The following is a 133,213-nucleotide window of genomic DNA, read 5'->3' on the forward strand; positions in this document are numbered from 1 at the left end:
CGACAGCCTCAGTTTAGTCATTGTAGCTTCTAGGGTCAGTTCAGGCTTGATTTGATCTATAACCCACTGATTTGTTTTTTTGGCAGTCCACGGAATCCGTAACACTCCTCCAACACCACATTTCAAAGGAATCTATTTTCTTCCTATCAGCTTTCTTCACTGTCCAGCTTTCACACCCATACATAGTAATAGGGAATATGATGGCATGAATTAATCTAGTCTTGGTGGCCAGAGTCACATCCTTACACTTCAAAATCTTTTCTAGCTCCTTCATGGCTGCCCTTCCCAGTCTCCATCTCCTTCTGATTTCTTGGCTGCAGTCTCCCTTTGGGTTGATGGTGGAGCCAAGGAATAGAAAGTCTTGAACAATTTCAATTTCCTCATTGTCAACCTTAAATGCAACTTTACACCAGTTTAAACAATTGCAGGAACTCTGCAGCGCCGTAAAATCTGCCTCACTTGGGCACAACTGTGAAAAGCAATTTCCGATGCACCATCGCCGTCTTCCCGGGAAAAGTTAACAGGCTGGAAACTCCTGGCGCGCCGCTGCCACGTTCACTCAGCCTCTCGATTGGGACGGCCCCGCCCCGTCGTTCCCCTGAGCGCCCGACTCTGCGCATGCGCGGCAGCCGGCAAGTCTCTCGCGCTCTCTCTCTCTCTCCCCCCCCCCCCGTTGCCAAGATGGCGGACGACAGTGAGACAGCAGTGAAGCGGCCGCCCGGGGAGGAGAGCGTTCACGAACACTGCAGCGACTGTGAGAACGAGGATGAGCACAGCCACAACCGGGGGTAAGCCGGAGCGAAGCCGGAGTCCGGGCGGGTCGGTCGGAGCGCGGCCGCCGGCCGAGGGGAGCCGCCCTGCTGCGGCCGAGGGAAAGCGCGCCTTTCTCCCGCCCACTTCGCCCCCTCCTCCTACCTGACTGGTCGAGGGCGCCGAGCGGCGCGTCCTGAGTGGTCGGCCGCAGTGCCAGTCCAGAAAGGGGGAGCAGCCGGTTACCGGCCCGTGGCCGACGGCGGTGGGGGGGGGGGCGCCGGCAGCCGCCGCCCCTGGCCCGTGTCGCGAGGGGAGAGGCCTGCCAGGCCGGGAGGGAGGCTGGCTGTGACTCCACGGTGGTATGGGGAGGGCAGGCACTCTGCATGTGCTCAGGGGAAGCCCTTTTATCCTGTCCCAGTTTGCTGTCATCTGGAAGTCATTGTGGAGAATCCTTCTGCGTAGAAAAGTCATCCTCGTAGGAAAGCAACACGTAGTTTTGACTTTTTCAAAAAAAAGCTTGACATGACACAACTAGTTATTCAGTGGTAGAGCCTCTGCTTGGCATGCAGAAGGGTCCCAGGTTCAATCCCTGGCATCTCCAGTTAAAGGGACCAGGCAAGTAGGTGATGTGAAAGACCTCTGCCTGCCTGAGACCCTGGAGAGCCATGGAGAGGGGCCATGGCTCAGTTTGTAGAGCCTCTGCTTGGCACACAGAAGGTCCCAGGTTCAACCTCCAGCATCTCCAGTTAAAGGGACTAGGTAAGTGGGTAATGTCAAAGACCTCTGCCTGAGACCCTGGAGAGCCATGGGGAGGGGCCGTGGCTCAGTGGTAGAGCCTCTGCTTGGCACATAGAAGGTCCCAGGTTCAATCCCTGACATCTCCAGTTAAAGGGACCAGGCAAGTAGGTGATGTGAAAGACCTCTGCCTGCCTGAGACCCTGGAGAGCCATGGAGAGGGGCCATGGCTCAGTTTGTAGAGCCTCTGCTTGGCACACAGAAGGTCCCAGGTTCAACCCCCAGCATCTCCAGTTAAAGGGACTAGGTAAGTGGGTAATGTGAAAGACCTCTGCCTGAGACCCTGGAGAGCCATGGGGAGGGGCCGTGGCTCAGTGGTAGAGCCTCTGCTTGGCACATAGAAGGTCCCAGGTTCAATCCCTGACATCTCCAGTTAAAGGGACCAGGCAAGTAGGTGATGTGAAAGACCTCTGCCTGCCTGAGACCCTGGAGAGCCATGGAGAGGGGCCATGGCTCAGTTTGTAGAGCCTCTGCTTGGCACACAGAAGGTCCCAGGTTCAACCCCCAGCATCTCCAGTTAAAGGGACTAGGTAAGTGGGTAATGTCAAAGACCTCTGCCTGAGACCCTGGAGAGCCATGGGGAGGGGCCGTGGCTCAGTGGTAGAGCCTCTGCTTGGCACATAGAAGGTCCCAGGTTCAATCCCTGACATCTCCAGTTAAAGGGACCAGGCAAGTAGGTGATGTGAAAGACCTCTGCCTGCCTGAGACCCTGGAGAGCCATGGAGAGGGGCCATGGCTCAGTTTGTAGAGCCTCTGCTTGGCACACAGAAGGTCCCAGGTTCAACCCCCAGCATCTCCAGTTAAAGGGACTAGGTAAGTGGGTAATGTGAAAGACCTCTGCCTGAGACCCTGGAGAGCCATGGGGAGGGGCCGTGGCTCAGTGGTAGAGCCTCTGCTTGGCACATAGAAGGTCCCAGGTTCAATCCCTGACATCTCCAGTTAAAGGGACCAGGCAAGTAGGTGATGTGAAAGACCTCTGCCTGCCTGAGACCCTGGAGAGCCATGGAGAGGGGCCATGGCTCAGTTTGTAGAGCCTCTGCTTGGCACACAGAAGGTCCCAGGTTCAACCCCCAGCATCTCCAGTTAAAGGGACTAGGTAAGTGGGTAATGTCAAAGACCTCTGCCTGAGACCCTGGAGAGCCATGGGGAGGGGCCGTGGCTCAGTGGTAGAGCCTCTGCTTGGCACATAGAAGGTCCCAGGTTCAATCCCTGACATCTCCAGTTAAAGGGACCAGGCAAGTAGGTGATGTGAAAGACCTCTGCCTGCCTGAGACCCTGGAGAGCCATGGAGAGGGGCCATGGCTCAGTTTGTAGAGCCTCTGCTTGGCACACAGAAGGTCCCAGGTTCAACCCCCAGCATCTCCAGTTAAAGGGACTAGGTAAGTGGGTAATGTGAAAGACCTCTGCCTGAGACCCTGGAGAGCCATGGGGAGGGGCCGTGGCTCAGTGGTAGAGCCTCTGCTTGGCACATAGAAGGTCCCAGGTTCAATCCCTGACATCTCCAGTTAAAGGGACCAGGCAAGTAGGTGATGTGAAAGACCTCTGCCTGCCTGAGACCCTGGAGCGCCATGGAGAGGGGCCATGGCTCAGTTTGTAGAGCCTCTGCTTGGCACACAGAAGGTCCCAGGTTCAACCCCCAGCATCTCCAGTTAAAGGGACTAGGTAAGTGGGTAATGTGAAAGACCTCTGCCTGAGACCCTGGAGAGCCATGGGGAGGGGCCGTGGCTCAGTGGTAGAGCCTCTGCTTGGCACATAGAAGGTCCCAGGTTCAATCCCTGACATCTCCAGTTAAAGGGACCAGGCAAGTAGGTGATGTGAAAGACCTCTGCCTGCCTGAGACCCTGGAGAGCCATGGAGAGGGGCCATGGCTCAGTTTGTAGAGCCTCTGCTTGGCACACAGAAGGTCCCAGGTTCAACCCCCAGCATCTCCAGTTAAAGGGACTAGGTAAGTAGGTAATGTGAAAGACCTCTGCCTGAGACCCTGGAGAGCCATGGGGAGGGGCCGTGGCTCAGTGGTAGAGCCTCTGCTTGGCACACAAAAGGTCTCAGGTTCAATCCCTGACCTCTCCAGTTAAAGGGACCAGGCAAGTAGGTGATGTGAAAGACCCCTGCCTGAGACCCTGGAGAGCCGCTGCCGGTCTGAGTAGACAATACGGACTTTGATGGACCAAGGCAGCCTCACGTGTACCTCACAGGGTTGTTGTGAGGGTTAAATGCTAGCCTGTGCTCTTTGGAGGAAGGGGTGGTATAGAAAGGTTTGTTGAACCAGTGCTTGAAATCTAGCTGTTGTGTTTTGTGCCAGACTGGGGTGGCCTTAGGGATTGTGGGGCTCTGGGCAAAAGTCCAGGAAGGGGCCCAAGAGTCCCTGCCACTGGGGTTTGAGCAAGGGTCAGCCCTCACCCTCTGCAGGATGGGTGGGAACTGTTGCTGCTGCTGGAAGTCAGCTGCCCAAGCCTTCGGTGGGGAGGATGCAGGCAGCCATTGCTGCAGAGCAGGCTATTCTCTACTTTGAGAGGCTAGGCTGTGGACAGTTGTTCTCTTCCCCCCCCCTCCCCCAGCAGGCGAGGCCTGGGGCAGCTGCCTCTGTTGTCCACTGGTTAAGACTGTTGGCAACAGCTGGATTTTCTGAACAATTTAAAAGCAACTTCAGATACAGTTGTGTTCCTATGAATTTCTCCCCCCATCTATTTATATTCCTCTTTTCTGTCTGGAGGCAAGCTTTCAAGGAGGCTCACAATAAGAGAGTGTTAGTACAATATTACACAGTTTAATTTGTTGACAAAGGTACTAGAGGGATTGTGATGTAGGATGTCGTCTCCCTCATCCTTAGATGTTACTGGTTCTTTGTAACATTTCTGCCCACACCTTTTGCGCCAAACCTTCAAGGTGGCTTGCAACTGAGCATGCCATTCGCCTACTTCTGGAGTGCATTCTCCCATTGCGGGGCCTTTCCACCTTCCCTCGCTTCGGGGCAGATGGGAGATCATTGGGGGCAGAAATGACATCAGAGCTGGGTGTGATAAATAGTGCCACCCCTTGCACTGCCCCTCAAGCTACTGGGGGGTGTCAGGAGGTGGTCTAGCATCTCCACTTGTAGAATAACACAACAAAAATAAAATCAACAGAGAAACCAAGTAATAAGACTATCAGGAGCAGTTTAAAAGTCATGGCTAAAAGCAGCAGTATAATAGAATAAAAAGAGCTTAAAATACTACTAAAAGCAAAAGAAAAGAGTGGACTTTGCGTGGTGCCTAAATGTGAACAGAGATGGCCACATACGTGCAGAGGGGGAGAATTCCAGAGTCTGGGCACCAGAACAAGGAAGGTTCCCTCTTTGGCTGTTACCGCACTTGTATTCTCAGCAATGTATTAAGAGTTTGAAAACGTTATAAAAAATACTTTTCGCACTTTGTTTGGCCCCTTTAGCTGTGAAGACGTTTTCCAACCATTTATAAGCCGTGGTAACCAAAAACCCTTTTAAAGCGATGTTTTTTACAACATTTTCAAACTCTTAATACATCGCTGGGAATACAAAGTGTGGTAACCCCCTTTGTTAGCAACCTTTCTTATCTTCAGAAGGCAGGAGTATGCAGATAATGGCCTCCTGGGGAAATCTTCATTGATAGATGGGTTTGTGCAGGAATTGGCAGTCCAAGCTGTTTGGGGCTTTGAAATTAGTACCAGTCATTTGAATTGAGCACTGAAACAAATCTGCAAGTTAGTGGGCATCTTTTCACACTGGAGTGATATGTTCACAGTACTTAGGATCAATTAACTATCTGGTCATTGTATTTTGCAGATACTTTTCAAAGGCAGCCTCTCAGACAGAGTGGTATGGTAGTCTGGCCTGTTAGAACTGGAGCACAGATGTGTGCAGCCAAGTTATCTCTCCAAGAAGAGCCACAGCTGGAAGACCAACCAGAGTTCATGCGTTGTACTGACTGCAAAAATTCACCGTGGCTGCAGAGGAAATGCCTTCCTCCTCCAGGTGTATTGCTTAGCAGCCATAGTTGAGTAGCACAGGACATTTTTTGTCCCTAGATAGCCGGCTTCTTACCCAGAGCAGATTACCCATTCCTGCTGTCTGTTTTTGCCTCACTAGACAATACTCACAGCACTTCCCTAGCCATTCACCCATTCAGGGCTTAAAAGCATCATGTAGACAGCTCTCCATTCACAGCGATCTGTGTGCTCTTATGACAGAGTAATTTGGGAACATGAGGAGTTTTGTGTTTTCCCTAAAAGCAAAGGTGCGTGGCATGTGAGCATCTCTAGTACAGAGTGGAGGAATTTGTTTGTCATACAAGTGGGAATCTTCTAATAGCTGGGACCTCTTTTCTGAAATAAAATTGGCTCTTGCGCAAAAAGGTTTGTTTTTTGTTGGAGTGGTGGATTAGGCCTTGAGGAGACCCGGGTTCAAATCCCTGTCCACCATAGACAAACTAGGTGGCCCCCGTAATGTTATCTCAGTATAACTCATCTAACAGCGTTGCTGGGAGACTAGAATAAAAGGGGAGCTTTTCGTGTGCTGGCCTGATCACATGTTCGGGGGGCTAACAATGAGCATATTTTAGAGCGTTAGAACTTCTTGTTTCCAAGATGTTTGCCACCTTCTCTTCTGTATGAGGCTTTTTGTGCCTTCTGATTAGAAGGAGCAAGTCGAGAGCCAGCAGCTTCTTCTGTATGTGGCTACTTCCGGTTCACAGGAACCTCTCATTATTTTTTGTTGTTCCTTCCAGCAGTTTTCTCCTGCTGTGCAATTTGGGAATTACTGGCATAGTCTTTATGATGCCCTCAGAACAAATTCATTTATGCGAGCTTGGTTTGTTTGTGGGAAAGGCAGAACGTTTTCTTGGTCATGACATGATCTAACATTTGGGGAGTGTGGCTGGGAAGCAGGTGGAAAAAATGGTCTGCAAATATGATCATCTATCTCTTTAGGGTCTTGTCTGCAAATATAATAAGTCAAATCACCTTTGTAAATTAAAAATATATACAAAAGTTAATAGACTCTTTTCGAAAAGGGATGTTTGGCACATTGCTGACTGAAAAAACAAGAACCAACTTAGTTCAGATGTCACACAAACCATGGTTTAATTAGAAAAACTGTGGTTAGTGTGATCACCCAATTGCAGGTCATTTCACCAGCTGTAGTTACTTAGGGTACCTCAAGCCATGATCTGAAACTTCTGTTTTGACGTTGGTTTATTACCCACTCAGCTATGGTTCTGCATGATGAATGAACTTGAACATCCCGGCTTCATACTAGCTCGTTTACTGGCCAAGTCTTTGCCTCAATGCAGGCTGGGATACTAGCTGTGTTGCTGCAGGGGAAGAGCAAAGACAAACCAGGATGAATGTCTGTGAATACAGTCCTGGTATCACAAAATAACCATACTTAAACTGTGGTTTCCTATTGTGTCTGAACCAAGCCTGTTTGGTCACTTGACATCAGTGAGCTTTTATTTGGAAGTATTAGGTTGTACCAGCTACTTTCCAGTTTGTTCTGGTGGTCTCTGGTGCTCCTGGGAAAAGGGAAAAATGCTGGATATGTCTAGTTGGAGGGAAAAGCCCGTCCTCACTAATTTGGGCCAGCTCTTAATCTAATCTGATGAGAGGCTTTGTCCTTTTTCACCTGCTTTGACAGGCAGCAGAGTTGCTGGTGCTGATTTTCTACTCAGGTTGCTGTCAGATTTGCTTAGAACTGTCAAAAAAAAATCTTAGGGATGTAAACGGCTGGTGGGGAAATGGTTGTATCCTGAGGCTTGTGCCTTCTGACCCACATGTTTGAGCAATGTTTGGAACTCTATTCTCATCATCATTAAATGTTACTGGTTTACAAAATGTCTGAAGGGTAGCACTAGCAAACCTGAGTCCTTGTTGCTATTATCAATCACTTATCTTTACAACAGCCATAATCCCCTCTCCCAAAGCTGGCTTCAAAATTTCCCCCTTCCAGTTGCTAGACCAGAAGCAAGAGCGAGGCTTGGTGACTTTGGGTAAGGAGCTTTGGCTTAACACTGACTCCGATTGAAATTATTGCTCACCAGAACCCTGCAAAGGTCATGTGCTGTACTTTTTTAAGGTTTTCCATTAGACCCTGGTGAAGAAGTAGAAAACAGTACCCTGTTTATTAAACTCCTCAGTTGTTGATTATTCAGAAATACTGCAAAAGGCAGATATTATGTAACAAAGAACTGTATATGATGTTCCTGGAAAGTTACATTGTTCTTTTTCCCCCCTTCCCTGTTCCAGAAGCTTTCTGTGCTCCCTGATACCAACCAGATTTTTTGGTTCTGCTGCCACACAGGGGAGTGTGTTATATGAGCCTGCCCAAGTTTAATATGACAGACTTAGTTCTTATCTTGATTGGTGTTCCATGTCAATCTCTCTTGATGTGGTGTAGCTCATGAGCTCTAGATCTGCAAAATAATGGTCTTCTCCAAAGATAGAGGCCAAAGCTGTGAGAATTTGAGCAAACTGTTCAGCTGTGTGCTTTCAAATGTTACTTGGGAAAAAAACATTTTTAGAAGATGGGGTAAGGATTAAGAAAGGTTCTGATAGGATTGTCTCGTTGAAGTCCTTATGGTGCTTCCATTAGGAAGGTCAGTATTATCTCTACATTGCAGCAGCAGGACGGAGTTTTGCGTAGGCAGAGGTGAGATTTGAGTCAGGCATTGAGTTCTGCTTCAGTCTCTTTGCCACTACACAGTGCCAGCTGTCTGTGGTGGCTGCGCCAAAGAACCCCTTTTCCTTGGTTGTTGAAAAGGCATTCTCTCCCATGCCCAGAGCCCCTGGGTAGCCCTTTCTCACCTTGGCCATTTCAAGTAATCGACTTTGTACCCTGGAGAGAACTTGTGATCTCCTGCCACCCTCTTGTGGCACACATTACTGGTTGGATGGGAGTGGTTAAGCTGTGGAGGGTTGGCCCTAGAAGGTTCCTACCAGGAGGGTTAGGCTTTTTCTTTCAAGCCTTGTGGCCAGGATGGATAAAAATCAATGATTTTTTAAACCGGATTTAAAAAAATTAAATCAGATTTTTAAAAAATAAAATGCTTTTTAAGGAATTTTAAGGATTAGTTTTTAATTATGTAGCATGTATATTGGTGCAATGTTTACATTTTTTGGTAAATTAATTCCATTAATCCATTCACAATGTCATGCTTTTTCAGAGGTTTCTGTAAGATTATTTTGGACAATTTTTCTATGTTGAAGATATTATCACAGATGCTTGGTTTTGCAGTTCTCGAAACTGACTTTGTGTCTGCAGAGATAACATACGTCTTCATGACAAATGTTATAAACATACGGTGTTGAGAAAAAGACCTTAATCCCATTGCTCCTTTGCAAATCTATGTACACAGAATCAACCCCGTACAGTTTAAGTGGTAAGTTTCAAGAAGTTCAATTAATAGAAGATCGATTGGAGTGGAATGGATCTGCACAAGGATCTAGGTGTGAGGAGGTTGAGGCATATAGGGATGCTCTAGGCTGATCCTGCATTAAGCGGGGGGTAGGACTAGGTGGCCTGTATGGCCCAACACTATGATTCTATGAAAATGAAACCTTTTGAGCAGATTTGTGTGTTTTGCCTGAGGTTTATCATATTATTCTCTCCCTGGAGGGAAAAATTTATAATGGCAGCAGGACGTAAAAGAGACCCAGTTTGGGAATATTTTAATACCTCTACCTATGGGTAAGGCAGGGATGTGTGCAAAATGCTAACACTGCAACAAAGAAATACAAGGCCTGGTGGCCCGAATGAAACAACATCATGAGAAGTGCTGTTTATGTAGAAAACTATTATTTAAATCTAGTCTTACTGACTAGTGATTTAAATCGTGAAAATCTAGTCTTACTGACTAGTGATTTAAATCAAATCCACCCTGCTTGTGGCAACACTTAACTCTACAACTAAAGTATCTTTCTCCATTCTGAATTAATTTGGGGTTGCTCTAGTTTTTCCTTCACATTATCTACTTGAATTTTTACCCCATTCTTCCACTAACATCCACAGCATTCTCCCAGTGTTGTGATTTTTCAGTGTTGCGATTTTTAAAAATTACTGATTAGCTATAAATTACTTAATTTTGTTCTGTTTCTCTGCTTGTTCTGTTTCTCCCATTTGTTTGGGAGAATGTTAGACTTGCAATAACCCTGTGAAGTAGACTAGGCTGAGAAATGGCAGCTGTCACATTTTTATCTTTATGGGTGACTAGAGATTTGAACCTGTCCTGGTAACTAACTGCTAGGCCAGGGAGTAGACAGGGAATCTGCTTGGATCCTTTCTGGACCCTTGAGTGTGTTTCTCACTCAAATGATGATTCTCTCTGTGATGATCTTGCAAACTTTAATTTTTTTTAAGTTTTGAGATGTGGTTGGCATAGCTGGTATAAAATGCAAATGGTAGTTTTTAGAAATGTAGCTGGCTCCCTCTGCAATGGATACATTAGGAAAAAATTGTTTCATTGAACAGATTCTGTCTTAAAAGCTCACTTTTAAATATTTGTTGTTGCTTCTGGGTTCTTTGCCCCGCCAAAACATTTCATTGGGGTTCTGCGGTCTCTTCTGCACTAGACTGGTTAGATAACCCTGTGCCTCTAGGGCAGGTGCTATTTGACAGGCTTTGGCCATTGCAGCTGAATGGGCAGTTGCATATACAGAATTCAGTACATTGTCGAAGGCTTTCACGGTCAGAGTTCTGTCTGTCCTTCAGTGTTACTCCTCTGAAGATGCCTGCCACAGCTGCTGGCGAAACGTCAGGAAAGAAAATACCAAGACCACGGTCACACAGCCCGGATAACCTACAAGAACCAAAGAATTCAATACCTTTGCCTTGCGTTCTGGTTTTGTCTACCCAGTTTTACCCCAGTGTGTGCCACACACCCTGTTGAGGTTCCTCCGCGTTTTTTAATTTTTTGCCTAGGCATATTCTGCTGTCCCTCCGGTTCTGGAAAGGATTACTTGCTGTAATTATCGTACCTGATTAGCTGTGGATTTGCCAGATAGGATTTGCAGGCATCTAAACTTAAGAAAGCATCGTTTAGCAGTGTGTTTGCGTGGTTTTAGAGATGCTTCAGTTGAAAAGCAGCGGGTTTTGCACTGGGCTTAACATGAAGAAAAAATTGTTTTATATGAAGAGCAGGTCAGCAGTGGCTCAAGCTATCCAGGAAGGCTGCAGGAATCTTCCTTAGTGGAAAAGCCAGAGAGGAGTCTGCCTGAGATTTGGTGGGGCGGGCAGGTGAGACTAAGATTGGCTTCCTAACTGAACTCTGGGAAACGCTGTGTAAGATGCCTCAGTGAGAAGATCAGCAGTGGCAGATCGGCTTTTCTGAAAGGCTGTGCTTGCCGGGTGTAGCCTCAAGAGCTTATTGGGCGACTCCTTGTGCAGGACGGCAGTAAGGCTCAAGTAGCGTTCTCTTCATCCGGCACAAACTATTTGTTTGTGCTGTAGTACGGTAGTGCTCAAATTAGGGATCCTGGTACCCCTGGGATCTGTGGAGGCATTCCATGGGGGTCCACAAGTGCTTTACAATTTAAAACTTTCCCTGGCCCCCCAAGCCCTCCCCTCCTTATGCACTGGTGCCTGTGGTGCATTGCATTGGACAGCCCCTTTCAAAGCACACAGCAAGCTGCCCTTGCCTCATGAAGGTAGCTGTTTTCAGCACAATACAGAGCAATACAGTGAGGACCGCAGGCTACATTTGAAAAACAAGGTCAAGTCAAGTGTTTGTATTGTCTGTCCATGGCCCGTGATGTCAGGTCTCAGAAGGTAGTTGATTCTATAGAGCCATAACAGGTTCTATAGACCCTGCCTGACCCAAGTTCTAATCAATGTGGCCTCTTGATTGAAAGGAACTTACACTGGAGACAGCAAGAAACAGACTTATTGCTTAATAGTTACTAATCAGAGGCCAGATGAATGGCACTGGGAAGAAGCCTGGAAATGTTCAAAATTGCTCATAGAAAAAGAAAGAACAGCATCATACCAAACCTGGATTTCTGTTATTCATCTCAAAACTGGCATCTGTTCTCTATGGGTACAGTGAGACTTCTCAATCCGTATGGTGAAATCCTTTTTCGTTGGAAAATAGAGTGTGAACTATTTCATTTGTTTACCTGGAGAAACTGTGATAGGTACATTAGGACTGTAATTCCTTGATGCCACTCAGTTCCTCTGGCAGGACCAGCATCAACAGTTGGCTGGGTGGGGCAGTTGCTGGGGCCTGAGATCTGCCTGGGCCCCACTGCTTAACCTGTCTCAGCCAAAGAGCAGCTCTCATCCCAGCCTCGCCATTGTGTCTCTTACGGGGGGTGGGGGGTGGGGACCGGCTGTAGGGAAGGGGTCTCATCTCCTGCCCTCTGCGTACATGCACACAGCAGCTAGCCACCCTTCCCTTGCCTGCCAGGCAGAACGCAGCTGCATCCACAGCTGCATCCACATGCTGGGAAGGAAGCATGTGTGGGTGCTGCTCCTTCCCCCCCCCCCCGTGCCTCAGCTTGAGTTTGTGTAGCAGCAGCCGCCCAGTCCCAACCCTCTTTCCTTGATTCCTCCTCTTCTATCAAGGTTGGAAGGATCCAAAGCTGAAGGCTTTGGCGAGGGCCATGTGCAGTGGTTGGGGAAGTTGCTGCAGCCTCTGTTCCAGCCTTGCTGTTCTGCCTCTCATGGCAGCAGCTCCTGAGGGAGGGTGACTGGGAGAGTCAGTGATTCTACAGAGTAGGAGGAGACTTCCCCAGTCTCCCTCCCCTTGCATTCCCATGTTTCCATTCAAGAAAGAGTGCCTTCCATTGACCCAGCGCCAGCCATCAGTGAGGTGGGGCAGCTGGCGGTGTCAGAGCCTGGCAGAATGTGGCAGGTTTAGTCTGCGATTGTAAATAGTGAGCATAAGGACACCTCTGTCTGGACCTTCTTTGATAGTGAAAGGCTGACGCAGAGCAGAGGTGTCTCAGTGCTACTTGGTGAAGCTCCAAGCTTTGTGCTTAAAAAAAGACTGAGATTTTCTACTTTAGGGTTATCAAGGCCTGAGATTACATTCTGAGGTAAGATTAAATTGGAGACTTACAAAGATATCCTGAGAAACATTTTTTTGAAATAAAATTTAAGAGGTCCCAGAGCTGTGACTTTGTTTGTCCTAATAAATTGGGCTTGCTTCCATATAAATAGTTTTCTAATTAACTACCATTAGAGCTGATTTTTACACTGAGCGTGAACCAAACAGCATGCAGTATCATTGCTTCCAAGTCCTGGCAAAACACTTTTCTGTCCAGTGATTGCCAGCCTTTGCACAGGTTTTCCTGTGGCATGTGCCATATTGGGATGGAAAAGTGATCAGTGAGAGACCCGCTCAGTGTCAGTGATGCTAGGCAGGGACCTTTGAGACATGGTTGTCAAATATTGCTCAGCTTTGGTCTAGGGTCCACTGTGTGATCTTGAGCCAGCCACTATAGCTGTGTCTAACCTACTTGTCAGGAGAAAAGGGCAAGAGTCCGGTAGCACCTTAAAGACGAACAAAATTTATTTTGAAGAAGTGAGCTCTGGCTCCCGAAATTTTGTTAGTCTTTGTGCTACTGGACTCTTACTCTTTTCTACTGCTAGTGACAGACTAACATGGCTTCCCATCATGATCTACCAGTCAGGGTTCCTTTGAGGAATTTATTTACTTCATTTATAACCTGCCTTTCTCCTCAATGGGGACTTAAAGTGGCTTACGTTGTTCTCCACTCCTCCACTTCATCCAAAGTAACTCCGCACATATGCCATTCTGTTCTTTATTGCTTGCTTTCAGCAACACGATGGATCCCAAACACCTTCCCCACCATGAACCAGCACTTCCTAAAAAGTACAGGTCTGGAAGCCAGAAAAGGAAGGAAGAAACTTTATTGGAAGAAGAAACCAATGATTGTCAGGTTGAAAGAGACTGGCTTGTTTACTCCCCCCCTGTATGATTCTGTCTGTTTCTGTTTCACGTTTGATAACGTTGCCATGTCATCATACCCAAGTTCAGGGGGATTCCAAGACTGGAAGTGCCACTCTGGCAGTGGGTCTCTGCACATACACGAGACCTCAAGCAAGCACCTGAGCAGTTTCTTCACATGGGAAGAGCTGGAAGTCCGTCTGAAATCAAATGTCACTGTTGATAAAGACAGCTGCATCTGGAAGAGCAGCAATGGGTAAAGTATTGGATCACCTTCTAGATTTGATTCAGTGCAATGGCTGAGAACAACCACGCCCTTCAGAAGATTATCGGACAAAGTATTCACTGAACACAGTGAAGTTTTTCTACAGATACTCTAGGTTTTCTCAACTTGACACGACTTTGGGTGAACATTTGCTACGTGCTAAAGAGGGAACTGAAGTTCAGTATCTAGGCAAGGACATGCAGAAAGAGTTTCTCCATCTGCTTGCATGTGGTGTGACAGACACTATTATTAAAGGTTAAAAAAGCTAAATTCTCCAGCATTATAGTAGACTGCATATCTGGAAACAAGAACTGTCTACTTGTGCTCTGGTATGTTGAAATTGATGAAATTAGCAAATCCGTGAACATTAAGAAGAATTATTTTGGAATTTTGGCATGTCAGACACAAAAGGAAGCTAGTAAGGTGTTGGAAAGGATGCCAGAAAAGTATGGATTGTTAGTGTCTGATAATGGTGCCAATATGAGGGGGACAGTACAAAGGTGTACTAGAAAGAAGTCCTCATGCATTTTTTGTACCTTGCCATCCCCAGAGCTGGAATCTTGTGTCTGTGCATGCTGCAGACAGTTCTGGCCAGGCAAAGGGTTTTTTGGGGATATTACATCAAATTTGTTCTCTAGGAGGTGGCTGTACAGCATTTGCCACAACTGACCCTGAGAGATGCGTCTCAGATATTGTTCACCTGCATGCCGTCGAATTGGTTTTGCTGCAGTCTCCACAGCTAGTGGATGCACTGGAGGAACTTTCTCATGGCGCACTCTTGATCATGATGGGTACACGCAGGCAAAAAGTATACTCTGCCATCTTTGTACATACAGTTTTATGGTATTGTTATACATATGGTATGACGTTTTGTGTCCCGTTAACCAAATCACTCTTGCCATTCAGTGCAAAAGCACGGACCTCTCCAGTGTTGTTGCACTGGCTGAATCTGTGACAACTAGCTTCAGTGAGTATTTACAGTCAGGCTTAAAACAGGCAGAAAGCATAGCTGCAAGTATATGTGAGCAGCTTGATATTGGTTCTTGTAGGTTATCCGGGCTGTGTGACCGTGGTCTTGGTATTTTCTTTCCTGACGTTTTGCCAGCAGCTGTGGCAGACATCTTCAGAGGAGTAACACTGAAGGACAGTGTCTCTCAGTGTCAAGCGTGTAGGAAGAGTAATATATAGTCAGAAAGGGGTTGGGTTTGAGCTGAATAATTGTCCTGCAAAAAGTATCAAAGGTAATGTGCTAATCATTGTCCTGTGAGTATCAAGATAATGTGCTAATGAGGGTGTGGTATGTTAATATGGAACCATTGTATCCTGAAATGATCTGTTAATGTGTGAAATCCAAAGCTAATCTGCATGGCTATTGTGGACTGTAGTCTTTGTTAGTCTGGAGGTTTTCAGGACAGGAAGCCAAGCCTTACTCACTCTTAAATTCTTCTTTTCTGTTAAAGTTGTGCTGATGTTTATGAATTTCAATGGCTTCTCTGCGCAATCTGACAAAATAGTTGGTAGAATTGTCCAGTCTTTCAGCGTCTTGGAATAAGACAGTGTGTCCTGTTTGTGACAGTCCATGTTCAGCCACTGCTGATTTCTCAGGTTGGCCAAGTCTGCAGCAAGGTTCCAGTAAAAGACACAATCTCATTGATTAACCAGATTTTTGATATCATTAAGAAATCCAAACTTGGAGGTAAATGTTCTTAGAAAACAAATCTTTCTCCATATCCTCCAGGCAGTTTTAAGTAGAGGTTTGAAGAATGTTTGCTCAAACTGTGCTTCAGGATCTAATCAATGTAGGGTATCTGCTTTTGACATGCTGCTTCTTTACAACCTTTCTCTGAGCATTTCCTAACTTTCTTATGCAGTCTGGGAGTTTGGAATTCAAAGGAATATCAAGCTATTGTCGAAGGCTTTCACAGTCAGAGTTCATTGGCCCTCCCCCCCCACACTATCTCCAAATTTTATTTTTATCCATCAACCCTTAAAAGTCTGCCCATCGTGTTCCATTTGTTCCACAGAGGCTTAAGCCCTACTGATGACAGTGGGGGGAAGAAGAAGAAGAAACAGAAACGGAAGAAGGACAAGGGGGACCAGATTGATTTGGCCCAAGATCAGTCCGCAAAGGTAAACAAAGGGAAAAATACTTTCCTGCAGGTTGATATAGTGATCCTTCAGTTGAAGTTAAATTATGGAGGATGGGGATCTAGGATAAAGCTTGCCTACTCTGGAGTGGTTGCAAATGTTTCCACTAGGGTGGCCTCTTGTTCAGCTTCCTAGAACTACGGAAGGCTCTGTGGGTCATCGGGGTTCATTTTCATGGCTACTTGGGAGCAGCTTGGTCCAGAACGCAATATTAAAACATGTGTTACTTGAGCTGTTCTCAAGGTGGAACTGGATTCAGGTGGGAACAGTAGGTCTTAAATATTTGGGGAAAGGTTTGTAAGATGGGTTAGATAAATATCTTCCACATCTAGGGGAAGTACATGGGGGTGGGTGTCTATCGACTTAAGCTTCACATGTTCCCATGTTTATTTTTCCACACTGGCATGTACAAGCTTGACAAAATGCTGTAAGCAAAATCTCATATGAAGTAATCAAAATGGAATTACAGGGATATTTTCTCCTAAACCAGTAAAGCTTTCCTTTAGAGCAGAGTAAAAGGCTAGGGCTTACCAGTCGGTTGATTTGTTCTTCTTTTGCCCTTGCAGGTCAATTCGTTGCCCTTGCAGGTCAATTCATTGCCTGCAGAAAGGATCCAAGAGATTCAAAAGGCCATAGAACTTTTCTCAGTAACGCATGGACCTGCCAAGACCATGGAGGAAGCCACCAAACGCAGCTACCAGTTCTGGGACACACAGCCAGTCCCCAAATTAGGTATGTGCATTAAGAATCTTTTTCTCCTTTGTTTATTATTGTTTCTAGCTGGACTGAAAGACAAGAAAGCTGTTCATTTTTTTTGGAATGGTGATTAAGTAAGGTGGAAAAATGGGCAAATAGGATAAGTGTATCAGAACCCTTTCCCCGGACTTGCACATTCCCCAAGAAACTGTATGTTGTGTGAGAAGGGAGTGGGTCAAGTTATTTGATAAGATGCCTTTCCATGGCCAGAGTCTGGTCTTGGAGTAGGTTGGCTGAAGTAAGGGAATGTGGGGTTTCTTAGAAGTCCTGGGGACAGAACCCTACTCTGTTGTGGCTAGAAGCACATGCGAAGTTGAAAGGGTAAGGGTTCAGGAGGCTGGAGTTGCCAAGGCCAAAGGGTGGTATGATACATGTTGGGAAACATACGAGGATCAGGGAGAATGAGGGCTGTGCTGGATCAGAAATACGTAACCTGAAGGCCAGGAGTCCTTTTCCATTGCTTAGAGGGCTAGCTGGTGCAACACCATCCCCATTAAGTTCTTTACAGGGTGGTTCATGATCTTCTGGGGGTCTGGCCGTGTAGAGCAGGGCTAGGAGCTTCCCCCTGGGTGACTGTTCATTGTGCATGGAGGAAGCCTGTTCTCCCTTTTCCTTTTCTCTAACCCAGGAGAAGTAGTGAATACTCACGGGCCCGTCGAACCAGACAAGGACCATATCCGCCAGGAGCCCTACACCTTGCCTCAGGGCTTTATGTGGGATGCCCTGGACTTGGGGGATCGAGGTGTGGTGAGTAGGGATGAGGCAGAAGTCACCATCCTGGAAGGTTTTCCCTTTGAAAGTCTCCTCTTCTCCCGAGGCTCCCCATTGATAAGTGGAGTTGTTTTCTGTATCAGTCTCAGTCGCAACCCTTTATGTTTGAGTCCTCTTCACATCCAATCAAAGTTTTTGAGGAAGATACTTTGTGTTCTGAGATGTGTTCCGAATGCTGTCCTTCGATTAGAAACGAGTGATCTCTTTGGAGTCCAATATGTGGATCCGAGCACTTAACTATTGGCTAAAACTCATATTCAACCCTATTGGTCTAACCCCTCTGATTCTAGCTGATAATCACTGCTCAACTTGGCAAAGTGCAATAGAGAAGATGCTCCAGAAACACTTTCTTCTCAAACGTTATTGCCATTAGGACACCAAAAAGCCAAGGAAACAATCAAACAGACTCTTGGACCATGCCCTTCAATCAGATAGGGCTCAGATTCATAAGTATTCGCCCATCTTGCAATACATCAAACCTTTCCACCCGGCAGACTACCTTGAATTCCTGGAAGTATCCAAATATCAAAGGGCCTTTACTCTTGCGCATTTCAGTGCCTTACCTTCAGCTCTCCTGGAAGGCAGGTATCTCCGTACTCCCTTTCACTAACGACTATGCCCGTGCAAAACAGAGAAAGTGGAAACAATAGAACATGTTCTGCTGCAATGTCCCTTCAACAACATAAGATCACAGTACATTCTCCCCATATTGTTATCCTTTCTTGGGAGATGGGAAGAAGTTAAAGTTTCCCTTCTCTTAGCAGACTCCTCTCAGGAGATAACCATTAAAGTAGCCAAATTCTGCCTCCGTCTAGTGGGATTTGTAAACTGCTAATTGAAAACCTTTCCCCATAGAAGATCTTTCCTCCTCTTCTTCGAATCATCCTTCCCAGAATCATCAACTGTTTTTTATTTTATTATATTATTTTAACCTAACTTTGATTTTTATTCAGAGATGATATTGTATCGAAATAAAACTTGATTGAGTCCTCTTCACAGCTTCAACAGATGCCCCACCTTATCTGGTCATATTCCTTCTCTCCTTCTCCACTCCACAGCCAAGTCTGTTGGGCTTTGCATCTTCACCATCCTTCATTAGATCAGACTCTCCCCTCTCCTTGCTGCCTTCTAAATTCCACCTGAAAATGAGTTTGTTTTGTCTTCTTGGTCCTGAGAAAGATTTTCTCCTTTAATTTGCAGCATAGTGTTTAGCCTGGCTCATTTGCTCAAGCCAGTGAGTTCTTTCCATTACCAGTGGCGTTTCCAGTCCTGGTCCTTGCACATCTCATCCATGCCAAACTAGGATCCAAACCTTTTTTGGCTGATTTAGAAAGGGGGCATCCTAGCACTTCAGAGATCATTTTGGTTGATCTTTGCATCTTTTTAAAAAAGTGGCCTGTTGCTGCTGCTGTTTGAGCTTTCTAGTTTTTTAAAAATGTCATGTAGCATTTTTAATTTACAAGCTGCAGTGTGATGATTATTGAGTTGGTCATCAACAACTCTGTGAGGTGGGTGCTTAGAATCCCAGGTAGAAAACTGAGCCTGAGACAATGACTTGCTGAAAAACCACAGATAGGGCTTGAACCTAGGGTCTCCTAGCTTCCTCTGTCCAGTGCTATTTTAGTGTGCTGTTTTATATCCCCACAGTGGCCCAGTAATAATTCTCGCAATTAGTGTCTTGTCAGATAATGCTGTTGTCTTAAGAGGCAGCTTTGCCTGCTTAAGCAGATTACCCTTCTGTTTGGTTTCTTTAGCTCAAAGAGCTGTACACCCTACTGAACGAGAATTATGTGGAAGATGATGACAATATGTTCCGGTTTGATTATTCACCAGAGTTCCTCTTGTGGTAAGTTACAGGTTTTCTTTGGATTCCTCAAAAGCAGCCTCAGTCTCCATTCATTTTATCATTTTTTTTTTTTGGTGTAGATCTTAAGTACTATTTTTCACTAAGTAGCCAACCAGAGTTACACCTAAACCTTCCTCTATGCTCATAATAGCATGATTGCAAATTTTCTAGCATAACAAATCTAAAATATGGAGCCCCCAGAGTACCAGGAAGTAATAAAGGAACAAAGGAAGGCTTAATGAGACTATCGTAAGAACCTGTCAGAGTACTTTGTTTGCACTGGGCAGTCTGGTGCTGCTTTGCTTTAAGCTTAAACAACTGCCACAAAACCTGTCCCCAAAATGGTGATGAAATAGAACAAAAAACCCTGGAATGCAAAAACAGGAGTGTTGTGGTACCTTAAAGACTAACAAGTTTTGATTGTAGCATACGTTTTCGTGGACTAGAACCCAGTTCTTCAGAGGCACTTAGAGGAGGGCAGGGAGCTGTTCCTGTTAGCAGCAGGATAGGGCTCGCAATAATGGGTTTAAATTGTAGGCGGAAAGGTACCGGCTGGATATTAGGAAAAGGTTTTTTACAATAAGATTTGTTCAACAGTGGAATCAGCCACCTAGGGAGGTGGTGAGCTCCCCCTCACCGACAGTCTTTAAGCAGAGGCTGGACAAGCACTTGTCAGGGATGCTCTAGGCTGATCCTGCATTGAGCAGGGGGTTGGACTAGATGGCCTGTATGGCCCCCTCCAACTCTATGATTCTGTGTAGTGGGTCATTACTAAATAGAGGTTATGAAAAGAAAAAAAAAGCAGCAGGATCAAGGGGCTATGAAATGCAGGAATTACAGGGTTGGGTAAAATTATGTATAATTCTAATGTAATCAAGAAAAATAGTCCATTCACAGTGGTTGCCGGTGGCCATTTTTCTAGTGTTTTAAACTTCTTAATAATTGTCATGGCTGAGGAGTCCCTTGTTGAACCCTTAGGAGGCAATATCAAACTTTTGGCGAATTCTAAATGTACACTGTTTCACGCTGGAGTCTGAATGCAGATGTCAGTGTTTGGGCTTCCTGCAAAAACATAATGAATAATGTCAACCCCTGGAATTCACAGTGGGTAGCCGTGTTAGTCTGTCTGCAGTAGTAGAAAAGGGCAAGAGTCCAGTAGCACCTTAAAGACTAACAAAAATATTTTCTGGTAAGGTATGAGCTTTCGTGAGCCACAGCTCACTTCTTCTGAAGTGAGCTGTGGCTCACGAAAGCTCATACCTTACCAGAAAATATTTTTGTTAGTCTTTAAGGTGCTACTGGACTCTTGCCCTTTTCTACTAACCCCTGGAATGTTCACTTGTTTGGATTCACCACTGGCTACGAGGCCATTGGTGTGCAGTTCATCAGAAGCATCGCTTGGGCTCTGGGGCAAAGGCATCTAATGAGAACTTGCTTTACCTCCAGGGCTTTGCGTCCCCCAGGCTGGCTGCCCCAATGGCACTGTGGTGTGAGAGTCATCTCGAGCAAGAAGTTGGTTGGCTTCATCAGTGCTATTCCAGCTACTGTTCACATATACGAAGCGTAAGTCATGTTGCATTTTTTTTGTCTAAGCCCTGGTTTTAGGGAGACACCATTCCACTTACTCTCCTGGTGGATGGAAGACAATCAACTTCCTTGTGGACTGAAATAAGATTTCAGCTTGAAGTAGAACTGAGACCCAAATGCCTTTTAAGTCCCTGCTGAAAGTAGTCATGCAAACAAGGAGGCAGGAATTCAAACAGGCTTTGAGCTCCCAAACCTCTTATTTTAGAAAATAATTGGTATATGCCTTCCACTGTGGCCGTGCAGACCTGTATCTATGGGGGGGAAGGAGAAAACTCTCTGAAAAAAATATTTTTTTACTTTAGTGCTTCAGAAATTGCCGCTATTTAGAGAATTTAGAACCTGTCTAATATAACTAATACACCAGGAGGCTTATATTATAACAAAGCAAATACTATGGAAAAAAGACATCGCATATCTAAAAAAACAGTCTGAAAAAGCAGCCAGCCTCAATCTAAAACAACTAAAACCACAGCACAGTAATTAGTACTTAAAAGTTAAGGCAAAACAAACCAACTCTAAGCTAAGAAACCTATTCAGCAGCAGACACAGAAAGCACTTCACTAATACAAAGAGAAAAATATTTCACTGACTTTTTTCAATGCACTCCAAATTTTCTGATTTGTAAATCATAAACCGGAGCGGGGGGTACCCCGTCTGTGATTTACAAATCAGAAAATTTGGAGTGCATTGAAAAAAGTCAGTGAAATATTTTTCTCTTTGTATTAGTGAAGTGCTTGTTTTAAGATAAGGTTGTAGTCACTCCAAGTGTATTATGATGGTTTCTATGTTAGACAGACTACAGCATTAGATAATAATACTGCCTGCATATTTATTCATTTATAGTCAGCCTTTCTTGAAACTCAAGGCAGATTGCAGGATATAATAGGCATATACAGTGTTGCTTAAATGTGACTTTTGATGATGAATATGCTATAATGTGTGCAATTGTAATATAGTAAAGTTAAGTGTTTTCCGTGTTCTGAAATTTTTAACTGATACTCTAGTATTCAGCTTTCAGTTTTTGGTACCTCTTAAGGCCAAAACGTTTGCAGCTTTTTCTCAAAAACTGGGTATAGTCACAATCTTGTTTGTAGAAAATTAAGGGAGCAATCATAAGCAGGACTACCGAAAAGTAACTCCTATGTTATTCAGTGGGGCTTACTTGCAGGAAAATATCCTTAAGCTAGAATCTTTAAATTTTATAAATATGTCAGTTCAGTTTTGTCAGTTCAGTTTTGTACACCCAAGTTGTGTTATGTTGTTAAAGCAATAAAATAAGTTTACGCTTGATAAGAAACTCATTTATTTACTTCATTTATACCCCAACTTTCTCTCCTCTATCCTCATAAGAAAGCATTACGTATGTTTCAGGGGTTTTCCCTCCAAACTGCCTTTTTTCTAATACAATGTTTAACTGTTCACTTCCTTGGGAGGCCTTAACTGTGTGGTGGTAGTAATAATAATTCTGGAAATTTTGAAGCCAATATTTAAACACTAAAACCAACCATGGTTGGACTGGCTCAGCCTCAGGGTGTTTACTGGAGCACTCTCTGGTGCTTTGGAGCGCGGGTCCGGCCCACCATGGCCATTCTTTGCCCACGTGGATAATGGTGTTATGGCAGGCTGGGTCGGTTGGCAGGGGCCCAGGAAGCAATCCGAGAGTCTAGTTCTGAGAAGTTGGGTCGAGGGCAGGAGACGGTCATGGGGTCACCCCATGAGCTTTGTGCTGAGTGGGGGCTTGATCCTGGGTGTCTCAAGTCCTAGCCTGATATTCTAAAGTTGCGGAGGCCAGAAACAGAGCATTCCTCATGGTTTTTATTTTTGCTTTTCTCTTAAGGGAAAAGAAAATGGTGGAGATAAACTTCCTCTGCGTGCACAAGAAGCTGCGTTCCAAGCGGGTGGCACCAGTTTTGATCCGAGAAATCACCCGACGGGTACACTTGGAGGGGATTTTCCAGGCTGTGTACACTGCTGGCGTGGTGCTTCCGAAACCTGTTGGGACATGTCGGTAAGGGCTTAATAGCATCCTGGCAGCATTTTAGCCCTCCCTTCCAGCAGCTTCTTCCCCATGTTTTAGCTGTGTTGACTTGCCACGGGTATTCTCTTTGCACAACTCACCTGCCAGGCTCACCCTGGGCCTTGAAACTCGCTCTGTAACTAAGTGTGGAGTGTCAGCCCTAATCTCTACTATTGGTAAACGCAAATGGGAAATGAGCCATCAAACCTGAGGTGAAAAACAAGCTAATGAGATGACACTTACGACTGAACCAACCTGTCCTTAACATTGCTGGAAGGAAAACTTTGGAGCCTGATGCAACTCTTTGGGTTGGGAGCAAAAGTAGAATTGGAGAGTTGTAGCTTTTCACAACAATGACCCAGGAGGGTTGGACCATATGCATTATGAGGGTGTTTCTCAAGCTGTGTGTTAGGCCACTCCAGAGCAGTGTGAGAGTGCTTCATGCATTCTCAGAGCTTTAGAGTGCCATATCACATAGTTTGAGAATGATCAACTTGGCCCTTACGCTGCATATGCCCCAACCGCCTGATTCTTCTGAAAAGATACAGAGCTCCATTTCTGCCTTTGCTCCCAATGCTTCTCCCAGTTTCCCCCTTCCTGCTGCACAACCCCTTTATGTCATTCCTCGGGGTCCCCTTGTCTCCCAGGAGCACCATTTTGCAGAGACCAGTGGGACTGGGGAGGCAAGAAAGTTCCATGCTCCTGATGAAAAACTTGAACTGAATCCTAACTGTTTGGTCAGATGTGTTAATATGTTAGAATCAGTATTGTCTACTCTGACTGGCAGGATCTCAGGCTGAAGGTCTTTCATGTCACCTACTCCAAGATCCTTTTAATGGAAGATGCTGGGAATTGAACCTGGAACCTTCTGCATGCAAAGTGGATGCTCTGCCACTGAGCATGGAGGATGCCATTGCATTATTCTGAGAGATAACTGAGAAAATGTACATGCACCTTTTTCTGAGTCTAATAATGGTGTATGCCTACAATTTTAATTCTAAAACCAACAACCCTGTAGATGTCTAAAACATTTTGGAGAGACTGAGTCGGGCTTTGTTGAGAGGATTCAAGTTTCCAAGGCCCTTTGTGGAGCCAAGGAGTAATGTGAAAAATGAACTGAATTAACCAGGAGGTCTCCTCCTCTTGGCAGGTACTGGCATCGGTCTCTGAATCCGCGCAAGCTGATCGAAGTGAAGTTTTCCCACCTAAGCAGGAACATGACAATGCAGCGTACCATGAAGCTTTATCGGCTGCCGGAGGTCTGTGCTGGGCAGGGCTGCAACCTAATCGGGGCCACTGGGTAAAAACCTTTTGAGAAGGAATTGTAATTTGCCCCACTTGCCATCATGAATGAAGCAAGGTGGTCTTGGGGAGGCCCAGGTCTATTTTCCTCATTGGAAGAGGACCACACATGCATAGAGAGAGTCTTTCATACACAATTGCAAGTTGCAAAACAAAGACTACTTTCTGTACCACTTTATATGCCGATTTTCTGTACCACTTAAGAATCAAACCAGCTTACAATCACCTTCCTCTCCCCACAACAGACACCCTATGAGGTAGGTGAGGCTGAGAGAGCTCTAAGAGAGCTGTGACTAGTCCAAGGTCACCAAGCTGGCTTCATGTGGAGGAATGGGGAAACAAATCCAGTTCACCAGATTAGCGTCTGCCGCTTATGTGGAGGAGTGGGGAATCAAACCTGGTTCTCCAGATGAGAGTCCACCGCTCTTAACCACTATACCACGTTGGCTCCCAAGAACCTCACTTGATCAAATCATTTTGAAGGATACCTTGTAAGTTGTGTTCTGTAGTTTCAGCTCTTGCCCTCCCATTCCCTTGCCACACTTAACTTCCTCAGTAGCAACAAAGATGGTTATGTATTTATGCCCTTCATTTATACCTTGCCTTTCTCTCCAGCGGCATACTTCATGTCCTTTCCTGCATTTTGTCCTCCCGAGAACCATGTGAGGTTGGTTAGGCTGTGTATGTGTGACAGGCCCAAAGTCACCCAGTGCGCTTCGGTGGCGGAGCAGGGAGTCGAGCCGGAGTCTCCCGGGTCCTTGGCCTTACACTCTCAATCACTACACCGCACTAGGTCGCTGCAACCACATCAGTAATTCTCTACCAGAGTATGTTCCTGTGCTATAGGAAAACTGATAGTGTGCCATAAGAGGGAATTACCGTAGAGGTTCCTGAGTGCACAGGGCACCCACCCGCAGAGAAGGCTGCCTTTATAACCTCTTTGGGTGAGGGACTGCTCTGGCCTCTCCTCTTCCTCATCAGCTTCTGCTGGAGAGGAGGTAATGCGGCCACCTCTCTGCGCTGGATGCCAGCGCATCATTTCAGATCTCCTGATGAAGGAATCTGCTTTCTAGTCTGGATGAGTCATTGCTTTGGGCTTGCATTTGGTGGCAGTGAACCTCTGTATACAGATGCTCAGAGGCAACATCAGGGGAAGGCCTCAGCGCCCTGTTGTTGGCCACGGTGTGAGAAGAGATGCTGGACTAGATGGACCACTGGTTTGATCCAGCTGGGCTCTTCTGATGTTTTTCCAGGTGTAGCTTTGGATCTGGAATAGTGACTCATGCAGAAGCACAGAGTGGGCTTTTCTGAACATGGGGGTAGTTCTGGCTTTTTTGTACACTGAAAGTAAATCTTGGAGAGTGGGCCTCAACTACTAGTCATTTAAAGAACATTGACTGAGAGGCAAGATATTCTCTGACTTCTGCTGGTGCGCTCACCAAAATTGTTTTCTGATCAAGCTGCTGCTTTTCTGTGCCTAGGGTACAAGTGGACGGCTACAGGGTTTTGTTTAGTCTGAAAAGCCACCAATGCAAAATGAAAGAAATATGTCCACTAGTTCCTTGCAGTTTCCAGTTACAACACCCTTTTAGAGGGTGATTATCCACAATACTGATCTATTTATTGAGCACTGATACACTGAGCCAGCGCTGTGTAGTGGTTAAGAGCAGGTTTGATGCCCCACTCTTCTACATGAGCAGCGGACTCTAATCTGGTGAACCAGGTTGGTTTCCCCACTCCTACACAGGAAGCCAGCTGGGTGCCCTTGGGTTAGTGACAGTTCTCTCTGAACTCTCTCAGCCCCACCTACCTCACAATATGTCTATTGTGAGGAGTGGAAGGGAAGGAGATGGTAAGCCAGATTGATTCTCCTCAAAAGGTAGAGAAAGTTGGCATATAAAAATCAACTCTTCTAAAAAAAAAAATCCAAGGGTTCACCAGGAGATGGTTTGAAAACCACTGTTCTAAAGGGACCCTTTCTTTCACTGTAAAACAGGATGTCTGGTACCTGAAGAGGCTTTCCTTCCTGGAAACAGCTTCTCCCAGTAGCCTTGCTCAGTAGATCTCTTCTGTTTTTCCATTCTCTCTCTAGACTCCGAAGACACCAGGGCTGCGGCCGATGGAGCACAAAGACATCCCTGCGGTACACAAACTCCTGGCAGAGTACCTGAAGCAGTTCCACTTGACCCCTGTCATGAATCAGGAAGAGGTGGAGCACTGGTTTCTGCCCCAGCCCAACATCATTGACACGTTTGTGGTTGAGGTGAGGCCCTCTTGTCCCTTTCTCTTCCCTATCAATGAACTTAGGAGCAGGCACTAGAGAGAAGGATCTTCATTGCTCTATGGAACTCTTGTCTTCGCACTCCCTCCCTGAAGTGAAACAAGCAGAATAAAATATATGCAATATGTTTATGTACAGGTGTGCATAGTTTACGTAATTTGTGCATATTTTCCTGGGTATAAAATTTGTTTAGCACAGAACTGGAATTTTTTTCTAAAGCTGGAGAGTACGCAGCCCTGATGTTGGATATAAAAACAGTCCTGTGATAATTTCAGAGTGCACATGAAGTTTTCTTGAGCATTCAAAGGGCTGTATAAATTCAACAGCTGCTGCTGTTGTTGTTCATGGCAGTACACACGAAGCTGCCTTGTACTGAATCAGAACATCGGGTCATCAAGGTCAGTATCGTCTACTCAGAGTGGCAGTAGCTCTCCAGGATCTCAGGTAGAGGTCTTTCACATCACCTACCTGGTCCTATCAGTTGGAGATGCCAAATATTTAACCTGGGGCCTTCAGCATGTCGAGCAGCTGTTCTGCCACTGAGCTGTAGCCGCATACTCAAAGAGCGAATTTAAGAAAACATTCTCAGAGGCTCCGCATATGACATTGTCTACACATGTGGCTTGATTAGGTGTTGTAGTTCTGGTGTAGGTAGTTCTGGTGTAGGTAGATTTCTGCCATTGCAGACTGAGAGGTGGGAAATGCCATTTTTGAATGCTTCTCCACCTTTTAAAAAAATTTCCTCTGCAAACCAAAATTTAAAAATTAAGGAGCCTCAAGGCGAGAGACTCCAGCTCATCCAGTTCCTTGCTGTGGCAGATTTCTGCATGCATGGCAGCATTCAAAATACAACCTGTTTGAAGCTTGCAATGTTCTACCACCATTCTGCTGCTTGTCCATACTCAGATTTTTATGGTGAGGGGTGTCCTAAGAACACTGATAGGGGCTGGAGCTAAGTTTGCCAACCGCTCACCATCCTGAACCCTATGGGGTGGGGCCTGGTGATGTCATATTGAATAGTCGTATTGATAGTATTCTTCCACAAACCCTGAGTATGTTATCTGTCGCCGTCATGGGCTGTTTACCAGACTAAAAAATAGACTTACATTATGTGTAAAATGTAATACCAGCTGTTGTCTGCCTTCAGCTTCCATGTGCAGTAGTTATTGCAAACAAGCCCATGTAGAAGTAGCCATATATCTGCAGTGTGGCATGCCAATCAGCTATCTAGGGAAAAGTGATTTGCGCATGATCACACTGGGAGTCCTTTGCTGATTTAGCGGGCCCTCGTTTGTCCCCCAGGAGAGGTTGCAGGGTATAAGACTGAAGGATAGGATTAAAAATTGTGTTGGGAAAGCTAGTGTGTGTGTAAAGTGCTGTCAAGTCACAGCCCACTTACAGTGACCCCATAGGGTTTTCAAGGCAAGAGGCTAACGGGGTTTGCCTTTGCCTTCCTCTGCATAGCGACCCTGGTATTCCTTGGTGTCTCCCATCCAAGTACTAACCAGGCCAACCCAACTTGGCTTCTGAGATCTGCCGAGATCAGGCTAGCCTGGGCAATCCAGGTTAGAGTAGGAATGCTGGCAGGGGATAGAAATCTCCTGTTTCATTAAGATCCTGATGAATCACCACGTTACACCTTCCATGCAGATTGCTTCCTCCAATCTAGACATTTCTCCCTAATACTCCAGGTAGAGACATGTGTGTGTGGTTACTGTGTTGTGAGATGAAATCACTCTGCACAAGTCCAGAGTGTTTGCAGTGTTGACAATGAGAATTATTTGTAGTATGGATTTATTTAGATCCTACTAATGACCTGAATTTTCTTTGGCAAGAGATGGTGAGATTTAAAACTGAAGCATATCATGCCCCTTCAGCCCTTTGGCCCTCTGTTATAAAGAACGTGCTACTTTTGAGAAAGGTTCTAGATTTTAAACTTTACCGAGGATTATAGCTCTTCATTCGTTGAACCCTTATCTCAGATGGGGGGGAGGGGGGGGCAAAGCTTGAGTGAATAAAGTGATTATTTGTGAGTGAATAAAGGCCCTTCTGCATTTGGTCAGTCATCACGCATTCCTTTACGCAGGCACTTTACAGCAAGGTGGTTTGCTATGAGCAATTAAAAACAGGTACTAGGCTGAGTGAAACCAGAGCTTTCATTTTTATCCTCCCCCATGACCCATATACTCCCAAGGCAAAGTTCCCGTTGCAAACAAGGCAACCCCAAAATAGGCTCTTGCTCCAGTTTCCTGTCCAGTGTTCCCCTGTATCACTGTAGGCATTAAAGAGGCGGCAGAGAGAAAATGCCATGGAACTGAACAAATTAGAGTGAATTTGTTCAGGAAGGGCTCTGCTCCAGCCTCTCCCCCTTACATTCTCTCCCAGGCAATCTGGACAAAAAAGGCTACTGCATCATCCACTTTTGTAACCAAAAGGGCTTGAGATTTATGTTCTAAAAATGGAAGTTGGGAATTCAGATGTGGGGCATGACATATTTTGGTGGGAGGGGCCTGAATTGCATTTGGAGGTTAGCCTGGAAGAACTTTCTGATCTCAACATGAATAGGGTGATGCTGCTAACCTCACAGCTGCTTTCTCATGACCAGAGGCTGGCCAAAGTGTGATTTGAGCCAGGAGTTCAGTTCTTATGTGTCTCTCATTGTCTTCTCCAGAATGCCAGTGGAGAGGTGACTGACTTCCTGAGTTTTTACACCCTGCCCTCCACAATCATGAACCATCCTACTCACAAGAGCTTAAAGGCAGCCTACTCTTTTTACAATGTCCACACCAAGACACCACTCTTAGACCTCATGAACGATGCCCTCATACTGGCCAAGCTGGTAAGTTTATCTCTTGTGTGTGCAACTTTCTGTAGGGCAGTATTTCATCCCAAAAACTGCTGTGGAGTCTTTTTGCCTTCAGTGAGATCTCAGACTTGGGTAAATGTGGGTCAGGGGTATAAAAGAATACTTGAGGAGCAAGAGAAGATTGATGGCTGAAGGTCTGAGCGTTTAGGGTTTTGTTTTCTTAAGGCAAATTTCTATCATGGTTATGAACTAAAACTTGAAAAGCTGTAGCCTGTTTCTCTTGAACACTTAGCATGCAAACAAATGTACATGGGTTTCGTTTTGTTTCCCTCTTTGCAGAAGGGCTTTGATGTTTTCAATGCACTGGATCTCATGGAGAACAAGACTTTCTTGGAGAAGCTGAAATTTGGGATTGGAGATGGAAATTTACAGTATTATCTTTACAATTGGAAATGCCCCAGCATGGGGCCAGAGAAGGTCAGTCAAGAGAGAAGGTGTCCTGAAGCCTACCAGATCACGTTTCATTTTGAGCCATCAGATATTGAATACATCTCCTACTGGTCAATCTGGCAACTGTTGGGTAGTGCTGAGGAACTCTGCTTTTGTTTGGCAAACAAAGTGAGGTTTCTAGTCCTTATGGCCGAGGAGTTGAAAAAACACTAAATAAACTTCCTGCTAATTGTTTTGGAAACAACATGTGGTCCTAATGGGGCTTCTGGTAGTCAGGGTAGAGAACTTGCGCTACAGGATAAGAACAGAATAACAGCTTCTTGGTATACTAAGCACTTGGCAGGTCTTGCATGAGGTAATAGAAAGCTGACAGGTCCTGGCTCATCCTGGTTAAGATGGGCTTCCCAATATCCTGCATGAAATTAGCCCCCGAGTCACACCCCCAAATGTTTCCCTGTGGATCTCTGGCATCTTCCTCTTTGTCTACAGGCTTGCTGTTAAAGGATACTTTGGGGTCACTCATTTTTCAGCCCATCACAGAATAGAACTAGGAACAGATTCTGATCCATGCAGAACATGAACAATAGAATTGTAGAAGTATACAGCAAGGTTAAGTTGGCCCTGATTTCTCCAAGAGCATGACACTTCAAACTGTTTTTAAATATAAAATTTGAGATTCTTTAAATCAGAGTTTGTACAAAGGATCGGTGCTTGAGATTCCTTGGCTGTTTTCCAGGTTATTCTCTTCACCATATTCCTGAAAGAGTAACTAAATGTTCCCCTTTTGTTGATAGAGTTGCCTTTGCTGTATATGTGTGTGCTTGTGAGAGAATGCAAGAGGGAGAGAATGAATTCTGTACACCTGCATCTGCCCAGTGTTGTAACTGCTGGAGCATTGCTTCTCATATGGAGCTGGCATATGAAGGGGCAAAATAAATAGACACAGGCCTATTAAATGGCTGGCTAATCAGGCCTCCAGTGCACAGATATGAGGTGGGACAGATCTTAATGTTTCCTTTTATCCTGGCTGCTCCCCATAGGTAGGCCTGGTGCTGCAGTAATCCGTAGTCTTTGGAGAAGTGTGGGTAGAGCCGCCAAAGAGCCGGGCCAGAGTGGAAGAGTCGGTCCTCACGGTTCCCATTTCCACAGAGGTGAGAACCTTCTGCGCAGGAGACAGCGCCCGCTAGCCTGGCCACGCGCACCATCCACTGACAGTTCTGGTGATCGTCTCGTGTGCCTCTGAGCCCACCAACACGTCGGCCTCAGCAGTGGGCCTCTCTTCCCCTGCCCCCACCCCACCCCCGATTAATCGCATCTTCGTACAAATACGATCAAGGGAATGTAACTGCTGAAAATTGGCTCACGATTGACATATATTGGAGTTAACGGGTGAATAAGAATAAAATATATATATATCTTCTATATTATAACAATGTTTGGTGTTCGCCTGAAAAGGAAATGGAGGCTGCTTCGCTTTTTGTCTGTACAAATGCAAAAGGGTGGGGGGAGTCCCAGAGTTTTGATTTTCGCAGAGGGGGCGGGACAGTTGATGGTAAAACTTTGGTCTGGCCTGTGACATCACCCGGCTGTATCTAGCACTTTTCCGTGTCCCGGAAGACATTCGAACTGCCTTGTGGCTCTGGAATATGGTTGGCCTGGACTGTGAGTGGCTCCGCTTCTGCCTCGCACGTGGAGCAAAGGCCCTTTCCAAACAGAGTCCTCTTTGCTTTCCTTCTAAGGGCTATTTTAGAGACTGCTGGGGGGATTTGCTGCCTAGCAGCTCCAAGACTTGAATCTTTCTTTTGCCATCCTATGATGTACACAGCTGATCCATTTACACCACTCGTGGACTTGCACCAGTCGATTTGTGGCAGCCCTTGGATCGCCAGCCTCTCCCACCTGCTAAGCTTTCCTCTGTTGGAGCAGCCCATCCCTGGAGCTATCTGGGGGCAGGCAGTACCTTGAGCCGCAGCTCCATCACCTCTGATCTCCCTCCTCTTTGGGGGTTTTCCAGCAACAGAAGAGAAGGCATCAATAATCTTCCAAACATACCTGAGCTGCACCCAACAGTCACTCCTGTGGATGCTTTGAATTTTCTATCCTTGAAAATTCTGTATTCCTTTCAGATGGTTAAAGGCTGCTGACGAGAAGGATGTGGCCGGCAACTTTGTTGGCAGTTGGTCGTGGTCTGCACAAACTCGCCAATCGGTGAATATTCTGTGATGTGAAACCTGGCTTTTAGTAAGCTTGGATTACAGTTTTTGAAGCAGGGAATACTAGGTGTCGAGGGGGGAGTTCTGTTCAGTGCCACCCCCTTTTTGGTTTGTTTTTTCCCTGTTGCCAAGTACCAATACTTGGCCAGCATTAGGCAGCAGGTTTGACTTAATTTGAGCAAGGAGCGTCATGAATTTCCAACATCAACACATTTGCTGCCAGTCCTAGCAGAGTGGAAGATCTTTGCTAATAGCTTCCGGTACTAAAAAGTATCCCTCGAGGCTTTTTCCCTCTTCCCAAGCTGCAATAATTTCCTCCTTGATTGCATCCTGTTGGCAGTGATCTGATGGAGAGACCAGGTTTCACTTTCCTACTTTGCAGGTTTGGGTGAATGTTTTGGCCTGATCTGGCTGGGGCTTAAGCCTGAGCCAGGAATGAAGGGCTAAGGTTGGCATGCTGTGACTTTTCAGAGTGCTTGCACTTAATAATGTGGAAGGTCGGACCTCTGAAAATGGCAAACACTGTTAATTGTGGTGGATTTCTTGCAGGTGAGCGCATAAGAAGGTGCTGCGATGTCTTTTATTAGAAGCTTATGTGTGCTTGGCGCTAAGATGCTAGGGCTGTACCACTTCAGACTGCTGGGAGGGGCTGACGTGGTGGAACGCCTCTCTACAAAACAGTCATGGTGTATGGAAAAACCCCTGTCACAGTAAAGAGACCTTTTCTCTGTTTGGCCATTTCAGTGCAGAGGGAATTTTTTGTATGATAGAGAACCTCCACCTACAGCCTGAAGTGGTGATCTTCTGCCAGGATTGTATCACCTTGGTGAGAATTAGGCCTTTGTCTGCGCCTGGGTCCTTCAGCTATTGGGGAAAGTGAGGAAGCCTAGTGATAGAAGGGGAAGCATCTTTGAGCTGGCTTCCATCCAGCTTAGAGTCTGTTTAGGAAGCAACACATTTTAAAGAACAGGATGCCCAATCCCAGTGCAGGTAGGCTGTCATGATTGCATTTGGAGGACTGCCCCTGCTTGCTTTATGAAGGCTCCAAAATTCCCAAGGACCATCTATGCAAGAAATGTTCCTTCTTAAGCCAGGAAGCAGTGGTGTGGTTCTCGTGCTTTGAAACGGGCTCCTAGGAGCCTACAGCTTTTAGCCTGTTTGCGCAGTTGGCTCAGAACTCGCAGTGCCCAGGTGGAGATTGTAATAGACCTTCATCAGAACCTTCCCACTATGTTTAGCTTTATCCAGGTTGCTTTAACCCTTAGGAATCCATTGTTATGATCTACTTTGCCAGCAGAATGAGATTTAGACAAGTTTTGCCTTGAAGGTCCCAAGGCTTCCAGGTTCTCTCACACAGATTCCCAAGAACTGACTGAATGCTACAATGTCAACATAATAATCTCACCTGGTTAGAGCCGAAGGGGTGTTGCAGTTTTCTGTATAATGCGTGCCTGTGTTTCATGAGTACTGTGTGTTCCAGCTTCCCCCATATCCCATATAGGCTGTGGCTCGATCATCTTCTCACATTTCACCTGAGATCTCTTTTGTTTCTGGTAGAGCTTCTGAGATGTGCTGCGAGGACAGTTTTTTAAAGTCCCAACCTCTCAGTGCTGACTTTGCTTATGCATATATATATAGATCTACTGCAATCTATATATAGATTGTGTATATATATAGATCTACTGCAATCTCTGTATAGGCAAATGTGATAAATGTATATCATGCCTTTTCATTCTCTCCCTGCCCCGTGTACTTTTTTTTATTGGGGAGGGGAGCAGGTGAGGTGCTTATATTGGCCAAAGCTGTAATGATGGGGCTGCACCTCAAAGCTTATGGATGGATGTGTGCTTTATAAAGAGCAGTAAACTGAAAGGGGGACTGGTGGCTCAGGGCCGTGTCCTAACGGCCGCTCTTGCCAGAGAAGCGCAGCGTTGTTAGTGCACTAATCCACAACAAATGCTCGACTTTCCACTAGTGGTTCTCACCCTTTTCAGTATGCTGACCCACAAAGTCCAAATTTTCTTGGTATGGTGACCTCGGCACCCATCTAGTTCAGCATTCCAACAGATGCTTTTGAGAAATCAACCGACATCACACAAAGCCCAGCTGCCCCCGCTACGAACCCCAAGCAAGTTACATTCCGACATGCACGGCCTTTGCATGTGGAGGCTCCCTTCCAGCCAATGACCCTCCTTCTCGATGACCCCCCCCCCCTCTAAGAAATCTGGGAACTATCAGGACACATTTTACTGGAACAACATGCATATGCAGTGAAGAAAAAATGCCAACTAATGCATGACACGAAAGATCCTGTTTCCAGGGTCAGACCTTGGCTTCCAGAATGCAAAAGGGAGGAATGGAAAGGGCAGGGGCGATAATTAGGGAGGGCTGGTCCACGACCCACTTTCAGAAGCTTTGTGACCCACTTATGGGTCCCAACCCACGGGTGAGGAAACACTGCTCTACACAAATACTCGCCTCTTGACAATCTCTGCCTGCCTGTGCTTCCACCGGTTGGGAGGAAGGCCTTGCGAAGCCCCCAGAGTGTCCTAAGGGGGGTGGGAAGCACCTTTCCCCGTCAGGAGCAGGGCAAGGCTGTCAGGCCCCTTTTCTTGTCCCTACCTCTGTTTGGCGGTTACAAACCCTTCTCCACACCTCCACCCACCTTTCAGGAGCCTGCCTGTGGTCCGCCAGGCCTGCAAATAAGCAGTGCCTAGTAGTCAAGCGTTTCCACAAGGGTAGGAGGCACTTAATGGGGTAGCCCATTGAATTAGGTGGGTGCTTTCATGGCTGGGTTTTTTTTTTTTTCTTAATTTCTACCCTTTCTAGTAGGCACAGCCTGTGCTTTGCCCTGCTCAGGACCACAAACCCTCCTGCAGGAAGTCTCTTTGCAAGCGTGGATTGCACTTGCTAAGCAAGGAGACTGTCCATGTATTCCCAAACTGCTCTCTGTAACCCCACCCCACCCCAAAAAAACCCAGACAATAATGCCTTTGCCCACCATTGATCTGTTGGTGTGTGGGGGACATAACAATAAGGAACTGTGCAGAGAAGAACAGGAATTTATCTTCCCCTGTTGTGAGAAATTACCAGTATGTTTGCCCTTCAAATTTGTATAGGGTCTCACCTGGTTTACTGTGGCAAGTAAAATCTATCTTAGCAGCAAAGCTTTTGTACCTGGGGACTTCTTCCTGTTTTGTTTTCCAGGGTGTGGTGATGCATATCACAAAGGATTCACATAGGTGTATGTGGACAGATCTACCAGTAAAAACTTGTGGACTTCTTTGGATGCTGCTGCTGGCAGTAATATCTTCGAGCTGCGTTCACCATTTCCCTTCTGTACTCTTTCATGTTGCAGTGAGCGAACACAACTTTTCCAGTTTTGCCCAGCCCATTTGATTTAAACTGCTATACAAACATTCTGTAGCTTCTGTCTCAGTATTATTTTCCAGCAAGAGGTTAAAATAATATCAGCCCCCTGAAACTGGAGAGACCACAGATTTAACATGGACAAAGCTAAGCAGGGTCAACCCTGGCAAGTGTTTGGATGGGAGACCTCCAGGGAATACTAGGGTCGTGACGTGGAGGCAGGCAACAGCAGACCACCTCCACACGTCTCGAAAACCCCACCAGGAGTTGTCATGAGTCGGCTGAGACTTGACGGCACAACAAAATTAGGCAGCAACTGGGGACATGTATCCCTCTATGCATTACAATGCTGAATATACTATGCAATGTTCAATTCCACGTACACTGTGAATAGGGGCTGTATCAGCCAGGTTGTCTGCCACCTCTCTGGATGATTCCCTGATCTGGCCAGATCTCCTTTCAATCTCTGTTGGAAGGCAGGCAGTTCTGTGCATCTCCGTATCAAGAATGATTCAAGTCCATTTCTGATGCAGGGAAATAGCAGAATTCTCCAACCTCAAAGGAGGTGTCCACTTATTAGGTGCTGCTGTGGGTTTCCTGCTTTCCATTTGGGGTATGCCTGGAAGAGAGACTCATGTAGAGGGTGACCCCATTGAGGATGGAGCATTCCTATTTTCATGAGGTGGCAAGAGGACATTTTTCAGCCACTGGGATGCTTGTCCCAGGGGGTGGGGGGAGAAAGACTCTACTTGGAAGTCCCTTCAAGAAGCTTTTCCTCCAAAAGTGCTTAACAGTTCGCTGGATTGTAATTTCAAGCCCCCGGGCTTTTTCTTTAATGTTTGCAGGTATGGATGGGTGCTGTATTTGCCATCCATTGGGAAGGCTGACAGTTGTTGCAGTAACTGCACTTATGACTTGACAATTCTCCCCCCCCCACACACACACACACACTGGTAGGATTTCCTGATGGCCAGACAATCCAAAAGGAGTACTTACCAAAATAGGAGCCCCGTGGTGCAGAGTGGTAAACTGCATTACTGCAGTCCAAGCTCTGCTCATGACCTGAGTTTGATCCCAATAGAAGTCTGTTTCAGGCAGCTGGCTCAAGGTTGACTCAGCCTTCCATCCTTCCGAGGTTGGTAAAATGAGTACCCAGCTTTCTGGGGGTGAAGTGTAGATGTCTGGGGAAGGCACTGGCAAACCACCCCGTAAACATAGTTTGCCTAGTAAAAGTCGGGATGTGACGTCACCCCATAAGTCAGTAATGACCTGGTGCTTGCACAGGGGACTACCTTTGCCTTTTTACTTACCAAAATTCCCATGGCCCAGCAGAGATGTTCTGGAGGACTGAGCATCGGAATCTGCAGTTAAGGGCTTGGTGGTAGTAGAAGAGGTTTGGCAGGGTGACTCCACCCAGGCCTTTGAGCACAGTGTCACTGGCCATTCTAAATTTAGACTGCTTTGCTTTGACAGATGCTGCCTTTGGCTGGAGGGTACTCTAGGCAATGAGAGCCAGCGTGGTGGTGTGGTTCAGAACAGCGGACTCTAATCTGGAGAACCGGGTTTGACTCCCCACTCCTTCACATGAAACCTGCTGGATAACGTGGGCCATTCACAATTCTCTCTAAACTCTCTCAGCCCACACAGAGGCAGGCAACGGCAAACCACCTCTGAATGTCTCTTGCCTTGAAACCCTACGGGGTCACCATAAGTCAGCTGTGACTTGACAGCACTTTCCACCACCACCACTCTAGGCAATGATGTCCCAGTAAGTGGGACAGGAGTGACCTATCCTTTTGTGGGGGGGGGGGGCACATGTTCCTGGATGTTCCAGGAGATGAAAAATGCTTTTCTACCCGTTCCTGTGGAAGTGAAATTCATCCTGGAGAGGAGTGACCAGTGGGGTGCCACAGGGGTCTGTCATGGGACCGGTACTATTTAATATTTTTATAAATGACTTGGATGATGGAAAAGAGGACAATTCAATTCAATTGACCACAAGGGCCATCCAGTCCAACCCCCTGCCATGCAGGATCCCACAGTCAAAGCACTCCCAACAGATGGTCATCCAACCTCTGCTTAAAGACCCCCAAAGACGGGGACTCCACCCCCCCCAACCCGAGGCAGCGCATTCCACCGTCGAACCACCCTCACCGTCAGAAAGTTCTTCCTAATGTTTAGGTGGAATCGCTTTTCTCTTAGTTTTAATCCATTACTCCGTGTCCTAGCGTACCAGAGAATGGCAGCATAGGCTGGTGTGCTAACAGGCATGCATAACTATTCTGCAGTTCTGGTTTAATTAAGATGCTGGATGCATGCAACATTGTATAGGATCATAGAGTTGGAAGGGACCACCAGGGTCATCTAGTCCAACCCCCTGCACAATGCAGGAAATTCACAGCTACCTCCCCCACACACACCCAGTGCCCAGAAGATGGCCAAGATGCCCTCCCTCTCATCATCTGCCTAAGGTCATAGAATCAGCATTGCTGACAGATGGCCATCTAGTCTCTGCTTAAAAACCTCCAGGGAAGGAGAGTTTACCACCTCCCGAGGAAGCCTGTTCCACTGAGGAACCGCTCTGTTAGAAAATTCTTCCTAATGTCTAGACGGAAACTCTTTTGATTTAATTGCAACTCATTGGTTCTGGTCCGACCTTCTGGGGCAACAGAAAACAGCTCGGCACCATCCTCTCTCTGACAGCCCTTCAAGTACTTGAAGATGGTTATCATACCCCTCTCAATCTTCTCCTCTTCAAGCTAAACTCACCCAGCTCTTCAACCTTTCCTCATAGGACTTGGTCTCCAGACCCATCTTTGTTGCCCTCCTCTGGACACGTTCCAGCTTGTCTACATCCTTCTTAAATTGCGTGCCCAAAACTGAACATAATACTCTAGGCGAGGTTTAACCAGAGCAGACCTCAGAGCAGAAGTATGTGTAACTTGTTGCCCTTCAGCATCTTGCCCTGACCTGGGTCGCCCCGGCTAGCCTGATCTCGTCCGATCTCAAAAGCTAAGCAGGGCCAACCCTGGCAGGTATTTGGATGAGAGTCCTCGATCCATCTATCCACTATCCATCTGTCCATCCATCCTATTCTATCCATCCTATTCTTATCTTTCACCTATCTATCCTTAAATTGGGCTTAGGTTGCTGTAGAAGTTGGGAGGGAAGCAGCAGCAGAAATAAGCTGCTGGGAGAGGAAAGGAGAGAAAGAAAAAAACCCAGCCAAGTGGCTCCTTTGGTGCGTGTTAGCTGTTTCCATTCTGTGCACACCTCTCTGCCTGTCTGAACAAAGGCATCTGCATTCAACGGGCAGCCAGGCTCTCTGGCCCTGTAGAGAGATGCTTCCTCAGTCTCCAGGAAGCGAGAGGCTGCTGTGAGGGTCTGTATGCCTTGCCTTGGGTAGGCCTTTGCCTTGTATGTTTCCCCCCCCCCCTCCCTGGACTCGTAAAAGCAGTCCAGGCCTCTTGACTTTCCTTGGTTCACGGGCCCCAGGTTGGAATGTCTCTTCCCTCTTCCCACGTCCCTCCCTTGCTCTCACTGACTCCCTTCCACCACTGTGGCCTTGGTGGGTAGATAGTACTAACAAGCTCTGAGTTCTTTGATGTTTTGTACCATGCACAATTATCTCGTAGATTCCCATAACACACGTTTGACATCTGCTTCCCTGTAGGGGTTATAATTCTGTCTTTGTGAATCAGTATTCACTTGCAACTTTACCAGTGTAAGGCCTGTACTACCTGAAGCTTCCAATAAAGTTCCTTGTTTCTGCATGACAGTCTGAGCAAGTGATTTTATGGAGTTTGCACAGGAAGGTTGGGAACCCTCACAGCTGCCTTCCGTGGGAAGGGGCATGAGCGGGACTCCCTGGTGCCACATCCTGGAATGAAACTTCTCTTTGGTGCACTGAGAGGAGCCCTGCTGAGGTTGAGGAGGAAAGCGGGCTTCAGGCAAAACGAACTGGGCCTTCGCCAGCAGGAGCCATTGGGACACAGCCAGGGTATCCACTGGTGGAAATTCTTTTGACCCGAGAACCTCCCTTATTAGGTCAGGGTGACAGTACAGACAGGAGTCCCCAACCCATTTGAGCCTGTGGGCACCTTTGGAAATCTGACACAGGGTGGTGGGATGAAACCCCAAAATGGCTGCTGCAGGAGATGGAGCCAGACGCAGAGGAAGCCCGAGTGCAGGGGAGAAGAGGGCAATTTCAGAAAGACACTGGGAAAGAGGAGGGAGAGAATCGAACAAAGTCCTGTTTGGGCAGCTGCTGCAGAAATGTCATTTTAATCTGCATAGTCCACTGGATCTGCAATCAGAAGCCCAGCTGGGCAAGTGCCCCACCCACCTTCCGAAAACACTGTTGGGTGCCGGGTTGGGGACCCCTGCTACAATGCAGGGACTTGTGACAAAGGCCTTTTTGAAAGACTAGATGAAAACACTGGCGGGGGGTGGGGGGGAGGTTTGCTAGTTGCTGGAACTGGCATTCTATGCTCCAGGGGGTTGGATCCTCGGAGACTTCCTTGGTAATGGTGGTGTTTTCCCCTGCTGTAAGCAGCCTTGCGCTTATTAGCAGGAAATTCTGTAAACTGTAACCCTGTATCTGAACAAAAAATTGGATATGTTTTTCTCCCACAAAATATGCTCTGTTTAAATGCAGCATAACTTTCAAATGATATCAAGTTCCAGTAACACACACTTGTACGTCCTAGAGAAACTCAGTGTCTTCATTTTCAAAAACATCTAGGGTTATAAAGTCTCTCTTATGCTTCACTGCCATATACTCTACTCATTCCAAAATCAGAATTTTACCTCTGAAGCTACTGGTTTGTTCATAATTTAAACATTTGATTCTGAAGTACAGATTTTACATTTTAGAATCTGGACAGGAGACACTCATGTGAAAGTTGGATGCCCTTTCCTCCCCGAGTGGCAGTTCGGCTCTTTCCTTTTTCAACTCTCTACAGCTATGTATGTTCCATTGAACCTTGCTAACATTAATACTTCTGTGATGTGGCAGACTTGTTAAAATAAAAGTTTTATTGTAGCTATTCAATACATTTATAAGTAATGGTTACTTTCGTATTGAGATCACAAAACAAGATCCAAAAGCCAACTGGGGCTCCACAGTTCTTTTTCCCTATAATACCAGAAAGGAAGGGTGGGTTGGTTGCTAAAAACACTCCCCAGTCTTTTGTGATGACTCGGGCCTGTATCAATGCTTTCTTCACAGTTTGGTTTGAGTGATCCAGCAAAAAGAACTGATTCGGAGCTGAGTTGCACAGAATTTGGCTGATGCTAGACATTTCTATAGGATATACAACCACCTCAGAGAAAGGATGGGACCTCAGAACTCTCCAGTGCACCAGCCTCCCAAACCCATCCCTGATGGATATTTCTTCCCTGGTTTCTTTAAATACTTTCAACAGAGAGAGATTCCATACTGCAGGCACATAAAAACCGGGAAGCAACAGCTGGCAAACAGGAGAGACTGAGCTTAAACAGGGGCTAGGGGGGAAACGGATTGGTAGGTTAAAGTGCACCTGGATACCCTGACCTGGATAGCTCAGGCTAGCCCCATCTCATTAGATCTCAGAAACTAAGCAGGGTTGCTTCTGGTGGGTACTTGGATGGGAGACCTCCAAGGAATACCAGGGGCATGAAGCAGCGATTGTTCTGAAATAAGGTGCAGACCTTGAGTGTTATAAAGTTGGGAATAAAACTAGCTTTCTTATTGCAGTTATATTATACCCATATATTTATGGAAGGGCAAGGTTTTCACTGCATCTGTGCATGTACGAAAGCCTGTTTAGTGTTCTTTTATATATTAGGCTGGACAATGCAGTGTGTTAAGATACTTGTCTACTTGACAATGGTTCTTAGTGCTTCAATAAATGTACATTGCTTCGGGCACCTTTCTGAGGTACAACTCTCCATCTACAGTTTGTCATTTCCCTGGAAAGGGAATAAATCCTTTGTTTGCAATCCAGCCCATTTCTATGGCTTGGGGAACTAGGTAGATGTGACTGGGAAAATGTCAGCTCCCTTCTCTTTTGACACTTCCTTTGGTCGGAACTTAGATGCCACGGACAGGATCTGCACGTGGCAGCCGTTAAAAGCAGCCCGTTTCCCCTCCTCAGCCTCTCCTTCCCTTTCTTGTGAGTTTCCTTGCCCCTTCCACTGGCTTCTGCTGGGTAGAAAAATTGGCAACATGGTGATGTCATTTATCACACTACCCTCAGCCTGTCCTTGTAGCTTTCCCTGCCTCACCCTGTTGCTGACAGTGATGACCCCCAAATCAGCTGGGATTTGAACCCTGAGTCTTTCCAGTCTCTGATCTGTTGTTCTAACTCCTGCATCACTCTGGCTGTTACCATCCTGGATGCAAGAGAAGGCCATGCTGTACTACTTCCCTCGGTCACAGCCACACATCTAGTGCCACCCTCGGTCTTTTCTCTTCCAAAGCCCACCTGCCTCGGGTTTCTTCTTGCATCGAGCATGTGATGTCTGTATTTAATATCCTCTGACATTCTAATGTTAACGTGAAAAGGCTGTCGAGCTGCCTTTAATGATTTTGCTGTATGAGTGAGAACATGAGAGCGACATGTAGCTCTCGCTTCCTGGCCTGTGCGCTTGTATGTAAATGCAAAGTAGAGGCCTGTGCCTCATTACGCTGGTGGTTTGCAAGCAGAGTGACTCCACTGTGAAATAGCCCCAAGATTTATAGTCAGGGGGCACCCTCAGTAAGCGGAAGCTGGGGGTGACCCAGAAAAAGGGTTCATGCATGTAAAAGGGGGTGGAGGGGGGAAGGGGCCCTGGCTTTGCAGCAGCTAGCTCAGGAAGAGGGAAGCATGAAGCCATTTGGGGCTGCAGCCAGAAATGTCCATACAGCCGCAAACAGTGGCTGCTACCTACTCGTGAGCCTACTTGTGGATGAAGACCTACTCGCGAGTATAGAGGGGGGTGGAGAGACTAGAACAGGAAATGGGTTCTTCTAAAGAAGAACTCTGCCGATGAGCACGGTGGCAGTCAACCCCCTTCCCTCCGTTTGAGAGGCTGTGATGATCGGCCATATGAGCTCAGGATGAGCCCCAAGGAGAGATGCTGCTGCCCACCCACGGAGGCACGGCAGGATCCACGGCGGGCTTTTCTTTAGACCCCCGTCAGAGGATGATCTAAACCTATTTCGGAAGGAGCTTCTTACATTGGTGTCTGCAGGAAGACTGCAGATTTTGTGAAAAATCCCAGGCCTGCCCCTTTGCTCAGTGTGGAGAGGTCAAGCGTGGCAGAGGCAGAATGCTAAATTCCTCCATGTGAAAGTAAAGGTGATGGCTGAACATTTCTGCTCGTGCTTTTCCCTCAGAACGCAAAGCACACAACAGTCATTCAGATTTAACAAGTAAATCCTTATTTCATATATTCTACTATTCATATTTTTTAAAATCTACATCAGCAGCACTATTCTTAGTGTCACTTTTCAGAGCAGTCTAAAACTCCTTTTGCTCTGCTTTTCAGCATTGGCTTACAGGCCAAGCAAGAAGCAGAATCCCTGCATTTCTGGTGGTTTCCCCTCTGGGACTCAAGCCAAAAGCCTCCACTTAACCACCAAAAGGACAATAGCAGAGGGGGGGGGCAACTAGTCAGGGTGAGATTTATCAAAATAGCTGCTAGCTACCGACCCCTGCTTTCTAAATGTGTTTTTAGACAGCCAGAACACTGAAAGGTGAGTGTTTAAAAAGCTTAAAATATGGCCTTTCAAATAAGCCAAGGATGAAAGGAAGTGGGGGGTGCAGCCCTGTTTCATCCTGGAGGCTGGGAGCTGAATGCAGCCGGCTTGCAAGAAGTAGAACCAGAAGCCGAACACTTGACCCTGCTGCAAGGGCACAGCTGCACTCCGCTGCTATGGAGCTTCCTCCAGCTTCCGACCAGAGGGAAGGGCTATTTATTCTGGGATGACAAAACTATCTTTGGGATGACCGGGAGGGGTGGTGGCGGCGGCGGCGGCAGAGAAGAGCTTCAAAAAACATGGATTCATTTTTTAAAAGGAAGCACACCACGGTTACCTGGATTTTGCCCCCATGTATCAATATATATAATACATATAACTTGGTGAGACAATAATTGCTGGTTCTTCCCCAGGAACAATCATAAAATATGTACAGTGCTGTTTTGAGAGGCGAGTGGTTTGGTTTGTTCTTTCCTCCCTGGACTCGCAAGGACCTGTTCTTCAGAATTAAGCTTTTGGGTGGGTGGCTCAGTATCAAAATGGCCTCTGTAAAAACAGGCACCGCTGCTGTGAAGCTACAGGGAGATGCCTTATAAAACTGGGGTTTAGCATCCTCTTTCAGTGGAGAATCTGATGGTGGGGGTGGAGGGGGGTAGGGCTGTTCCTATCAAATGCGTGGCTGTCACTGGCTTGTAACTGACATCTGCCATGCACTAGTGTAAGCTAAAAAGCCTCTGTTGTCAGGGCAACAGCCCATTGATGGGATTCCTCAGTTGGTTTGCACGGAGGGGTTGATGGGCTGATCCTACAGAAGCACAAATGCAGTTTTCTTACACACCCAACCTAATGACCCATCAAGGAATTCTACTTTGGCAATTTCAGCCAAACCCCAAGCCAATGTGGCTACACAGATGCCGCGCATTGAACAGCGGAGGCCCCTGAGCTAGGCCACACCTGCCCAAATGCGTGCGCTGTATTTGCAGTCCAGTCTTCCATGCAGGCCAGCAGTTCTCTGCTCCATTTCACATGTGCGCTCCTGCTCCTTGCATGAAAGCTTAATAAATCCTTTCACTACCTGCTACTTGTAAGAGGTGCATTGACCGTAGGAAACTCAGCCAAGAGAATCTCCCCTCCCTGTGGCCTGTTTCCCAAGCTACCCTGGGGGAAAGGGTGAGACGGCACCCCCTCCCAGCTTCCCAGATTGGGTTCAGAAGAGGTTTTCTGCTTTCGGACTCAACAGCACCACATTTCTTCAGATCCCTGACCCTAACAGACTTGGAACCTTCGAGCGAGGTTTTACTTGCACACCACCGTTTCAGCCCAGCCCATGGGGGCTGGCCCCCCACCACTTCCTGTTTGTGGCTCAGAAGCACACGGGGTTTGACCGAGGGGGGTACCAAGTATTAGCGCAGCTGCTCGGCCATTTTTCTGCCGCAGCCGGGGTGTCCTTTGCATCTTGTTAGCTCATTTTCACATCTTCTTGCATTTCACGTGCACAAAAAGCGTGGCAGGAGTCAGGGGTGTGCCGTCTTTGGAGAGCAGGTGGATGTGGCGATACCCTGGCGAGGAGAAAGAGGCAGAAGGAAACCCCATCAGAGGGGGGAAGGCAGGGCGGCACACCTATCTGCACATAAGTTTGGTTCCATTCCATGGACTCCTTCGGCCCCTGCTGTGCCCAGCATGCAGGGCCTGGCACAGTTCTGAAAAACGTCTCTTGGCCTCCTTGTTTGCACACAGAGTTACTGGCACTACAGGGAGCTCTCTACAACCTAACTGCTTCCAAACTGGGATACCTGGGTTGGGGTGGAGGGAGTCTGAGGAGCAGGCGATGCTATTTGGGGCAAAGTATGAGCTACAAGACCTACACAATTCTGTCCTGTCGTTTGCCAGAAGTCAGGACTGGAATAAAATCCCACAGGCGGCTTTGTTGATTTTATAGAGCACGGGCCCAAGGTGCGTGTCGTGCAAGAGCGCAGTGACAGAAATCACCTGCAATTTTTTTAAATCTAATGAACATCTTCACCTGGCTGTCCTGAAGATTGGGGAGGGTGAGTTGCTTGGGTGGGGGCTGTTTCCTTTGAACGGGCAGTTCATAAGAAGGCCAGGTGCCACTGTGGGAAACACCCACCCACCCACCCAAGAAGAGGCAGACCAACCTTCCTTTAAACTGGGCAGTGGCAGAGTGAACTGTCCCACGAAGTCGTTGGAAGAAGTGGTGTCATAATCCTCCACTACAAAGCGCACCAGCGCCAATTCTGGAACCCGGACCTGGAACATCAGCGTTTCATTCCAGCATGGATTAAACCCTGCAAACCCAGGAAACAGACATGCAAATGAGGGGAAGCTTTGCTGGCTGCTCTGGGACAGAAGCCCAAAGTAACAATGCCCGCTTGAAAGGCTAGATGCTTTTAAAAAGAAAAAAACACAGATTCTCAAGAAGCTCAGCTAAGTAACTGCACTTTATATATCTCTTGTGTGGTGGTGTGCGTGCCGGCAAGTCACAGCTGACTTATGGCGACCCTGCAGGGTTTTCAAGGCAACAGACGCTCAGAGATGGGTGGCCACTGCCGTCCTCCGTATGGGCTGAGAGAGTTGGGAGAGAACTGTGACTGGCCCAAGGCCACCCAACAGGCGTCCTGTGAAGGAGTGGGGAATCGAACCTAGTTCTCCAGATTAGAGTCCGCTGCTCTTAACCACGACACCACACTGGCTCTCTGTACTTGGGTGCAACCTCAGAATACACCATACAGCTTCCTATTGCACATGATCTGTGATACGTGCAAAGTCCAAGCTAGACATGACAGATTTGTACTCAGATATATCTCAAAAAATAAAATAAAAGCAATTGTGGAAGTGCCCAAATCAATTTGAGATTCAGCACTGGGGGTAGGAGGTCTTTCACCCTCCCCTACCCCCATTGCCTTCCCCATCTGCATTGCTCCCTTCCTCCAAAGTTACATATGGGAAAACTGACAATACCAGCTTTTTTTGGGGGGGGGGATTTAGATGCAAAACACTCTCCCCCATACTATCCAAACACTTGCTTTTCCTGGCTGCGCTTTACAATATTTTTTAAAACAGGAGATCTGAACACAGACCTCTCAGCATTATGTCTGAATAGGGCCTAGAAGAAGAAGAGTTGGCTGACTTTCTCTACCACTTTAGGGAGAATCAAACCGGCTTACAATCACCTTCCCTTCCTCACAACAGACACCCTGTGAGGCAGGTAGGGCTGAGAGAGCTGTGACTAGCCCAAGGTCATCCAGCTGGCTTCATGTGTAGGAATGGGGAAACCAACCCGGTTCACCAGATTCGCATCCGCCACTCATGTGGAGGCGTGGGGAGTCAAACCCGGTTCTCCAGATTAGGGTCCACAGCTCTTAATCACTATACCACCATACCCTGCTTTTCTCTTCCTTAAGGAGTCTCAAAGCGGCTCAGAATCGCATTCCCTTCCTCTCTCCACAACAGACAACTTGTGAAGTAGGTGCGGCTGAGAGAGTTCAGAGAGAACTGTGACTAGCCCAAAGTCACCCAGAAGGCTTCATGTGGAGGAGAGGGGAACTGAACCCAATTCTCCTGCCACCACTGCTGATCCTGTTAGGAGGCAAGGCAGGTGTTGGCCTGGCAAGCCCAGATCTGTTTACCCAGACGGGATGCAGCTCCCCCGGGTCTCAAGAAAAGGGCTTTCTTGGCCCTGAGGCCTGAACTCCTTTCCCCCTCCCCTCTGGAACCTCCAGCAGGCAATGCTGGTGCTCCGTCTCTGAGCTCCAGCCGCCCTGGATGTCCTGAGCCACACCTTACCGTTGTTCAGCCGATACTCCGTCTGCTTCTTGCAACCGTCCGTGGGGACGCCGTGGATCTCGATGCGCACAAAGGGGTCCACGATGGAGGAGATCTTTTCTTTGTTCAGCTTGGGGAGCTGCTGGGCTGTGATCACCTGAAGGAGGCGGGGAAGGGAAACGTCAGTGCAGAGAAGGGAGTGGGTGGGCTCCTTCCACCACCCCACCACCCCGGACAGGAAAAACACTCCACAATTCTTCAGAGACAACAGCAAACACCAGAGCACATAATCAAGTATCCACTAAACATTGTACTAACTATCCCATGTTCAAAAAGAACCTGTACAGCTGAGTTTTGGCCCCGGCGGGGTGTATTCTGTGTCTCAGAAGCGGTAAAGCTCTGCACCAAGAAATGCTGAATTCTGCTTCCTGTATAAACTATGCGAACAGTAGACATTTGGCTTCATGGATCTTGTTTTGCATAATTCCCTTTGGCTTTTAGCTATCCGAGGACTATTCAAAGCCTTGGCCTCCTCCCTATCTTACCACCTCTCTAGCTTCTGAGACTGAAGAAAGCCTTCGCCCACACACCTTCAAGCATCTCTCTTCAGCCGTATGAGCCAGAAACGCATTTTTATATTAAAATGTTAATGACCTTTTAGTAGCTTGAAAATATAACAGAAGTTCCAATACTATTAGTGTATGCAACTAAAATTTACATTGTATTATTATTTTAATATTTGTTTTAATCAAATCATTTTTTGAGGATACTTTATATTTAAGAATATAATAAATAACTCTGAAAAAATAATTCTGAGTTGGGTTATGTGAGGCCGACGCATACGTTATATAGGCTCGGATCTTTACTATTGCGACTGCGCAATGAAGCTTAGCTGGGAATCCCAGCCTGGGATCGCGACGTGTGGACAGAGCCAACTTTGCATCGAGCTACTGCATACATTGCAAAGACAGCAAGTATTTTTCATTGTGTCGGCCTCAGTTTGAGTGTGCTTCATCAGCTTTTTACAGTTGAATGTGGATGAAAATGAAACATTGGAAATTGACCCTTCGGAAACAGCATTGCCAGTTATGAGGCAGAGGAAGAAGAAAAGAATGGCAGATGAGCTTAAGATGCTGAGGGAAATTCCTCAGATTCTCTAGCTGATTTTCAAGTAAATGTGTTTAACCTAATCACTAGATTCACGCTTTGTACAACACAAAAAGTTGAATAAAGATTTATCCTGCTTGGACCCAGCAAAGCTTAAAACTACTGCAGAGAAGGGCCTTGAAGATGAAGCAATGGAAGGTATTATTAAGCTGTCTCCACAAATCAACAAAGATCAAGTAATATTGGAATTGTTTAATTTTGCTTCAAACTTTGATGTATTAAAGCTATTGCTTAATGATGGTGATTATAAGGATTCCAGTTGCAACAAGTGTAAAATTTGTAGTAATTGCCCATCGTGTGCAGTAAAAATTCTGGCACCCAACAGACTTTATGACAAGGTATATGATAACCTTTATGAACTTTATAAAGTCCTCTGCACACCATCAGTTACTCAAGTCCAATGTGAGAAGACATTTTCAAAGCTAAAGATCATAAAGACAAGGCTACGAAATTCAGCCCCGTGGCGCAGAGTGGAGCCCCATGGTGCAGAGTGGAAAGCTACAGTACTGTAGTCCCAAGCTCTGCTCACGACCTGAGTTCGATCCCAACAGAAGTTGGTTTCAGGTAGCCGGCTCAAGGTTGACTCAGCCGTCCATCCTTCCGAGGTTGGTAAAATGAGTACCCAGCTTGCTGGGGGTAAAGGGAAGATGACTGGGGAAGGCACTGGCAAACCACCAGGTAAACAAAGTCTGCCTAGTAAACGTCGGGATGTGACATCACCCCATGGGTCAGGAATGACCTGGTGCTTGCACAGGGGACCTTTACCTTTTAAGAAATTCACTGTCTGAGGAGAACTTGGAATCATACATGTTGCTATCCATTGAAAAGGAATTGTTAGATGAATTGGATGCAGAAGCAATTATTGACAGATTCGCACAATCATCTAGTGAATTCAAATGATTGCTCTTAATATAGTGGACTTAAAAATATCCACCATTTTTTTTAAATTAATTTTTTTTATAAATTCAGTTATAACAATCTGTATTTACATTTAGTATCTATGGTATACTGCCAGTAATATGTACAATATATGTACACTGTAAGGTAACTGTAAAGGTCCCCTGTGCAAGCACCGGGGACCCATGGGGTGACATCACATCTCAACGTTTACTAGGCCGACTTTGTTTACGGGGTGGTTTGCCAGTGCCTTCCCCAGTCATCTTCCCTTTACCGCCAGCAAGCTGGGTCCTCACTTGATCGGAAGGATGGAAGGCTGAGTCAACCTGGAGCCGGCTACCTGAAACCAACTTCCATCGGGATCGAACTCAGATCATGAGCAGAGCTTGGACTGCAGTACTGCAGCTTACCACTCTGCGCCACGGGGCTCTATAATTACTAAAAAATATACATTTATTTCGCAAAAAAAAATTAATTGTACCTTTTTTCCACTTATGTATTTTTTGAAAATTTTATTTATTTCTTATAAAAATTAAATGAGAGCCTTATAGTTGTGGGTCCCCTTTGTCTCCTGGCAACCAATATTTTTATACCCTGTCCACCACTGCACACAAGCGCTGAGCATGGGTGTGAAAACTAGAATACCCAGCCTCACGTTCACCTCAGACCAAGACATTTCACCCACATATGCTCACCATGTGACTGAGGCAGCATGAAGTGTTCAACTGCATTAGGAAAATAAGCAATCATGCATCAAATACCCCAGACAATTTTTTTAAAAAAACGTTTATTTAGGTATTTATGTGCATACTAACCCCTCTGTACAGCGAATTGGAACAAGTCTTGCTGAGATCACTTGGACTTGCACCCTAGTATGTGCACATATTATTTATTTCTGTTGTATATATATTGGTGTTTAATATCAGCTGCAACATAACACTGACCTGCTGCAAATGCAACCTTAGACTATCTTAAACTGCAGCTGACTTCGCTCAGTGAAAAGCAGCTGCTTGGTTAGGAACTGAGAATCTCACAATTATTCTGGAGTTACTGAATCTGCACAGATTTACAAGGCTGCCCCAGGCAAATGGGCAGTGGCAGGCATTTCATCACCTACAGATCCAAAGACAGGGGCTGCACATTTTATAACTTAGAAAGCAAAAACACATGCAACTTGGAAAGTGAAGGGGGGAGGGGGGGAAATAGCACACATGTCTGTAAGAAATGGCTCATATTCTTCGAGGTGAAGTCTGATTAAATTTTTTTCCCCTTTTCCTTTTGATATGTCTGCCTTGTGGTGTGTTTTGTGCTTCCATAAGGAAGGACGCCCTCTGCTGCATGGGCAGGTCAGTGTGGCCACAGCCAGGACAAAGCAGAGCTTTCTTAATCGTGGGAAGATGACTACTCAGAGAATAAGAAAATCAGGTCTGAGAAGGGCCACCAATTCTGAGGGTCAAACTTGTGCCTCGCAGTGACGTTATGCAAACTGGACCCTGGCCATTCTCACTCTGAGGTGGAGGGCATCTTGGAGACAGATGGGCGATTCCTTTCCAGTGCTAAAGTGGGCAGGAACTAGTGAAACTTCCCACTTCCTACCTGGAATCGCCCTCTGCCTCCAGTTTCCTTCCTGCCTCTCTAAGGGAAGGCAGCTACAGAGGTTGCTCCGTAGCATCCTTACCTACACGAGGAAAGGGACCCTCCAACCTTAAGGAGAAATAACCTCCTACTCCAGCAAGGAGCATTCTTGCAACTATTGACTGCAGCCCCCAAGGAGAGGGGAAACCATCTCCTAACAGGCCGACAGAGAAGGTCTGCATGGGCCCCCGCGGGGGCAGTGGAGCGTGGCAACACCAACGCGGCCGGCTGGGCTCCCGCAGAGGGGGTTCAGCCCGGAAATCACTGAGGCGACCGGCCGGGCTCCTGCAGTGGATCCTGGCCATTCTGTCTGTGCTTCTTCCAGCTCAATTGTACACATTTTTACTTAGAAGCAAGTTCCATACAGTCCAATAGGCCTTACTTCGAAGCATGTAATGTATAGCCCAGATTAGCCTGATGTCATCAGAACTTAGAAGCTAAACAGGGTGGATGGGAGACCACCAAGGAAGACTGGGGCTGCTATGCAGAGGAAGGCAATGGCAAACCTCCTCTGCTCACTTCTTTCCTTGAAAACCCCATGAAGTAGAACTTTACATAATCTAGACAGGAGCTCACTTTGCTGTCTCCATCATCTCCAAACATGTACCTGGGCTTGACCACATTCTCTTTTCCCTTGCTTGTAAGTTCGTGTTTCTTTGGGGGTTCTGTTCCGCACATGTTTTGCTCCCTCTAGTGGTCAATTTGATATCACACTGGTTTATGTCTGGCGCATCTTCCTGCAGATTTAAACTGTAGATTTTTATGCCGGACATAAACTGTATGATATCGAATTGACCCACTAGAGGGAGCAAAATATGTACACAACGGGGGGGGGGGGGGAAACCAAAGAAACTGTGAGGAAAATGAGAATGCAGAAAAGCCCCTTAGCTTGTTGGTGCATCTAAATACAGAAAAGGACACAGCCTTTGGCACAAAAACACTCCCCACTCACTGTACCTTGATAGTGAGGGCAACAGGGCGCTGGCCAGTGCCCCGCCGGGGTGACTCAGGATCAAAGGTGCTCTGGCTGTGGCGCAGCCAGGTGGGCTTCAGGACATAGCCACAACGGCCATTCACCAGGAAGCGCCCATCATTGAGGTCCATCTCTGCCCCCGGTGTCTGGAAATTAAGCGCCACTGCAAGGTGGGCACAGAAAGGGGAGAAAGTTATCCAAGGGGGTCAGAAAACCTGTAATAATGCCATTTTGTAAACATCTGCACCTTGTCTAGTTGTAATTTCAGAAGGGTCTCGAGGGGTAAATGGCAAAAGAGAGCCAGCAGGGATGTAGTAGATAGTGCTGGACCAGGACAAGGGAGACCAGAGTTCAAATCCCTTCTCAGCCATCAAGCTCCCTGGGTGACCTTGACCCACTACTCTCTCTCAGCCTCTCAGGGAGGAAGCGTGCAGCTTCAGGCTGAAAGAAAGGGTAAGGAGGGCCAAGAGCGCTGCTGTGTTTCATTCACAGAACCAGCGTTGGTACCACTACTGAAGGGATGATGTGACACAAGAGAGCAAATCAGGCTCCACGTTGGTTTTATAACATGGCTGACTCTGGCCTAGCTCCACATAGATGGAGCTGCCCTTGGGCCCCTCCTCAGAATGGGCTTTCTTTCTTCTTAAGGGGAAGGGACTGAAGGGTGTGTGTGTGTGCGTGCAAAGCAACAGTGACTAGGAAGGGGGACTTCAGGCGCAGCATAGGAGGGACCCGACTCTCCTGCTCCTGAATTTCCAAAGAGCGGTCCGCAGGACGTCCTGGGTCTCCTTCCCTGCGGTCTTTCAAAACTCTCTTGTGAGGTCTACCAAAGGGCCCGACGAGAGGAGGCGGCGGCTTTGGGCCTTCCTCTTCCCCCACTTACCTAGTTGGCAGCCGGCATTCCACATCTCCTGTGGATTGTAATTGGAGGAGTTCATCTTGAGCCCCAGCGGGTAAATGCGGCTGAGGTGTCGAGTGTTGAAGCGGACAAAAAGGTTTCCTGAAAGACAGAGAACATTGGCAGCTTCCCACCAACAGGGAGGAAAAGAAATGCCCGGCAGTGATGCCAATTATAATGCACCCAACCAACCACTAAGGAAGGGCACAGTATCCACACTCAAACTATGCAGACTTCCAAGACCAGGTTTTGAGCCAGCCAGCGTTTTGCCAATTTAGCCAACAAACATTATTCTGCCTAGTAAAAACTACTCGTGTCTGAAAGCGAGGACCCTCCTGATTCTGACCAGCTCCCTCCTAAAACGGCCAGTGTCAGCTCCGCAGCCCCCATCCATGGTCCCCCCCAGGATGAGACCAGTGGTTGGGGCTGACTCTGCTATTTGGCCCCAATGCTCTGCCAAGGAAAGGCAAATTCTGCAGCCAGCATAAGCCACGTCCATCTGCTCCGGCACCTCTCTCTTACATCACACCTGGAGAAATCCTCCAGTCTAAGTCTGTTATCTCCAGGGTTGTTTTGTGCGTCTCAAGACCACAGCAACCTCCAAATCCTTCCAGTTAGGACCAGCCTTCACTTCCAAAGGCTACCCTTTGGCCCACGGGTGTCCTTTCTCTCTTGACTGGCTCTGCTTTGTTTTTTTTACCAGCTGTCTTCCCTACCTCTTCCTAACTGGGGTTTTTTTTTGGGGGGGGGGGATCAAACTCTGCTCTCTTTTTTCTCTTTCTGTTCCACCAAAGCTGGGTACCCTATTGGCCAAAGATAAAGTTCTGCCTGGACCTGGCCACCTCCATTTCTCCACCTGGGGCAGATTTTTAAGCCCCATGACCACAAAAGAATTCCAAGGACATATCACCTTTTAGTGGCATTTCCCTTAGTTAGACTGATACTAAAAATGCATCCTATTTGTTTACCTGGTTATTCCTAACAGGAGCTGCGTGGGGCCCTCCAGTGAACTACAACCTTCAGAGCTTTTGGGGACAAGCAGGGAACATTCCCAACTTCAGGAGGTCCTTTCTCCCAACTGGAAATGGCTTCCCACAACCCATGGAGGAGAGCTGTTTCATATGGCTCACCTTGCCCTAAGGTTAAAATCCCAGATTTTGAGGTTTCTCCCCCAGGTTTTTATCAATGTAGTACACAGAAAACAGAAATCCTACCTAGTCGGCTGATGACTCTCAGGCACAAGGATCTCATTTAATGTATACCTCAGATGTATATTGCATGCATGTACTATAAAGATATCTTTTTTTCAGAGGGTAGCCGTGTTGGTCTGCACTAGCGCAGCTCGATTCTGGTCCATCAGCTCCTGGTTCTTCCTTCCCTCTTGCTCACGCTCCATTCTCCAGTTGCCAAATTCTCCCACTGCTGTTTTCAGACCCCTCCAACCCCTCCCACTGCCACTTTCTCCCCATTTCCTCAGCTGCTCCTTACTTCTTCTTCTTAAAATGCCTGTTTACAGGAGCTTCTGGGAAACTGCCTAATACCGATCCTGGTCTTGTGAGATGTCAGTTGGCATTTTTTAAAAGTTTGATGTGTGTGCAAGCCTACGCATTCTTTCTCCTTTGGGGAGGGTTAAATCCTAATTTAAACGTTCATTTTTAGGATTTTTCTGCAAGCCTGAAAATCCCCCCAGGTTTGTAGAAGCGCCTCTCCTTTCAGCACCTGGGTCCACTGTGGGGATTTTTTGATCTGTATTCTGAGATCATGTTCATGGAATCATATGTGCTGTATGCCATTTTTTCTGTCCTAATTTTAATGTCCTAGTTTCTGTCCTAATTTTAACATCCTAATTTTTCACTTGTGAGGCCAATAGGGGATAAGAACCACTGGGCTAATCTTTGTTGCCTATCTCTCTGCTCCAGTAAATTCAGGTAATTTAGTTTTTTTCTAAAGACTGGGAATGGCTGCTAAAGGAACACACCTGTCCTTCCAAGAGACCAACCTTACCTGATTCCTTGATCAGCTTCCTGGCTTTCCGCTCACTGAACGAACACATCTCCTTGGGCTGCTGGTGATGGCCAGCACCAGACAAGCTTCGGAAGGGGACAGACCGGCAGTACACAACCACATCTGAGAGCTCCCGTGAAATTTGCGTGGCATCCTTTGCCTGTGGAGGCAAAGAGCTAGCAATCGCCTTTCCCAGTGCCTGGTAAGTGAATTACTCACTGCAAGACTGTTAATATCAGCACACCTGTGGTGAGCAGCAGTAGTCTCCAGGTGATCAGGCCAGGAAGCCTTTGTAAATTAGAAGGCAGCAGACCGTTTGTTTTTCGTTCAGACCACAGTTGTGCCCCTCTCACACAAGAGTCCCACCTTTCTTTCAAGGAAATCAGAACAGTTCACCTAACTCTCTTCTCCCCCCCCCCATTTTATCCTCACAACCCTATGAGGTAGAACATAAGAACATAAGAAAGGCCCTGCTGGATCAGACCCAGGCCCATCAAGTCCAGCAGTCTGTTCACACAGGGGCCAACCAGGTGCCTCTAGGAAGCCACTAACAAGACGACTGCAGCAGCACCATCCTGCCTGCGCTCCACCGCGCCCAAAATAATAGGCATGCTCCTCTGATACTAGAGAGAATAGGTATGCAGCATGACTAGTATCCATTCTAACTAACAGCCATGAATACCCCACTCCTCCATGAATATGTCCACTCCCCTCCTAAAGCCCTCCAAGCTGGCAGCCATCACCACATCCTGGGGCAGGGAGTTCCACAATTTAACTATGCGTTGTATGAAAAAATACTTCCTTTTATCTGTTTTGAATCTCTCACCCTCCAGCTTTAGCAGATGACCCCGCGTTCTAGTATTATGGGAGAGGGAGAAAAATTTCTCCCTGTCCACTCTCTCCAAACCATGCATAATTTTATAGACCTCTATCATGTCTCCCCTCAGCCACCTTCTTTCCAAGCTAAACAGCCCTAAGCGTCTTAACCGCTCCCCATAGGACAGTTGCTCTAGTCCCCTAATCATTTTGGTTGCTCTTTTCTGCACCTTCTCAAGCTCTGCAATATCCTTTTTTAGGTGTGGTGTTTCAGCCCTCTGAAATGGCACATTTGATCCCTGATGCTGAGGACCTCTAGCTGTCCAGTGAGCCCTGAAGAATGGTCTCTCTCAGCCTCTCGATGCCCGTAGGTTAGGATAACAGAGCATGGCTGGCCCAGCATCACCCAGTGCACTACTTGGCTGAGAGGGAATTTAAACACGGTTTTCCCCAGTTCTAATCTGACACTCTAACCACTGGGTCACACTGGTTCTCTATCACAAATTATTACTGTTGAGGAGAGGGGGAAGACCAAATGTTTGGGAGTGTGTGCCTTCTACAGACACATCTTGGCACGGGCATTGAAAGGCTGAGAGAGACCATTCTTCAGGGCTCACTGGACAGCTAGAGGTCCTCAGCTTCAGGGATCAAATGTGCCATTTCAGAGGGCTGAAACACTACCCTTTTGCCATAGTGGGCTTACAAGCACAGCAGGACTCAGACTGGGAGCCAGCCAACAGGGTTCCGAGTGCGAAGGATCCCAAGTCCTACAACTGGCACCCCCAATTTGAAACCCCAGGTGCCCTATAGATCCTTGCTCAGCCCCATCTTTGAAGTCTCTAGGGAAGAGACCTCTGAAGGGCGTGACTTTCATGCAGTGTCCAGATTTATGTGGGGAAACAGGAAGGAAAAATCTGGGATATTTCCTGCAAGTTTGTTTGTTGTGCCTGGAGACGTTTTAAAGGATTGAGAAGAGCCCTTCCCAGAACAAAAACTTAGATCTCTCAAATGTCAGCCCAAAGAAATATGTATGGCTACATTTGGCTTAATGGGTCTGGGGGGGCAGGGCTAATTCTCCAGTTAGGCCACCCAAGGGACTGCTTGGGGGCAGCACAATGGGTGGGGGGAGGCTTCACAGGGACTTGGCTTGCTCCCAGCTATCAGGGCTCAGGAGGGGCCTGGCATCCTCCAAAATCATCCTTTCCTGGGCCTGAAAAGATGCCAATCTGGTACAAGCCAAGCCCCGAGTCACAGTACAGGAGGGGATGGGTGTACCTAATTGGGGCAAAAAAAAAGGTACCTTGAAGCCAGCCCTGGAGATGGGCAAAGTTCTCCCCTGCCACCAACAAGCGAGAGACACTCACCTGTAGTGGTTTGATCTCCTGGAGAGAGTTTGTGGACTGGAAGGAAAAAAGAAGAGAAAGACAAAAGATCTAGACAGATTTTCCGAGGGACAGATCTGCTCTGCAGCATTTGATACCCGTTTAACAAGTATGACTTCCTGCAAAGAATTCTAGATGCTCTCACATTTTTATCTCATCCTTCCTGCAAGGAGCTCAGCGTGGTGTACATGGCTCCCCCCCCCCAATTTTATCCTCACAACAGCCCTGTGATCAGGCTGAGAGGCAGAGTGACTGGCCCAGAGGAGTTTCAAAGCAGCGTGGGATTTCAACCGGGCTCGCTCAAGTCCCAGCCCAACACTCTAACCTCTGTCCCAGATTGGCTGGTGGGAAGGAGGATAACTCCGCTAGCAAGTGGAGCTAAGGCCCTCCTGCTCAGGAAGGGTGGCTATTAAACCAACTTAAGGGTAGATCCAAGCATCATAGTTACATCCTGAATAAAAGAAACTAAGCTATCTTATCGGCAACTAAACTAGGGCCTGTTTTGCAAAAGCTGAGCTCCTGCACAATAATGAACATTGCCTTGCAAAAAAATGAACTGTCAGTTTAGGTCTAAACCATCCACTCCAAATAGCATACCCCAAGACAACTGTTGGTGTGGCACAAAAATAAATTGACTAACTAATTAAAGGCTCCCATGAATCCAAAGAGCCCACTTGCTGAAGAAGCTGCCTGCTCTGTCTCTGTATGATTACCGTTTCTGGCCTTCCAATCAGTCTCTGCAGCAGAGAATTAATTCTGCCTAGTCTCTTACTAGGATATTCCATTGTTCCCCCCAAACAGCACATGATTACCTGCTTGTGATGTCTCTGTATGAGTCACTGCTCTGGGTTTGCTTTCTTTTAATCAAGAGGAACAGCCAGAACAGTAACTCTCACAAAAATGCAGTATTATTCTTTCTAAAAGAAAACATTTTTGGTATAGGAATCAGGTTGCTTCCCCTTTCAATTCAGAAAAATATTCTGCCTTGTCAATTGTCAATAATTTTGGGACTGCTGGTGTCAACACTGGCGACGAAGCTTCCCCCAGGATTCTCTTCTTGGGGTCACATTTGTCCTCACCCTCTCATCGTCATCCTCCTCTGTCTCCTCTTCATGACTGGAGGTGAAGCTCCCTCTTTCTGAATCACTCTTGTCCTCTGGCAGCTTCTTCCCTTTCACCAAGATCTTCCACTTTAACTGCTACAGGGATTGGCAAGAGGAAAATCAAGCAGCTTAAACTTCTTCTAAATGTCTCTAAAGCGGAGTTTCAATTATCCATTTAAACACAGGAGTCAAGGCTGCCGGTAGAGCCAACTTTGGCAAAGGCACCCCCACTCTCCTGGGCACAGATCACTCCAGGTGGTCAGAGACAGTAAGGGAGAAGAAGAAGGGGCCATGGTAGAGCATCTGCTCGGCATGCAGAAGGTCCCAGGTTCAATCCCCAGCATCTCCAGTTAAAGGGGCCAGGCAAGTGGGTGATGTGAAAGACCTCAGACTGAGACCCTGGAGAGCCGCTGCCGGTCTGAGTAGACGATACTGACTTTGATGGGCCAAGGGTCTGATTCAGTATAAGGCAGCTTCATGTGAGCATGAGAATAATTTTAGGGGAGGGGCTGTGGCTCAGTTTGTAGAGCACTTGCTTGGCATGCAGAAGGTCCCAGGTTCAATACCCAGCATCTCCAGTTAAGGGACCAGGCAAATAAATAATGTGAGACCTCTGCCTGAGACTCTGGAGAGCCGCTGCCGGTCTGAGTAGACAATACTCACTTTGATGGACCAAGGGTCTGATTCAGTATAAGGCAGCTTCATGTAGTCAAGAGCTGGTTTTTACATGCTGGTTTTCTCTACCTTTTCAGGAGAATCAAACCGACTTACAATCTCCTTCCCTTCCTCTCCCCACAACAGATACCTTGTGAGGTAGGTGGGGCTGAGAGAGTTTTGAGAGAACTGTGACTGGCCCAAGGTCACCCAGCTGGCTTCATGTGGAGGAATGCGGAATCAAATCCGGTTCTCCAGATCAGAGTCCACCTCTCCAAACCACGGCTCTTAACCACTACCCCACGCTGGCTCTCATGGGCTCCTCGCCAGAGGGCCTTCAAAATCCCAGAGCAGCCATTATGAAGGCTTTCCCACAAGATCAGTTTATTTCACAGTCCATCAACATTGTATTTTCTGTGGAGGGGACCGCATAAGTTCCCAGCACTCTGGCCAGCAATATTTGGTACCTGGGGAAAATGCTCTTTGTTCCTCCTCCCTCCAGATACTGCATCAATATCTGTTCTGACTGGATGGAGCAAAGCTGTTCTCTGTTGCCCCAGAAGGTCAGACCACAACCAACAGGTTGACATTAAATCAAAAGAGTTTTCGGCTAAACATTAGGAAGAACTTCTTGACAGTTAGAGCAGTTCCTCAATGGAACAGGCTTCCTCGGGAGGTGGTGGGCTCTCCGTCTTTGGAGGATTTTAAGCAGAGGCTTGATGGCCATCTGACAGCAATGCTGATTCTGTGAATTTAGGCAGATTGTAAGAGGGAGGGGCAGGAAAGGTTGGGTCAGTGTTGGATCTCACGGCCCTTTCTTACGCTCCCAGGGTAATACTGATCACCACTCTGGGGTCAGGAATTTTCCTCCAGGCCGAATTGGGCAGGGAGGTTTTTGCCTTTCTCTGGGCATAGAGCGGGGGTCACTGGGTGTGTGTGCGGGGGAGGTAGTTGCGAATTTCCTGCATTGTGCAGGGGGTTGGACTAGATGACCCTTGAGGTCGCTTCCAGCTCTATGTTTCTATGCCATGAAGGAATGTGCTTGTACAAGTATCACAAGTACCTATTGGACAGCATCTGCGATGGCTATTACTTATTTATTTTTATTTGGGAATTTCTGTTTCTATTAAAACAGAGCTCCAGGCAGCATATCCCCCCCAAAAATTAAAAACAGAAAATAAATAACTATGATAGCAAGAACTGAAACCCTAAAACCAGCAGGGGGAAAAGCCAAGCACTTAAGCCATCAGTCATACAACAACAGTGAAACAGCAATAACACAAAGATTAAGCTAACAACAGAGAGAGAGAAGGGAGAAGCATTAGAAAAACAAAACAAAGACCGATCAGGGAATCAATGCCACTGATCTGGGATCACCACCACCACCCAACAGGGCTGCCAGGTCTATGGTGAGAGACCTCCTGCCCCTGAGATCCCACTGCCTGCTGCAGCAGGAGCAAAACGAAGAAAAAACGGGGGACAGCAGGCAGAGAAGGAGGGCACCCCACACAGGAGGGGAGCCGGTCAAGGGCGGACCCAAGCAGGGACCAGGAGGGAAAAGGGCTGCTTGTCCGCCTTAGAGGGTGGGAGGGAGAGGCAAGGCTAGGCCCAGACTGGGCTCAAGTCCCTTGAAAAGTGGGGTGGGACACCTTCACAGGATGGTGGGGGACCAGGATGGGTCCCAGTGATGCAACTCGGGGCCTAGGGCTTGCACAAGCAGGCTTTGCCAGGGCCCTGAGCCGCACACACCTCCGGCCTCTACCTTCTGGGTCCAGTCTAGGCTCAAAACCACTACCAGGTGGAACTCCATTGAGACTGCTGGCCACCCAAAGCTCCTCCTCCCCCAGGGATTCGCTGTGGCACTCCTGGGACAGGTATGGCTGAGGTGCGTAAAGCCCCTAAGAGGCCCAGGAGGATCAACGGCATCACACTTCCTCCTGGCAAAGGCTGTCAGCCAGGTTGTCCCCAGGGTGACATCCATGAAGGGCAGGAAATGCTTCTGCAGAGCTCAGGGAATTTATTTATTTACTTGCCTTCTTTCTCCTCAATGGGAAACCCCCCCTCCCAGCAGCTTACATCATTCTCTTCTCCTCCATTTTATCTTCACAACAACGCTGTGAAGTAGGTTAGGCTAAGAGTCAAGGTCACCTAGTGAGTTTCCAAGCAGAGTGGGGATTCGAACCTGGGTCTCCCAGATCCTGGGCTGACACTGCAACTCCTGTACCACACTGTCTTTTGTGATGTGCAAATATAAACTGAGTCTGTAGGACCTGCTGGATTCAAAACAGAGCAAAGCCAAGCCAAGCAAACCTTGGAAGTGCTCTCTTAGGACTCATTCAGCTGTAACCCCATCAAACCCTCATCTCCTCCATCACAAGCAACACACACGTGCAAATTTGGTAACAGGAGCAAAAAGAAGGCCACTTTTCAAATAGCATGGTTCCAGCTCTCCAAGCCATAAACTTGGACAAACATGTTCCTCCCCCTCAGTCAAACTCCTCCTCAAAGCCCCTTCCCCGATTTCCACAGGCTCCCTTTTCTGCACAGCACCTCTCGTGACACCAACACCGAAGAGCTCTTTGGGAGCAGCGGAAGAAGCAGCGGGTGGCTTTACCTCTGGGGACGGGAGCTGTGTGGGCGCATCTCCATCCAGCGGCTGAGTCAGCAGCATCTCCCCTAAGATGGTCTTCATGTGGCGGGCCATGGCGGATTGCTGCTCCAGGCCACAGTGGTTTTCCAGCGAGAGGATCAGGGGGTAGGGGGAGTGCTGCAGACACACACAAGGCGGAGGTCAGGGGGTGGCATCTGTCTCTGGGGACCGTGCCCAAGGGCGGCTCAGAGCGCTTCTTTTGCCTCCTGGTGCTCTGGTTAGGGAAATTCTGAATACGGGCCATGTGTAGGGCTTTATAAAATATTTTTATTTATCTGAGCCTTTAACACACTACTCCTGCTGCTTTCCATCTGTTAGGCAAGCTAAAGGCACATATTTTATTTTTAAAAGGTAGGCAACTTTATCAAGGTGGGGTGCACTGAGACTGACGGGCATTCTTTCCTTTTCAACGAAAGCCTACCGGCATGTGAAGGCAACAGAATCTGGAGGCCCCTTCAAGAATAACCAACGTCGATTTCATGGAATAGAGCCCACTTTGCCAGATGCCCAGGATCCTAAAGCTGACAAGTATGTATACCTCTGGGCACAAAGAGGGAAGAGTTTCTGAACAGGCATTCCAAGGACTCACCACAGTTTACAATTTGCTATGCCTATGTAGGTGAACTGCCCTGACCTTAGGTTTGCCAGGTCCCTCTTCGCCACCGGTGGGAGGTTTTTGGGGCAGAGCCTGAGGAGGGTGGGGTTTGGGGAGGGGAGGAACTTCAATGCCATAAGAGTCCAATGGCCAAAGGTGGCCATTTTGTCCAGGTGAACTGATCTCTATTGGCTGGAGATCAGTTGTAATAGCAGAAGATCTCCAGCTAGTACCTGGAGGTTTGCTAAACCATGTGCTGTTATTGGGGTAAGCAAAAAGGAATAAGTATAACAAACACACATACCATAACAATTCAATTTCAGATAGACTCAATTAAATTCAATATGGCAATAATAATTATAGCTCATACAAAAGATAAACAGGAGTGTAAATCATGCAAGCTCATAACATGCCTCCACAAAGAGTAAAGGACACAGAAGCAAAACCTCCAGTTGGGGTGAATAAAAAGCGTTCAAAAAGGCGTCAAAAAAAGCGTTCAAAAATCCCATCAGCTGTGGCAAGGTAGAATGTATGGAAACACAAATAAAGATCACAACATGCCTACACAGAATATACTGTAGTGAACGCTGTAACACCCTCCAACCAGGGTAGTAGAATAAGTGTCCAAGAAGCGCTGTGTGCTGAGCCTGTGCAATGGCAGAGATCCAAACAGCAGTGGCAAGGCAGAGCCCACTTAGTGAAAAAGACTCAAGGTTCCAAAACGCTGCAAAAAACTGCTAAAGCTCTGAGATGGTAGGTGGTCATGAGTGTGCAACTCGGCATCGGAATACAAGCTGAACAGGGGCCCGTGCACTGAGCTGCAGCCAGAACTCAAAAGGATCGGAAAACCTGACCTGAGTGTGTAAAGCGAAATTACAAGCTCCGGTTAAACTTGTTTGGTTTTCTTCTTCAGAATGCTATACACAACATGGTAACCATCAGACCGCAAAATTTGCACTTCACGATGAGACTCATATGTCTGCAGTACCTGGAGGTTGGCAACCCTACCATCTTCAAGTACTTGAAGGGCTGTCATATAGAGGAGGGTGCTGAGTTGTTTTCTGTTGCCCCAGAAGGTTGGACCACAACCAACAAGTTGAAATTAAATCAAAAGAGTTTCCGTCTAGACATTAGGAAGAATTTTCTAACAGTTAGAGCGGTTCCACAGTGGAACTGGCTTCCTCGGAAAGTGGTGAGCTCTCCTTCCCTGGAGGTTTTTAAGAAGAGGTTAGATGGCCATCTGTCAGCAATGCGGATTCTGTGACCTTAGGCAGACGAAGAGAGGGAGGGCATCTTGGCCATCTTCTGGGCATGGAATAGGGGTCACTGGGGGTGTGGGGGGAGGTAGTTGTGAATTTCCTGCATTGTGCAGGGGGTTGGACTAGATGACCCTGGTGGTCCCTTCCAACTCTATGATTCTGTGAGTCTATGACCTGGATGGTCCAGGCTAGCCCAATCTCGTCAAAAGATAAGCAGGATCGGCCCTGGTTAGCACTTGGAGGGGGAGACCACCAAGGAAGTCCAGGGTTGCAATGCAGAGGCAGGCAATGGCCAACCACCTCTGCTTATCGCTTGCCTGGAAAACTCCACAAGGGGTCACTGTGAGTCAGATGCAATGTGGAGGCCCTTTCCACCAACAGGCAGGTAAATAAGGCTTAAGATCACAAAAGCTTCTGCCACAATAAATCTGGTAAGATTTCTTGGTAATTTTGCTACTTGGCCTCCCCTTGGGAATTCAAAGAAATTATTATTAGAATGATATACTGAATGGCCATTTTCCGATTCCGGGGGAACAGGCATGATCTTGGGGCACAACTAACTGAAACTGTGGGAGATCTTTGATCAGATCTCCCACGTTTTTTCAAAATGTTAATTGCAGCCACTGTGTGTGTGTGTGTGTGTGTGTGTGTGGGGAGATTCCTAATCAAATGCAGCATTTGGAAGAGAAGGGGTGAAATCTTTTCACATACACCCCCACTGAGAGCTATTTGGACCACAGGGGGGAAACACACAGGTATCATCCAGCATCTCTCCCACCATCTAGCAGGTGGGATAAAGGCTTGGGAAAGACGGCCCTGCTATTTCTTTCTCGATGCTTCCCCCGAGTTTCAGGAAATTCCAGGGGCCTGTGAGGAACCCCTTTGTATTAAGGCCATATGATAATTTAATCTCATCTGCCTACTTACAGAGAAGAAGACAAGTTGGTTTTTATATGCCGATTTTCTCTACCTTTTAAGGAGCCTCAAAGTGGCCTACAATTGCCTTCCCTTCCTCTCCCCACAACAGACACCTTGGGAGGTAGGTGGAGCTAGAGAGTTCAGAGAGAACTGTGACTGGCCCCAGGTCACCCAGCTGGCTTCAAGTTTAGGAGCGGGGAATCAAACCTGGTTCTCCAGTTTAGATTCCATCACTCTTAACCACTACACCATGCTGGCTCCTGATACAGGTTGAGCAAATAGGCAGCAAGCATACTGGAGGCAAAGGGACCTCACTCCAGTACCCCAATCGTCTGCCAGCCCACAACATCTGGGCACCATTTCCAGGCAGCTTCCACTGCAAACCTGTTGCCTCGCTTTCTGGCCAAATCCAAGACTGTAAAAATTGTACCTTTGGCCCCTCAGCCAGGCAGACGGTGTATGAAAGCAATTCCAATCCAAATCCACTCAACAGGATTTCACGGCCCACCCCAAAACAGCAAGAAAAAGAGGAGGTCCTTTTGAATGATCCAAGGCTGTTTACAAGAGATTCAATTATACATAATGTGGGTCAGTTGAAATGTCATCAGACAGGTGAGGGAAATACAAAACTGATGCAAGCATCTCTTGCAAAAGGGACCTGTACGGAAGGCAGCTTCACACAGGTGGCTATTTAGCAAGGATTTGTATTTCCTGCATCTGGAAGATGAGTGCAGAATCTACTTGGGGTTGGATCCAGCAGAAAATTCCACTGACAGAAGGGAGAGGGGATTTTTGCCACACACAAAAAACCCACATTCACAGTAGACCTCCGACTACCCACTCATGCTTTTCATGGAAATCCCCAAACTCCCTGGAGCGGAATTTTTGGGAGCATCAATGGGTCACAGTGGGAGAAGAATCCCCACGCCCATCTGCAGAGATTTTGCAAAGGATCCAACCCACGGGTTACAACATACATGCCGTTTAAAAAAGCTCTCCCCTGCTTGCTATCATGCCTTAGCTATTTTTTAAAAGAAGTTAATCATTTTTAGCACAACTCCTTACAACACACCACGAGCAGCAGGTGTTGTCCTTACAAGAAGCAATCTTCCCTCTCTGCCTCACACGAGAGGTGACGCTTCCTCTGGGTCAGCGGCCGTGAGACACAAGCACTGAATCATCAGCAAACAAAGGAAGTCGGCTATTTTCCTCAGGATGACTGTTTCCTCCATGTGCCAATGTATGTTGACAGAACCAGTTAATAGGGCAATTAACTTTTTTTTAACTGAGTGACAGTGCGACTGAGATGTCTCAGGCTGCCAGCATGGCTGCCTACTCCTGCAAGGAACCTCGGTAGCCACCGTTCAGCCTACCTTGAATGCATAGTCCCGAATGCTCTCAATGGCATCCCGGAAGAGGATCTTCGAGGTGAGGGTGTGTCCATGGTAGATGACAGGCTCCCCGTTGGACCCTTCCCAGCAGTCGAGCTCTACACACCGGCACCCTTTCATCAGTGCACTGCCAGAGAGAGACAGACAGGAAGACAAAGGGAAATGGCAAAGTGCTCAAATGTGCTCCGTAAGAAAGTGGCTGCCGCCCCTAGTTCTCTCAGTTAAGGAAGGACACAGGGCGCCGTTCTCCTTGCTAGCGGCCAGCCGATCACTCTCCAAGGCAACCAAGCGGCTGCCCTAAGACAACCGGGCACACATGGAAGCTCTGCTGCACCTGCTCAAGCCAGGAACTGTTTGGTCTTCACATCTGGGCATTGTAGGCCAGAGTGCAGGGCCAGGGGACTACCATATCTATATTTGGAAGAGCAGATGTCTTTGAGGCACCCTAACAAAGCCAACTGGCTATGCTGGCCAGTTTAAAACCAAAACAGGTCATTAAAAAAAACCTGGCTATTTTTAATGTTCAGGCTTTATTTACTAAAAGGGGCTTTACTCTGGAGGGTTGCTTAAAATTTTGTTTTATTTTTTGGAGAAAAGAAAGGTGCCAGCCCTCGGCATTGTATCTTCTTCTTCTGGGTTGGCAAGGAACCCAGGCTTGAATCACGCCAGACTCCTGGGTTAACTGGCCCACATGAATGCCATGGATACCTGTCGGCCAACCATGCTTTATCTTCAAGGCTTGAGTGTCGCATGCTCCCAGCCTGCAGGAAGGCTCAGAATAATCATCCACCACTTCTCAGAGTTCCTTTGGGCATTAAGGGAGAAAGGCCGCCTAACGGAAGCTCCTGAGTCTGTGAAAGGCGACACAGGCTAAAAGATTCAAAGTGCCACTCCCTTCCCGGGCAGCAATCGGGGCATCTCTCTTCAGCCAGTTTCCCTAGGCAAGTGGACACCTTCCCATCCGATCTGGACAGCAGCCACACCAAACGGCTGTCCTCACTCCCCAACCAGTGGCTCATCTGCTTCCTCCTATTTCATCTGTTTCCTGAGGCTCATCTGCTTCCTCCTCATCAGGCTGCTGCCCACGTCTGCACCCCCCAGGTCTACTGGAATCCTAACCCACCCCCTCCAGGCACCACAGCTGCTCCCTATCCTATCACACGGTTACGTCTTGCCATCCTAGAGCACTGCCCACGCCAGCTTTGCCCTGCTGGCCCATCCATCAGCCCCACTTTGGCTCAGCCTCCCTTCTGCGGTGGCCCTGAGCCCCCTCACCGGATGTAAGCCTCCGTGCTGCTGGCCCCTCCAATCTGGTTGTCCGTCAGGTAGGTGTTATGGGAGCTGGAGATGAAGTAATGGCAGAGGGGCTGACTCATGTCTTGGTAGATGCCGGTGTGGGCCTCGTTGAGGATGCTTCCGGCCGAGGACAACAGGTACATTGTGAATCCGTCCAGCATCATGAGGTCGTGCTGCCTGGCTGTGGGAGGAACTGACTGTCAGTAAAAGGAGCTGGGAGTCTTCCCACCCATCACACAGCTGGGTTGCGCTGGGCATGTGCCACAGGTGGATACTTCAGAAGGCAGCTCATAAGCACAAGAGCTGAGAAAGCAAGATTCCCTCCATGGGCGGCCTGGGACCAATGGCCAATCAGCTCCATGCCCTCCCAAACTGTTTCCTTCAGGTGCCACGCCATCCGGTCACTGTGTGTGTGTAAAGTGCCGTCAAGGCGCAGCTGACTTATGGCAACCCAGTAGGGTTTTCAAGGCAAGAAACTAACAGAGGTGGTGTGCCATTGCCTGCCTCTGCATAGCGACCCCGGGATTCCTTGGTGGTCTCCCATCCAAATACTAGCCAGGGCTGACTCTGCTTACCTTTTCAGATCTGATGAGATCAGGCTAGCCTGGGCCATCCAGGCCATGGGGGTGCAGTTATAGCATCTATCTAATTGTGATGGTTGGCCCCTCTATGCGGATTTTAAAATCCACAGTGGGAGCTGTCCAGGGCTATGGCACATGCTTCTGTAAACCAGAGGTAACCCCCTGGTTAAAACATTTAAACTTGAAAAAATATTGAAGGTTTAAGAGACACCCTTCCCCCAGATGTATCCAGCAACATCTGTACAATCACAGACATTAAACCTAGTCAACATCTTGCAAAACCCTGCCAGGAGGGGGTGGGAGGCAGGGAAGCATGTGGCTGCCCAGGGGGAAGGGGAACAAACACACTGAGCAAATTGGGGAACAAAGGCGAACCTGTGGTGGACTGGATAGCTGGGGGGGGAGCAGGGTCATTGCACAGCTAGACACAGGGGTAAGAAAAATCCATGGCAAGAGGAGAGGAAGCGGGGGGCTGACAGGAGAAGGAAGGCATTTCCCTTTCCCCAGGCATCATCGTAAGTCCCCCTCTTGTACATCTGGAGTGCTGGAATTTTATTGTTTTTCTTTCCTGTCCCCTTTATCTTTTATATAGCATGTATCATATTGCAGATGTTATTCTGAATTGTAAAACACCTTGAGTACAATGATGAAGTAATATATATTCAGTAAATAACAATAAATTAAATGAAGATGTTGTGAAAGCCAGCCCTGGACAGAAGGCCTAAGGCAACAGCCCCACCCTTCCTCCTATGCAACTCCTCAAAACATGTGGCAAGGCTCTTCATGCTTCCTGTTTGATCTCAATGGCTGCTTTTCGTGGAAGTGGGGAAGTGTGATGACCCCACACCCCCTGCACTGTTCTGGGAGAGATACCAGGCTCACGGGCTGCTCCAGTCAATTTTGCAGCTCTGTGGCTTTGTGGGGGACTTGGGGAAACAGCGGCAGTTAGGGAAACCTCACAAACCGACTCTCCTACCCCTAAACAGCTAGCAATGCTAAACCAGGCCTACTCTAGCTGAAGGAGGCAGATGTTTTCATTGCTCCTCAGAAAGAATCCTCCATGTGCAACATGAATTTCCTACTGGGTTACACCCCAAATCAGAGATTCCCAGATTTCTCTCTCTGCACCAAGCATCTCAAACTTCCTGGCAGGACTGAATCAAAATAACCTCGAAGCATCGGCGGAAAAGTTTGTACCTTTCTCATTCAGCTCGTACATCTGGATGATCTCCCGAGCCCGCCGCAAGCTCGCGTCCTCACCCTGGTCACGCAGGAATTCCCGCAGTTCCTCAGCTGACAACACACAGTCCTCTCCCGAGTAGCGGTGGAAGATGTCTTCCAGCTCAGGGCGGGCCATCAGACGCGTGCAGAACTCCTCGATCTCATGTTCCTCCAAACGGTCATTGTTCGATTTATCACACTCCTGAGAAAATAAAGGAGGAAGGAAGGTTGGAGACTTGCGTGAAGGGCCTGATGGCATCTGACAGGCACGGGAACCAGGATCCACAACGCTGCCTGTTAACAGAAGCCATGGAAGATGATTGCCTATTTCTTGGGGAGCTCTTTCCCCAGATCTCTCAGCCTCTCCTAAATTGTCCCTAAGATAAGCAAATTAAGCCCCTGCCTTGGGTCCCATCGATAATGCCAGGAGAAACGGGGTCTTTCCTGCTACTGCCCCAGATCTGTGACATGAAATTCCCAAGAAGGTGCATGTGCATGACTGTGCTTCTCACCTAGCTTTTACAGAAAGATGCAAAGCCTGAATATCTGAGCTTTCTTTTGGCAACTGAAGCGGGAAGCACGGGATTTTTGGCCCAGGGCTGCTGTTCTGGGGAGTCAGCAGCAGCCAGCTTTTTGCTTCGTCTCCCTGGCCCCCCCAAGCCAAGTTCCACTACCCACTGTGGCTCATTTCCTCCACCACTCCTCTCTGACGGCCTCCTCGGTCTCCTGCAAGATCAGGAAAGCTGCCTGGCAAAGGAGTTTTCCTGTTCTCCACTCTGATACTGTCTTCCCAGTAGAGACCCAAAAGGGCTTACATCATGTTACAAACTTACATTTTATTCTCACAACACCCCTGTGAGAATGTACGACTGGCCCAAGATCATCCAGCAAGCTTCCATAGCACAGCAGGAATTTGAACCAGGGTCTCCCAGGTCCTAGACTGACACTCTAACCACTACACCACACTGACTCTCAATTTTTGCAATTATAGGAATTAGGTTTATTAATTTGCTGCTGTTTCAGTTGTTCTCTGGGCTTCTATCCATCACGTCTTTATTCTGCACCTCCTCCAAGGAGCTCAGAACAGCACACACAATTGTCCCCAACTTCACTGTACCCTAACAACAACCATGTGAGGCAGGCTAGGATGAGTGATTGGCCGTTTCAGAATAAATAGGGATAAATCCAAAATACTAGATAAGAATCTGACGGATAAACAACAACATGAATTATCTTTAATAACGGGCTGTAAACTAGAAAGCAAAATTAAATATTTAGGTATTTGGATCACCAAGTGTACTATAAATTTATTTCAACATAACTATGTGAAAATATGGGAAAAATTAAAAGAGACTTAATAAATTGGGGGAAATTGCCAATTTCATGGCTTGGAAGAATTGCCATAATTAAGATGATGGTTCTTCCAAGGATATTGTACCTGTTTCAGAATTTACCAATTTTGAAAGGTACTAAGATTTTTCAGCAATGGAAAAAAGTATTGGTAAAACTTCATCTGGGGTAACATAGAATCTCTTATAAAAAATCTAATAGATGCTAAGGACAGAGGAGGTTTGGCCCTTCCTGATTTAAGATGGTATTACGAAGCAACTTGTTTTGTCTGGTTAAGACAGTGGATTACACTAAACAACCCTAGATTATTAGATCTGGAAGGACACAATATAAAATTTGGCTGGCATTCAGATTTTAAACATCATATTATAGGAGCGCGTTTGTTACAAGTCTGGAAGAGATATAAAAAGGGGTTTGAATTTAAAACTCCGGGATGGTTTAGACCTTTGGAGGCTTTTTCAAGAAGAGGACCTACTCCGGTTCTATATTGTAAGACATATGGGGATATTTAAAATATGAAAATGACCAATGGAAACTAAAAAGTAAGGGTTAGGTATTTCAGATTGGTTTAAATAATTCCAATTAAATGATATATTTCAAAAAGATCAAAAGCTAGGATTTACAGATAAAAAGTCAACTCTGGAGGCAATATTAGAATCAGAAAATAAAGGTATGATATCTAAAATGTATCAATTAATATTAGCCTATAATTGTAAAATAGAACTGTAAAAAATGTGTAAAAAAGAACTGTTCTGGAGGGGATTTTGATCAAAGAGAACAGGGTTGTAGTAAAATAGAACAGTTCCAGAAAATTCAAGAATCGTTCAGGAAGGAGAGCCAGAAGGTGTCGTGGTTCAGAGTGGTGGTTTGGAGCAGCGGACGCTAATCTGGTGAACCGGGTTGGTTTCCTCACTCCTGCACATGAAGCCAGCTGGGTGACCTTGGGCTAGTCACAGCTCTCTTAGAGCTCTCTCAGCCTCACCTACCTCACAAGGTGTCTGTTGTGGGGAGAGGCAGGGAAGGTGATTGTAAGCTGGTTTGATTCTTCCTTAAGTGGTAGAGAAAGTCGGCATATAAAACCTAACTCTTCTTCTGTGCTAAAGGGAGAAGGGTTGTAGTCTATTCCACGATTACTGTGTCCATACTACATTTGTTTCTAAATTCTGTAATCCAATTTTTGCAATGCCAATGTCATAGATTACCTCTTTTGAGTGAATTATTTTCTCGTTTTTATTCCAGTCTTATTGCATTATTCACTGCATTGTTCTTTAATTTTTCTATCGTGTTGATTTTAAATTTTGTGATCTGCCTTGAGTCTCAGTGAAAAAGACAGAAGATAAATAAAAGGAATAAACAAGGATGGCGAGAGTGGAGCCCGGGGACGGCAGAACTACGGGCACTTTGTGGGGAGGCGGGAAGGTGGGCCGGAGCAGCTGCCACACCCACCATGAAGTTGGAGGAAGGGGGTGAAGCCTGGCACAGTGGACCGGGCGGCTACCTGGTCCTTTCCTCCTCCCTCCTTTGTGGGGGCAGAGAAGGCATGTCTAATGACCCAAATGGTTTTTCTGGGGCTGGGGGCACCACTTGGGGCTGCCCCTAACCATTAGCAAGCCTCTTTTGGTGCCCCTGCCCCACCACCCTCTGACGTTCCAGTCCTCCATCCCTGGACTCTTTGATCAAGTCTCTGCTCTTTAGTCCATCATAGAGTTGGAAGGGACCACCAGGGTCATCTAGTCCAACCCCCTGCACAATGCAGGAAATTCACACCTTCCCCCCACCCACATGCCCAGTGACCCCTACTCCATGCCCAGAAGATGGGTCTGTTAGAAAATTCTTCCTAATGTCTAGACGGAAACTCTTTTGATTTAATTTCTACCTGTTGGTTCTGGTCCGACCTTCTGGGGCAACAGAAAACAACTGGGTACCATCTGCTGCCCTTCTTCAGAGAATGGTGGCCAGAGGTCAGAAAAATGTCCCAGAAAGGCTATCAAGTCCAAGGTGGCTTTGGGGAGTGGGTAAGAAACTGTCACCATGAAACATAGGGTTGCCAACCTCCAGGTGGTGGCTGGAGACCTCCCGCTATTACAACGGATCTCCAGGCAACAGAGATCAGTTCCCCTGGAGAAAATGGCTGCTTTGGCAATTGGACTCTATGGCATTGAAGTCCCTCCCCTCTCCAAACCTCACTCTCCTCAGGCTCCACCCCTAAAATCTCCAGGTATTTCCCAACCTGTAGCTGGCAACCCTAATGAAACAGGAGTCCAGTGGTACTTTAAAGACTGACAAAATTTATTCCAGGATAAGCTTTCATGAGGCAGAGCTCGCTTCATCAGATCCACTGTGGTGCAAATTCATCAGGCTAATTTAGATACACGGCAGAAAGAAGGAACAGGAATGTCACAAAGAGGGGGGGGTCCTTAACCAAATCCAGTATACCTAAGTAACTTCCTTTTGTATCTGCTTACTTCACTTCGTCCTGCTCTAGAATATAACTTTGCCTATCTAACAGGAGTTGGGAGTCTCACGCCCATGCTGGGTGATTTACTCCTTGGACTAGATTTGGTTTTGAAATGGCCTCTCTTTGCAATGCCCCCCTTTCTGCTGTGTATACAAATCAGCCTGAAAAGAGTCACACTCCAGTGCATCTGACGAAGTGAGCTCCAACTCGTGAAAGGTTCTGCTGGAATTAGGGATGCCAGCCTCCAGGTGGGACCTGGGGATCCCCTGGAATTACAGCTCATCTCCAGACTACAGAGATCAGTTCCTCTGGAGAAAATGGCTGCTTTGGAGTGGGGACTCTGTGGCATTGTACCCCACTGAGGTCCCTGTCATCTCCAGGCTCCATCCCCAAATCTTCAGGGGTTTCCCAACCTGGATCTGGCAAACCTAACCCCCACCAGTGGCCTAGGGGTACCTGGCAACCATAGCTGGAATACATTTTGTCAGTCTTGGTAATATCCCCCCCAGACACACACATATACACTTTTCAGGCTGGTGGGTTTCCTTCTGTGAGTGCTGACTCATGAAGACTTCCACTGGGATAAATTTTGCTAGTCTCCAAGGTGCCACTGGCTGGCTGCTTTGTTCTGCCGCTACCCATCTGGACCTACCTCAAGAAGTCTACCACCAGAGAGCCAAACCACCCCCACCCCACCCCACCCACTGGGCCCAGTTTAACAGGAGGTCTGCAGCAGAAACCAAGCAGGATGAGTGCTGGAGGCGAGATGGAGGACTTGTTCCAAGCAGAACCATGTAGAGGTAGGATTTACCTTGAAGAGCCTGTAAGCATAGATGTCATTCATGTCAATGTTTATCATACGCAACATGTTTTTGATCTCCTTAAAGCTCATCTTGTTGTCCTTGTTCTTGTCAGCTCGCTGTAGGATGTCATGAATCCAAGTAAAACCTGATGTAAGGAAAGGGCAAAGGGACCAGGAGCCACTTACTGCAAGGGAATTCTTTAATTCAAGGGAACATGAATACTGAATGGTCATTATTGGGGACTGATTGCACAGCTGGGCTGAACCTGAGCTGTTACCCTGCTCAGAGCTAAGATCTTGCAAGACCTTAACTAGCAAATTAGGCGGATGATACATACATTAAGCCAAATCAACTAATCCTCCTTAAAGGAGGGCAATATAGCCCCGTCATAGCATGCTTACATCTGACATACATTGAGAAATGTGATGGAAACAGATGTGGATGTTCAAACAACTATTTTGCTTTCTCAACACTATCGATGAAGAAGGGGGGCAGGATGGATTTCTAAGTTCAGGGTGATAGCCTGAATTTTTCTCCTTTGGCTTAAGAGTACAGCACAACTCACATAGCTCTGTTGCGCTTGGTCCACCTCCAACGTGCAACTGATCAATGGTGCTTCTACAAATGTGGTGTCAAACACATCTTCCCCCCACCAATAATTCAGAAAACCCCTTCTTTCCCGCCCCCCATCCAAATCTGCATCCCTCAGCTTCTAAGGAACTCTCCTGGTTTCGTGGGAGACAAAGCACATGCTTTGTAGGCATACGCTTCAATCCCCAGAACATCCACTGGTTAATTTCAGTGGTATGTGTGGCTTGGTTATGTCTTTGTTTCCCTTATTTGCCCCACTGGGAAAACTTACAAAAGATAGCAGAAACCTCTCTGCTGAGACACTTGGAGAGCGGCTGCTGATCAGATTAGATTTGACTGGTCCAGACAGAACATTGGTCTGAGAGCCAAGTTCTGTGACCCAATGTGCCCCAGGTCTGCCCTGCATCCCGGCAAACAGATGTGTGTTGGGAGTTTCCACTTGAAACTTAATTTACAGGTGGGGGGGGCAATACAGATCAGGACCACCACAGTACACAGGGAGGCTTAAGCCTCCCCCCGACCCACACCACTTTCCCGACCTGAAATGGCCCCATGGGGTCGATGCTTCACCCATTGGGGAAAGCAGGCCATCGGTACACGCACGTTTCCCCAACAGGGCCAATGATATCTCCCCAGGATCATTTCACTGGGCATTAGTCCCCTCTCCCTGGGCCCTTCAGTCCCAATTTGAAGCCCCCAATACATATTTGCGATTCTAAGTTTCATCCAGAAATTCCCAACGTACAGCTTCTTGGCAGGCCCAGGGATAGTCTAGGGAAGGGGGCAATTTTGCCCAGTTCTGTGTGGCAGCTTCTGATGCGTTCTTGCCCGTGCTGTGCCCTTAACGGAAAGGATATTGCTCCAGCTTTTCTCGCTGGCTCATGGCTTCTGCTCTGGCCATCAGTTTGGTGAGGCCTCTCACCCATCGCTGAGCCTCCTCAGCAGTCTGGGCCGCGAGATCCAGGTTTTTCCGCTTGCCTTGGAAGACGATAGTGAAGCACTGGGGCTCAGGGAAAGAGCCGCCATATTTCCGGAGCCCCTCAGACTGATAGCCTTCTCGAACACTTTCGATATGCAAGATGGAGACTGAAAAAGAAGAGGGGAGAGCAAACAGAAAGGGTAGCTGGGAATTTCAATCCCCCTCCCCCGGAGTATAAAAAGTGCCCCGTGGCGCAGAGAGGTAAGCTGCAGTACTGCAGTCCAAGCTCCGCTCACGATCTGAGTTCGATCCCAACGGAAGTTGGTTTCAGGTAGCCAGCTCAAGGTTGAATCAGCCTTCCATCCTGCCAAGGTCTGCAAAATGAGTACCCAGCTTGCTGGGGGTAAAGGGAAGATGACTGGGGAAGGCACTGGCAAACCACCCCGCAAACAAAAGTCTGCCTAGGAAACGTCGGGATGTGACATCACCCCATGGGTCAGGAATGACCCGGTGCTTGCACAGGGGACCTTTACCTTTTTTACCCAGAGTTTAAAGTCTGCCTCATTCCCAAATCGAAAGCCGGTTGTGTGAATACTTGTCACTTTGGGTTTTTCTCCCTACGCCCATTCTCACTTCTCCCTCACACGTGTCTGTCCCTCTCATCCAACCCCTCCCCTTGAAGCTGAGTGCACTAGTGAGAGAAACCATGAGGCTGCTTATTTGGTCAGATCCAACAGTTGAGAGAATGCTGAAATAATCACAGACAACCTATGCGGCTGCTTTGGGTAAGTACAAGACTACTGATGGAATAATGAATGTCACAAATGACAATGCAAGTGTTTTATGTCCTTATGGCCCTGGCACTGAGTTACACAAAAACAAATTGGTGTGGGAGGGGGGTGTTGTCCGGACCCTTCTCTGCTTTGGCTGTAAAATGGCCAATCGTTTCAGATCAAATTAAAGAATCCTGCTGTGGGGCTGGAGGGGACTGGTGACACGTTTCAAAAAATACACTACAGCCAATTACAAAGCAGCGTTTTCAGGAGGGAGGGATTCACGTGTTGTTCAGAAGCTCCACATTTTCGCTGAGGATGCACAATTGATTACAAGGTACTCATGGAATTTCTTCAGGGGAAAAGCCCCTCTGCATAGTGTTTTGAGAATTCGACTGTAAATACTGCACAGTTAGACAGCAGCAGATCCAGTGGAAACAGGCCGTGCATAAAAGGCCTTGGTCTCATGGGAAGACCTCCAGGAGGTAAAGCAGGCCCAGAAGGCAGGCTGGCTGAAGGGATCAGCATAGGAAAAGCAGAGGTGCCATGAACACATAAACACATGAAGCTGCCTTCTACTGAACCAGACCCTTGGTCCATCAAAGTCAGTATTGTCTACTCAGACCGGCAGCGGCTCTCCAAGTTCTTAGGCAGGGGTCTTTCACATCGCCTGCCTGAAGCCAAAGAGTTGAGGGAGGAGGTGTGCAAGGAGAAAGGGAAATGAAGGAGGGGGAACGATACACAGGATAAGTCTAACATAAGGGGGGAGGGAAGGCAGCATGGTATAGCCTGATTTCGTCAGATCTCGAAAGCTAAACAGGGTTGGTACTTGGAAGGGAGACCACCAAGGAAGACTCTGCAGAGGAAGGCAATGGCAAACCACCTCTGCTTAATCACTTGCCTTGAAAGCCCCTTGCTGGGGTCCCCTTGAGTCGGTTATGACTTGATAGCACTTTATACACAAGGCCTACAGGCAGAATGTGCTTTTTTATAGTGTGATGTAGAAGTTAGATGAGGCCTAGGGAGACCCGGATTCAAGTTCCTGTTCACCCACATAGCTCAGGGAGTGTCCCCTTTGGACTGGTCATTCTCTCTCTCAGCCCAACCTACCTCACAGGTTTGTTATGATGATAAAATGGAGAAGGGGAGAAACTGTGCATGCTGCTCTGAGCTCCTTGGCAGAAAGGGGATGGGGTAAAAAAAAATCTAGCACTTCCCAAAAGTGTCTCCCAAGTTACTAAATGGCCTGTCCAATTTTGAGTGCTTCTTCCAAACCAAGTTCCCAACTGCTGTCACTTTTATCAATGTCAAAACCATATTTTAGAATACCAAAACTACTACCAAAATAATTAATCCAGCCTCCAACTAAAAAACATGCCCAGGGAAATGCCAATCGCCTCTTTGGGGTCAGGAAGTGATTTTCCTCCAGGCCATTTTGGAATCCTGGAGGGCTTTTGTTTTTGTTTTTTGGCCATCTTCTGGGCATGGAGCAGGGGCCACTGGGGGTGTGGTGGGGGGAGGTAGCTGTGAATTTCCTGCATTGTGCAGGGGGTTGGACTAGATGACCCCGCTAACCCCTTCCAACTCTATGATTCTATGAAACCATTATGTTGCTGGAATGGCGTATGAATGTGTGGGCAGCTTGAGATCAAAAGTGGGAAACTGGGAATAGCAACTATTAACGAGGCCCCAGTTGTCTCTGCCTTCTTCTCATGGTCACTCCAGGTGAAAAAAAGCACTGCCGGCAGTGGAAATCCTAAATACATTCTAGCGGCTCTTGAAGATCAACTGCACCTTCCTGGAGTTCCCTCTGCTCCCCCCCCCCCACTTGCCACCCCCAACCACACTGGCCACCTTGTTTACAGGTGGAGGCACAGTGAAAAGAGAATACTGCACCAGCTGAACTTCTGCCCATAATGCTGCTGCTAACTGTACAGACTCTCTAACAACAGCTGAACTATTACAGGCAAGAATCTAAAGGGGGGCTCCATTATCAGACCTGGCCATTTTACAGAAACCCCCCTCCCCACACACACACACACACACACACACACACACACACACACACACACACGATCTGATTAATCTGTACATCGGCTTAGCCAGGGCAGTATTGTTTACTGAGGCCTCTTCAGTGAGCTCATGATAGACACAAGATTTGACCTCGGAGCTTCCTGGTTCACTGCTGATGTGCCCAGCTCTCCATGCCTGGTGCCTGTCAGGCTTGCTTGAAGCAAGAAGTTCTCACCCTCCCTTGACCCAAGAATCAACTTTCAACGCCTTGAGGGCCAGTCTTAGCCAAGACTTCCAGGGCAGGGCGTGGTTTTGTTTTCCCCAAACAATTTTTATCTGCAGAGGCAGTGGGGGGTTACTTGGGACTGCCTTGGCCAGAATGGAATCTGAACATCTTGCTTTGGGATAGGGTGTGGAAGAGGAATATGCAAGCGCACCAGGGCTTGAAGGATTTTGTTTGCCCTTTTCTTGTTCTGGCCTTGAAAGGGGAGCAGCAGGGAAGGAACAGGTCGTGTATCCTGCAGCAGCAGCAGCAGCAGCAGCGAAAAGGATCTTTAATTGGGTTTTCCACCTCGTGACTGCTTCTTGCAAAATGCTGAAATGAATGTGCTCTGTGCTTCTGCAGGGAACGGGCCACCTTCTAATGAACATTTGCTAAAACTTAGCAAAGCATGAACCAGCAAGGCCAGGTCAAAGAGAGGGCATGGTACCTGTGCAGCAGATCTTCCCATGCTTGCTCTGATACTCAAACCACTTTAGGATTAAGCCCAGAGAGACCCAGGTTTAAAACATTACTCCGCCATGAAGCTTTTGGCCTTCCCTACCTCACAACATTGTGTGTGTGTGTGTGTTCCGCCAAGTCACAGCTGATTTATGATGGGTTTTCAAAGCAAGAGACATTCAGCGGTGGTTTGCACTTGCCTGTCTCTGCGTGGGCTGAGAGAGTTCTGAGAGAACTGTGACTAGGCCAGGGTCACCCAGCAGGCTTCTTGTGGAGGAGTGGGGAATCAAACCCCATTCTCCAGATTAGAATCCACCACTCTTAACCACTACACCACGCTGGCTCTCCCCTCACAATGTTATTGTGTGGATCAAAAGGAGAGAACAGAGACGCAACCCTGAGCTCTTTGGAGGAAGGACGTGATAGATGGCAAGAACAGAATTGTGTCTCTTGTTATCTATGATGATATTGGCACTATCCAGTAGGTGCTTGTATCAGTCATACAACGCCACACACACAGCAACCGCAATGCTAGGCAGGGGGAAGAGAAACACATCTAACAAGCACTGTAAATTCAGGTTGAGTGCCGGGCTCTCTGGAGGGGAGGCAGGACCTGGAAAGGAGTCATCTGTTTCCATGAAACATGGAAGTTTCCAGCAGATGGTCTTCTCCCCACAGAAGTATCATCTCTGAATGCCCAACACAGAAATGATGCTCAGAATAGTTTTCACATCCCTGGCCAGAAGTAGCCTGTGTCATGCACAACTGTGCTCTGCTTTTTCACCTTCTGCATTCAAAAATACTACACCCACTGACAATGCCAATGCTATTCCTCTGGAATCTTGCTGGGCGCTGTGGGATTTTATGGGATTTCCTCTACAGTAAACTTTTGCATTGTGTCCTATTTCCACAACAATGAGAGATTTCAGTACAATCACTTATAAAAGTTGCTCCAAATGCTGGACTACTTTGGGGGGGGGGATTTCACGTCTGGCTGAACCCAAACAAAGTGGCATTTGGAGTTGTAGTGACAGACTGGTGGAGGGTGCCCTCAACGAGGGTACAGGCTTGGCACAGATGACCTAATGCCAGTTTTGTGTTGAATTACTTTAATCCCAGGCAGGAAAGAAAAAATCCAGTTTTCTGGGCTGGGGGTCATTAATTGGGCCAGTAGCTGTCACAGGCATAACCAGAGTTCCATTTGCAGTCCCTCCACTCTTACTCTAGAGCAGGGGTCCCCAACCTTTTTGAGCCTGCAGGCACATTTGGAATTCTGACATGGCACGGTGGGCACAGCAACAAAATGGCTGCCATAATATGGCTGCCACAGGTTAACTTTGGCCACACATTGCAGATCCTTGTGCTATGGTGGCAGCTGCTGCCAAAGCAACATGTGGGAGGAAATCTGCACAGCCCATTAAATCTCCAATAGTCAATCAGAAGACTTGATGGGCCACAGCCCTACCTGGCTCCACCCACTCCCTAAAAACACTTGGTGGGCATCGGAAAAGATGTCAGCTGGCCCCATGGTGTCCATGGTCAGGCACCATGTTGGGGACCTCTGCTCTAGAAGATCCACTGTGGCCCAGTATGCATCCTTCATGGCAGACATTTTAACTAGGCGCCACGTCAAGGCCAGATATTGTGGCACTCTTAAAGCTCCAGCATCAGGGCAGAGCCCCAGTGGCTGAGCCCAAAGAGTCCGTGCTTGGTCTGGTCAGGGGGGAGAACTCCTGGGGAAGCCTTTGGCCATCTAAGGCAGGCCACTCTGCCCTTTCTGGTGATGAATCTCTGCCGCCCCACAAAGCGATCCTGGGACGACACAGACCAACCTGACCCAGTCCAAATGGCAACGGTATCAAAGTCGCAGGGAAGAAACTAGCAGCACATCACACAGACAGGTAAGCTCAGCCATAGGTTCACCCATTTGGCTTTCGGATTCCCAGGCTAAGAGCTGCCCATCTGAAATGGGCAAATGTTTCCTTGAATGCCTTCCACAATGCTTCGTTGGGCAACAGTGTGCGTGCACTCCAGAAAGTGAGCTGATTCTTTTCCACATGCACACACACTGTTATGTGTCATTGGGTTGGTCCTAGCAAAAGGAATTGTGTTCTGGTTTTTTGAACCCTCTGCTTGCCTCCGGGTCTTGTCTTGGTGCTGGCACAGGCCTAAGGGGGAACCGTGTGCCTTGCTTGAGGCAATGAAGCACCTCGAACTGGGCCTGGAAGCAGGCTGAGGGACGGAGCTCCAGTTGGGGCCTGACTGCGGTTGGACTGCCTCCACGACCGCAACAGCCCTTCATCCCTCACCCCTTATGGGAGAGGGAAGAATCGGGTTAACAGAGGAATGGCAAGTCCCAGGATTTGTGAGGGCTGGCAGCGAGGTCATCTCTAATGGAGGGAAAACTCATGCATAACTCCAAGGAACAACCGAGACACACGGGGAGTGAATGTGAGTGAAAGTAAGGCGTGGGTACAACCTGCTTGGCACAGATGAGAACACACAGCTCGCACAGAGAGAGACTTACAGACATGTTTGGAGTGAGCCCTCTTGAAACGGGTCTCAAACCAGATGTTCATCCCATCATCCTGAAGGCGGTGAAGCCTTTGCTTCTGCTGCTGGCGGCCCTTGATCTTCCAGAGCAGGGACCCTTTCAGCAGCACCTTGATATCTTCATCATCCGTCAGGCCTGCAAGAGGGGAAAAAAGGGAGAAGGGATGAAATCAGGGCCGTGTGTAGCTTGGACGAAGAAAGTGAGGAGACTCCTTGGTCACCTATCTCTGTTCGGGAAACCTGTTTTCAATGCTGTGGAACACATAAAATCCCTGGAACACATGAAAAACTAACATGAACAGTGCCTCTGATAGAGTTGCCAGCCTCCAGATGGTTTGGAAATCAAAACAAAAATCTAGTGCCTACAACAGGAAGTTAGCAAGAGACGAAAAAGGCACTTATGGCAAATAATTCCAAAGCATACTCAGAAAGTAACCAACACCAACACGCAGAATCACCATCCCCTTGCAATGTGTGGCTACATGCCTTTGTCTTAGAACACATGTTCTGAAGATTGCGCGTAGATCGTCACGGGATTGCCAGAATTGATAAAGCTGGCACAAAATAGGACTTACTGCCAGAAACCCATTTTTACTCTTGGCATCCTTGGACTTTGGATTATTCAACAGGAACTTGGTTCCGTTGTAATTGTATTGATACAGTGATACTATATTGTTCATGTACATAATCTTAGATTACACTGGTGTTGGTTACTTTCTGAGTATGCTTTGGAAGCCATAAGTGCTTTTTTCGTCTCTTGCTAACCTCCAGGTGGTGGCTGGAGATCTCGCACCATTACAACTGATCTCCAGGTGACAGAGATCAACTGTAGAAAATGGCAGCTTTGGAAGGTGGAGTCATAGCCTTATACCCCATTGAAGTCCCTCTCCTACCCAAACCCTGCCCTCCTCAGGCTCCGCCCCCAAAATCTCCAGGTATTTCCCAACCCAGAGCTGGCAGCCCTAACCTCTGAGTATGTGTAAAATGTCATTCCCAGCAAACAGCAACAGCCAGCTACCCCCTCTCCGGAGTAAGCCAGTTCTCGATCCCGTCACCTTTTGCAAAATTTCCATTGGGATTCTGTGACTGCGCTCGAATGAGCTCATCCAGCAGTGACGTTTAGAAAATCCGTCCAACTGGGACAAGATAGTCAACCCCAGGCCGGCACACTTTGTGGTCCACCAAACCAAACGCAAACACCCTTCAGGCCTCAATAGGTCTGCACCAGCATCCCAGAGGATGACAGGAAACCCGGTGGACACTGTCCTTTAACATACTCTTTCTTGCCAGAGAAAGAGTGCGATTCTGTCCTCTAGTGATGGGAGCAGGAAACCTAGACAAAGCTTTGGTATTAACAGCAGGCTTAATCATAAGGTTGCAGACAGGCACCCAATATCTGAGCTGCCTGAAAGAGAAAAGCCGTGAATAAACGCCACCACTAATCCCTGGCTGCTGGCCTAGCCAAGGGGGGGAAGCCCACAGCTTAATCCCCAAATGACAGGCCTGAATAGACCACATCAATGGCGGCCGTTTGCTCCTTGGATTTGTAGCTCTGGGCAACTGTGTTGAAGTTTTCGTTTCCTTCTTGGGTTCCGCCCTTCTCTTTCAGGCCTTACCCGACTCACTCAGTCTTCTGAGAGCAGAAAACAAAGACATGGTTTGTGCAAGATGGGACTAGTCAGCTTGGCTGCTAATGCTGGACTCGTAATGCAGGACTATTGTCTGCCCAGAAAAATGATGAGACTCACATCAACACATACATGAAGCTGCCTTATACTGAATCAGGCCCCGCCCCCCTTGGTCTATCAACGTCAGTGTTGTCTACTCAGACTGGCAGCAGCTCTCCAGGGTCTCAGGCTGGGGGTTGGACTAGATGACCCTGGGGGTTGGACTAGATGACCCTGGTGGTCCCTTCCAACTCTCTGATTCTATGATCACCTCCTGCCAGATCTTTTAACTAGAGATGCTGGATATTGAACCTGGGACCTTCTGCATGCTAGGCAAATGCTCTACCATTAAGCTAAAGCCCCTCCCAACTCTCTTAAAAACAAACCCCTCCTTAAAAACAAACTGGCTTTGCAAACGTGTGTTGTCAGAGTAGAAAGGAGCTCTCTGCATGCTCAGAGGCAATGTCCTAGATGTCAGAATTTTTAAAAAGCATCAAGAAGCATCTCCCCCTACCTTTTAGAATACAAATTGCAATGGGACCTGGGACTATTGTGATTAGGGTGCAAATGCTCAAATTAACCCATCAAAAGTTGTGTGTTAAAAGAGAGAACAGGTTATGTTGATGTGTGGAAAGGCAGGGATATATTTCAGAGACCCTGCTGTGACAATCTTTGACAAATAGGAAAGGATTTTAAATAAAATGTTCTGTTGAGCAGATGTATGGCACTAGATGGCTTGTGCAAGGGAGCCAAACCACAGGCTTAAGGCAACATACAGATGTACACTCAGTCCAGAATGGCTCCCTCAATGTGGTGCTCCTTCAAAATTTGTGGTTATATTTATCATTCTCCCTGTGACTTCAGCCATTTTTGGAAGCAGCATGTAATCTGATTTTCTAGGTGGTGATTAAGTATCACCGTTGCGCAACGGGGCCTCGGAGAAAAGAAACAAGGCACTCTGAGATGAGGCAGGGCTGGGTGACCAATGCTTAGCAACAGAACTTCTGTCTCTTGTTTATGCAGAATTTATAGTGTTCAACTGGTCCAAAACCAGGTTCCTCTGCCAGCTTCTCCTTTGTGCATGGACGTACAACCCCAGAGGGCTCAGATATTTAACAACCACTTGAGCTGAGAGGCAAGAGACAGGGGAAACTGCTCCCCACCCCACACACAATCTAGTTCTTTAGGCAGGAAGCAACTCTATAGACTGGCACCCTGCCACCTGGGGATGAATCATGCACCCCACCAGTGATTCAGGCAGAGGGGAAGGGAGGGAGAGCATTCTGGGACACAGAGGCAGGTGGGAAGGGTGCACGTGAGCTCTTCCTCTGCACTCCTTCTCTGTGCATCTCATTGTCCATTCTAAAGGTAACATTTCTCTGATTAAGTACAGAGTGCCTAGCCTTGATTTCTGCAGATCCTCCAAATATCCAAGCAGAGGGGAGCAGGCAAGGGAACCAGTGGGTTGTCCCTGTGCTCTCTGTCTCTTTCTCGCCCCGATCAGGAAAGAAGAAACTCGAGCACAGAAGAGGGAGGCAAAATGTTCACTTTTTCCTTTGGCTCTGCAAGGCAGGCCCTTTGTGTGGCTCGGGTACAGGTTGGGAGTTTGCCCGGCTCAGCCAGGAAGGAGTGGTGAGTCAGCCGAAGCCAGCAATCAAAGTGATTCTCTGGCACTGAGGCACAGCCTGGAAAGCCACAGGGTGCTGGGATGGGATGGGATGGGGTGGGGGAAGAAGGGGGCAGATCAACACTGGGGCAAATCTCAGTAACACCTCCTCCTTCAGATGTCCCCCCCACTCCACATACAGTGTTGTTGCATGACCAACACAGCCAGCACACCCATGGTGTTAGTGGTTTTCCAGCTGCTCTGAAAAATAAGAGCCAGTAACAACACTCCCCCTTTCTTTGTTATTTCTTGCGCTTGACCCCCAGCCAAGGACCCCAGTTGATATTTTTGCAAGGAGCAACCACATCATCACTATTGTCTGAAAAAATACTTGGCTTGGCTTCGACACAGAAGCACAACCTGGAGAACTTGGCAGAGGTTTTGCACTTGGACGGCTCCATCGGTTCGTTTCATCCCCTCCCTCTGTGCTTCAACCAGCACCTCCCTCCTGCCCCAACATCTGTGGGAATTTTTGTTTACAGCCAGCTGGGCTTTAAAAGGTCGAGAGGATGTGCGAGAAGCAGGAAAAGGTCAGCGGAGGATTGGGCAGAAGTGTTTCATGAACATAATCGTCCCGGAGAGTCCTGGGAGCTTCCGGCCAGGCCCAGAGCCCTCCGAGGCCAGCTTCCGCTCAGTGAGATTTCTCTGCCTAGTTCTGAGAACGCAGAGGGATTCATAGCGGCAGCAGAGAGTCCACACGGCAGTTTGCCCCACATTTTCTTTGCCTCAGTCCCCCAGCAACACACTCACCATTTCTGCCCCCTCCTTGGGACAGAAAACTGGGAATTCAGAGGAACTAGAAGACTGTGGCAATACAGAGCGGTATCACTGATTGCACTGTAATGATCTAGGAAGAGCTGGTCCAAGGGCGTCAAAGATAAGGCCCGCGGGCCGAATTCGGCCCTTTGAGTGATGTTATCCGGCCAGCAAGCCTAGCCAAGGCAGCCACCACCACCCCACTTCCTCCTCCCGATTCTGGGCTGTGGGGGCCTTCCAATCCATGCCGCTCGTGGGCTGGGACCTCCACGTGGAGGTCCGAGCCCACAGGTAGTGGGGATCAGAAGGTGGGGACTCCAGCCCGGCATATAGATCACCCTCCCCTGCTACCCTGAAGTCAGGGGCTGCTGGGGAGGGCAGCGTACGCGCTGGGCTCGCCAGCTGAGGAAGCCACTGCCTCCAGTCCCGGTCTGGGCTGCTGAGCCCGCTGTGGGCTGGGACTCATGGCTCGGCTTGACCAAATGACATTGATGTCATATCCAGCCCTCATAACAAATGAGTTCGACACCCTGGTCTTTTAAATAGATGAAACAAGCCCTCCAGTTGGCACAGGGAAAATGGCAGTGGGGGGGGGATGGGGCAAGGAAAATGGCGCTGCTGTGGGCAGGTCCTGTGAAAATGCACATCCCCACTAAAGATGCTTTGGTGCGCACTTTCCAAAAAGATTGTATAAGCTTTGGGAAAGGTCAGAACGCAGCAGGGGGGAAATTTGGAAAAGTCGATTATTAGGGAATGATGTTGTGTGGATGCTCTCCCCCCCCCCCAACCCCCACTGTGTCAAACCAGAGAAAAACCTCCACATGGATGCAGGCAGAGATGGAACCGTATCAGGATAGGACTCAATCCGTGCCCATTCAAGCAGGGTTGGGCCCTGGCATCTGTTTTCATCTGCAGAGCCCAGGCCTGGAACAGAACAGGCTGAAAGTGCTTCCCCCACTGCTGGGCAATCCCACCCGGGATACTACAGGGAAGGGGCTTCCAGGCCACTGAGCGGTATTTCCAGAGAGTGTCGAATTCTAGAGACCGAGCTCTGCATCAGAGGCTCCCTTAGAGTGCCCTGCAGACTGCAAAGTCACGGCCTTCTTCTTCTGGCAGTGCTCCTGTGTCTTTCACTACTGTATGGTAGATGCTTACATAAGTGTAGTGCTGGCCGTCATGCAGGAGGAAGTACATAGCTTTCCCCATTGAACATCTGCCTGTCACGCTGCACAGGAGGCATGCTGCAAAACCCAGAGGGCACTTCCACCCCGGCACTGTGTGGCGGCACCCCTCCGTTGCAAGAGGCCACCTTTCCTCCCACTTCCTGCAGCACCAGAGAAGCAAAAGTGGCAACTGCCTTTTGACATCTGAGAAACATATCCCAGCAAGCCCACGAAGGCTGCAGTGGTTCTGAATCGTTCCACAAAGTGAGTGAAACGGGCTTGAGCAAACTCGGAGACGCCTCTGCCATTCTGCACCTCTCACAGCCCACCCAGGGAAACTGCCTGCCTGGTGTAAGAGGCTCCATGGGATTCTATATTTAAACCATCATCACATAACTCTCTTGCCCCTTCAGCGTAAAAGTGCCGCCGGTGCTGCAAGACATCCTGCTCTTCGCTGGCACTGTTTTCACCAGTCTCCTTGCAGCCTGGGCAATGCCTTCTGTTATAAGCCTCTCCATAATGCACATTTGCTTTCCAGGGGAGGGGCTTAATTGAGCCAGGGGTAAGTCCTGAAGCACAGAATCATAGAGTTGGAAGGGACCACCAGGGTCATCTAGTCCAACCCCCTGCAAAATGCAGGAAATTCCGAACCACCACCACCCTACACCCCCATGCCCGGAAGATGGCCAAGGTGCCCTCCCTCTCCCTCTCATGCTCTGCCTAACAACACTGCATAACAACACTGCAGCTTCCACATTGCAAGAGCCAAAAGCTACCTTGAATCCCAGCCTGTAACAGGGAATCCACTTCTCATTCCTGATCCCCTACGCCTGACCCCTCACTAGCACCTGCCCTGTTTTTCTCCTCTTTCCTTCCAACCCAGCAGTTGAGAATTAGAGCTGGACCTTGATCAGAGTTCAGATCCCCACTCATCCATGAAGCGCTCCAGGTGGACACAGGAAAGCCACTGATTCTCTTCCTGTCCTCCTCTCACCCACCTTAAAATTAAATAACCCACTCCGTGCCCTTCTGAGTCCCCTGGTGAAAAGACAGAGATGAACATACAATTAATTAACAACTTCCTTATGAGCTTCTACAGACTGCCTTTCCTGCCCCAAAGAGCAGGGGCAGTAAGAACCCTGGCATCAGGGCACCCTGTCTAGAGGCTGAGGCTGCCTGGCTCTCTCCACTGTTTTTTGGGCAACCACGCAAAAGGCAAGCAGAAGAGGGTGGGGGAGAAAAGGGAACATGCGGTGGTGGTGGGTGTGTTAGGCCAGTGTTTCTAAAGTTCTGGCAGACACACCTCACTGCTGTAAACAGAAAGGTAGATTTTTAGAATTTATTACAATAAGATCAGCTACTGACCTGGGTGCGCCTTCTGACTGGAAGAGCGCAAGCCAAGAGGAACATATTTATTGAGTGCATTTTGTACCCTGCATTTCCTCCAAAGAATTCAGGGCAGTGTACATGGTTCCTCCCCTTTTATCCTCCGAGCAACCCTCTAAGGTAGGTTAGCCTGAGAGAGAATGACCGTCCCAAGGTTACCCAGCAAGCTTCATGACAGAGTCAGGATTTGAACCTGGGTGTCCCCAATCCTAGTCCAACACTCTAACATCTACACTACCACACCACAAACCTTGCAATATGGGCCAGGGCAGGCCGCCTTCTCTCTAGACTCACAAGTGCCTTTCCTTCCTTCCTTCCTTCCTTCCTTCCTTCCTTCCCTTTCCAGATCTACAGGTTGGGAGCAATTTCTGTAGAGGAGTCAGTGGAGGGCCTGAATTAGATCAGTCCAATACAATGGTTGCCATGGCCTGAATGGCTAGGGTTGCCAGGTCTCTCTTCACCACCGGTGGGAGGTTTTTGGGACGAAGCCTGAGGAGGGTGGGATTTGGGGAAGGGAGGGACTTCAATGCCATAGAGACCAATTGACAAAGGGGCTATTTTCTCCAGGTGAACTGACCTCTACCGGCTGGAGATCAGTTGTAATAGCAGGACATCTCCAGCTAGTACCTGGAGGTTGGAGACCCTATGAATGGCCCAGGCTACCCCGATTTCATCAGACCTCAGAAGCTACACCAGGTAAGCCGTGGTTAGCATTCGGGTGGCAGACCACCAAAGAATACTGGAGTTGCTATACAGAGGAAGGCAATGACAAAGCGCCTCTCTCTCTCGCCTGGAAAGCCCCTACGGGGTTGCCATAAGTCAGCTGCAATTTGACAGCGCTTTCCACCACCAGTACGATGGTTTTATTATGATTTCAAGGCAAGACACCCATGGATCGCCACCCCACTCTCGGCATCCCATGCAAGGTCTGGCTGTCCCCTTCCACCGGGCTCAAAGCCTTCCCAGGGTTAATGACGAAAGGAACCGACTCTTAGCAGAAAGAATGTTTTGCATCCCTGGAATGTTGGCACTCACGCTGGCCATGCAAGCGCACACCTGTGCCAGCCAGCTGACAGACCGCCCCTGCCTAAGCAAGTTGTCATTCCTGGAGGCCGCCTGGAAGGGCGAGATGGATACTGTGGATACTGCGAAGGCTGAGAAGCCAACAGAAAAGGCGCTGCTGCAAGTCCCGCTTACAGTGGGTGATAGCAAACATCCGAGGCAGAGCAGGCGGCTTTCACTTCCTCCCCAGACCTTTGAATTAAGTGCAGGAAGAGGAAACAGCTCCCATTGCTCCTAAATCACACAGAATCGCATGCACTCCGGTAGGGGGATCTGCACCTTTGGAAATAAGTCAATGGCAAAAACTTTGGGTGTTCTTTCAGTGGTCTTTCGAGAACCAAGGCTACCTCAGGAGCTCACTGCCCAGGGGAGGTGGGGGGGTTTCTAGCCAGCAAGAAAATGGCCTGGAGAAAATGGCCGCTTTGGAAGGTGGATCCCATGACATTATACACCATTGAGGTCCCTCCCCTCCCCAACCCCAACCCTCAACAGGCCCCACTCTCAAAATCTCCAGGTATTTCCCAACCCGGAGTTGGCAACCCTACTCTGCAAGAAGAAAACCATCACAACAGGGAGAAAAGACTCTACCCCCTCTCCTTGCTTGCAGGGCTGGTTTCTATCGGCAGGGAGGCCTGACCAAGGAAGACCCATTCCAAAAGGTGATCTTCCACCTGCAGACAGAAGTGGTGTCATCAATTCGGTCTCCTCGGCCCTGCCACCTCATCCCCCTGCAGGAGTGAGCTGGGCCTCGGCCTCCTGGCTACTATCCCAGCTCTGAATACCCGCACGGCCATATATGAAATCTGGAAGGCCTTTGGGGGTTAGATGGACAAACAAGAATGGCTGCTGATGGTTTGTTCTCCCTTTTTCCTGTCGCATGTGGTGGTATGAATAATCTAGAGTGGTTCTCAACTTTTACCAAATTGAGGACCCCCGTTTTGTTTTACATTTTATTGCAGGCCCACAAGTCTTCTCCTCCTTCCTTGCTAACAATCATCGCATGCCAGTCATCTCCTGTGCCTCAAAACTGGAAGGGAAGGGGGTTAACTATCCCCGTTCCTTCCTCCTCCTCTGGATAAGGCAGAGTATGGCACTTTTTCTTTTTTATGTGAACCAACTGACACTACTGTTATTACTCCTCCCTGGCCCTCACACTATTCGGCAACAAATCAAGTTTCCCCAACCTCCAATTCCCAGCGAACAACTTGTGTGATCACCAACCCCCACCCCAAATAAATCCCAAAAGTCTTGGCTAACTTTAGCTCGATATTCCAAGCTCTACTTCTCAAATTCCAAAGTTTTCCCTCTGGGAACCCTAAGTGCATCGCCTGAAGTTCTCGATGGAAGGAAATATAAGTATAAGTGAAATCAAATAAAAGAAGATCCTAGGCAGCCAGAAATCTGGTGAGACTGTAAATAGCTGTGATCACATAAAGTTGTGAAGCTTCTCCTTGCTGGACTCAGCCCCGCTATGGTCTAGGGGCACTGGGTCAGGAAGGGCGAAATGCCCCTTTGACCAGTCCACTGATTTTCATAATGACTAGAGCCAGGATTTCAAGTCTATGTATCAATGTAGATTTTCCTGCCTTTCCTAAGCCCAAAGCCACTTAATATACCAAAGCAAAACAACAATCAACAAAACCCCACCAAAATATTATGAAAGCAAGAGATGTGCCAATTACTCTGCAGTCTTTCGAAAGAGGCAAATTCCACACCGCCTTTGAAAAACAGAAAGGGGGGAAGAGCTCCAACCTGCATCGGGGTGGTCCAGATGGCGGCCTGAGGGTCAATGTCAAAAGCCACACTCAGGTCCTCAGAGCTGAGGTGGGTGTGTCGTGAAGCAGGACGCAAGCTGCAGCACAGAGACGGAAAAACCTCTGCACATGCACAGAGTATACCTCTGATTCCTGGGCCTCTTGTCCAGCCCTTGTACCTGCCACCACCTGTCAGGACCAGACTGGATTTATTTGTTTACTTCATTTATACCCGCCTTTCTCCCCCATGGGGACCCAAAGTGGCTTTCATCGTTCTCCTGACCTCCACTGTATCCTCACAACAAGCCTGTGGGATAGGTTAAGCTGAGAGTGTGTGCCTGGCCCAAGGTCACCCAACGACCTTCCAAGGCAGAGTGGGGATTCGAACCTGCATCTCCCAGATCCTAGTTCAACGCTTCCTACAAACACGAAGATTAAAAATAGTGCAACAGTGTTTTTTTTTAATTGTGCACTATGACAGTGTACAAAACCTTGCAAGTTGGGAGGAAGATTTTATGACCCCTTACAGAACAAGTGGTTAGAGGGACCCACATTCCTTCACAGTGGCCCACAGAGCAACTATTAAAGTACGAAGTGTAGAATATATATATATATATATATATATATATATATATATATATATTGTGTGTGTGTGTGTGTGTGTGTGTGTGTGTGTGTGTGTGTGTCTTATGCTATGTGAATATGCATATATGTGACAGAATATATGTTTTCCCTATAAACTAAGTTAATAAGGCATTTCAGAAGAAGCTGCATTGGAACACAGAAAAGGAATATAAGAAACACAGATCAAGGAAGAGCTGCTTTCTAAATAAAGGCCCAGATTAAAACACAGGAATCTGTTCCAGAGAGAATAAATACCAGGGCAGTGAAATTAAAGGCTGGCCTCTGACCACGGGGCCCGTTTCAGAAGGCTTCCACCCAGCTCTGTCTCAAAACAAACAGGCCGTTTCCCCTCCAGCCTAGAAAGCAGCAACAATCCTTTTACCAAACAGCCACGCCTGAGAGGAGAAAAATGTGAAGGTTGCCTCCCGCCTTGTGCTGGAATCCACAGTCGCACCCTGGAATCAAAACCGGTGCCAGGTTTCACTGGCGACCTGGCTTCAGTCCATAGCAAACAGATGCCCACCCCCCACCCGTCTGAGGCCTTCCTCTGCCAGCAAACAGCTTGCACGTTCCTATGCATTCTCTTATTGATTCCTAGGGTTGCCAGGCCCCTCTTCGCCACCGGCGGGAGGTTTTTGGGGCGGAGACTGAGGAGGGCAGGGTTTGGGGAGGAGAGGGACTCCAATGCCATAGAGTCCAGTTGCCAAAGCATCCATTTTCTCCAGGGGAACCGATCTCTATCAGCTGGAGATCAGTTGTAATAGCAGGCGATCTCCAGCTAGTACCTGGAGATGTAGCCATGGCTACATTTGTGAATGTTACCCTTCGTGGGAACTAACCTGTATCCAGCACTTTGTAATTTATTATCAAGATGTGCAATATAAGAGGATGTGCAATATAAGAGGAAAATGCTTGAAGGACTGATGAAGAATTCAAATCACAAAGAATTGGAAACGGCCGTATCCTCCATGAAGTTATTCCTCCTGAATTAATATTTATTACATCTGCTTACATACCTGCATGGGATGAATACAGAAGATTGATGTGCATATTTTGAGAGAGACTGCACCTTTGAATTGGACTGTTTCTATTCACTACCATCCTAGAGATGGTTCTGTATGTTTGATACAACTGTATGAATGGTTCTTTTTGTGTATTTATGAGTGCGTATTATATTAGACACGGTAGCATATAAATAGTTTTTGCACTTATAAGTATTCTTCGCTCCTGTACTGATTTCCTAATCTCTCGATACTAGTACAGTGGTGTCTATTTTCTCCCCCAGTACCTGGAGGTTGGCAACTCTATTGATTCCTATCGACTATCACACTGATTTTCAGATGGAGTTTCAGGGGCAAAGTCCATCGAGGTGTACCTCTATCATTATCAGTTACAATTAGAGCCATACGTGATGAGGAAAGTGCGCAGTTCCCGCCCACATCTCCTTGGTAGCACTTGCTCAAAGATGGAGGGCATTTGCAGGGGAGAGCTGGCAGGCATGGGAGGGGTTAATCACCTCCTTATCGGCCCTGCAAATTACCAGGCTTCTGTTTGCTCTGACCAGCACGAACACATTGGTCAGTAATGACAGCCAGTGTACTGTAGCAGTTAGAGTGCTGGACTAGGATCTGTGAGACCCAGGTTCGAATCCCCACCCCCACCCCCACCAAAGCCTGCTGGGTGTTATTCCTGTCACACACACTTACCCTAACCTACCTCACAGGGTTGTAGTAAGGATAAAATGGAGGAGAGGGAAATGACGTAAGCTTCTTTGGTTCCACTGGGGAGAACGGCAGAAGATAGATGAAGTAAATACATTTTTTAAAGTGTCAGCCAAGCTTCCTTGAAAGACACCAGGCCCACCCAGTACCAATCTTCCCCTGCAACTGAGTACCTCCAGAGAGTTTGGGAAACATTCTTAGGCACATACCTAGCCAGTGCTCAGCATGAACTGGGATTGCACCCTCAAACATACACTAGAAGCTTTTGCAATGTGCGGGGGGTCTGTTGTGCCAGGGATCCTCAGGAGACAAGCGGAGGTAGAAAGGGTTCCCCAGAACCAGAAAGTCTGAACAATACTGAGGCTTTCCACCTCTCCCAGGCGATCCTGTTCCTTGAGCACACCCTGTCCTACAATCGCAGCCTGAGAAGTCCCGTTCCCATTATTCTGGCAAGTCTTCTCTATAAGGACGAGACACTGTCCTTCAGTGTGACTCCTCTGAAGATGCTGGCCGCAGCTGCTGGCGAAACGCCAGGAAAGAAAATACCAAGACCACGGTCACACAGCCCGGATAGCCTACAAGAACCGACTTCTCTATATGCTTCCATGGGTAAGGCTGCCAGGTCTCTCGGGGCTCAGAGCCTAGGTCAGAACTCAAAGATGCAACCCACAGCAGCAGGGTATGAGGCCTGGGTGGGACACAGTGATTTGTTTGTAAGGTATCTCAAGACTTTCCTTCTAAGTGACTTTCAAGTACAGGGCTATTCTGCTTTTTTCAAAGTATTTACTAAAATAAATTATGGCCACACCTCCGTCACTTTCCCAAAGGAAAGAAACCCACCCCCACAGTTTTTGTTCAACAGCCAAAGATTTCACTCCTTCCCCCGAAGACCTCAGGAAGCCAAAACCTTGACCATTCCGGTTGAGCCTTAAGATCCAAGCATCTTATATCTACACTATTAAGATGTGAAACACATCGTGAAAGAATGGGGAAACAAGAGGGAAGGCACGCCCAAAGAGGCCATTCTCAAAAGAGACAGGAGTGGCTAATCCCTGCCGCTGGGAAAGGACTATGCACGTTTGGGGCATGGGGGAAAGCCAATGCCAAGAAGAAGAAGAAACTAGCAGAAAACCACAAAAGTGTTCCAACGACACTTGAACCTGTGTGCAATCAAAAGGAGACACTTCCAAAGCCCTTCAGACTAGAACAACTCTTCATCTGGAGAGAATCAATTCAGATGCTTTTTTTTTTCTTCACGAAAAAGGAAAAGCTCCAGCACAATGGGGTGGGAGGAATGGACGCCTGAGGCAGAAGTCCAGGATCTCAGCTCATGGGCTCAGTCAGATACACACACACGAATGCAGGCTGTGGCTAACAAGCCGTATTGAGCGCAGTTGGACTTACTTGCTAGTAAGTATACACAGAATCAGGTGCAAACGTGTGTGTTTCTCTGTGAAGGAGGTGAGATAGGATGAGACAAGCTTGCTGAACGTTCATCCTGCACTTCACAAGTGAAGTATGCATTACCATGGTGGAAGGAAACCCTGAAGTCTGGGGTCTAAAACTACTCAACTGCACCACTGCCCAAATGCTCGGAACCCACGAGTGACCCCTTAAGACTTCCCCCGCCCAGGCAGACAGCAACTCACCTCGTAAGACTGCTGGCATGAAGGCCATTTTGGGGCAGGACTGCTCAGTGGGGGCACTGAGAGAACTCCTCTCTCTCTCTCTGCTTTCTCTCTCTCCGCGCAATGCTCATATTTCTCCAAGAACAAACAGAAGACCTGCTTATTTCCCAGCAAGAAAATTCAAGCTGTTTGGTCCCGTCAACGACCTTCCTCTCAGTGCCAGGGCTGAAAGCTGTTTTTGCAAGAAAATTTTGACAGGATTGTGCAACGTTAGCAAATCCAGCGTGTACATAAACACACAGCTGGCTCACTGGTGGCTCTTCAGGCTCTTTGCAGGATTTGTCATTTCCTGATTCTGCAATTCCAATCATCATTTTATCTTCTAGTATAATAGCCAAGTCGACCAAATCTTTGGATAGTTAAATCCTGTGACTGGAGATGTGAACGGCAAGACAGCTCTTTCTAGAAACCTGGAAAATGCCCCAGGCTTGCAGAAAAAGCTGCAATCTTAAAAAAAAATACATTGGGGGGGGCTAAAAACCCCAAAATGATAAAAGGAACACATGTAGCTTTAAGAAATGGAAGCCTTGCAGTTGCTAGGCAACCAAAGCATTCTACACGTGGTTTTCCTCAGTAAAAGGTGGGGGAGGAGTTAGGGCCCTTTTACAGGGTTGTTTTGGCCTTTGGGGCCAGGCCTGGCTAGGGTTGCCAACTCCAGCTTGGGACATTCCTGGAGATGTTGTGGTGAAGTCTGAGGAGGGCAGGGTTTGAGGAGGGGAGAGGCCTCGGCCAGATAAAATGCCATGGAGTCCACCCACCTAATGCACTTATTTTCTCCAGGGGGACATACATCTGTTCAGCTGTAATTCTGGCAGATCTCCAGGTCCGACCTGGAGGTTGGCAACCTTAGTCCTAAAAGCAACCTCTGGCTGACTTGATACCACCTGACTTGCATGACTCCACTAGGCCCGGCTGCTTGCTACTGCTCAACCTCCAATGTAGAAAATAAAAAATACCCCAAATATTGAAATTAACAAATATTATTACACAATGCTTACAAATTAACATATGTATATGAAGCAAATAAAATCACATATATTGTTTAGGCTTCAAAATATTACCATGTTAAACAATGGTTACAAAACATGTCTTAAATATAGACATTGCAATTACAAAAGTAATATCACTGCAGCAAATCTTGAGCATAAGTTGTTGAAGAGAGGTAGGTCATCCCCAACATATCAACAATCTTGCTAAGGCAAAAGCAGACCGATGTAAGAGTAGGGTTGCCAGGTCCCTCTTCACCACTGGTGGGAGGTTTTTGGGGTGGAGCCTGAGGAAGGCAGGGTTTGGGGAGGGGAGGGACTTTAATGCCATAGAGTCCAATTGCCAAAGCAACCATTTTCTCCAGGTGAACTGATCTCTATCGGCTGGAGATCAGTTGTAATAGCAGGAGATCTCCAGCTAGTACCTGGAGGTTGGCAACCCTATGTAAGAGGGAGTCATTCAACTTTCAAAAACAAAAAAGGTGGATTACTTTACCATGAATCTTAGATACTTACCTTTAAGTTTTAAAATTAGAAATATTATACACAAATTTTGGCCACTAGTATCTGAAATTCGTGGATGCAAACAATCACCCCTAATTGGTTACACCAGAAATCAGAACCTGCAAGATCACCTTATACACTCAGACTTTACAATGACAGTTAAACCATGACCTATATTAACAGGATTTCATAAATATGGCCATTGCAAAGCATTTACAGTGCATTCCTGAAAGGAATGCCCGCGCCGGGCTTATAAGAACATAAGAAAGGCCCTGCTGGATCAGACCAAGGCCCATCAAGTCCAGCAGTCTGTTCACACAGTGGCCAACCAGGTGCCTCTAGGAAGCCCACAAACAAGACAACTGCAGCAGCACCATCCTGCCTGTGTTCCATCGCACCCACAATAATAGGCATGCTCCTCTGATACTAGAGAGAATAGGTATGCAGCATGACCAGTATCCATTCTAACTAATAACCATGAATACCCCTCTCCTCCATGAATATGTCCACTCCCCTCTTAAAGCCCTCCAAGCTGGCAGCCATCACCACATCCTGGAGCAGGGAGTTCCACAATTTAACTATGCGTTGTGTGAAAAAATATTTCCTTTTGTTTTGAATCTCTCACTCTCCAGCTTTAACAGATGACCCCTGTGTTCTAGTATTATGGGAGAGGGAGAAAAGCTTCTCTCTGTCCACTCTCTCCAAACCATGCATAATTTTATAGACCTCTATCATGTCTCCCCTTAGCCGCCTTCTTTCCAAGCTAAACAGCCCTAAGTGTCCTAACCGCTCCCCATAGGACAGTTGCTCTAGTCCCTTAATCATTTTGGTTGCTCTTTTCTGCACCTTCTCAAGCTCTGTAATATCCTTTTTTAGGTGTGGTGACCAGAACTGGACACAGTATTCCAAGTGTGATCTCACCATAGATTTGTACAAGGGCAGTATGATATCAGCATTTTTATTCTCTATTCCTCGTCTAATGATGGCCAGCATGGAATTTGCCTTTTTTACAGCAGCCGCACATCTTCATTGAGCTATCCACTACCACCCCAAGATCCCTTTCTTGGTCTGTCGCTGCCAGCACAGATCCCATCAGTGTATATGTGAAGTTGGGATTTTTTGCCCCAATATGCATCACTTTATACTTGCTCACATTGAATCTCATTGTCCATTTTAATGCCCATTCTTCCAGTACGCAGAGATCCTTCTGGAGCTCTTCACAGTCAGATTTTGTTTTAACCACCCTAAATAATTTGGCGTCATCTGCAAACTTGGCTACTTCACTGTTTAACCCCAACTCCAGGTCATTGATGAACAGGTTGAAAAGCACCGGTCCCAACAAAGATCCCTGAGGCACCCCACTGCTCACATCCCGCCATTGTGAGAACTGACCATTGATTCCTACTCTCTGCTTCCTACTTTTCAGCCAGCTCTCAATCCATAAGAGGACTTGTTCTCTTATCCCATGACTATGAAGTTTGCTTAGCAGTCTTTGGTGGGGGACTTTGTCAAAAGCTTTTTGGAAATCCAAATACACAATATCCACAGGCTCATTCCTGTCCACACGCTTATTGACGCTATCAAAAAACTCTAAGGTTAGTGAGACAGGACCTTCCCTTACAGAAGCCATGTTGGGTTTTGCCCAGCAGACCTTGCCCTTCTATATGCTTGACAATTCTATCTTTAATAATGCTTTCCACTAATTTACCCGGAACAGACGTTAAGCTAACTGGCCTGTAATTTCCTGGGTTCCCCCTGGAACCATTTTTATAAATGGGTGTTACATTGGCCATTCTCCAGTCCTCTGGTACAGAGGTTGATCGAAGGGACATATTACATATCTTTGTTAGAAGTTCAGCAATTTCCCAACTGAATTCTTGAAGAACTCTAGGATGAATACCATCTGGTCCCTGTGACTTGTTAGTTTGCAGTTTGTCTAGACATTCTAGGACTTCCTGCCTTGGGCTTAGGAGGCAAACTGGCGGCGTTGCCTCCTAAAGAGGCTTCAGCACAGTCCGGCGCCAAAAACCCGTGCAACCCTCATAGGGCGAATCTTTACAAAAATAAAAAGGGGCGTGCGTTCCTGAGCCGAAAGTGCTCAGGAGGCCGACTAATGTCAGCCCTACCACATGACTGGCGCAGTTACGCCCCGGAATGCCTCCCGGCTCGCTGCCGCAGCCTGTGCCAACGACCAGAGGCCGGCAGGAGGAGGCGGCAGTCAGGGAGCAGCACCCAACCCTGCACGCTGGAGCTGGGGCCACTCACGCCGCGTGCGCTTTCCGGGCGCCGGCAGCGTGGGCCCCTGTGCCGGCAGAGGCTGTAGTCGGCCTCCTAAGGGCTTTGGGCCCATTTTTCAGGAATGGGCCCTTAGATATGCACTAGAATCTAAGGTGGTTATACATCCAATTTTACCTTTAAATGTTGTCCTAACTCTTTTTTGCTAATTGCAACACAAAATCTGTGATTTATATGATCACCTGTCTATGTGATAAAATGTACATTGGCTGCACATCATGTGCAATAAAAACCCGTATACTAGAACATGTATCTAGGATTAGAAACCAGATAAGGGAAGCCCCGTTAGTATCACTCTATTTAGATAATAACCATATAGAAAACAACTTAACTTTTCAAATATTAGCAAAGATTGATAACTAATACATCAGTTAGAAGCTAAATTTATTTTTAAATGGAAAAGTCTGGAACCAGGGGGACTCAACTCCTCTTTAGACTTATCATACTATTTATGTGTAAGAGATAAAGAAAACTGACTGAATGGATTAGATAGTTTACACTCGGTACTCACACTCTCCCAGCTGAGCATGTTCAGGCTAACTTTTTTGGGACATCTTCATTAGCACAACAGAAACAGGAGGCAGAAATGCACTACCAACTCTACAAAAGGGAACTGCAGCATAGCCTAGAAGGTAAATATAATATACATAGCTGACACTATTGGAGAATTTTTTAAGATACTTTATTTTGCGAAACTTACATGCCTGTGTGCTGTAATTACAGAGTAACATTGAGGACCAAGAGATACCATTCAAAAATTTGGCAGTAGTCTCCAAAGTCCCATAAGGTATAATTTCTTTGTGAACTATTTTTTTTCTGAACTACAATATTGTAGTGTGGGCTAGTATTGACCATAATAAAATGATATGTTTATTTGATTACCAAATTGTGGCTTTATTGCAAGACTTCCGATAAGAGGAATAATCAAAACATTAATGGACCGTGCAAGACGGATCTGTGAACCACAGTTTCGCAAGGAAGAAATTAATCATCTAAATCACGCACTGCTAGCAAAAGGCTATTCCAGAAATGAAATCAGAAGGGCCATTAAACCAAACAAAACTCAGAAAACTCAGGAAAAACAGTCTCCCATAGGAAAAGTATTCTTGCCATTTATTAAAGGAGTCACTGATAGGATGGAGAAACATTTGAAAAAACATAACCCACAAACAGTGTTTAAACCCACCAAGAAAATACAACAGATGCTACGATCAGCAAAAGACAAAAGAGACCCCCTCACCTCTGCAGGAGTATATCGTATACCTTGCAGTTGTGGACAAGTTTACATCGGGAGCACAAAACGCAGCATACAAACAAGGATAAAAGAACATGAAAGATACTGCAGACTTGGCCAACCTGAGAAATCAGCAGTGGCTGAACATGGACTGACACAAACAGGACACAGGGTCTTATTCCAAGACACTGAAAGACTGGACAATTCTACCTACTATTTTGTCAGATTGCACAGAGAAGCCATTGAAATTCATAAACATCAGCACATCTTTAACAGAAAAGAAGAGAGTTTAAGAATGAATAAGGCTTGGCTTCCTGTTCTGAAAACTTCCAGACTAACAAAGACTACAGTCCACAATAGCCATGCGGATTAGCTTTGGATTTCACATATTAACAGATCACTTTAGGATACAATGGTTCCATATTAACATACCACACCCTCATTAGCACATTATCTTGATACTCACAGGACAATGATTAGCACATTACCTTTGATACTTTTTGCAGGACAATGATTCAGCTCAAACCCAACCCCTTTCTGACTATATATTACTCTTCCTACACACTTGACACTGAGAGACACTGTCCTTCAGTGTTACTCCTCTGAAGATGCCTGCCACAGCTGCTGGCGAAACGTCAGGAAAGAAAATACCAAGACCACGGTCACACAGCCTGGATAACCTACAAGAACCAATGAACTCTGACCGTGAAAGCCTTCGACAATACTTCCGATAAAGTTTTTTACTAAACAAGTCTTGAACCTAGGTAAAGAGAGAAGAGAGGAGAGAAACAAGATTGTTTGTCGATACAGCTAATTGGAACAAGGTCACAGCTGTTAAACTGCTTTGAAACCGAGGCTCAACTAAAAAAGTCCACATTTCGACGCCAGTGATATTACTTTTGTAACTGCAATGTCTTTATTTAAAATATGTTTTGTAATTATTGTTTAACATTGTAATATTGTGAAGCCTAAACAATATATGTGATTTGTATTGCTTCACACACATATGTTAAGTTGTAAGTATTGTGTAATAATATTTGTTAATGTCAATATTTGGGGTATTTTTTCTCTTTTCTACATTGGAGTGTGATCTTAACCCCTTCCGCTCACATTCATGTCTTGCTACTGATGAACAGTAGCCACCTTATGGGTTATAGGCTCCTGGGTACAAATGCATGTGAAGCTTTTTACAAAAGCAGTATATAAATGTTAATGTTGCTAGCTATCAGAACACAAAGGATCACTTAACTAAAAAAATATTATTAATGTACAAAAACTTGCACACTGTTGTAATTAGGGGATTAAAAGGCAACTACTGAGTCTAGGTTAGAGTATACTTGCCCTAGAAGAAAAAATGGGCAGGTGAGTTTGCCACAGGAGATTCTAGGGGAGCTTCCATATGGACATCCTCTCCACTCTTTGCTTCCAACCCGAAGCACTGTTTTTGGGAAGAGACACATTACATCACCCGTAGTCATCCACTACACAGGCTTCCCTTGCCCTCAGCATGCTCTTTTTCAAACTTGTTTTACTACAATCTTTTTTTGGAAGTCCTAGCAGGTTCACATGCCATCTAGACAGGAAGGTATGTTTTTTTGAATGGCACCATTTTCCTTCTGTCAGCCCCTCGTGGCTAACATTTTCCCTGGTGCACCACTGGTGGACTTTTAAAAAATAATAACTACTATAGCAATTACAGGTTACCTATAAAAGCCCTCTGGTGGCACAATAGAGGGGAATGGCAACTGTGCAAAGAACACCCCAGTGTGGATGCTCCATTGCCAATGTGCCTGATTCTGAATTCACAGTGGCAATAAATGCAAAGCAAAGAATCCTTACCGTGTTGGTCACCCAGAAATCCAGGATCCTCTCTAACTTCTGGGCAGAGAATGCATAATTAATTTTTTGCCAGCTCAAGCATCAAACCTCAGGAGACCCCAACAACAGGCTGATAACATATTCCTAGGAAGGCGATCAGCGGCCCTGGGAAAAACATGGTCCTCAGTTGATAGAACAAGAGACCTGACATGTTCAGGCCTGTTTTGTCGGTAATGCACAGACAGCGTCTGGGGTAGCCAAAGCTCACCTGGGAATATTTTGCAGCTGCGTGAAATGTCAGCTAGCAGATATGTTAGAAGTGCACGCAGGCCAGTCTACGTAGCTACAACCTCAGGGATGACTGCGTTTAGCACGGACCAATGAATACTGTCAATTCTTCTCTGTCACAGGTTAACTCACCAATAACTACTTCTCCAGTGAACCAGTGTGGTATAGGAGCTAGAGGAATAGACTGGGGAGACCCTGATCCAAATCCCTATACAGTCATAAAACTCACTGGTTGATCTATGCCTAGTCATTACCCTTCAGCCATACCCACCTTACAAGACTGTTGTGAAAGTATAACGGGGGGTATTTATTTATCTACAACGCTTCTATACTAGCATTCAACCCAAAAAAATTCCAAAGCAGTTAATGGGATAAAATTGAAGCCTTGAAGCAAAAACAAACCTCTAAGCACTAAAACTGGCAGCAGCACAAAACAATATTTCCATGATGAGCCAGCATGGTGTAATGGTTAGGAGCAGTGTACTCAAATCTGGAGAACCAGGTTTGATTCCCCACTCCTCCACATGAGCAGCCAACTAATCTGGTGAACGGGGCTAGTTTCCCCACTCGTACACATGAAGACAGCTGGCTGACCTTGGGCTAGTCACAGTTATCTTAGAGCTCTCAGCCCCACCTACCTCACAAGGTGTCTGTTGTGGGGAGAGGAAGGGAAGGAGATTGTAAGCCAGTTTGAGTCTCCTTTAAAAAAGTAGCTAAAATTGGGGTATAAAAACCAACTCTTCTTCTAATCAATTTGAGCACTACCACCAAAATTCTGAGGGAACAGAAAAGTCTCCCTCCACCTGCCCCTGAAATGAAGTAAGTGGGAAAAAAAGCCTCCCGAGGGAAAGAACTTGGCAACACTAAGATGGCTCAGCCCGGATAACCTACAAGAACCAACTAAGATGGCTATTTGAGAAGGCCCATCCCCTCATGAATGCCAACCCTGGACAATTCACCAGCCATAGTAGTCCCAGTAGGGCCTCCCTGGCACATCTTAAATGCAGGAAAGTTTATATGGGAATAGATTTTTCTCCGGTGCTCAATGCTCACATGGTTTAGGGCTTTAAAGTGCTGTCAAGTCGCAGCCGACTTATAGCAACCCTATAGGGTTATCAAGGCAAGAGACAGTCAGAGGTGGTTTGCCTTCCTGGGCCTAGAAACATACCAGTCACCAGTGAAGTTGTGGAGTCACAGGGCAAATGTGCTTCCTGCCGCTCCCTTCCAACAGGCAACCACGTTTTGCACTGTGTGAAGTTTCCGGGCAGCCTTGAAGGAGAGCTTCGTGTTGGGAGCATTGAATAAACTAACCAAGGCGTGAATCCAGATGAGGGTATAGCTGGCAAACCAGGAAAACCACAGAAATACCACCCCTGCACCCCAACACAGCCACGACAACATTTACATTAAGAGTGACTCCAGAACAGATGGAGAAGATTGTTTGCCCATGTGTTGGTGGGTGTGGTGGGGGTCAGGCAGTGACTTTTGTGTGACTAAGAGGGGTTTTACATACAAGAATGTGGCTGGTGTCAGCCTCACTTTTCTTGTCACGCTGTCACTTCTGGTCAAACGGGTTTCCAGATTTTCAAAACAAACCAGTTATGCAGAGATAAAAGCGAGACGAGTGTAAGCTTCTAGGAACAGCAGGATCCCTCGGACAACACCGTTAGCTCTCTGCCAAAACCCGTCTTGTCTGCAGCTTAGGACATGAGGATATAAACCATGAACAAGTTTCACTCTGTCTTGAAATCAGGCAAAGGTGATTGTTCCTGAAACTACTCTCAAGGAAGTAGTCCAGAAATGTGTGTGTAAAGTGCTGTCAAGTCGCAGCCGACTTATAGCAACCCTGTAGGGTTATCAAGGCAAGAGACAGTCAGAGGTGGTTTGCCTTCCTCTGCACAACAACCCTGGCATTCCTCGGTGGTCTCCCATCCAGTTACTAACCAGGGCTGTCCCTGCTTAGCTTCTGAGACGCGACAAGATCAGGCTAGCCTGGGCCATCCAGATCGGCCCAGAAATTTTACACTCTCTAATAGGTAAATTTTATCCAGAAGCAACCTGTGGCCCGTCATACCCTCAGCCTAACCTACCTCACAGGGTTGTTGTGAAGATAAAATGGAGAAAGGGACAACACTAAGCCGCTTTGGGTCCCCACTGGGGAGGAAAGTAGGTGATAAAGGAAATAAAGGAATAAATAGGTGTTTTAAAAACTTCTGGTCTCTTCCTTCTTCATCAGAGCATGTACAGTTGCCAAGGCAGAGAGAAAGTGATATGCCCCAGGAAACCTCAAGGCTTAGCAGGGGGTTGAACCCAAGATTGCTTTTGCTCAGCTGCAAAGTGTCTCCATTCCCCGACAGTCCCTGTGTTGACTTTGCACATTGATCAGTCTTAATGCCCAAGATTAATTATAGACCGGACACCATCCGTGGAAGGCCAGCTGCTATTTTGGGAGGATTTTCTCCCAGGGCAAAACAGGTACTATAACTAGGGATGAGCCCAGCCCTGCAGGTGGAACTATGTTATCAAATCTGATTTTCCAGCCACGAGCAGCAGACTTCCATGCCTGATTCATTCCTTTAAAATCAGCTGTCGCTTGCTTCAAGTAAAGGCCACAGACGTTTCTGCCCAGGTTAATTTATCTCAAAGTTACGCTACATGATGGGTCTCTGGGCTGCAGAAACATCGGTGGATGTGTTTCAATGAGATGACTGGAAGGGGATTGGTGTAAAAAGGTTGGAGAAATATATTGCGAGGAAGGGGAAATGTTCATTGATAAAACACCCACGCCCCCAGTCGTTGGTGGAATGAAGGTGCTACAAATGAAAATTTAAAAGTGCAGATTTAGGTGAGCACGCTGTTTCTCTGGGGCAAGCCGGCTGCAGCATTCTGCTTTTAGCATTTTTAAGACAACCCTTACATCAAGCACCTAGCAGGCTGTAACACATGCCCGGTGGGTTGCAGTCACCTTGTTCTCTCTGCAAGTTTTGCCCATGTTTTCTAGATGCTGGCTAAAAGTGCATCCAAAAAACAGGGGAGGAACACACAGAAACGCGTGAGGAGAGTGAGGCAACCGCTGACGGTCGGAAAATGCCAGCATAATCAAAGCAAAGCCCCGAAGTAGTCGGCGGGGTGACTGCAAGGAAACAGCCCTGCATAAATGGCCCAAGAATAGATAACTCAATTCCCCGTGCGTTACAATGTGCTTTTGCTGACTGGCTCAGACAAATACAAAACAATGATAGCTCAATGAAAATAGAGTCCATCTTTTTGTATCTATGTGCTTGCCAGCAAGAGGTCACACCAACAATGATCCTGAGTGTGTATAGCCTACTACATGGGTTGCAGGTGTGTGTGTTGCATTGCCATCTGCTCCACACCACCATAGGAAATGGGATCCCCACCTCCCACCATACATTGCCAATGTGGGTCTCACTGAGTGTCTCCATGAATTAATGCGCATTGTGAGTCATGCAAGGGTCCACATCCAGTCTATATGCATGACTCCTGGCCAGGCAAAAGGGACTTTGCACAGGGAAGCAGCTTCTGAGATGTTATAAGTAACTATTTTTAAAAGTATATTTTGACACTACCCTGGCTCTGTCAATTAGCAAACGCTGACAGTCCTTTCCCACGATTAGTGAAAAGGGGCCATCCACTGACAACATATGGGTTTCTACATTCTTGGGAGATGCTTCCCTCCGCTTAGGCAGAAAAAAAATATTAGTCTTAATTTTCAGGCCATTCTAGCACTGAGCAAGCTCATTACTCCCTAGAAACCAAGCAAATTATTTATTAATTTACTTTGTTTACACTCCACTTTCCTCCCCAATGGTGACCCAACATGGTTTACAATATTCGCCTTTCCTCCATTTTATCCTCACAACAACCCTGTGAGGTAGGTTAGGCTGAGAGTATGTGATTGGCCCAAGGTCATAGAAGGAAGGGACCATCAGGGTCATCTAGTCCAACCCCCTGCACAATGCAGGAAATTCACAACTACCTCCCCCCCCCAACACACACACCCCAGTGACCCCTGCTCTATGCCCAGAAGATGGCCAAAAAAAAACCCCTCCAGGATTCCTAGCCAATCTGGCCTGGAGGAAAATTGCTTCCTGATCGGCATTACCCTGGGAATGAAGGAAAGGGCCACAAGAGCCAAGAGCTGATGCAACCCTTCCTGCCCCTCCTCTCCCATGATCTTCCTAAGGTCACAGAATGAGAACTGCTGTCAGACGGCCATCTAGCCTCTGCTTAAAACCTCCAAAGGAGAGTCCACCACCTCCCAAGGAAGCCTGCTCCACTGAGGAACATCTCTGTCAGAAAGTTCTTCCTAATGTTTAGCCAAAGACTCTTTTGATTTAATTTCAACCAGTTGGTTCTGGTCCGGCCTTCCGGGGCAAAAGAAATTAACTCCGCACTCAGCAAACTTTTGGTTCTCCCAGATACTAGTCTGACACTCCAACCACTATTACTACGCTGGCTTTCAGTGCTGAATGCGGTTTGGCATCAACTGAGAAAACAGATGGGGGATTGTTCCGTACGATCCCTGAATGACTAAAAAAGTATCCTGGAGGGGGGATTAGTGTTGGGGGATGCACACAAGCTCATGGTTCTAATTCCACACACACATACACACACCCCACAGCCCAGGATGCTGTAAGCATTTAAGGGCTGGACCCCCTTGAACCCGAGGACTAACACTGACCTGATGCGAGGAGTTCCATGCATGGGTGCACGGGGCTCCCAAATATACTAAACCTACAGTGTTTCTTTAAGCAGCTGGCACATTGGACTCCAATTCAGAAGGGGGCTAGGAAGTGGATTTAAACCTTTAGCCCCACCATTTTCTCTATCTGACGCCTCCCCACAGAGCTCCGTGGGACCATTTCAAGTTGGGGAAATGGACGGGGCAAGGCTTAACCCAACCACCCACCTTCCCACCACAAAAAGGATTTGCACACACTGGCAATTTAAAAGCAAACACTTGAGCACAGAACTTCCCACACTGCATCCTGTTTGGGCCTGAAAGAGTTTAGGGGCAAGAAGGAGGTACAAATATCAAAAGAAAAGCACTTTATCTTATCCTAACCAATGACTCCCCTATAAGGACTGTATAAACTGTGGAGGGAGCAGAGCCCCTCCTAAGAGCTTTGAAATATCCTAGCATGAGGGTAAAAGTAGGTTCAAGGGGTGTGTCCCACCCCAATCCCCCCTCCAAACACTCCCATATGTTATGGAGAGGGAGAGACAAAAATCCCACCCCCTGTACTATCTCACTCAAGTCTAGAGCTAGAAGCTCAGTAGGCAAAGATATCAGGCTACAGTGCCTGGATCTGGGAGGTCAGAACTGGCTCTGTGGGGTGCCCCTCACCAAGCCCCAAAGCTGAGCCATCTCACACTGTTGCAGGGAGAAGATTTCCCTCCTGATTAAACCCCACAGTGCCTCAAAAGCCCCCACAGTGCCTCAAAAGCCAAGCAGGTGGTCCCAGCCTCCAGGGCTGCAAAATGGGACCACTCGGAAAGCAGGGAGTGCCTTCTTCACAGCTCAGGGGATACACCAGATGTGCAAATCAAAATAAACAGGGTGGGTGTGTTTATAAAGGAAAGACTCCACAATGGGAAGACTGCCCACACGTTGCCACCATTCAGTGCAGGACAACATAAGCACAAGCCCCTCAGCGGAGGGAGGCTGAGAAATGCTCGCCTGGCAGGCATCAATGCTCTCTCGGTCAGAGCACACCTAAATCGCCCCTGCCCCAATTCTGAGCACTACAGCAACACAGAATGGCGGGAGCAGCTTCCCCACTGTTTATTCCCCTCCCGTAGCAATTCCTTGCAGGTCTCCAACTTGTTCTGCTTATTACTGTTGCAGGTTAGGTAAGAGACTGTGTGCCTTCCAGACTTGGGAACCAGAATTTACACTTTTGTAACCTGCAGAATTGGCTAGTACAACGCCAGCTATGTGCCTGTTTCAAAATCAGAGCGCCGGTGTGCCCCAAAGCACCCTGGCAAAACTAATAAATAACAGCCCCACTTAGCCCCAGGGACATTTTTAACATATGCCTGTCTAATTCTTGGAGAAAATTTAGGAGAAGACTTTAGCCAATTTCAAATCTTTATATAATAAAGTTCTTATCAAATTTATCAAGTTCTTGAAGCTCACCAACGGCTTACACCTAACGCGAGAGAGGTAGGAAATAAGGGAAAATATACTTAAACCACCCACTATGTAGCACTGCCCCTAACTGCCCCTAGCCTTCAGCTGGTGGGGAACACCAAGATCTATGTCATAGAACAGATGGGAGCAGGCCTGGTCTTAGCCACAGGGTGTTCAAGGCACCTGCCAAAGGCCCTGAGCTGGGGTGAACCCCAGTCACTGACGGTCGAGGCCCCCCAACTGTGAGGGCGGAGGAAGTGCTGGCAGTGTCTGCCAATGCCCATCCCCTCCGGCCACCACACACACCCACCCACCTCACGTGGGGCCACCCCATCCTGGATGGGACCCCATTAGACCAGCATTTGAACTGGCTGCTTGTAGCCTTCCAAACACAATTCTAGACGTCATTCTTAATCTCAAAGGCTCCAAAGGGCTTAAGCCTTGAAATATTAAACAATGTCTCCTCCTTCACATTCTGTCCCAGTCCCTAATACCCACCAAGGGATTTTGGGGGTTGGTTAATAATTGCTTCTGTCCTTGATGAGATTTAGAAAAAAAGCACATTATGACCAATCTCCCTGGGAAAGCAGGTGATGGCATGGAATGAGTCCGCGGAGAGGGAGGCAGCTTAAAATTACTGTATTTTATGTCCATTTCTATCCACCTCTAACCAGTAACAAGAAGAAAAACTAACTAAAAGTGTAGAAAGAGAAGGAGAAGAAGAGGAGTTGGTTTTTACATGCCGACTTTCTCTACCAGTTAAGGCAGAATCAAACCGGCTTACAATCACCTTCCCTTCCCCTCCCCACAACAGACACCCTGTGAGATAGGTGGGGTTGAGAGAACTCTTAATACAACTGTGAGTAGCCCAAGGTCACTCAGCTGGCTTCATGTGTAGGAGTGGGGAAACCAACCCGGTTCACAAGATTAGAGTCCCCCGTTCATGTGGAGGAGTGGGGAATCAAACCCAGTTCTCCAGATCAGAGTCTACAGTGGATTTATAACAGCAGACACATTTTTACAACACTTTCAAATGTTAATAAAGATGTTCAGAATCTTCTTAATCTGCAGTCCTGACAACCACTCTGTAAGGGAAGACGTTGAAAGCAGAAACACATGGGGATGTTCACGGAGCAACGTGGCCCACGCAGCTGGCCCTGCTCCACAGGCACCTGGCCACAGCAACGACGGGTGGTGGCTCACCCAAAGGGCGACCTATACCTGTCAGCATCGTTGCTGTGGACTGGGTCTGAGCCAAGCAGGGGCCACTTGGCTGGGTTTGTGGCTGGCCACAGCCCACCACCAGGAACCTTCCCCTTAAGTTAATGGGCTAGAACCCCCACCCCACCCCCAGGTGAGTGCAAGAGAGAGCAGACTGGAGAAGGCCCAGGCAAGAGCTGGAGCGGCGTTCACAGACTCTGGTTCTCCAGCTCTCTTTGAACTGGTAGGACTGAGGTTGTCAGTCATACCTGTTTGTCTTCTTGAAAGTCGCTTTGCTTCTGGCATACCGTTGAAAGAGGAAAGAGGAACTTAGAAGGAATTTTTTTAGATGTCCTTTCCTTCTAACAAAAAGTTGTAGGTAAAGGTAGTCCCCTGGGCAAGTACCAGATTACTGACTTATGGGGTGATGTCACATCACAGCATTCACTAGGGGCGCCTCAAAGGCAAAGTGCAAGCACTGGGTCATTACTGTCCAATGGGGGAACGTCACATCACAACATTTACTAGGCAGACCATGTTTACGGGGTGGTTTGCCATTGCCTTCCCCAGTCGTCTTATCTCTCATTTCCTTCAATACCCCCAAACAGGCACCTGTGTGGAATTGAATAATGCTATTTGTTTGTTTGCTAGTTTCTCTCCAACACAGCAGCTGTTTGAGGCAGTTTATGATAATGAAGGCAACTTAAAAATCATGAAAGGCAGAAAACCAGAGCTAATTGCTACACAGAGAAAACACAGCCCGACCACCCAATCTACCTGGTGTCAGCCCAAAGGTTTCTTTTTTTATCTGGTGTCAAAAGATTGCCTGTGCCAAATAAAACGGGGGGAGCTCCAACACATGGGTGCCATCACAGAGAAGGCTCCGTTTGCTGAGATCACCTTGTATACACAGAGAAAGGCGCTAGCAAAAGACCTTGATGTGTGGACAAGATCCGATGCGAGTGCTTCAAATACGTTGTTCCCTGAGCTGCTGAGAGCTTTAATGTTTAACACCAGCTCTTTAAATTGTGCCAGGAAACAGATCGGTAGCCAATGCACAACTGTAAAGTACTGGTAAAATATTATTAAACACACTAGTATGCAAACTGATTTTGCAGGGTGGGGGCTTATTATATACATTGTCTTGAGTAATTTCTAAGGAGAGGAAACGTATAAGTAAAAAATACAGATTTATTCAAGTAAATTGTTTAGGTAAAAGCTATCTGAATACATTGATCAGCTTAATCAACTAAACTTGTTTTGAATTAGGGACTGTTTTTCAAAATTGAGAACTGTCACCCCTCCCTTCCGAGAAGTTGTGCATTGGGCTTGCAGGCCATGCACTCTTCCGTGGCTGGATGCCCCCTCCTCCCGCCTGCCTATGCTGTGCTGGGCTTCTGGCACCAGAAGAAGGCGGCTCTTCTGCCTGATTTTTCTTGGTGGAAGTTCAGAAAAGCCTCGTGCGCGCAGAGCCTCTCGCAAGATCTTGGGCTGAAAGCACCACCGTCTCCCTGTTCATCTCAGCTCCTGCGATCATGCCCCTTCGCTAAAGGCAGGGCAGTTTCTCCCAAACAGGCCACAACTGCATCGTGCTACCATGTCTTACTCAAAGGCTAAAGGTACCCAAAGGAAAACAAGTGGTTTTGAAGATACCTAAAGGCTGCGATCCTAAAATCACCTTCCTGGGAGCAAGAAACCCGGACCAGACTAGGACTTACTCCCGAGTAGACCGCTTTAGGATTGCTTGCATATGACTCTCCCGTACCTCTGCAAAAGCTCAGGCCAGCCGCCTGCCCCCCTGCCTCTGCCCGCCCGAAGTTCGAGCTTCGCAGGCAACTTTTCCTTCTGGCGGCACAAAGGAAAGGTGGACGGCTGCGCCTCCTGCGCTGCGCTCGCTCGCTCGCCCGGAGAAGGGGCCCGGGCGAGTCCAGCCCCGGAGCCGGGGGGGGGGGGAGATGGACGCCGGGCCGGGGTCTTGGGAGATCCCCTTCCTGGACTCACCCAGCTTCTTGAAGGCGCGGTGCGGCGACAGCTTGGCCAGCCCCCCGCCCGCCGGCGCGGCCCCTTGGCGCGGCGGCTGCTGCTGCTGCTGCCGGCTGTCCGGGCGGGACTTTTTCCTCTTGCCGCAAATCATGGCCGGCCGGCCGGTCCGGCTCCCCTCCGCCGGCGCCCGGGCGCAGCGCACAGCTGGGAGAGGGGCGCTCACATTGCAGCGACGCCGGCCGGAGCCGCCCCTGCTCCGCCTCCGCCCGCCCTGCAAGGAGCCGGCCGGCAGGCAGGCAGGCTGGGGGCCGGGCGCGCAAAGAGGTGGGCAGCTCTCGCCCCGAGCTCCGCCTCGTGCCCGCCCGGGCCGGAGGAGCAGGGCGCCCAGAAGCTGGGGGGGGGGGGGGAGAGCGGGCGGCTTGCGCCCCGCAGACCCCGGTTGGCCTCGGGCCCCTAGGCTCGTGCCGATCCGGCCCCGGCGTTAAGACGGCCCTGCCCCTCCCCGGGCTCCGGCCGCCGCGGCCGGAGCCCGGGGAGGGGCAGGGCCGTCTTAACGCCGGGGCCGGATCGGCACGAGCCTAGGGGCCCGAGGCCAACCGGGGTCTGCTAAGTGACCGGCCCTAAATAAATACTTCCCAGTAAGTCGCCGGGTTAGTCTGTTTGCAGGAGTCAAAAAGGGCCAGAGTCTAATATTGTTTCCAATATTGGAAACAGATTCACAGAGAACTCCAGACGATATTGAAAATGAAGATACCACAAGATCCCAAATATTATTTACTTAGTATCGTCCCACCACACTTGCCTTTGAAACTTCATGATATTTTTAAATATGCCACAACAGCAGCAAGAACAGTTCTCGCAAGGACTTGGAAACAAACGTCTACTCCCGAAATTGAAGAATGGAAAGAAAAGCTTTTAGACTACGCCAGTATGGCAAAAATGACTTTTATCTTAAATCCAAAGATTAATGAATCTATGGAACAATTTAATGAAAAATGGGAGTTATTTTATACTTATATGTCTTCTAGATAAGCAATTGACCAGTTAATATCTTTTTCAAAACGATATATTGACAAATGAAAGATATTTATCTCTAAAATGCCATTTTATTAGATAAATCATATAATGTTTGTTTGATATTTGTTGTACTTTATGAGCTTGTTTTTTAACGAAATTCTAACGATGTTTTTATATATTAATGATCTATTTTCCCCCTTCCTTTTTTCCCCCCTTCTGTATCCCCCAAAATATAAAATAAAACTTAAAAAAAAAAAGCACCTTAAAGACTCACAAAAATATGTTCTGGTAGGGTAGGAGCTTTCGTGAGCCACAGCTCACTTCTTCAGCTGTGGCTCGCGAAAGCTCCTACCCTACCAGAACATATTTCTGTTAGTCTTCAAGGTGCTACTGGACTCTGGCCCTTTGTGACTAAATAAATACTGCTACACAGTAGCCTAGACTATACTAAACTCTAAAAGAATATTTTGCTGCAGTGTTACTGTGTTACAAACGGACACTGTGGTTTGTCTCTGATTTCGTATCCCTGGGTTTGTGTTGCGGTTTTGTTGAAGTGCCAATAAAATAAATCTATGTTTAATATTATCGACCGTTTACTTTTTGGGTTCTTGTAGGTTATCCGGGCTGTGTGACCGTGGTCTTGGTATTTTCTTTCCTAACATTAGGAAAGAAACTACCTAGACCACAGTCACACAGCCCGGATAACCTACAAGAACCAATAAACTCTGACCGTGAAAGCCTTTGACAGCATTTACTTTTTATTCCTGTGAGTGGTTGTCGTAGGAGCCCCAGCACACTGGTTTGCCCAGGGGCCCATAATGCTTTTAAGACGCCCCTGGGGAGGGTGAGGGTCCCAAGCAGCCATTTCCTGCAGGGGAACTGATCTCTGTCCCTTGGAGACTAGCTCTAATCCCAGAAGGTCTCCAGGCCCCACCTGGAGTTTGGCAACCATACAAGCCAACTTGCCAAAGGCTTCAGCTGCCTCAAGACTCCCTGATCCTTTTGGAGCCCAGCAGGAAGAGCACCGGAGAAGGCCAGGAGAGCCTCTTCCAAGGGCGGGTCAAGGTACCTGGTGGCCCCCACCGGCACATGCCATTCCTGCGGGCCCAGGAGGTGCTGCTGGCACCCTCCCCCCACTCACCTGCTGTCGACGGCTGGACGTGAGCTGAGACCCTGCAGTCGGAACAACGGCACCCTGCTCATTGTGCCACCCTAGGCGGTCACTTGGGGCGTGTCAGGACCGGCCTGGCCTGAGAACGGAGTACTGTGGTTTAGCCAGGTGCTAGCCCAAGGTCGCAACTGTTGGGCTGTCGTGCCAATGTTTTGAGAGTTGTATGTGTAGTCTAACTTCTGTGGGAACTGAAGGGTTGCCCGAGGTGGCCTGACTTCGTAGCCTTTCTTCTTTATATACGATCCTTTGTAGACTGCACCCGCATTAGAGTCCTTCTAAGTGTTCAGGCTTCTGCAACTTGTATATTTCCAAATAAACCAGCTTTCTTAGGATTTCCTGCCTATGGAGTCTGTTTATGGTTTTGTCAATGAGCACCGAGCTCACAGGGCGCCTGGTGACAGTTATGAGACTAATTGGCCTATAGTTGGAAGGGTCCTTTCTACTTCCTTTTTTAATAAAAGGGGACGACTATTGCCAGCCCCCAGTCTTTAGGGATTCTTCCAGTGGAGTCTATGTAGGTAAACAGCACGGATAGAAAGGGAGCCCACCAATCTATGTTCTCCTTGATAACTCTGGGGGGATACCATCATATCCAGGAGCTTTACCCCATCTTAGTTGGTTAATATGGGTTTTGTCCTTATTTAACGAGACAGGTGGCCAGGAGGGAATATTTGACGGGTCAGGACTATAGGGAGCCAAAGGATGCACGTCATCATAAAGGCCCTGAAAGAATCTGACCCACCTATCCGCGGCCACATGTGAGTCTAAAGGTGAGTTCTCCTTGCAATTGCTACCAGTAACTAGCCTCCAGAATATGGATGAATTTTTAGCCTCGTCCGCTTTAATCAATAATCTCCAAGACTCCTTAAAGTGCTCCTTTTTCTTTTGAGAGATTAAGAGTTTGTACATCTTTTTGTGCAGGAGAAGGGATTGCTGGGCTGCCTTGATTTGGCTACCCTGAGCTTTGATGAACTTACTATAGGCTTGTTTAAGGGCTGTTTTTGCTTCAGGGCAGTCCTTGTCAAACCAGGGCTTGGATTTAATTATCGGCCTCTTTTGTTGCTGACATGAGCTAAAAAGCAAGGGTCTTAATCTCTGAATAAAATCCCTGTAGAGTATTAATGGGTTTTGATCTGGGGCTGGATTTAAAAAGGCTGTACAGTATGAATATACCTCCTCCGCTGACAGGTGATCTTTCAATTTAGATTGCAGCTCATTCGACCATCTTATATGTTTGCCCATTGGGTTAGATTCTGATGTGACCATTGTAGGTGGGCATCCCCTAAAGGTAAAGTGGCCTGTAAGCATAAAGGAAAATGATCTCCCTCTAAATAAGGAAGAATTTGGAAGGACTTGACCATTAACAACAGTTGAGAGCACACCAGCATATAATCAAGGGTAATGGCTCGAGAGCCCGCCATGTAAGTATATTCCCCAGGGTGATCCTCTTCTGAGGAGCCATTTAGAATATAAAAGTGTGATTTGAAACCGAATTTTGCCAGGCACATACCGGCAAAATTTGACTGTTGATCTTTGGAGACTCGACTAAGGGGAAATTTCTTAAATCATCTTCCTGGTCTGTAAGATCTATCTTAAATTTAGCTTCCAGTGTCCCATTATCAGGACCCAACTGAGCATTGAAATCTCCTGTCAGCAAACTTTTTGCCTCTGGATGGTCTGCTCCCAGGGCTGTTACATAGCTATCTAGTGAGTCCCAATTACCCTTAATAGCTGGTTTCCTGGCTGTAGGGGGGAAATAAACATTTACAATAATCAAGCTAAAGCCCTGCCAAATCAGGAGGATTGCCATTGCCAGGTTCCGTAGGGGAGGAAGTTCTACACACTTGGCCTTAATAGCTGTAGATACCGGTAGCCCCAGCCCACCCTTCAGCCTTCCCTTCCCCTTCCCAGGTACGGCATCCACTTTAAAAGAATAGAAATAATCTAGTACTAATTCATCTGATGTCCAGGTCTCCTGTAATGCTATGCAGTCGAATTTCTGGTGGTGCAAAGGGATGTCTGTTCCACTGGAAAGACTGCGAGCCCATCCGGCCACATTCCATAATAAGATTTCTATAGGGCTAGTTGGGCTCTGGATGGTATCTCCTCCAGAAAGTCAAAAGGAAGCTTCAGTCATCTGTGGCAGAGTTCCAATGCCATCCTCCTGGCTGTGTTCAGGGGCACTATTAAGGATGTCATATTTGAGCTGGGTTTGAGGCTGATTTAGGGAAAGGTCCGAAATGTGTAAACTTTTCTGTAAAACTGCAGTAGAGGAAGGTGATTTTTGTAACAGGTGCTGTAGACAAGCTTGCTTGGAGGAGGAGGGCTGCGCATATGATTCCAGATTGCTAGCCTCCATTAGTTCCTGTGCCAAAGGCTTGGAATTCTCATCCTTCTGTCGTTGTGTGCTGGAAAAGATATTGAAGATTGGGCGAGGATCTATTTCGTAATCATCATTGGCAAGGCTCTGGTGTGGCAATAAGTCACTTCCCTCACTTGTTGGGATCTCTAGCTGCCCATTCATATAATTCTCTGGCTGCTCCAGGTGAGGCTTCTAGAGACTATAGCATGATGTGAAAGTTGCTCGGGCCTTGCATGACCCTCCTCTATTGTTATTGAACTTGAAGATTCTAATGGAGGCACTGAAGTGCTTAAGAATTCAGAATGGTTTTGATTTTCTATTTCTTCTTGTGGGGAGAGCTCTATGATTTCTGAAATGTTTATAACTTCTTCAGTTGTTTGAACTCGTCTCTGAGCTGAAACTGGCTCCTTGGGCTTCTCCCCTAGCCTTTCACCCCTGATCAAGGAGGCACTATGCATCTTTGTAAGTTCCTCCTGTACGGGTATTCTTGTTAATTTCACTGTCTCTTTCTGTGGCTGCTTTCGGTCTTACAGTCATGAAATCTGTAATTGGCTTCAGCTGTAGGTTTTGGCCGAGTGCCCAACTGTTGTCTTTGCCTGCCGTCTTATCTCTCTGCGTTCGGGTTTGGCAGCACTTTCAGCTGTCTGTGCTCTCTGACTGCAATTAAATTTTGTTTTACATAACGGGAAGCATTGGCTGTCCTTAAAGACTCTGCAGAGAGATTTGGAACCTGGATAAATAGTCACCTCTCTTTAATAGTTTAGAGGGCATCTTATCCTGCTGAAACGTAATAAAAATTCATTTGTAGAAATTGCTCGACGGCAGCCAGAAAAACGTCTCTATGTCCAGCTCAGAGTTTAGTTTAGCAGTTTAGAATCTGAGAGAGCGATTGAAACACAGCCCTTCTGTTATTCCACCGATTGTAGTTCACCTTAAGATTGCCAATACCCAGCACAATTTGATTTCTTTGTAGTATACGGGTGTGTAAAGTGCGCCTGTTACAATTTACTAAGGGGGATGTAACACTCTTGAAGTTACTAGGACTTACTACCATCCTTTCCTCTCCCAGCTTTGTGTTTCCGCTATCTTTCCCTTGAAGTTTGTTTATTATTGGTTTTAGTTCCTCTATCTTTATATTAATCTCATGTAGTTTTCCATAGGTACGTAGCACCGTGTCAGCAATTAAAGAGTTTGCTTGACTAAAGGTTCTAAGGTACTTGCCTCTTCTCTTTGTTCGCACTGTGTTCTTTCCACTTCTGTTTGCCTGTCTTGCTCCAGTGTTGACAAAACACCTGCTGGACTTTTATCAGTTCTTTGTTTGTCTTGAATTAATCTGGGCTCTTGTACGATCTCTTTTTCAAGGACCCCAAATCTATTTTTAGTTGGAAAGGAGCTAGTAATATTCTTGAGGTCCTTTTCTTTGAGGAAAAGGTCCAATCTCTGCTATTTCCTCCCCTTGGGAGCAGATTTATCCGGAGAGGATCGCTGTCACTTCTTGGATCTCATTCTCAAAAGATTGTAAACGCCACCAAATCCTTCTTTTGCCAGTCCAAGTTTCAGAGAACTGTGTACATACTCCAGTGGCTGTTATCTTTGTGCAGTTCCCAAATTGAAAGGCAAAAAGGGAGAAGAATGCTAATATTTTCTTGAAGCGCTTGAATACCAGATGTTACACCGTCGCCATCTTGGATCCCATCTTTCATGTCACCTACTTTAACTGGAGATGCCACTGGGGATTGAACCTGGGACCTTCTTCATGCTAAGCAGATGCTCTACCGCTGAGCCACCACCCCTTCTTTCCTTCCCTTCTGAGCCTTTCCTTTCCTTTCCTCCCTTTCACGGAGGTCGAACGAGACCAGCCAGTTCCTTTGGCATCCCTTGGGCAGCAGGAGCAGCTCCCTGCTGCTGAGGGGCCCCTCCCCACGCCCTAAGGCTCTCCCTCCCAGTCCTTCACACAGCTGAGGCCAGGGCCCTTGGCATTTGGCACCAGGCCTCACCCAATCTGCCTCTCTGCCTTGGCTGCCCTGGCAGGTGAGCAGGGGTCGCCCACAATGCAGGTCACTTGTGAGCCTGCAGCCATTTCCACTCTAGTTGTTGGCCCTGGGTTTGATGTAGCTTTGGGGCAGATCACAGTCAAGCCCGCACAGCAGCCGCATGGGTGGAAAAGTTTGGATCTTTCCTAACGTATGGCAACCATTTCACACATCTTGCCATTTTTTCCCCAGGTAATTAGTATCATTGTAATAATATAATGTTGTATGATACTAACAATCTCTGAATTCCCAACTTTCATTTTAAGAAAAATAACTCCCTGGCCCCTTTCATACTGGAGATATAAGGGGAATGATGAAGTTCTAGACCAGTGGTTCCCAACCTTTTTTTGGCCATGCCCCACCTAAGCATCTCTAAAATCCTGATGCCCTCCTTGTGACATATAATTCTTATTTATTCAAAAAGTTAACTCCTATTCACGTGGAGGAAGTCTAAAAGGCCATTAACCTGGTCTAAACAAACTTCTAAAGAACATGGCATCCATGAAAGAGAAAAATAAAAGAATGAAAGGACAGTTGAAGTAATTACTATAGAATAAAATAAAAGTACCTAACAAATTCAAAATACAATTTGAGCTCTCCTCAAGATAAGTAAGAGCCCCGTGGCGCAGAATGGTAAGCTGCAGTACTGCAGTCCAAACTCTGCTCATGACCTGAGTTCGATCCCAACGGAAGTTGGTTTCAGGTAGCCGGCTTGAGGTTGACTCAGCCTTCCATCCTTCCGAGGTCAGTCAAATGAGTACCCAGCTTGCTGGGGGTAAAGGGAAGATGACTGGGGAAGGCACTGGCAAACCACCCTGAAAACAAAAGTCTGCCTAGAAAACGTCGGGATATGACGTCACGCCATGGGTCAGGAATGACCCGGTGCTTGCACAGGGGACCTTTACCTTTTACAAGATAAATAGACTAAAGTTAGTGAGATCCTTGTGCTTGATGCCTGCTGCAGAGAGATTTTATATTAGGTACCAATTTAGTCAGCTTCAGTCTCCTCATTTAGTGATATCCAGTCAATTTCTTTTCTTCAGTAGCAAATCATTTACAGCACTAAAGCCACATTCAGCTAAATATGAAGATGGGAATGGTAACAACAGTTTTCTTGCAAAGTTGGTTGAATTTGGGTATTTAGTTTCTGTCTCATCATAAAGCCATGCCATCGCTCCTTTTATACTGAATAAAGTTTTAACTGACTCATCATTTTTGTATTTCCGAGAGTTCTTCTTGGTACTGCACTCCCGGAATCACCCTGGAATTGACAAGAATGTCAATTAACATGAAAAGGGGGGAATGAAGTGCCCATAATAAAGGTCTTTTACCTGTGGCACTATAAACTGCCCCTGTGTACATAAACAGGTGCAGGAATCCTCCTTTTAGACATGACACCCGTGTAGTTAAACGCGTGTCAAGAACTGCCCCCCTTCCTCTGTCTTCTCTTCCTTTCAAGAAAACTTAGTCTGCATAAAAGCACCCACATGCACTAACATTCCTCAATGTTGCAACATCCCAAACATTGCCGGGTTTCTTCTGCTTTGCTAGCTCGTTATCTCATTACAAGGACCTTCGCGTCTCAGCAAAAGATTTTGCTTTTGCAGAACTGCTTGTTGATTTCAGTAGCTAGGAATGATGCCATGGGAAAAATAGAAAACGTATCCTTATTGTTAGAAGTCTATAAAGCTTGATCAATTCTAAATGAAAATGTGATTCTTTCTGCAGTGTGACTCTTTGGGTTTTGGCTGGAGAGATTTGATCCCAGCTTGTACATTAAATAGCATAAGCTGTAAAAAGTAATTCCTGATCTCCAGTGCGTTATTCTTGATCAGATCTACCTGGGGTAACGTTTTTCTAGGCACAACACTTGTCACTTAAAAAGTCACTAAGAACATCAAATAGTTCCATGAATCTTTTCAAACAATTCCCCTTTGAGAGCCACCTTACCTCAGGGTGAAGTAAGTCTCACATGGTCTGCATTTTTATCTTCAAAAAATAGCTTGGAGAGACACTCACATTTGGCATTAGCTTTGATAGCATTGATACATTTTATAACGGATTTTAGTACCTCATTAAGAACAGGATATATATTTTTGAACACTATGAATAACACAGTGCACAAGAAGCATTTCTGGATTCTCATCTTTCATCAATTTTAAGCAGCCATTTTTCTTGCCCATCATAACAGGAGCACCATCTGCAGCACAAGATGTAATGTTTTCCGTTGATATATTATTGACATCTAAGTAATTTTTTTAGCTTATTATATATATCAGTGGCGGTAGTGGTGCTCTCTAATGATTTGCAGAACAACATTTCTTCGGCAAATTCACCTTTATCAATATATCTGTCAGGCACCCGCCTGGTTCACAGCGGTTAGGCCAGATGGTGCTCCAAGGTCAAATTGTTGTTCAACTCTGTTATGTTTTGTCTAGCTCTTCTCTGAGAACAAGGGGTATCTATGGGTTGCCCTAGCAACCAGGAGTCGTCCAGAAAGTTCATCTCAACTTTATATCTTCTGTACCCTCATTCCTACCCCCATTAGTATTGTTGCTCTTTCCAAGTTAGTTTCTGTAACTTGCTGTATATTTTCCATTAAATCAACTTTCTACGGAGAACTTGCCTAGAAGTTGTTTGTGGGATTTGTATGGCGAGCCCAGAGCTGACAATATCTTACATAGGTTAGCAATACGGCCGCACTGTCTCTCAGAGTTGGTTCATCCATTTGCACTGAGAATTTTCTTGATTTCAGCTTTTCAACAAGTTGTGTTTCAATATATTCACTCATTTTATCTATTCTTCTGCTAACAGTATTGTTACTGAGTGGCATGGCTTTCACATCTTTGTCATCTTTTTCCAGAACTTTTAAGAAATGCTGATATATATGGTTTAATTAAATCCTCCCCTATAGTATGATTTTTTTCCAGATTTAACAATGAGTAAAGAAATTTAATAACTAGCCTCAAGAGTACTTTTTTAAAAAATATATTTTTATTTTCTTCATTTAACATATCAACATGAAAACAATATCCAATACTAAAAATGATAGTAATAAAAAAACAAGTAATGTCACTAATTTAACAATAAAATGACTTCCCTCTCTCCCTCTTCCATCTAAAAATAAATTGTATAATCTTTTGCTAACAGAACTAATCCCAATATTGTTTTAATTAACCTGTTCTTATCCTATCTAACATTATTAAATCAGTACCTAATATAAGATTAATACAAAGTATATTTTAATTAATATATTCTTATCCTATCTAACATTATTAGATCAATACCTAATATAAAATTAATAAAAAGTGTAGATATGGAATTAGATCAAAGAGTATTCTTTAAATGGTCCCATTAAGAATTATTTTTTTCCAAAAATATTAAACACAGTTTAACAATTGACATAAACAGTAAAAAATAAAAACAGATAGGAACCATTATATTTATATGTAATCAAAGATATATTAACTTCCCCTACACCTCCCTCCATTTCCATTAAAAATTAATTATTTTGTAAGTCTTCCATTTCTCCCTAAACTCATTTAAAACATATTATAGTTGTAGTAAATTAATATCATGTATGGTTCTATTTCCATTAAAGCCAATCCTTTTAACCAGTTCCTTTTAATCTTTTCTACAAGAGAAGCTAAGCCTTTTAATCCTTTCCACAAGAGAAACTAAACTCTTTTAAATTAGTCCCTTAGCTCGGAATTTCCAACATTTCCTTCTTTTCCCCATTAATAGTAGGTATCGAAGAGCGCCCTTGGAGGTAGTTGGTATAGTCTCTTCCACAGATAGATGATCTTCATAGTATATCCACGTTGCATTATCTTCCATCCCGTATTCAAAGAAAAGGATCCTGACAGCTCCAGTTTCTCTACTCATTAAGTCCTCCAAGCAGGTATTGAAAAGGTCATCCGGCAGAATTAAGAGACAGAGGTCCAAGTCACTCAATTTCAAATCCAGCTGGGTTATTGCAATTTGCTTGTTGTAGATCTCCATTTCCTCTGCAAAATTCTTCTGTTCTTCATCTCTCTTGTCAGCTAGAGACATCTTTAAGGTCTTCTATTGCCTCATTCATTTTTTGAATGATTGGCTGGGTAAAGATGTTCAGCAAGGCAGTCATTCGTTCCATCTGTTTCGACATCTGCTCTTGTTGTTTGGCAGCTGTTCATGTTGTTTTGCAGTTGTCTCACTTTGTATGGCAAACATATCTTGGATTTTCTTTTCCATATTTACTTCTTGTGAGAATCTTTAAATTTAAACAATTTTGACAGGTCTTGAAAAATGTTGTTTCCAGAGTGTGGGTAGTTTAAAATCTTATGGTGAGCAAAATCGCTTAGATATTTAAGCACAAATCCTCCAAATCAGCTTTAAAAAAGACTTATAAAATTTGAAGTACCATAGAGTTTTCTGGACCCTCTAGGTTGACAAGCAGACAGGAAGTAGGAAGTCGATCAATCAAAAACTATAGAGCCGCGGACCTTCCGTCGTCCCCTTTCAGTAGTTTTTAGTGTCGAATCTTTTAGTTGGTACATCGAGGGGAATCACTTACGGTCCTGCGGACCTCAATTCTTCCCGTCTCCCTGGTATGTCTTTCAATGCAATGGTGCTGGTAGAGATCTTCCGGTACTCCAAAATGAATCTTGAAATGTGGCTGGAGGACCTTCCCAACCTGGAAAAGGCTGTGTGACCAAGGGGTAGGAAGGTTTTATTTCTCCTTTCCCCTCAAACATCAAGGAATCTGATTGGTAATTGCCCCGTCCTTCAAAAAGTTTGGTTGTTTAGTCTACCCACAGATCTACTTGATAAAGTCCTTGCTGTTTTATCTGATATCTTATCCAAATAAGAAAATTCTTGTACAATAGTGGGGGAGAATGCAGAGTTCCCAGTTGATTCTGTCAATCGGTTCAGCTTTCCTTTCCCGGTAAGATCAAAAGAATTCTTGTTACTCACTTAGATTTCAGAGGGTGAGGTTTTTCTTCTTTAAACAGTTCATAAGTTGGTTATAGGTAATGGAGGTCCGAGCCTAAAGCCAAAGAAACGCCTGCGGCGATGTTTTCTCCCCTCGATGCCAGCAGGGACCAACATCCACACCTCCCGGGGACTTAAAAAAGCTTCCTCGGATAGTGTGGGAGTCACACCGCTTTCTTCGGGCTGCAGAGGAATTCCTGCATCCCAGTCCACTATTTAGAACCAGGTTGGTGTTCTGAAAGCACTCCAATTCAAAGTGTTTCTTGGATTCCCTTGGGAGCTCTCTCAAGAGGCGTGTGCTGGGACCAGCTCAGTTACCGGAAGTCAGCCTCAAGAGTACAACTGACAGTAAAAGTTTGTGCAGTGAACAGAGACTTTATTGTTGATCTTGTTTCAAAATTCTCCTTTAAAGACATGAAGTAGTTTAAATCTAAATTTACATACGCACTACGTTTTGCCTTCAAATGCGCCTCAAAACGACCTTGTTTCATTGATTTGTTGGTCAAGCATTGTTGGCATAAGAGGCAGAAAGGAGACTGTTCATCATGGATAGCGGGTATGAAACCGGATTTTAAATATTCCTCTGAATACTGTCGAACTTTTTTCTTGCTTGCACTGCTCATTTTATGCATAGGGTTTGTGACTGAAAGAAATAAATGTGAGAAAAACTTATGAAGTGAAATGCACTTTGATGGTTGTGATCAGGGTGGATAAAAATCAATAATTAAAAAAAAGGGGGAAAAACGGATTTTTTATAAATTTAAATTGAATTTTTAAAAATAAAATGCTTTTGGAGGAAAAATCTACCTAAAGATAGTTTTCAATTTAAGATACATTATGGTCCAAAGGCTATTCATCAGGAAATAAGGATTAGTTTTGTTATTATAAGAACAAAGGCCCTGCTGGATCAGACCGAGGCCCATCAAGTCCAGCAGTCTGTTGACACAGTGGCCGACCAGGTGCCTCTAGGAAGCCCACAAACAAGACGACCGCAGCAGCACCATCCTGCCTATGTTCCACAGCATCTAATATATTCGGCATGCTCCTCTGATCCTAGAGAGAATAGGGATGCATCATGACTAGTACCCATTTTAACTAGTAGCCATGAATACCCCTCTCCTCCATGAACATGTCCACTCTCCTCTTAAAGCCTTCCAAGTTTGCAGCCATAACCACATGCTGGGGCAGGGAGTTCCACAATTTAACTATGCATTGTGTGGAAAAAGTACTTCCTTTTATCAGTTTTGAATCTCTCACCCTCCAGCTTCAGCAGATGGTCCCGCATTCTGGTATTATGAGAGAGGGAGAAAAGCTTCTCCCTGTCCACTGTCTCCATACCATGATTAATTTTATAGACCTCTATCATGTCTCCCCTTAGCCACCTTCTTTCCAAGCTAAACAGCCCTAAGCGTTTTAACTGCTCCTCATAGGGCAGTTGCTCTAATCCCCTAATCATTTTGGTTGCTCTTTTCTGCACCTTCTCAAGTGTGGTCTCACCATAGATACAAACAAGGGCTCGCCTGACACTGTCCAAACAGCAAAGTCTCTACCTGGGACTTCAGTCCTGCAGCAGGAATCCCTGAAGTCCTTGGTCCCCCTTTTCCAGCTTTCCACCAGCCTGTTTCTCCTCCTTGGCCTGTTCTTCCTGCCAGCCTGCTCCAGCCTAGGCCCACCAACTGTATCTCTCCTCCTACCTCCTTCCCTCTGGAAAAAGGAAGGCCAGCCTCTCCAGAGCCAGGGCTGTTGGGAGATATAGCCCCTTTAAAATTCCATTACACTTGTGTGTATACCCTGAGGTTTATCACAATATTATCTCCCTGGAAGAGAAAACCTATAACTTGCTGTCTCCAGTGTGTCTCTTTGGCCATACTCAGTTTGGAAGGCCAGGCAGTCTGCTGGGCTGGGCCGGGCCTGCCTGGGCTGAGGCCTAATCTCCGTCTTTCTGAGAGATGTCGAACCCCAGTCGATGGAGATGAGAATTCTGAACGTGGCAGAACAGGAACAACACTGTCAAACAGGAAAAACACTGCTGCAAAGGAGCTGCCTGGGAATTGTAGCATGACACTGTAGAGACCTGCGGCCTATACTGTTGTCCCTGCTATTGTACTTGAAAGAAGATAGTGTTGTGCCTAGAAAACGTTACCCCAGGTAGATCTGATCAAGGATAATGCACTGGAGATCAGGAATTACTTTTACAGCTTATGCTATTTAATGGTACCAGTTTAACAGTACAAGCTGGGTTCAAATTTCTCCAGCCGAGACCAAAAGACAGAATCATACTGCAGAAAGAATCATATTGTCATTCAGCATTGAACAACCTTTATACACTTCTCAACAATTGCCTTCAATAAGGATACATTTCTACTTTTCTCATGGTGTCATTCTTGGCTACTGAAATGAACAACTCAGCAACTTTGGCAGCGAGTGATTCTCTAATTGCGCATGCGTTAGGTCCGAACAGAGAGTCCCTTGCAGGAACATCGAAGGTCCCTTTAACTAGATAACAAGCTGAATGCCGGCAGCTGTTACTTGTTGCAGTTAAAGAAATGTATGTGCATGCTTTATGCAGACTAAGTGAATAGAAAGCAAGAGAAAAGAGAGGAAGGGCGGGTTCTTGACACGCATTTATCTACACGGGTGTCAGGCCCTTTGCAAATGTCAGGCCTTTGCTCCAATGTCAGGCCCTTTGCTATGAGCTCTGGCCCTTGCTGCCTTTTGCGAGCTTGAGTTGAAGTTTGGTAATTGCAGGCCAGGTGCAAGCCTGACACCTATTCAAGGTTACTTTCCCAGGCTTGTGTATGCTGTCTCCTTATTATGTCTGAAGTCTCTGAGAAACTTCTCATCGGGCCGTTACCATGGTTGCACTGTATCTTGCTTGTTGCTTAGAATGCTATTTCAATTGTATCACACTCATCCTAGCTCCATTAGATCCCTTCCTTGCCTTCGGGCAGTCATATTCTGTAAAAACTGTCTTTTTGCTTTTAATAAACTAGCATGCTTAAGATACTTCTGCTTGAGCATGTTTGGTTGTTGAAATGCTAGGGACAGTGTTCTGAGCTGACAACGGGTGTCATGTCTAAAAGGAGGATTCCTGCACCTGTTTATGTACACAGGGGCAGTTTATAGTGCCACAGGTAAAAGACCTTCATTGGGGGCACTTCATTCCCCCCTTTTCATGTTAATTGACATTCCTGTCAATTCCAGGGTGATTCCGGGAGATTCCAGGAGATTCTGGGAGGTTCCCTAAAAAGGCTTTATTTAAGAGTCCAAGAGGTGGACAAACTCAGGAGGGACCCAGTAGGGTTTTGGTGAGCCGGCAATGCAATTAAACGAGAAGCATTAATGGAAGAGTGTATAAACCTTACAAGACATGGTATAATACATGGCAGAAACAACAATCCAGCAATTGCACATCCTAGAAAAAAACAACTTCCTACTTCCTCCACAATCCCTTTCCAAAACAAAGCATCCCAAAAACCAGAATCAAAAGCACTTTGCCAACTTTGAATGGGAACATGCGCAACCTTGCGTATATTTGATGCAATATTTAAAACTGCATCCCCTGAATCATTAATCTGTAAACAACAATTTGAGAGATTGAATTTCCCACAGACACCACCAGCTTCTGCAAATAAGTAGTCCAATGCTAACCTATTTTGATATATTGCAGCACTCATTTGCATTTTTGCTGCTCAGCTAACAGTTCAAGTGCAGAAGCGGATTGATTGGTTATGATTTCTAAAACAGCTTGAAGTCTGATAATACGATCAAGTAAATATATATAGGTGTACAATATTCATACATTCCATCATGAGCCCAGGAGGCAGGATCATAATACTCTATGATGCGCTGAGCTGGCCATTTATCCCCCCATTGGGAGCCCCCTATGTCAACAGACCTCCTAGAACACTTGAGATCATCATAAAGGATGAAGAAGGCAGAATATTGATAATTAGAACAAAAATATTAGGTCAAAAAACATTAGTAGTTGGGATCTATGCGCCAAATGAAGGGAAAGCTAAGTTTTATAAACAACAACATGATATTTTGCTTCAATATGTACACAGGGACAGTTTATAGTGCCACAGGTAAAAGACCTTTATTGGGGGCACTTCAATAGTAGCGAAAGAGTTGGAGGCAGAGTACAAGGCACCTACACAAGCAGCTGGAAATATAGTAGGCCTGTTCTGCATTGAGGTGTTTGCTGAGAGAGACTTGAACATACTGGGCCACCCAAAGTTCTGCCAAAGGGGTGAAAAAATCCGTTGAAGAGCTGCTAAGAAGAACTGGAGACAGTAGCTGAATACAGGTTGCTAGAGCGGACCCATCCTTCATTAAACAGACAACAATCAGTTTTTACTCCATGTATTCATTCATTTCACAGTGAGACGAACAGTAGTCACATAAGTTCTTATTAGACAATGACTGCTCCTTCTACAGACAGAAACATGATTGCAGATTTTCAGTCAAACCCAAGCAAAGCATCTATAAAGAATTTTTATATTTCAGAGGTGTGTTTTTAATTACATTATATTTAACATAAACAACATTACCCCTTTACTATAGATGATCTACATAAATACTCATAACACCAGAGAGATTATTCACTCTCTTCATCTTCCGCTTCCACCTCCCCACTTTCTGGTGCTTCACTTGTAGCCTCTGTCATGGGCAGAGTCCTCTTCACCTGCATCTTCACCTGCATCTTCACCGTCTCCTCTTTCCTCTGCTGCTTTTGAACTGGGGGCCTCAGAGGTTCCCCCTGTTGTGTCTGAACCCTTTTGAGAAGTAGAAAGCGGTGGGGGGGGGGGAGGTGGTGCAGCAAGGGGGGCAATCAGTAGTTCCAGTGTGGGTACAGATGATGGATCCGGATGGATTTCATTCACTGTGGGTTCCAGTAAGGATGGACTTGCATTGCCCCAGTGGCCTCTATCCGCTTCCTCCGAGGACTCTTCATCATGCAATTTGTCCACCAAGTTGTTCTTCTCTGTTTCATCCTGAATATGATACATGTCTTTGAGCCAAAGAGGCTTATTATCCATCAACAGAGAGGGTGTTCTGGAAAGCTCTTCATCCGGTAGGGGCTTCTTCCTTCTGCCGAGAAAGGTCCTGTGTTTGTCTGCAGAACTCCAGGACCAGATCTCAATCAGGCAATTTGCAATGATAATAATGACGACGTTGATCCCTGGAATAGCCGACAGAAGTTTGTTCCATACACGTATCCTGGAATCCTGTGATTTGCTCTCACGTCCAAAGGTTTCTCCAGTTTCTTTGAGCTTGCTTTGGTCATATTGGCTACATTCTTGGGGGGAGGCAGAAATACAACTTCCATAGGGAGGAGGTCTCGTTGATGTTTTCACTAAAGAGTTTCATGAGGAGGCCTGTTCTGGAGACTAGTTTAGAGCAAGGCATCTGGATTGTGGGTGCCATGCAATCCAATTTCAAGATGCGGATCACGTGGGAGATGAGTTTCCTCACTGGTGCGTTTGGGAAGTCAACTTCTTGTTCAGCTCAGTTTCAAAGAGGTCACCCTGAAGCAAGGAGTCATCTTGAGGTGCCAAGAAGTCCAGTGGGGGAGAAGCAGAAGTCCTCTGATGTTCCCAGTGTGACCCACAAGACAGCGTAATGTCAGGTGAGAATTCATTTAAGGAGAGTTCCAAGTCAAAGGCTGAGATGTCAGATTTGCAATCTTCTGCAGGGTGATTACTTCTGCGCCACAGCAGGTTCAGCAGCTCTTCTGTAGTCAAGATTGTGCCCCAAGTCCCTGTGCCAGCGTGTCATCTCTGGCAAGATGTTAAGCAGGCTGCTGCCATTCCATTTCCTGATTTCTAAGATTTTCATTACTTCTTCTTGCATCCATTTCAAAGGTTCTTCTTTTTTGAACAGAGTTGCATTTATATCACACGACTCAGTGCACTCCAACTTGACAGTCTTGCATAAAACTTCAACGACTTCCTTCATACGGCAAAGACAGCAGGACATCTTTTGGGGCAAGATGAGCATTCTCAGTTGCAGTAGGTCCTCCAATATCCTTGGCATCACTTTGGTGTTATCAAGGTCTAGGAACTACAGGAGAGGCAGACTGTAAAAAGAGGAATCCTGAAGGATTGCCAGTGGATTGTGGCTGAGATCCACCTTAAGCAAAAATTGCATGCCATGCCATGCCATGCCCGGAATGGCATGTTCCCTCAGTGATCTGTTCAATGACGTTGCCACTGAGATTTATAATCTGCAGGAACAGGACAACTTCAAACACATTTGTATTCATCACTTGGATTTTCTTGCATGACTTGTCCAGGTAGGTAAGGGAGAGTAAGCCTTCCAGAGAAGAGTTTTGAAATCTGCTCAAGCTTTTGCCCTTGAGGACCAAGTATTCAGCCCAAGGATAGCCATTCCACACTTCTTTTCTAATACACGAAATTGCATTCCCAGTAAAGTCCAAGTACCTGAAAGGACGAGGATGAACAGCCAATTTGGGAAGGGGAACTTGGTGGAATCTGGGAGGGTTGGTGATCCTTCTGCAGCTGAGGTGCAGCTGCAAGGGGTCAGGCAAGGCCCTCGAGCATTCAGCCCCTTAAGGGGCACCTTTAGGATCCCAAGGAAGAGGTGGGCATAAGTCATGGCAGCTAGGTCCATACTACAGAGCAGATCTTGGCAGACTGCAGAGCAAGCACTGTCCACATGCAATATGTGTATCTTGGTTGGTTGTGACATCATATAGCAGGACATCCAGCATTATAGCCTGGCTGTCACTATGGCAACCATGAAGGCCCTGATTCAGAGGCAAAGGCTGATGGGCTGGAGACACTGGAAACATCTGGGTCTCAGCTAGGGGGCATCTTTTTGAATTTTTAAAATGTATTAACATAATAATGTAGTACAAATATTGTTATGTGTAATAATCATACACTGTGTACCATTCTGTATGTATCTTAATATTAGACAAAATTCCTTCCTTCCTTACACGTATATGCAATTTGATTTTTTCCAGTACAATAAAAATATGCCATTTCTTAGCAAATTATCTTGTGCAAATTGTTAAACATTCCAAGTCAGTCTATAAGCTACTTCCGGTACATTATATGCCATATTTTACAGAGCAATTCCTCCATACTTGGTTGCTTCTGCTTCCAATCATAGCTGCTATGAACAAAATCCTTATAAGCTCCTTAATTTTTCGACCATTACTAAAATAACCTAATAGAACTGTAACCAGGTTACATGAGAACTCACTATGAATAATTTCTCTTACAATTTGACATATTGCTTGTCAAAATATTTGGCCCAAACCACCAAATGTGGATTAAAATACCAACATGTTTTTACATCTCTAGCAAGTCAAAAATGATGTCAATACCATTTTTGCCAGTCTTTGTGTGGTTTGATAGCACCCATGTGTGTGTGTAATCCCCTAGTAGGGATTTCAAGGCACGAGATTTACAGAGGTGGTTTGCCATTGCCTTTTGTGTATATTGAAACATTATAACTGCTGCTAGTCCTATTTAACCTATGATTTCTGAAAGGGTTAATAAGATAGAACGCTCATGTATAAAATTGCATAATTACAGTTACAGCCCATTCCTGAGCTGACGGCGTGCGGAGTTGGCGGGGAAGAGGCGCAGCGGCACCTCATGCGATTACACGCACTTACGCTGGCGGCAGGGTCACGCCTCCTCCTAAGAGGTTCCCCCACCCCCAGGAATGGGCTGTTAATAATCCAGCCAAGTCTTAACTGCATTAAAACTGGCTATGTCTGTCATCAGGTAAGACTAGTATACATAATGGGATGTTTCTATGAAATAGTTTGCACGTGAACCCACAGCCCCTACATCTGACAGACCATCCCTGACCAGTGGGCCAAGAGGGTACGTTCAACCGAGGCATGCCAGCCAGTGGGTATCAGGCATTCCACTGCAGTCCTGACATCACCCACAGCCACATGGAACCAGGCAGACACTGTGGCACAGATGGGCATGGTTCAGTGGAAAGGCAGCTTCTACCAGCAATCTGTTCCATGGGTTTGGTCCAGAGACACGATCTGGACCCTACGGCACAGGGCCCTGTAAATTACAACTGATCAAAGGAGCACAGAGGATGGGTGCACATCTTCAGAGAAGGAGATGGTTTCAGGTGGGTAGCTGTGTTAATCTGTAGTAGCAGAACAGAATTCGAGTCCCATAGCACCTAAAAGACCAACAACTTTTCCAGAGTATAAGCTTTTGTAAGTCAAAATTGACTTCATCAGATAGTACTGGGCTTGAATTTCCTGCATTGTGCAAGGAGTTGGATTAGATGACCCTTAAAGTCCCTTCCAGCTCTGTTTCTGTGTTTCTCGATGCCAGTTATTTTAGCTGTTTCAGTAACTCTGCGCAGAGAAGGGTCCTCCCTATTAAACTCAGCATCTGTTTAAACTCCCCTCTTCGGTGTTATGCTGAAGAGATGCAACAGATTGGTTCTTGTAGGTTATCCGGGCTGTGTAACCATGGTCTTGGAATTTTCTTTCCTGACGTTTCGCCAGCAGCTGTGGCAGGCATCTTCAGAGGAGTAACACTGAAGGACAGTGTCTCTGAAGATGCCTGCCACAGCTGCTGGCGAAACGTCAGGAAAGAAAATACCAAGACCACGGTTACACAGCCCGGATAACCTACAAGAACCAATGAACTCTGACCGTGAAAGCCTTCGACAATATTATAGATGCAACAGAATCTGCCGCTTCGGGTTTCCCCCTGAAGGCGGCGCTGCAATAGAAAGGCTCTCTATCCGCACTGCGTTCCTTTTCCTGCAGATGGCGCTGGCGTACCAACGTGAACGAATGCGCCGAGGCTTTAAAAAAAAAAGAGGTGCTAATTTGAATAAAGTCGGCTGAAGGGCGCCGATTGGGCGGCCCGCGGGGCGGGGCGCAGGAAGCCGGTCGGCGGTTGGTGGAGGCGCGCTGCACCCTGCCCGGGGTTCGGAAGGTCCGGAGCGGAGCAGCCGTCGGGGGGCGAGAAGTCAGCTGGCTTCGGCGGAGCCGGAGCGGGGCGAGGTGAGCGGCGGCTCGTGCAAGGGGGGCAGTTGCAGTGCAGCGCGTCCTGGCCGAGCCCCATCGCGCGGCCGCGCGATGGGGCTCGGCCAGGACGCGCTGCACTGCAACTCCGGCCCCAGGAGGGCAAAGATCGCCGCCGGTGGGCACGAGCTGCCAGGCTCACCGCGCGACCGGCTGGCGGCGGGGAGTGCCCCGTGGGAGGCGGGCGGTGGGGGCGGTGCTGGGCCCCCCGGGGATAAGGGTCAGGGCCGGATTGAGGTTTGACGAGGCCCTGCTGTTGAAGGTCATGGGGCCCTTTGTATGTCCAGCTGTCCTTTGTCAACAACAAATTGTCACTGTTTTTGTGTGTTGGATATATGCTATTTGGTGATTGAGGGCCCTAGTAGGCATCTAAAGCCCTTTTGCACATAACAAAATATGTATTTCCTCAAAGTAATTGTTGGACTGAAATACAATTAAAAAGTATATTAATAGTGAAATAATTATTAAGCTGTAACTTAAAATGATAACACTGTTGCTGTATGTAGGTTTTATTTTATTTGTTTTGTATCTTATATTTTGGAAATGTACATCCAGGTTGTTTTTTTCCTTTAAATTTGTTGGGGGGCCCAAGAGAGTGGGGCCCTAAGCTATAGTTTGTTTAGCTTATACGTAAATCTGGTCACAGTGGGCAGAAGGGCAGCTGGGGGGGCGCAGAGGGCACTGGGCAGGAGGAGCAGCGTGGCGAAGGGTCGTATGGCTTGCAGGAGGCATGGGGCCAGACTGGCCTTGGAGAGGATAATTGCCCTGGGGCGGGTGGAGGAGAAGCCCTCCCTGCTGCGGGCACCGGCCGGCGGTAGAGAGCCAGCCTGGTGCAGAGACCGGGGTGGGTGGGTGGCCTGGCAAGGTTCTGGGTTCAGACCCCCTGACGTGGGGCTTGCTGGGTGACCCCGGGCCAGCACTCCTCTCTCAGCCTGACTTGCCCCACAGAATAGAACAGGAATCCAGCGGCGCCTGAAAGACGAACGTTGTTGATCCCAGAAGTGGCTGTGAGTCAATTGCTGGCTTCATGAGATGTACAAACACCATAAAAGTGTGTATTGGGGGGGGGGGGGGTTAACAAAGAGATGCCAGTTCAAAACAAGAGTGGATCTAATTAGTAATCAGGTGTGAGACACTCTGGGCTGCTGTTGGATTAGCAAGGGGTAAATCCAAATGTGCATATAAATTGGCCGGATGGGTTGACACGCCCATGCATCTGATGAAGTGAGCTCTGACTCACAAAGTTCCTGCTGGAATAAATTTGGTTAGTCTCTACAAAGGGGCCCCTGCCCTCGTGTTTTATTCTGCTGCTCATCTTGAACTGCCGCCTAGGTTTGTTGTGAGGCTAAAATGAGGAAAGGAGAACCGGGTATGCTGGTCCAAGCTCACGGTCAGGGTGGGATAAAAATGCACCCGAGAGATGGATATCTGCCCAAAACAGCCAGGGCAGTGTCTTGGTGGCAACTGGGGCAGAGGGGTGGAGACAAAGGGCACTGGAGAAAGAGGGCAGCTGTCTCTTGACGGGAAGAGGACAGCAAGGTCAATTAGGCGTGAAGGGCTGGAAAATGGAGAGTACTGAGTAATGAGCGTGTCCTTGGTTAATTTGTGCAGGCAGGATCCCCCTTTCCACAAAGAGGTGTGCACTTCAAGAGTTCGTGGGGAGGACTGGGCTACTCCAGGTGCGTGTGGTAGGCCCAGCTGAAACCGTTCTAGGTGGAACTGGGGTGGGGAGGGCGTGCGGTCACATAGCGCACTTTCCTTCACGGGAAGGTTATTCACCTTTCTTTTGGTTCCTTCCTTTTCTCCAAGGAGTCCGTGGCTTCAGGGTGGCCTCACGGCAGCCTGGGAATGCCACGAGGTAGGTGGGTGCCCTCTGACATCTTCAAGCTCACTTGGCTCGCAGGTCCACATGTCCACAGGAGAGGTGACTGCTGGGGGAAGGGGGTGGACAATGAAGAGGGCACCTGTGCCCCATGGAGGCTTGGCTGACTCCCAGTGGCACAGGAGACAACTGGCATCCCCGCTTAAGATTATGCCAAAAAATAAGCTGTGGGTCACCTCAGTGTGGCTGTCCCTGGTTTCTTAATCTGCAGCTCTCCAGGGGGCAGGCCCCGTATGGATTGCTCAAACCAACCAAGCTTTGGACCAGAGAACGGGGGATGATGCTTGCAGGGCAGAGGCCCCCCCAGTCTGGGTGAGGAGTCTACGTTTGGGTAGCTCAGAGTTTAATTTGGGGTGCAGAGGTTTTTAGCATCAG

General features: G+C 47.0%; 2 protein-coding genes across 2 annotated transcripts; one reads left to right on the plus strand and one right to left on the minus strand.

Moving 5' to 3' along the window:
- The first annotated feature begins 675 nt into the window (after window positions 1-675).
- On the plus strand, window positions 676-30,772 carry NMT1 (N-myristoyltransferase 1). Its single transcript, XM_056863321.1, has 12 exons — window positions 676-788; window positions 15,753-15,858; window positions 16,443-16,608; window positions 17,261-17,379; window positions 19,158-19,249; window positions 20,696-20,812; window positions 22,674-22,844; window positions 24,004-24,112; window positions 26,248-26,418; window positions 29,108-29,275; window positions 29,582-29,719; window positions 30,733-30,772. The coding sequence occupies exons 1-12, from the start codon at window positions 682-684 to the stop codon at window positions 30,751-30,753; spliced, it is 1,485 nt and encodes a 494-aa protein (XP_056719299.1). The 5' UTR covers window positions 676-681; the 3' UTR covers window positions 30,754-30,772.
- Window positions 30,773-44,441: 13,669 nt separating this feature from the next.
- Window positions 44,442-84,135, minus strand: PLCD3 (phospholipase C delta 3). Its single transcript, XM_056864711.1, has 16 exons — window positions 84,066-84,135; window positions 80,376-80,537; window positions 74,280-74,508; window positions 72,840-72,969; window positions 68,197-68,422; window positions 66,398-66,599; window positions 65,105-65,249; window positions 60,924-61,076; window positions 57,632-57,751; window positions 56,535-56,570; window positions 54,355-54,514; window positions 52,336-52,452; window positions 51,437-51,615; window positions 46,802-46,937; window positions 45,154-45,303; window positions 44,442-44,556 (listed from the first exon to the last, which is right to left on the minus strand). The coding sequence occupies exons 1-16, from the start codon at window positions 84,133-84,135 to the stop codon at window positions 44,468-44,470; spliced, it is 2,304 nt and encodes a 767-aa protein (XP_056720689.1). The 3' UTR covers window positions 44,442-44,467.
- Window positions 84,136-133,213: the final 49,078 nt, after the last annotated feature.

Source organism: Euleptes europaea, chromosome 18 (assembly GCF_029931775.1).
Source record: "Euleptes europaea isolate rEulEur1 chromosome 18, rEulEur1.hap1, whole genome shotgun sequence".
NCBI classification, from domain to species: domain Eukaryota; kingdom Metazoa; phylum Chordata; class Lepidosauria; order Squamata; family Sphaerodactylidae; genus Euleptes; species Euleptes europaea.

Bases quoted from the DNA above. Each gene is read 5' to 3' on its own strand.
- PLCD3 (XM_056864711.1), bottom strand. From the start codon at position 84,135: ATGGAGCCGTCCAAGTGCAAAACCTCTGCCAAGTTCTCCAGGTTGTGC. The intron at 65,250-66,397 runs GTGAGGGGGCTC...TCTCTCTGGCAG, and splicing joins AGCACGGAGGCTTACATCCG to TGCACTGATGAAAGGGTGCC. The intron at 52,453-54,354 runs GTAAGGTTGGTC...TCTGTCTTTCAG, and splicing joins GAAGCTGATCAAGGAATCAG to GAAACCTTTTTGTCCGCTTC.
- NMT1 (XM_056863321.1), top strand. From the start codon at position 682: ATGGCGGACGACAGTGAGACAGCAGTGAAGCGGCCGCCCGGGGAGGAG. The intron at 19,250-20,695 runs GTAAGTTACAGG...CTTTACCTCCAG, and splicing joins TCACCAGAGTTCCTCTTGTG to GGCTTTGCGTCCCCCAGGCT. The intron at 26,419-29,107 runs GTGAGGCCCTCT...TGTCTTCTCCAG, and splicing joins TTGACACGTTTGTGGTTGAG to AATGCCAGTGGAGAGGTGAC.